We start from the raw sequence: 107,208 nt of genomic DNA on the forward strand, positions 1-107,208 counted from the left end.
AAATCGACTCAGGCATTAATGCAGAGGAACAATTACAATGTTCTGGAATGGCCATCCCAGTCCCCAAACCTGATTATCATTGAACATGTGTGGGATGATTTGAAGCGGGTTGTCCATGCTCGGCGACCATCAAAATTAACTGAACTTGAATTGTTTTGTAAAGAGGAATGGTCCAAAATACCTTCATCCAGGATCCAGGGATTGATTAAAAGCTACAGGAAGCGACTAGAGGCTGTTATCTTTGCAAAAGGAGGATCTACTAAATATTAATGTCACTTTTCTGCTGAGGTGCCCATACGTTTGCACCGGGCAAATTTTGGTTTACTGCATATTGCACATTTTCTGTTAGTACAATAAACCTCATTTCAATCCTGAAATATTACTGTGTCCATCAGTTATTAGATATATCAAACTGAAATGGCTGTTGCAAACACCAAAATATTTAGAACTAAAAATGATTAAGATTAATAGGGGTGCCCAAACTTTTTCATAGGACTGTATATACACATATATATATATATATATGTATATATATATATATATATATATATATATATATATATATATATATGCAGTACTGCGTCAATAAATGATCAATAAATATACTATGGTGTGTCAATAAAAACATATCAATAAAAGAAAGGAAAAGATGTGTGAGTGTATATATATATATATATATATATATATATATACAAGTGTATATATATCTCCATATACATATGGCAGTTTTTTTCTCCCTAACATGTAGGAGTAGCCTTAAGAAATACTATTCTTCTCCTACCTTTAGAAGTCTTCTTCGCTGCCATTCCATAAATATCACGGTTCTCTTCTGCATGCTAATGAGTTTTCTTGCAGCACAGGGGGAGGTTTCCAGCGCTCAAAGAGCACTGGGGGCGTCCCCAGTGCTGCGAGAAAACTCTCCTGCGACAGCCTCTGTCTTCTTCTGGCACGTCCTCTCTGCGACATCTTCTTATGATGGCTTCTTCTGGCTTTAAATGGCCCATATGCACAGTTGGCTCTGCCATTAAGTTGGTGTAATGAAGATGTTGGTTCAATGTCAAAATGCGTTGCCTTTTATTTGTACTGTGGAATTGGATTTATTAACTCTGCATCACTTTGTCACAAAGCAATACAAGCTGCACCTACCTATACCTAGTTTTTTTTCTCCTTCTTTCATTCGAACTCTAGTTTTTTGCATTCTTTAATAGGCACCATTCTACTGATTCCACTGCTGCTGGAATTTTTATACCAGCGCCCACTGTTCCAAGAAGTCATTTTGGTGAATGATTTGCTACTCAGGCTCCCTGCAAGTTATATGGATAGTGTTAGACAGGAGAAGGCATAATTCTGAACTCCGATACTATGCAATCACTGGCAGATGGTGTCCGAGAGCTCAGTCAGTCCTCGTAGCTCTCCCTGCCTGAGAAAATCCACTTGACTATACAGAACCTAATTAGCTAGAAAGGCTAAAGAAAAAACAACAGCACAAAAGTGGAGCTGTGCCTAGTAAAGGAGCAGGAATTGGCGAAGATGGTAAAAGGTCCTCTTTACTGGGGCATAGCTGGGGCATAGCTTATATTTATAAGGACATGTGTTTCAGGTGCTATTGTCAAATGAGATGCCAAGAATCCACTTTTATGTATACAGAGGAAGAGCAGTTAACTGAACCTTTTTCCCAGATAAAGGAACGTCTAGCTACAGCTAGCTACTTGGCAGTCTCTGTATAGTTGGTGTATTCCTGCTAGAATTTGCAATAGTAATTTGTATGTAAACAAAGAAATCTTTATCCTGAAGCTAACAAATAAATTGATAAAATCCCAACCTCCTAAGAGGCATATGGAGCATATCCTTCAAGACAGGAGTCTTGACTACATGAAATCAGGCTGATTTTTTTTTTCCCCAACTGTAATGTTAATTAGTTTCTAGTATACCAACATGCAAAAATACAATAAAAGATCAAAGAACAAAGTCATTGAGAATAAACAAAGAAACATTCCAAAGGAAAAATAAGTGTAGACCATGGTGACGAGGGGAAAACACAAAAATAGGGAAGTTGGGCTTCCGTCCAAAAGGGTTGGATCAGAGGGCAATCCCAAAAAATATGATGCTATGTTCCCAGTGCTGATAGGCATCTCCAAAAGGTGCAGGGTTGAGGGCATGCAACAAAGCAGGGTTGTGATACCAGTGCATTATAATTTTGTACTGTGCCATATGTAGAAGACTTGGCTGCAGGAGACCATATAATCTGTCACTGCCCAGGTGAGATCTGTCTGCTGAGTGCCTCGTTCCATTTTAAAATGTACTTGCGTGGTGGTGGTGGGGGGGGGTTGTTCACCCATCCAGTGAGGAGAGGAGCATATACTGTATATGGCTGGGATAAATCCTTTCACAGGGGTACCAACTTGGCATAACCTCTGAAACATAATAGGGGCAGAGACCCGCGGGGCTCTGTAAAGAGTAATCAAAAAATTGGCTATTTTCAAGTAATGAAACAATTCAGATGTAGGTAATTAAAAGGTTGTAATGAAATAATCAAAAGGTCTGAGCTCCAAAGTCAACAGATCAATCAAGTGTGCAGCATGAAGCAAGCCTGCCCAATATGGAATGGATTGCCCAGTAATAGTGAAGGACATGTGGGACCGCCAGCCCCCCGCCTCCTTACCAGCCAGCATTGGATCCAGTGATGTTTAACATTTCAAATAAAATGGAAAATTTTTTTTTGAAGGGATCATATTTCAGAGCAGGGAAATGCTACTGGGAGGGTCTAAAAAAAAATATAAGAGTTTTTTTGAGCAGGGTCATCTTTACTGCTATTATTCGATCAATAAGGGATATATACAGGAGACGCCATTTATCAAGTAGGGACTGGAGGTTCTGAAAAAAACAAGAGTAGTTAACCGAATATACGGAGTATATGGAGTAGGAGGAAGAGAGCTGGATTCCCAGATAGTGAAAGAAGGAGTCCTTCCATTGAAAATGGTTATGCAGTTGAACAGATTTGTGTGGGATTTTTAGGGGGAGGGCCTCTGTCTTTAAGGGATTCACTTTATAACCAGAGAGATCATCATATTGCCGCAGAGTATGCAGAAGACTCAGTAGGGTGATGTGGGGATTAATGAGAGTGAGGACGTCATCAGCACAAAGGCTTAATCCCGTAATGTCTGGGTTAGAGTGTATCTGGGAAGCCAGAGGTTCATTGCAGAGACTGAAAATGAGAGGGGATTGGGGGTTACCCTGGTGTGTGCCATTGCAGATAGGAAAAATTAACAACTACCAAGGGGAGGGAATAGAGTGTTTTAAATGGGCTCTATCAGCAAAATCATGCTGCTAGAGCCCCACATATGCGTGAATAGCTTTTAAAAAGGCTATTCAGGCACCGTAAAAGTTATATTAAACTACCCCCCCCCCCCCCCGTTTTAAAATAATAACCTAAAAAAGAATGTGCTCTACTTACGGATCGTGCACCCTGGGCGGGCATTCAGGGTGTGTCTTCATCTTCCTCCACGCCTCTTCTTCCTCCGGTCCCGTCCTCCTCCGGCGCTCGACACTGATATAAAAAAACGGCCTGGGCGCATGCGCAGTAGCATACGGCTTCTACTACAGCTACTGCGCATGCGCCCAGGCTATCACTGTCCGTTCGCGAGCGTTGGAGAAAGACGGGACCGGAGGACATTGGAGGAAGAAGAGGCGTGGAAGAAGATGAAGACACACCCTGAATGCCCGCCCAGCGTGCACGATCCGTAAGTAGAGCACATTCTTTTTCAGGGTTTTATTTTAAAACGGGGGGGGGGGGGGGTAGTTTAATATAACTTTTACGGTACTTTTTAAAGGCTATGCACGCATATGTGGGGCTCTAGCAGCATGATTTTGCTGATAGAGCCCCTTTAATTGCCAAGAGGAAAGCCTCTGAAAATCAGGCTATTTTTTATGTTTTATATTACTATATTGTACTATATGTCATCTTTGTCCTTTATTAGGGGTGTGCTGGCACAGCAGGTAGAATCCACCAAATCCAGCAGTGCTAGTAGCAGACCAAGTGCAAAATCCATCTACAGTAAGTAATCTACGATTATTAAAGAGAACCTTTTACCTCCTACAAACACAGATCTTTACTTCAATTAATAACTGCTGCTCCACTGACTCCAGCAAAGTTAGAATTTTTTCTCTAGCCCCTGCTGTTCCCAGGCAATCAATGCTGTTAGTTTTGGTGTCTGATATGTCATTTAGGCTCTGAACTGTCAGACAGCAGCAGTTAAGAGGTGTGATTCTGAGCCCTGAATCACACCCCCGCCTTAGAACCATTTCATAGAGAGGCCACTGCTCGCGTTACTTGAGGGCAGCTCCGCTATCTTTTTTTTTTTTTTTTCAACCTTTGTCACCTAATGTTTTTATTACTATCCCTGTAGTGTGACATCATTATGTATCGTCATTATAGCAGCAACTATGATTTTATGCAGCTTCACACTGCTGCCAATGTTTTTTCATATTGTAGATAAGATAAGATAATCCTTTAATAGTCCCACAATGGGGAAATTTCAGTGATACAGTTTCATAGATGGTACAGTAGTATATAAGAAGAGAGAAAAACACATACAAGCTCATGGCAGATAGAGAAATCCTAGGAATCATAGCAACTAAAAAGAAAGAAACACAGACACACTGCAGGATCATTTAGTTCTCTGTGTGAAGTGATGTTAATAATACAGCCCGACCGTGGTTGGAGGACATGAGGAGGGGGGTCACAGCATGTAGATATAACAGGCAAAAAAAGGGAGGGAGTGTGGGAAAAGAGGAAGATAGTGTATCTGAGCAAATTTCATTTCCAAGGTAGATCACGCTAACACAATCCACCAATTATGTTAAATAGTGCCACATCTGTATATGGATATTTTTAATCTAAAAATAGTTTCCTTTAGTATTATAGAAAACATTATATAGAGCTCCTGTTTACTTGCATTTTATTTTTGGCTGTATTGCAGATCAAAGAAAACAGTATGCTCAGACTTTGTCCACGGTTAATAACGGCTTCCATCATCGAGTAGAGGTAATGAAATACTTTTTATACTCATTATGTAACATGGCAATAAATATATGAATGAATTACATTTTAAACACATTTTAAGACAATAAATAATGTTTTATGAACATTAATATGTCTATTTCAGCACCTGATAACTTGTCAACTTAATAATCGCCTACGAAATGTTCAGGATTGCCTGAAACATCTCACCGTTTTAGATGCGGAGGGAAAAGTTTGGGGTCAGGAAATGATTCTCCAGGTACAAAATGCAGAATTGGTATTGACAGACCTGGAATCTCGGGTAAGATACTTCTCCATATGTTTCAATGGATTAAGAATATAGTGAAAAATTATATGGTTTTTAGAGTATAAATAAAAGTAATTGCCAGCATCCATAACTATAACTTCCGATAAAATGCTGATATGCAATCTTACAGTCACATACTAATATTAATTCCTAGACTGGTTTGGTGTTTAATAAACATCTTATTTCCTTAACTTGTTTATATTTATGCATATTAATAAGATTACCTCTGACATTTTTTTATAAAGTGAATCCCATTTTTGTTTTTACGGCATTCACTCTACATTAAGAATGACATGGCAACTTTGGCTGGCAAGTCATTACAATTACAGCAATATGATATGTTGTATTGGGTATATTCTGTTTTACTAAATAAAACACCATTTTCCAAAAATAAACTATTTGTCTGAGGTCATCGTATTTTGACGTCTATAACTTTTTTATTGTTTGGTTGATATGTGCAGCTTTTTATCACTTTTTTGTTATTTATGGTGGAAACTAGGTGAGATTGTTTTGCTGGATGTCTTTTAAATTCTATTTGTACAATGTAGGAATACATATGACTTATTGATCTTTTTTATATTATTTTTTGTTTTTGAAAGGTCAGATTATCAGAAACATCAATTCTGGCATTCGTACATTATGGTTCAAGTAGAACAAATATGTAACATCTCTGCCTGTTCAGATGACTGCACCACCCTCTGCTCGCATACGGCGGTGCAGGAGGCGTGTGCAGTTTGGTTCTTGGCTTAAAGTTTTTGGTCGCACTGTGTGAACACGGCTCTAGTGCTGTGATTTTATTTGCACCACACCCGTCTTCTGCCCTGGTTTGCCTCTGTTCTTGAAGTGCTAATTTGTGTGATTGACAGCCTGCCTTCCTGTCAACTCCAGGGGCGGGTTCTTCCTCCCTATTTAGCCTTCGCTCTCATACACACCAGGGCTTGCTATTGCCGTGTGCATACTTGCTCCGTACTGTCCCTATTTTTGCTTACACTATTATCCTTGACCTTTGGCTTTCCTCACTGACTATTCTTTGGACTCCGATTTGGCACTGCATCACTCGACTGTTACTGACCCTTGGCTAGCTGACCTCTCTTTGTTGTTGTCCGTCTTGTCTGCGTTTTGTGTCTCACATATCCAGGAAGGGACTGACTTCGTGGTTGCCGCCTATTACGTAGGATAGGGCCTAGTAATAGGAAGGGACAGTTGGGGGCGTCAGCTTAGGGCTCACAGTTTCTTGTGTTCCCTCCCAGGGTTCAACAGCTACTGGGGAATTGCTGTCCTAGCAATTCCCCAACAAAATAGCATACTAATATGGGAAGATTTATTAACATTTTCTAAAAGCAAAACTATCTTAGTTATCTATAGCAATCAATCACAATGCAGTTTTCATTTTTCAGGACCAGAAGTTAAAATAAAAACTGTTGCGTTTGGTTGCTGTTGGCAGCTAACACAATTTTGCTTTTAAACCATTTAAATAAATCTGCCCCATTGTTTTTAATGGTAGAGCATTAATGAATTGCATACCGCCCAACCGTCCTGATTTTCGCGAGACACTCACGTTTTCCTGCCCCTGTCCCACCGTCTCACGCAGCTCCCTACATGTTCCACTATGTCCCTTTAATGATTTACTGATCAATCATTCCTCCGATCACCGCCTGCTCTTATAACAGATAATAGGCTGCCGTGATCGGAGGAACGCTTTACTATGGTTCAAGGACCTTGTGTGTCATCACACGGTCACGTGACTAGGTGGGCGTGTCAGTGTCCCGTGCAGAGAAGAGAGAAGAGATCCGTGTAAGGTACTGAGAAGGGAGGGGGAAGGTGGGATCTGAGATGCAGGATGGAGAGAGAGAGAGCGTGTGTGTGTGTGTCTGTCTGTCTGTCTGTGTTTGTCATTAAACTGGGGACAGAGATGGAGGGAGGACATGAAACTGGGGGCAAATGAAAGAGGATATGAAACTGAGGGAGAAATGGAGGGAGGAGATGAAACCGGGGGCAGAGATGGAGGAGGGGACATGAAATGGAGCAGATAAGGGGGCACTTAAACTGGGGGACAACTGGAGAGGGTATTAAACCATGGGAGGAGCTGGAGGGGGACATGTCTGCCTCTAGTTGCCCCCAGTTTAATGTCAGCCTCCAGCTACCCCTATGGTTTAATGTATGCTTCTAGTTGCCCACCGTTTAATGTCCCACTTCATCTGCCATTTATTTATTGTCCCCTCCAACTACCCCCATTGCTAATGTTTCCCTCCAGCTGCTCCAGTTTCATGGTTAAACTGGGGCACCAGGAGAGGGACTTAATACTGTGGGGCAGTTGGAGGGAACATTATAATGTGGGGGACATATAACGTACGGGTGACTGTAGGAGGATTATACTGTGTCAGGGGACATGAAAAATGAATGAGAATGGGCGGAGTCAGCATAAAAGTGGGCCACACATTTTGTCCCTCTTTCTGTTGTTCAAAAGTTGGGAGGTATGGAATTGTAAGAATTGTGGCTGTAGCCTCCACAGCTCTAGAGTCATTTTACTAACTCCCTCCCTCTGCATATTCACTGCCCATCTCCTATTCAGACTAAACTGTTAGGGTCCATTCACATGGAGCAAAATGGTGAGGAATTTGGTGTGGAATTTCAGCGCTGAAAAAAGCCTCCCATTGACTTCAATGGGTTCCTTTTTCTGCTAGCTTAGGCCCGGGTTCATATCTGCATTCGGTATTACGTTTGGGGAGTCCTCAAGTGGACTCCTCGAATGGAATACCGAATGCAGATGTGAACCAGGTTTTACTGGTAACTGCAATAGCAAATTACATATTTTCTTAATTAAAATGTAGAACATTATCAAATGGAGAAGTTAATATTTTCTAGACTATAACCAAAGTGCAAGACCATAACAAAGTCCACAGTCCACAGTGTACTGTAATTTAGAACACATATTGCAGTTCAGTACTAGGTTACTTAATGTAACCACTTTCTGAAAAGAAGTTATTTTATATTATTGTCAAAAGTGGTGTTGGATGCAAAAGTGAAATCGAATATAAAACATTATTTTGTACCACTCTTTGCTTTAATATATGATCTTAGATTTTAGTATGAAAACTCAGTGTTAAATGGGTTGTGCCATCTCAAGGGTCCTATCTACACTGGTAGCTTGTGTAAATTGAAGACTTTTCCTAAATATATTGCTTTAGAAATTCTGCTTTCTTCCCCTGCAATGTGACCTTTTTTATCCAATTGTTTACACAGCATTGCTATAACCACAAACTTGGGAGATAGGACAAGTGAAGTACTGTACAATCAGCTCAGCTAATTGCAGTTTGCTGATAAAGCCGTAGAAGGATTGTGTGTCTCATTTAGCAAGGGGGGAGAGAAATACAGGAAGTGAGAAGCAGACATTGCAGGCAGCATGCTGAGACACTAAGATGGGAAAACCCCTTTAAGGCATCAAATATAACATTCTGTAAAGTTTCATACGTTACATTACTTTTCTCAAGGATAAGCTTTAGACTTCACAAAAACTAACTGCTCAGCCATGTGCTATCCATGATGTACGCATTACTTTTTTACAGATCAAACACATGGCTCGATTTTCATGGGCTTGACTTGCCATTAACCCCTTCCCCACATCTGCCGTAATAGTACGGCACTGCCGGAAAGGCCTTCCCGCAGAGCCTGTGTGCGCACCATGCCCTGCGGTTGTCAGCCGTATGTTACGGCTGACAATGCCCCGTAACACCCGCGGTCGGAACCGGGTCCGATCGCGGGTGTTAACCCCTGAGATGCCGGCGGTCAACATGACCGCCGGAATCTCCGGGGTTACAGTGTAATATGGTGGCGATCGGCACCCAAGTCCCCCCCCCCGCGTTTCGGGGGTGCCGGTGTTCGTAGGGGGCAGCCCAGGGTCTGATCAGTGACCCCGGGTCTGCCCCTTCACTTACCCCGTCCTCGCACCTGGTTGATCCTGCCCTAAAGGAAGCTGTCAGCCTGTGCGTCTACACAGGCTGACAGCTTCCTATACAATGCAATAAACGTGTAACACGTGTATTGCAGTGTATATCTAGTGAAGCAGTGATCAGCCGATCACTGCTTCAATCCCCCATGGGGACAGAAAAAAAAAAGTTAGAAAAAAGTAAAAATAAAAAAGTTTAAATAAGTTTAAAATAAATTATAAATAATAAAGCCCCCAAAATCCCTTTTTCCCCATTTAAAATGTTTTATTATGTAAAATAAAGAAAAAGAGAAAAAAACATTACATATTTGGTATCACCGCGTCCATAATAACCTGAACAATAAAAGTAAAACATTATTTAACCCTAATGGTGAACGGCGTAAAAAAAAAACGTAGAAAACCACACAAAATAATGATTATTCACCACCTTTCCCTTACAAAATGTTCAATAAAAAGTAATCAAATGGTCAGATGAAAACCTAAATGGTACCAATAAAAAGCAGAGGTCATCCCGCAAAAAATAAGCCCTCAACCAGCTCTGTCTACCGAAAAATAAAAATGTTATGCCTTTCAGAAGATGGTGATGTAAAAATAATTGATTTTTTTCCTAAATTGAATTTTATTCTGCACAAATAGCAACGCATTAAAACATAATATAAATGAGGTATCGCCGTAACCGTACCGACCCGCAGAATAAAGGTAACATGTTACTTATGCTGTACTCTGCACGGGAAAAAAATAAATGCTAAAAAGCAATGCCAGAATTGATGTTTCCTTTTACATCCCACCCAGAAAGAGTTAATAAAATGTAGTCAATAAGTTACAGGCCCCAAAATGGTGGCATTGAAAAGTACATCTAATACTGCAAACACCAAGCCCTCAGATTGCCAGAAAATAAAAATAAAAATCTAGTTTGTACAATGTGAAGACAAAAAAACCAAAATCACCCCAATCATTAGGACATAAGTGGCTGCAACTAGAAGGAAATGTATAAGTTGTGCGAGCGTTTTCAGTGGACACCCCATATTTAGAGCTTATGAGAGATAATACACCAGCTCTGATCCCCAGAATGCTCCTCTTCCCCATTCGCGTCATAGGGGCTAGTGGGAAAATCGATTGGGATTTGGTGTACCCAATTTACTCTGCACAGCTTACATATTCACTTCTGGGTTACTTTTTAGATTCAAGTTATTTCTGTGACCATTGTGGGTTTTTCATTCATTAAACAAAGAGTACTAACAATTTTGTCCACATGTGTATATGGAAATGCCCGTGTTTTCGTAGGTATAATTGATCATGTTGCGATTTGCAAATCACAGCATTTCTACTACAGATTTGTTTCTGCAATGTGTGGATGGGATTAGCCAGAATTGCATCCACTTTGCAGGAGCTGTAATACACAACATTTCTTTCCTATGGCGTTTCCACCACGGTCAAAATGCTGCATATTCACAAGGGGCCCCTTAAAATGTTCTGCCACCTACACTGTACATTGTAAATACATTCCCCACTTTCCCATGTACAAAAATTGTTAAAGTAGATATGAAATGTGCTACTATCTAAGGAACAGCAGTTACATAAAGCATAAAGAGCACAATTGGAAACTAAAGATAATTTGGGATTCATGCATTCTGCACACCACTGGAATTTTTTATCATGTCAAAGGAATAGAAGTTGTGTGATAAAAGTAACATGGAAACTTTGTACTGTACTCATAAGATATTACAAATATGATAATGACACATCTTTTATGTTTTTTAGGACAGCCTGGAAAGTATTCCATTGCAGAATATAGAAAGCTGTCATTCTGTGATGGGAAGCCAACCTTACAATTCCATTTTTGTGGTTACTGTACAGAATCATGGAAATACAAGTATTTTGCTCTTTCAGTCAGATGAGCACCCAGTGAGTCATATAACAGACTGACATATAGCATCAATAATTGTTACCATGTCTCTAACAACACTTGTACTCTGATATTATTTAGGCTAACATCCTAGAAAGAAATCTGGAGAAAGCACTGACTCAAGGGAAAGAAGTCCAACAGAATAAAGATGACTTCAGGTATACATTGAAATTTACTAAAAGTTCTGAGCTCTGCCATTGTAATATTTCCAAATCCAGTCATTTATAAAGCTGTAGTGGAGTATAGGCTAGTACTAATAAAAAATTGTAGAGACTCTTGTGTATATCTGTTTATGCTGACGCTCCATTTATGGGTTGGCGGCCATCTTTATTCATTCTTTGCCACTTGGCCTAATGCACACAACAGAATGTACAGACCACAGAACGTCTGTCCCATGACTCACTGCAGTCTCATTATATTTTACTGCATATGATGCAGCTGTGTCTTTTGGCAGTCTCTCATAGAAGTACAGCAGAAACTCACAGATACTATAGGCAGTAAGGAAGGGGCGTTTTATAACTCTGCATCATTGCTTATACCAATCATTTTCTGCTCCCTTAGGACAGAAGCAATGTGGCAGATATATAGATTTGTGAAAATTGTCTTAAAGAATAACAGTCTTACCTGCCTATATCTTCAAGGCTAAAGCCCCACGTAGTGAGCCATAGTCAAAAAGCGCTGTGGGAAAAACTGCAGCAGAAATACATAATTGTTTTTCCTGTAGCGTATTTCATAGAAAGATCAGAGTTTTCATCTGCAGACTTTCTGCTTCAATTATACCTATATGAAGAATGACAGTGTTTCTGTAGGTATAATTGGCATTTTTCAAGTTGATAGATGGTAGTCATTGTGAAGGTCACAGAAGAGACTGACATTCTGTCTACACAAAAGAGTAAGGTCTGGACTGACGGGTCAGATGGGTGATCACATAACCCAACTATCCATAACGAAAGAGATCAAAATATATAGATACAAGTGAGCTGAAATATACAAATTATACAACTGAGGGGGCATTCACACTTGCGCCCCCATGCACCCTGTGTCTCTCCGCTGGGTTTCCGTCCTATTACCCAGAGAAACTGCGTACGGAATGGCTTCCCGGCAGTCAGTTTTAAAACCCATTCATTTGAATGGGTTTTAAAAGCAAACCGTCGGTGTCTGTATGCAGCCTCTTCACGGGAAAACTGGTTTGTTTTTTTTGGTCGGACACAAAGTCCGACATAATGATGTTTTTGCTCCAGCACTCTAAATCCAGATTCACACAGGGGTTTTTTGGAGTGGATTTTGAGGCAGAGGCCGCCTCAGAATCCAGTCCAAAAAACGACTAGCCACAACTGGATGCCAGTGCAGTGCATACAGTGTACTGGTATCCAGTTGCAGCATTCCGCTCCGAATGAATGGGCCTAGTCTGGAGAGAGTGTAGTGACGTCCACTGCTGAATCAGCTGCGGAATCTGCCTGCAGAAAGGGCATGTCGCTTCTTTTTTTCTGCGAGCAGGAACAAACCGCAGAAAAAGGAACCCATTGAATTCAATGGGAGGTGTTTGTTTGAGCCTGATTCTGATGTCAATTCCGTGTCAAAATCCAACCCAAAAAACCCCGTCTGAACCCGGCTTAACAGTAACACTTCAGTGATGCTCACAATTTCTCTAGCAACTAAATGGTCCTTTTGTCCAATCCCAAAACTACACTTCCTCAGAATCTGCAATTTTTTTTATTTTCAATGCATTGTTATCTTTTTCTGACTGTTTGAGACCCTATCTCTCCCCACAAAATTGACACCTTTTTTTTCTGCCTGTCTACAAATGATCAGTGACCTCTGACATTAAGGCTAAGGCCTCACGTAGTAGGCTGTAGCAAAAAGCGCTGCAGGAAAAACTGTGGTGGACATGCATTGCGTTTTTTTCTGCATCGCTTATCACAGAAAGTCCATAGAGGTTTTCTTTTCAGACTTTGTGCTTCAGTTATACTTATAGGGAAACTGCCACCATTTCCGTAGGTATAATTGAGATTCTGCAATTTCCAAAGCTGCAACAGCTTTGACCGTGGATAGTTCATCAGTATAAAAATTTGATTTGGTGCTGGACAAACCCTTATTACATTTGTTTAAAATTTGACTAAACTAACCATTTTTTTTATTATTTTAGAAATAAACTACAGAATACCTTAACTCTACAGAATGAATTCAATGAACGCAGTCCTTCACCACAAACCATTCAATCAATAGATAGTCCTAAACTAGAACGTCCAGAGCGTCAAACTCCCCAAGGTTTGTGTTTTTCTTGAAGAGTTTTGCATGTGACAACTACTCTGCAATCATTTTCTGGCACAGGAAAGATGTTGCAGAGTTTGATCTATGATTTTCTCAAAATCTCCACTGATTTCTAAACATAAAGATGTTGTCCGGGTTAACGTGAATGGAACCAATACCACACACAACCCCTAGACAGATGTGGGGCTGTTTTTGGAAGCATGTAGTCATTTCCTAATTCTGGACAATCCCTTTAAGAGGCTGCAGTTTTGATTTTGGTTCTGTAAATCTCTTCATTTATGTCTTACCAGGAAATGTCTCACACAAAAATATTGCATGAAATATGTTTGTTCTTATTCTATTAGGCTGAAGACCCACATTGAGGAAACACATCTTTCTTTTTATTGCTGTTTTTTGAGATGAAGCCAAGAATGGCTACAAATGGAAGGGAAAATATATAAGATGATATTATATTTCTATGTTTTGCTCTATTCACTCCTGGCTTTGGCTCATAAACCACAACAAAATCTGCAACAAAAAAAGCTGAGTTTCTGCAACGTGGGGCTTTAGCTTTACCAGGGGTTTTCAGCCTCCACATGTTGGCGGAGGCCAAACGACACAGAAAAGCCTTCTTTTATGTTGTATATCTTTCTACAGTTTTGAGTCAAAGACAGGAGTGGACATAGCAAAAGGGAGAAGTATAAGTGCTTCCTTTTTACACAGTCCAGTCATATTAATGTGACCACCGCCTACTTTTGATGTCAACGTTAAATAACCAATCACAGAAGGCACTTATCAGCCATCTGGGTGCACTCATCATTGTGGAAGGCACGATGGATCAACAGAAGTATGCATCTATCCTTGCGGACCATGTTCACCCCTACATGCGAATTGTTTTTCCTCAGGATGATGGTATCTACCTAGTTTACCGTACTCCCTTGGCCAGCAAATTCCCCGGACTTGAACCCAATCGAGAATCTGTGGGACCACTTCGATTGGGTTGATCATGGATGCCCAACCGCATAACTAGCGCAGCTGGCCACGGCATTGGTGTCGGCATGGCTCAACATCCCAATGAACATCATTACAACATCCCCTCTCTTCCTGCACGTCTCTCAGCGGTCCGCTCTGCGAAAGGTGGTGATTCTGGATTTTGACAGGTGGTCACATTAATGTCACTGGACTGTGTATAAACCCATTTTTTTTTTAAGCCAAACTTGATATGGCATATGAGAAAATCAGGGGCAACATCAACAACACATGAACATCCAAATATGATGTTTGCCATTAATTTGTTTGTTAAGGATTCAGGCTACAAAGAAAATTAATATTGATTATTACATCATAATGACTAAGAGGTGGCAACCAAAACCAGAAGGTATGCCCTCTATGAAAAGTTTAAGGACTTTATATTATTGTATACTGTGCTCTATAACAGGTACCCCAATTTCCCAAAGAAGATTTGAACCTGGGCCTACAGTCTACCAAGCACCGCCAATTCTTAATCAAATGGCAGACATAGATCGTGACATTGTAAGTCTATATCATATGTGACTAGGGGTGTTTTTCTTATTTCATTATTGCAAGAATGCCCCTATATCTTACAAAATTGCCTGTCCCATCACAATTGTTTTACTTCTGCTTCCACGTGCACTTCATATGCTTCAGTATGTTGTTCTTCATAATTGGAACAAAAAAATAAATGAGTGTTAACTAGAGATGAGCGAGTACTGTACTGGGGGGGGGGGGGGGTTAAGCGGCCGGCTGCCATCAAAGCGGAAGTACCAGGTGCATCCATTCATTTCTATGGAGCGTGCTGTTCGGATCGGCTGATCCGAACAGTACTCACTCATCTCTAGTGTTAACGGATATCCATGCATTTTACCTAAAGATAGTGGCACACGGAGTATCTGTAGCCCCACTATCAATGCTTTCACTTCTAAGGGTCCATTCACATAGAGGAAAATGGTGAGGAATTTCAGTGCTGAAAAAAAGCCTCCCATTGACTTCAATGAGTTCCCTTTTCAGAAAAAGGAACCCATTGAAGTCAATGGGAGGCTTTTTTTTTTCAGCGCTGAAATTCCACACCAAATTTCTCAATATTTTCCTCCATGTGAATGGACCCTAAGAAACACTGATTCATTTCAATTGGATATCACTACAGGCCATGCGGTAACAAAACTGCTCAGACTGTAATGATATCCAGCTGAAATGAAGTGGTCTAACTTATTTGAAGGTGAAAGCAACAGCCGGGAAATGTAGGCATTAGAGATGAGTGAACACTGTTCGGATCAGCCGATCCGAACAGCACGCTCCCATAGAAATGAATGGAAGCACCTGGCACGCAGACTTTGCCGGCGGTCAGCCGCTTAACACCCCGCGTGCCGGCCGCTTCCATTCATTTCTATGGGAACGTGCTGTGAGCGTGCTGTTCGGAACGCTGTTCCGAACAGTGTTCGCTCATCTCTAGTAGGCATCTATAGCTACCTGCAGGAACACAGTGTGGAGGAATTCATCATTCCCTCTACTCCAGAAAAATAGAGGGATGATATTGAGTTGTGTGTTTGGCGCAAGGCCCTTTCTTGAGCCAAATGCACACAGCTCAAGGCCAGCCATCGAAGCAGGCTAAAGTGTCCCGCCAGTTTCCTGGTGTGGATTATCAACTGTTTTAGGCTGGGTTCACACAGGAGTTTTTTGGACCGGATTTTGATGTGGTGGCCGATTCAGAATCCAATCCAAAAACCGGCTAGCCATGACTGGGTGCCGTTGCAGTGCATATAGTACACCGGCATCCAGTCGCAGCATTCCGCTCCAGATTAGGCAATTCAAAAATGTCCACCACATAAAAATCAACCCTAATAATTAATAAATGATATTGATTGTAAATGAAAGTGCTTCCTTTTTACACTTGGGACATATATACAGTGTATTTTAGAGGTTTAAGTCCATCAATATTCACTGAAGAATTTCTTCTGATTCTAGGAAGTCTTGAACCATGTTCTTGCAGATATTGAGATGTTTGTTGAAAAGCTAAGTCAGGAAAAAAAAAAGAAAAAAGGTGAGGAAATTTTAAGAAAATATATATATATTTTTTTAAAATGTATATATGACATAAAAGTCTTTAGGTAAACATAGTAGGACAGTGATATATTTGTGGTTACCATGTGCCAAAATCTGGCATAACCAAATTTTTCTAACCCACTTAGAGGCCGGGGCCCCACATGGCGTAAATTAAGTGTTTTACAGTCACTGTAAGGTGGATGGAATTCTACCAAATTATGCGCAACAGACACACCGCGATTTCCAAAAGCGTCATAATTTTGGAAATCACATCATGTCAATTATATCTACGGAAATGCCGGTAGTTTTGATAGGTATAATTGAAGCAGAACGTCTGCAGAGGTTTCCTGTGAAACACGCTGCTGAAAAACTGCAATGCATTGCGGCTGTGGTTTTTCCCACAGAACCTTTTTACAGTGGACTGCTATGTGGGACCTTAGCCTAAAGGAGCGCGGCCTTGCATGAAAGGAGGCGGCTTTTTGGTAAAGGGGTGTGGTTTAAATTAGAAGTAATATGCGACGTAATCCAACTAATAAGTAATATATATTTACTAATTTTACAATCTAAAGATGTACCAGAATTATCATCCAGCTACTGTGAAGAAGAGGCAGTTGGTGAATTTGAGTCATGCCTTTAACTGCGAGAACTTAACGTCCGCCCTCCGTACATCAACTGATTCATTTGCATATAACTTCTATGTTATATTTTTTTTTATTCAACTCTGCAAAAGTGACAAACACAGCAATGATATATTCTTTATCCCTGTAATGCTTTATAACATGGAAGTGCCAGTTAAAGAGGACCTTTCATGGTTTTGAGCACAAGCAGTTCTATATATTACTGGAAAGCCGACAGTGTGCTGAATTCAGCTCACTGTCGGCTTTCCCGATCTGTGCCCCAGGTGAAGAGCCATCGGTACCGGTACCGTAGCTCTTTACAGTCAGAAGGGCGTTCCTTACAGTCTGTCAGGAATGTTCTTCTCCACAGCAGCGTCTATAGCGCTGTACAGTGTGAGTGGGGAGGAACGCCCCCTCCCCTCCTGATAATACTCGTCTATAGACGAGCACTGTGAGCAGAGGGAGGCGATAGGCACTGCTGTGGAGAAGGACGTTCCTGACAGACTGTCAGGAACGCCCTTCCGACTGTAAAGAGCTACGGTACCGATAGCTCTTTACCCGGAGCACAGATCGGGAAAGCTGACAGTGAGCTGAATTCAGCACACTGTCGGCTTTCCAGCAGTATATAGAGCTACCTGTGCCCAAACCCATGAAAGGTCCTCTTTAAATATTCTTGGGAGAAGTCACTTTAAAACTCATTTATTTTAAAGGACAGTTAGAAAAAAAACCAAAATCAGTGAATTTCATTGGTCTTTCTTTTTTGACCCAACCTACTAACCAATTTTTAATGGACATAACTCGAACGTCAATGTTTTTGAAATCCATTAAAAACAGATCCATAGATTTCTATTAGGTCCAAGTGTCCATAAAAATGGACAAAGATAGAGCATGTTACACCGTATCTACCATAAAAAAGAATATGTGATACACACATTCACTCTCATTATTATTAAAATGGCGGTGTGACAGATGTTAGAAACTGTAAATTAGGCCTAAGTTTTTACAAACTATTACTAAATGTGGTCGACGTGATGATAAACTTAGACTTATTCCTTATTTTCTGTCTTTGAAAGGAAAATCAACCATTTCCGAATCGCACTTTATTGATTGTTTTCAGAAGATAAAATATGGGTTTAATATAATGGTGAGTAACTATCGTATTTGCATCAGACTTTGTTTCGGGAAATGAGCATGCCCAATTAGTAAATCTACAATCATTGGATTAGTCAGTACAATAAGGCTACATGTATTTTCATTAATCTAGTCTGTATAGCCTCACCCCAACGCTTCTGCACACTTCTAGAGGTCTTCCTGACTTTTCATTGGGGAAACTAAAAATGACCTAACCTAAAGGCTAGGTGCTGAAAACCTTTAGGCCGGGGTCCTATGGGCCGGAAACGCCATGAATCGTAGCATTTTACAGTACAGGTAAAGTGGATGGGATTCAAGCGAATCCCATGCCCACTTTGCGGTTAAAACCGCCGTGCGGGCACGCTGTGATTTTCAAAGCCAATTCAGTTTTGGAAATTACAGCATGTCAATTATATCTACAGAAACGCCGGCAGTTTTCCCATAGATATAATTGTAACAGAAAGTCCGTGGAGGAAAACTCAACGAACTTTCTGTTTAAAGTGCTGCGGGAAGAACCGTGATGTGTTCCCACCGTGATGTGTTCCCGCATTGCTTTATTGCTGCAGGACATCCCTTGGGGCTTTAGCCTTACAACCAATGTTTTGTTTAGTTGTGGCAATATGAGTTAGAGGAAAAAATGAAACAATTTAATAGGTCTTGATTCTATTGCTCCTATGCAGACCTATGAATGTGTATTGTAACAGACAGCAAGCAAAACTCTACAGTTATATATCCTATACCATACAGTTTGGGCTCAGATCTATTCAGAGTATACAGCAAAGATCCATCTAAAATTTCTAGACAAAAAAGTCCTTACTTATTCATCCAGGGATTCCAGTTAAAAAAGACAGACACCTGACCGAGACCCAACGGATCCTGCTATAGTCTATTATAGTATAGTCATACAACGCATCCAATGCATAACAACTATACAATGAAGATTCTGTCATGTGTTACTGCTATCATTGCTGGACAAATGGCCTGGACTTATTTCAGTAGTAACTATAAGAAGCAGTACCTTATTATTTTAAAGTCTAGAGTTCCGATTAATAATATTTTATATCCATGCTTCATTTACATTCTTCTAAACAGGCAAAAGTCCAAAACCATATGTCCCAGCCGACTGCTCCAGAATTAGTTCACATATTGATGGACATCTTGCCCACGGTAAAGATTATAAGTAAGATGTTTATTCCATCACATCAACATACAAAACATGTTATATAATAAATACTATGTTTTATTACAGATCCTATCGAAATGTCCAAGGAAGGACACCGCTAACAATGTTCTGTCTCCTTTTCTTACACAAAGAGCAATATTGCTTTTGAGTTCTTGTGTTACAGATAAAGAGAGAAAACTGTGGGAAAGTTTAGGAGATTCATGGATAAGAACAAGGTAATAATAATGTTCATGTCATAAAGAAATTTAACCCCTTGCCAACGTAGCCATATTTTTTATTTTTGTTTTTGACTCCACACTTTTTATAAGCCACAGCTTTTCTATTGTTCCATTCCCAGAGCCATATGAGCATTTAATTTTTGTGGGACAACTTGTACTTCGTAATGGTACAATTTAATATTCTGTACAATGTACTGGGAATCTGGATAAAAAAAAATCAGAATGGGGTGGAATTGGAGAAAAACTGTGTTTGTGTGACATTTTTACAAGCTTTATTGTTATGGTGTTCGCTGTCTGGTGTTCATACATTGGAGACCTGGTAGCTGTGGTGGATAGAGATGAGCGAACACTGTTCGGATCAGCCGTTACGAACAGCATGCTCCTATAGAAATGAATGGAAACATCTGGCACGGCGACCGACCACCAGCAAAGTGTACGTGCCAGGTGCTTCCATTCATTTCTATGGGAGCGTGCTGTTCGGAACGGCTGATCCGAACAGTGTTCGCTCATCTCTAGTGGTGGACACTAAGCTCCTGTTGTGTAGAAACCTGAGCGGCCCACAATATTTAAGTAACCAGCATCTGCCATTATAGTATGGTGGATGTCAGGAAGTAGTTAAAGGGGTTGGGCAACCAAAGACACTTATCCTTTATTCAAAGAATAAGGTACATGTGTCTGATTGAGATGGGTCCAACTGCTGGAACCCCTAATGATGGAGAGTATGAGATGCTGATGTATACAGGGTTGCCAGAGATTCCCATCCTAGCAACCTCATAGAAGTGAATGGAGCACAGATCACACAAGTACACCAGTGCTTCATTCAACTTCTGTCCCTATTGTGATTGTTGGGGAACACATCAGTCAAGCTCCCTATGTTTAAAATTTTTCTGCCATTTTGGAGATCTCACTCTTGGGTCAGGTGACCCAGGACCGGCTCCAGGTTTTTATGGGCCCTTGGGCGACAGAGCCTCAGTGGGCCCCCTTGTAAAGGAGGTGGGGGAGTCAAGACACTGTGCGTTGCAGATGAAGCGAGTGACGTCATGCAGGAGTGTGGCGTCACCAACGCCATACCTCCCAATCTTTTAAAGAGTAGAAAGAGGGGCAAAATGTGCGGCGCGCTCTGCGCGCCACTGCAAATTTAGCTCCACCCACTTTTATGTTGATTCCAGCCATTCTCATTCATTATGTGCACCCACACAGTATAATCCTCCTACAGTCACCTGTAAATTATATGCCCCCCCTCCATCTCTCCCCCAGTTTCATATACACCCTTCCTCTGCCCCCAGTTTCATGTCCCCCCTCCATCTCTGTCCCCAGTTTCATCACGTTCTCCCCCTTCATCTGCCCACAGTTTCATGTCCCCCGTCTCTGCCCCAGTGTCATGTCGTTCCCCCCCTCCCCTTCATTTGCCCCTTCAGTTTCATTGGGCCCCCTCCATCTCTGTCCCCAGTTCCATGCCGTTCTCTCCCCACCCCCTCCATCTGCCCCAGTGTCATGCTGTTCTCCCCCCCCTCCATCTTCCCCAGTGTCATGCTGTTCCCCCCTCCCCTTCATTTGCCCCCCAGTTTCTTTGGGCCCCCTCCATCTTTGTCCCCAGTTTCATGCCGTTCTCTCCCCACCCCCTTCATGTTCTCCAGTGTCATGCCGTTCCCCCCCTCCCCTTCATTTGCCCCCCAGTTTCATGGGCCCCCTTCATTATGTTTCACCTTAATATGTAATACAAAACAAACTCTTACACTCACCTTCTATCACTCACCTTCCCTCGTTCCCCCGACGCTCCTCTCTCTCTCTCCCTCCAATCACATACGCGATGCAGGAGCTGTGAGATCAGCTCCTGCTTAGCTCCGGCCCGGCTTGCGTGTGTAGGCGTGATGCGATGACGTCATCGCGCCTACACACGCAAGCCGGGCCGGAGCTTTAAAGCAGGAGCTGATCTCGCAGCTCCTGCATCGCGTATGTATTCCAGCTCATCGGCGGACGGACGCCGATGAGCTGAAATTGTGACAGGCAAGTGCCGGGGGGCCCCCAGAGGCTCTGTGGGCCCCGGCACTTGCCCGACTATGCCGTGCGCTGACGCCGGCCCTGAGGTGACCCCTTATGATGACAGCTGGGTTGGTTTTGAAGGATCAAAGGCTTGACATACAATTACTTCTATTACAGGCTGTGCTAGGTGCCTGTGATAGAAGCTTTGGTATTTTTCAATACACTGTAATGCATTAACATTGCATTGTATTGAATTAATGATCAGTAAATAAGATATGCCCTTTATATTTTTGCTCACTATCATATATTTACATTCTAGAGAAGACTGGCCCAATGGAAAGGATGTACCCCCATATGTACCAACTTTCTCTGATGGGTGGTTTCCGCCATCAACTCCATCCAGTAATGGCCAACTAGAGGTATGCAAATTTGTAAAATAATGCCACTTCACTGGTCGTTACTTATATACTGCTCATGCTATATAACCTTTAAAAACAATTTAATGCTAGCTTGCAAAAACAAACATTAAATACAGTAAGGCCGGGGGCCCATGTTGCATAGATGCTGTGGCAAAAACTGTTGTATTTTAGAATCACTGCAAAGTGGAATCGATTCTAGTGAATCCCATCCGCACATTACAGAAAAACACCCGCAGCGGAAATGTTGTGATTTCCAAAATCACTGCAGTTTTGGAAATCGCAGTATGTCAATTATACCTATGGAAGCACTGGCAGTCTCCCTATAGGTATAATGGAAGTGGCGAAATCAGCAATGCATTGCTGCCACGGTTTTTCCCACATCGCTTTTTTGCTGCAGACCGCTACATATGGCCTTAGCCTAAAGTGGATTTTAATTTAGATGTATTTACTACATGTACTACACAACTAAAATGATGTCAACATCTGAAAATTACTATATTAACTAAAGCCTCATTCATATGCCCATTTTATACAGACATGTAATGTCCATGTTATTCACAGATTGCTCATGCACCAATTAATTTGGACAAATGTAAACAACCCTTCTTTTTCCCAAAAAAAAAAGTAGTCCATGAAAAATAATAGAGACATGAAAAATGAATCAACCACTGACAGCAGCACCCAACCCAAAAGTGAGCAGGATCATATGTACTTCATGATTGACAACACAAAATACATAAAGATCGTAGGTATTAACATATACTTCATATATATCCATTTAACAATAAGGCCTTATTCACACGTGTGCATTCTGTGGACATGACATCAACCTGCATATTTTAGGGTCACATGATGTTTGTAGTTAAAGATGTGAAAAATAGATCAACTTTTTTTCATTACCTATAATTTTTTGTGTCTCTGGGTCTATAAATATGGAGAGCACTTCAATGGCATCAGTGTGCTGTCTGCGATTTTCATGGACCCATCGGGCACATTTCTTAGCTACTTGCAACTTTTTTTGGTATAAATTTAGCGTTTTTGTGGTTCTTTTTTTGCCCTGTGCTTTATTTATGACTCAGCTGCACCTTCTATTGCAGATGTTATGCTGCCCTCGCCACTTTTGCTTTTTGACGTATAATGTTCCACATCAGCCCCTCCACACAGTTTAATGTCCCACAGTGGCCCCTCCACTCTGTATTATGTCCATTGTGGCCCCAATGTTGCTTGTTGCAAATATTGCAAAAATTTTATGTTCTGCAGAACCCAAAATTTGGGGGGTACACCACCCACAAACTATTATACTCTTCAGACCCCAGAGTATAATAATAGGAGGCCCAGGGAAGGTGACAAACATATAACCCAGTGGTACTTACTTCACCTGGGCTCCACCATGATTCCCTTCTATTTTCGTCCCTTCTACTTTATGTGTCACAATGGCAGCCTGAATACAGCCTGGAGTCATGTCGGAGAGGTAAGTAACACTGTTTTTTAAGTTTGCTCACCTTCCCTGATCATTATGCTTTAGGGTCTGAAGACCTCAGAGTATAGTAGCAGTATTTGTTGGGGTTTGCTCGATAAATACTCTTGCCACGGGCCCATCGCCTGCTTACCAATTTCTGCGCCTTCTCACAATCACCCCTGCTTCCTGTTGAGGCCTCTACGGAGCATATTATACTGTATGGGGTCAATATGGAGCATTATACTGTGTGGAGCTGCTGGGGAGCATATTGTACTGTGTGGGGCCTCTAGAGAGCATATTATACAGTGTTGGGCCCCTTCAATATTTACATCACACCCCATCTGTTTTGTAGAAATGTTGCATGCAATGTTATTACAGGTTGCAATTATATCATGCCACATCATGTCATTATAAAACAGACACTGTGAACTGTAAATAGCAAAGGGGCATCAGTGTTTGAAAAAGCACAATGATTCCTTCAAGCAGCTGATCATGGGTCCCTGGTGCTCATCCCACTGATCATTTAGATCTTAGACTGTTAGGATCCCTGCAGAGCAGCTGTTTCCCAGAACACGATGGGTCCCAACATTGTATACATGATGGGCGCTGTGCTGCTCACTCACCATATTCTTGATAACCACAGCTATGGGTACTATAGTTGTATCCCTTTCAAGTATCTTAGGTACTGCTGCAGTATTCATAACCATTGCTATCAAGAGTAGGCTATATGGAAGGGACCACAAGACTTTAGTTACATCACTTGATACCACCGTAAAACTCATCTAAAAAAGGTGCACCTGTGAAAAATACAGGAAAAAAAAGGGGCAGTTTAATATTCCCCATAGACTTTAATAGAGATTCATGCACTGTTGCTCCAGGGAAAATGAACATTCTTTTGTATGTGCCTTTTCAAATCAATGAATGAGCATGCAGTCTATATGGACATCACACATCTGCAGCAAGTGAATAAGGCCTAACAGCACTTAGGATATTGTATGATCAAACATGATATTTTTTGTTGCTTGTCCATTAAAATAACAAGCTGGTGTGCCCTGGTGCTGAATCAATCCAGATGCATACACATGTATATACGCATCAGCTACGGGGCACCTGGGCTTCTTTCACCTTACTTTGGGGCTCCCACCCGGCTCCCCCACCTCTACCACCTCCTGGACTTCTTCCTGCACGTCCTCACATACAGTTCTCCAGTCCCGACACCTGTTGGAGACTTCTATATTGCCTCATCATGCCTTTTCTGTGGTATCCCCAGGTATCCCCTAGGCTTCTTCTTGTTGTGGTGACTTATATAGACCCTGCTATTAACTTGGCGGCCCACAAGATCACCATACGAGATTCCCTTGCATTTAAATGGAGAACAGATCAAATTTCAGTCCTTTAGAGCATAAGATCCATAAACTCAAAACTGCTAATCAGTGTCAACCTTCCCAGTTCCTGGTGAAATGCATTAGGGGTGTTAAATTGCCTACCAGCAACTTTATTTACAGACCCAGCAGTGCCATCCTGCCTATCTCTTTTGCATTGGTGTTAAATTACAGCTTGACTCCATCCTAACTCACTGGCCTGAAAAAGTTGTATGCGTATAAATGGGCTCAGGTGAGAGTTTATTGCTTCTAAACTACGAGAACATCAGTGGTTAAACAAGGTTTATCAAATACGGGAACTTGGAGGTGTTTTGACCTCTCATTCTAACACCATATATACACAATCCCACCAGTTTTACCAAAAACTCTACTCAGCCTCTCCCCCAGAGATTGCTTCCTTTCTCCATTCTTTCAACGTCTCTTCTGTTTCATCTCCCCAGACTGCGGTCCTTACTGGCACCATCACTATGGAGGAGTTAGATGTGACTTTTAACAACCTCAAAAATGGGAAGGCCCTTGGACACAATGGGTTTTCTGCCTTATATTACAAAAAATTCAAGAACATCCTCCTGCTCCATCTCCTTCAAATATTTAATCTTGTCTTGCAGAGCAGTAAATTCCCACAAGACGTGCTCAGTTCTACCATCACTACAGATTGCCTATCCAGATACTCAGTGGAACATGGCAAGGTTGCCTTCTTTCACCTGCCCTGTTAGCCCTTGCTGTAGAATCCCTGGCGATTGCCTTCCACTCTCACCCTGAAATTAAAGGAATGATGATCAAAGACCACAAATATAAATCTAGCCTCTTCGCAAGTGACATGTTGCTAACCATTACAAATCCTTTGATTTCATTACCAAATTGATCACCACCAATTCCTGCTTCACCCAAATGCCCAGCCTCAAACTTAATACCTCTAAATCAGAAACTTCACTGTAACACCTCAACAGCCACTCCAAAACTATTTGCCTTGAACTTTGGCTTCCAGACTAGGGATAAGTATTTGCCTTTGGGGCTCCAAATATGACTGCAGAAATATGGCGGCAAAAAGCACTGCATTTTACATTACCTACAAAATGGAGGGGATTCTAGCTAATCCCATCCAGACATTGCAGAAAAACATCTGCAGCGGAAAAGCAGCTCAAGTGTCAATTATACTTACAACATTTTCTGAATAAGTATAATAGGGGCAGAAATTCTGCAGAGGAAAACTCTGCTGAAGTTTTGTGAAAAACGATGCCGAAAAAATGCATTTCCGCTACAGTCTTTTCCGTAGGGTTTTATTTTTTTGTAGCGATTTGCATAGCCTGAAACAGCTTATCCAAATATTATAGCTTTTAATACTGGTTTTGGACTGAAACGCGTCATAAATATTTGTACTGTAATTTTTATACATGTCTAACAAAGTTGATGGAATTTGAGCTATGGAGACACACAGAGAAGCGCAGCAGAATAAAGAAAATGCTGCAAAAAATAGCAGCAAAAACACTTTTTTTGCACTGTATTGGAGGAGGGCAATTTTGCAGCTGAATGACACTTGAAGTGACATTTGTATGTAATGGGAGTACCTTCCGTGATGCACTCACCTCTATGGGGGCTTTCGATTCACTCTGTTCCAATGACATGGAGCAGTGTAAACCTGCTCTATAATCATTAGAACGGAATCTAGTACAGTACCCCCCCTCCCCCTTGGAAACTCCTCAGTTGTGAGCATTATGCCTAAGGATGATGCCAGACAGTGCTCACATCACAGTTATTACTGCATTCAGTGCTGGGGCCACAACAGCTTTCACTTGTAAGTGAAACCTGATTAATTGTAAGTCATTTCTCATCACTTACCATGTGTAATGGTGGTGCTACATAATATCTGCATCCAGTCCCTGGTCCACAAGTGCTGTTGCTGCTTAGTAAGGGAGTTGACAGACAATTACTGTACCAATATGTTTAGGCATATTGGGGATTATTTATCATGTTTCCCCTTTTTTTCGTCATACTTTTCGCAGGTGCGCTTTTTTAGACTAGTTTTACTGTGGTGTTTATTAATGATGTCAGCGCAACTCATTGTTAAATATTGTGCATAAGTTAGTTAAGATGCACCTTTTTTTGGCCATGGGCACTGTGCCCCTTTTTGCTCAAAAAGGCACAACTGCCCCTTTCTAATGCATTCTATCCTGACAGGCTCTTTTACGCTGCCCATGGACTGGAGTGCATATGCGCCTTTTATGCACAAGTCATAAATAAAGTCTGAAAAGGATCTTCATTGAGGCTACTCCTAGTTACGCCACTGTGAAGGAGCTAATAAGATATATCAACTGTGAAATATAAGATGTGGAAAGCTTTTACATGGCAGAGTGCAAATTATATATGCACATTTACAATTACAGAGCAACAGAGCAATAAAAAGGACCCATTAAAACACAAATAATATTAGAACCTACCCATATGAGAAGCCATAGATAGACAGTACACCATGTGTATTGCCCATGCAAGGGCTTCCTCAGGGTAATAGAGGTTACAGCAGGACTCTGGGATGCTTCAAGATCACCATATTTTTTATATTAACCTGTATTATTCATGTGTGCATAGCTGTTTAGCACTGGAAGTATGCCTTAATGTTCTAATGTTTTTATATATTTTAAAAACTGTGTTTGCTATTGTGTTTTTTGTTAATTTTTTTTTTTTTTTTTTTTTTTTTTAAATAACTGTCCAGGTTCAACAAAGCAGCAAAACACCACCCATGAACCGGTACACAAAATAAATAATTTCCTGGTATTTTTCCATAAAGTAAATCTAATTACTTACAAGACAAAATAGTTAAGCCATATATATGTACAGTGAAGGAAATACGTATTTGATCCCTTGCTGTTTTTGTAAGTTTGCCCAGTGACAAAGACATGAACAGTCTATAGCTTTAAGGGTAGGTTAATTTGAACAATGAGAGAATATCAATATTAAAATCCAGAAAATCACATTGTATAAATGTTATATTTGCATTTTGCATAGAAAAATAAGTATTTGATCCCACTGGCAAACAAGACTTAATACTTGATGGCAAAATCCTTGTTTTTTTGTAGTTGATGATGAGGTTTGCACACGTCAGGAGGAATTTTGGTCCACTCCTCTTTGCAGACAAAGGAGTGGCTCAAAAAGAAGAACATTAAGATCATGGAGGGGCCTAGCCAGTATCCAGACCTTAATCCCAAAGAGAACTTATGGAGAGAGCTGAAGCTCAGAGTTGCCAAGCGATAGTCTCAAAATTCCTCCTTACATGTGCGCAAACCTCATCACCAACTACAAAAAACATCTGACTGCTGTGTGCTCCAACAAGGGATTTACCACCAAGTATTAAAGGGGCTCTATCAGCAAAATCATACTGATAGAGCCCCACATATGCGTGAATAGCCTTTAAAAAGGCTATTCAGGCATCGTAAATGTTATATTAAACTACCCCCCGTTTTAAAATAATAACCTAAAAAAGAATATGCTGTACTTATGGATCGTGCACGCTGGGGGGGCATTCTGGGTGTGTCTTCATCTTCCTCCCCGCCTCTTCTTCCTCCGACGTCCTCCGGTCCCGTCTTCCTCTGGCGCTCGCTCGCGGACACTGATATAAAAAAACCCAGCCTGGGCGCATGCGCAGTAGCATGCGGCTTCTACTACAGCTACTGCGCATGCGCCCAGGCTATCACTGTCCGTTCGCGAACGCTGGAGGAAGACGGGACCGGAGGACATCGGAGGAAGAAGAGGCGGGGAAGAAGATGAAGACACACCCTGAATGCCCGCCCAGCGTGCACGTTCAGTAAGTAGAGCACATTCTTTTTTAGGTTATTATTTTAAAACGGGGGGGGGTAGTTTAATATAACTTTTACGGTGCCTGAATAGCCTTTTTAAAGGCTATTCGCGCATATGAGGGGCTCTATCAGCATAATTTTGCTGATAGAGCCCCTTTAAATCTTGTTTGCCAGAGGGAACAAATACTTTTCTCTATGCAAAATGCAAATACATTTATAATATTTATAGAATGTGATTTTCTGGATTTTATTTTTGATATTCTATCTCTCACTGTTAAAATTATCCTACACTTAAAATAATAAATTGATCATATATAAAGATATATAAGGTGTCATACTCGTGGCCATAGGGGTCCATGGATGAATGTAGTCTGGGCAGGAGACTTTCTTAACATTTAATTTTCTCATACAATTTTTCATACTTCCCAACCTTCAGAGGACAAAAAAAGAAACAAAATGGCACGCTATGTGCACTGTGTCAAATTTAGCATCACCCACTTCTAAATTGACTCCACCCATTCCCATCTATTTTTCTTTGTGCTCCCTATACAGTATAATGCTCCCTAATATTATATGCCCATATATTATAACATTTTTCTCAATTTGACCCCACAGTATAAAGTTTCTCTCCTGCTGCACCCACAGTTTAATGTCCCATTCCAGTTGCGCCAGTTTAATGTCCTCTACTTTCTGAATGACAGACAGACATTTATGGGGCAGATTCTCCTTTATTTACTGTATGCAATATAAAGCTCCTGGTGTGCAGCCACTAGTGCAGAGACATGTAAACTAAAAGTAGAACATGGAGATGAGAGAACTGCTAGAACTTGCAGCATGCAAGCCACATAATGGCCAGATATATTGTTACTCACCATGTACACACTGTACTATTGGTTTATACAAAGTTTCTGTAAAAGTAAAGTACTCATTCCTGATAGAGACACAATCATCTTTTACAGAAACTCCCAGCCAGATCAAATGAAAGTTGCTTATGACTTTGAAGCCAGAAATGAGCGTGAACTATCAGTGAAGACAGGAGACAGTGTAAAGGTAAGAAAAGTTCATTAAACATATGTGACTGGTCATAAAATGTGTTGAATATATATGTGTTACTTTTGACTTCCTCTCCCTGATGTGTACGATTATCCCCTGACCCTGGTCTATAGTCTCTCACTCTGCCAAATCAGTATCCCTGCGCTATGCTGAGGAGGCCCAATAGGCCAAAACAGCGCTGTCCATATCTGGGAATCTGTTCCTTTTGGAATAGAAATACTAATTTGGCAATTAAATCTGCATCATGATAGTAGACTTTTTAACTTAATCAATGCATGATGTTAAGGATGCTGCCCTCTAGAGGGCGGCATACAGAGTGCACTGTTCTAATTACATCCTGGAGAATAGATTTGCATATTTTTTACCCAGAGGGCAAGGCTTATAGAAGTGTATGCATAGAAATCAGAAAGGAGGTGAAAGAATTTTATCCAATTTCGGGTGACCTTTGGCTTCCGGTTGCAGCTACAACCACTATAGTTATGCCAGTGTTCCCAATTCAATACAAAGTAGCTCATGTATAGAATATATACTGTTGGTGCAAAGCAGATAATGTGAATCCTTATTCAAGTCAAGGTGTAATTTACCACCTTCATACTTTAACAACTTTTAAAGGTTTCGAGGATCAGGATTTCGTTGATCTATTTTCGGGATATATCATTCATATCAGAATTGGAGGGGTCTGCCTCACACTTTGTTTGAAGGAGCTATAGGACAAATACCAGCACTGTATCCTCTTTTTTGTAGTCATTCACACTGTAAATCAATTCATTTTGGTGAAAGCTCTAATTCCCTTTGTAGTCACTATATTGAAGAGAATGCAGTGGTCGTTTAATGATGGATAAAAGCAGGCTCAAGTATGACAAACAGAGAGGCAGAGAAAGCAAGATTTCAGCTAAAAAAAATTCAGAATGCTTGTTTCAGAGGATCCTACTCTTCGACTCAGGAGAGTCACCAAGTCCACTATGACACCCCAGGAAATGATGCCAACACCCTGGAATGCAACTGGGACAACAGGGGAAGCATGCCTGGGGGCATCTAACAAGCCCAAGTCACTGTATTACATCAGGATCCCTGTTTTTTCCCATAGGAATGCATTGACCAGCGTTGATTGGCCGAATACCATACAGAGTACAGCATTCGGCCAATCAACGCTGGTTCTGTCGGAGGTTCGTATGTGAGGAGGCGGAGTCTAATATCGGACCAGAATGGAGACTGCTGTGGACCGATCTTAGACTCCTCCGGCAGAACTAGCGTTGATTGGACGAATGCTGTACTCTGTATGGCATTCGGCCAATCAACGCTGGTCAATGCATTCCTATGCCGAGATGTAGCAGAGCTGGCCATGCGCTCAGCTAGACTACTCCGAAGATGCAGCCGAGCTCAGAGCATGGCCAGCACTGCTACACCGGAGATGAACCAGAGCTGGCCGTGCATTCAGCTCAGCTACTCCGCAGAGCTCAGCACACACACCAGAGATGCAGTAGATCTGAGTGTGCGCTGAACCCTGCTGCATCTCAGATGTAGCAGTGCTGAGTGTGCAGCAGGGTTCAACGCACACTCAGCACTGCTACATCTGAGATGCAGCAGAGCTGAGTGTGCAGCAGGGTTCAGTGCACACTCAGCACTGCTACATCTGAGATGTAGCAGAGCTGAGTGTGCACACATAGCATAGCATACACACAGCAGGGTTACCACAGTAGGAGTACTGTACACACACACACACACACACACACACACACACAGCCCTGCTACATCACACATAGCAAAGTTGCTACAGTGGGAGCTCCAAACACACAGCTCTGCTACATCAAATGTAGTATGAACACTGCAGGGTTACCACAGTAGGAGTACCGTGCACACACAGCTCTACTACATCACACATAGCATGCACATAGCAGGGCTACCTCAGTAGCAGCCTTGTACACACACAGCACTGCTACATCACACACCACCATTACCACAGTAGGATTCTCGCACACATACAGCTCTGCTACATCACACAGCACGGTTACCACAGTAGAATCCTTGCACACACACAGCTCTACTACACCACACAGCAGGGTTACCACAGTAGACCAGATAGAGCCCCAAAGAGCTGGGTGAGTAACATTCCCCCCTAAATAAAGGTAATCCCTAGCTAACCCTGCCTATAGATCTATCCCTGTCTCACAGTCACATAGTTCACCGTCTCAAATTAACCGAATGTTAAATCCACTGTTCGTCTAAATTGGAGGTCACCTGATTTAGCCAGCCAATTTCTTTTTCCGATTTTTTTTTTTTCCGATGCCTCCGTTGTCGTAGTTCCTTTCCCACCTCCCCTGCACAGTTATTGGTGCAAAAAAAGCGCCAGGAAAGGTGGGAGGGGATACGAATTTTTACTGTGTTTGCCTCGTGGTATTCGATTGGAATCGAATACCTCGAACGGCCTGATATTCGATCGAATATCTATTCGATCGAACAGTGTTCGCTCATCTCTAATTGTAATACATTGCAAAATACCGTTATTTGTATGTCAGGCTGCATAAAGCTGCCTGCCAACATCCGCCATACCGTTACGCCAGATGTTGAGAAAGGGATAATTAAATAATTTACATCAGCCTCTTAAAGAGAATCTTTCACAAACTGCAAGAACTCTTTGCATTGTTCAATAGACACCTGTTCACTGATTCCAGCTCAGGTGGAATTTTTTCTCTAGCCCCTACCATTCCAGAGCAACCAGTGCAGTTAGTTTCAGCACAATTATGTTCTCTGTTGTCAGGTGGGTGACTCTTGGCTGGAGCAGAAAGAAAGGGACCACCCACCTGACTGTAGAGAGCCTAATTAAATAAAACAGCAATGATTGTTCAGAAATCGTAGGAGCTAGAGAAAAAATTCCAACTACACCAGAAATAATGGACCTGCACCTATTGAAAGATACACAGAGTTGAAGTTGATGGATTAGTAAAAAGTCCTCTTTAACTCTGATCCACCAGGTATAGTATAAGATACAAGATTCGTTTAATTTCAGGTTCAGGTGGCTCGATCACAAAATTTGTTTCAGGTCAAACAAGTTTGATATGAACCACAGCTTATATTGGCTTAAAGTATATTGTATAACACTATCAGGGAACCTATGAACTTATATGTCTAATTTTTAGCTCTCTAAGACAAACAGCCTAAATTATGTCAAGTGAAGTGGCATGTATATCTATGGGAAAACTGATGGCATGCAGTGGATACAAACTCTTTTTTTGACAGAATCTGCATGTGAAATTTATAGACCAAGGAAAAGCATATTCATTTTTAATATGTTTTATGTTGTTATTTCCCTTAGGTTCTAGATCAGACTCGGCAATGGTGGATGGTTGAGAACATTCAGGGGCAAAGAGGATTTGTACCAAATAACATATTGGAGAGCGCAAATAATAACAAGGTAAATTAATATATTAAAGAAAGCAAACTATAAGCTCACTTGCAGACAACCATGTTTTAGGTCGTCTTACAGCCGAGGTCACACATTTTGCTGCAATTTTTTTTTTTTTTTTTTAGCCAAAGCCATGTGTGGCTGTAACAGATGGGAGAAGTATATTTCCAGTTTTTAAACTTCATTTGACAAACACATCAAGTTTATGCAAAGTCTCAGTATTTACAGTGTTGACCCTTATTTTTAACCACTTCAGTACCAGGCCAATTTGTAGTCCATGACCAGACACATTTTAGGTTTATTTTGTATGTGCGTTTTTGAGGGCTGTAACATTTTTCTCATATGTCTCATTCAACTAATTATTTCGTCTTTTTTCGAGGACACATAGGGCTTTATTTTTATCTTGTTTTTATTTTTGAAAGTGTTTTAATTTTTTTATATCCGTGAAAATATAAACAAAATAGGAGGGAAATCGTGTCTGATTTTCACTTTTCTTTTTTTTAAATTTAATAACACAAAGTGCTGCTGAAAAACTTTATAAAATAGTTTTTCCTCTCCATTATGGTAATTTTTATTTTATATGGTGTCATCGGGGGTGGGGCTATAACCTTTAATAGCGGTGTTTTATTGGCGTATTATTTTATTTATTTTTTTAAATTATTTTATTTACATTTTTATATAACTTTTCTAGAAGTTTTTTTTTTTTTTTTCAGATTCTGTTCCAATAAGGTCATAAGAGACCTTTGGGGACATCTGATCACTTTTTTTATTTTTTTTTGTATTAGAGACTGATTTCCCCTGCAACTGGGGCTGGTACATTTAGTCCCAGTTGCTGGAGGAATACAGCCTCCTGCATATTGTATACACAGCTTACAGAGCTGATCTGGGTCCTGTAGGACCCAGCAGCTCTTGCAAGACGCTGACACCGGCTGATCACGTGACCGATGGGTCAGAGGGCGGACACATCATGGCGGCGCCCATAGCTTTGTATACAGCACTCACTGAGATTTAGGGAATTTTCTGGCCATAGACTCTAATTTTCAGTTTTGTTCCCCGAGTTACCACTTTTGCCTTGCAACATTGTGATCCATCATTCTGGCAAATGCATTGTTCATCACTCAGTTGCTTCTGTCCAATAACAAATTTGTTTTTCTTTCACAGCAGGTTCAAATAAAAGAAGTAAACTTGCAGGAAAGCTCAACACCAGAGGAAGTGACTAAATGGCTAAAGGATAAAGGTTTCTCAAGGATGTAGGTTAACACTTCTTCAAACCATATTGTCATAAAATTAGATATCGGGATGACAAGGAATAAAAATGACTAGTTTGCTTCAGTAAGTGTACATAAAAACTAAAGCCCCTTGCAGATGACCATGGGCAAGATTATCTGGGAAAAAACATGGATAACACACTGACCCACTAATTTCTATGGGCTCATGTACATGATTGTGATTTCCACATATCAGTGTGCGGGCTGTGCGTCCGTGATACAAAATATAACGCAGGCCTGTATTCTGTTATGTCGGAATTGCCCATAGAAGCCTATGGGAGACTAAAAACCAAGGATAGCACATGTATGTACTCCATGTGTCATCAGTGTGCTGTCTGTATTTGTGGATGGATTAAGGACATCATTAGATGTCTTTTGTGTTTTTATTGCGGATCCACAAACTCGGATCACACACTGATGACACACTTTCTGCTAAAAAGGAACATGGATTGCTAGTTTGCAGACTGCAAAATATACATGATGGTCTGCAACTAGGCTAAAAATGGAACCTACAAAAAAAAAAAAAAACAGGAAAGATTTGCACTTTTCTGTGTTTTGGACCCACTCCTAATTTTGATTTACAAATACTAATGAAACATAATGACCAGATACTGAACATGTTAAAGTAACCTCAGAACTACAAAACACACCTACATGTATCACTGCAAGTCTGTATTGTCTGCAAAGTTTGAAAGCCACAGGTAAAACCTGCAGAAATAACTGTTTAAAGGGGCTCTATTACTGGGAAAAGTCATTTTTAACTAATCACATCCTTGCATAGCCTTTAGAAAGGCTATTCCACACCTACCTTTAGTATGTAGATTGCCTCAGTGGTTTCTGAATAAGTCCGTTTTTATTCATATGCTAATTAGACTGGTGCACGATACATTGTGCACCTCTTTGCTATTGTTGGTAGATTTGTTTTAAATCTCATCCTCTATGTTGATATGTGATCACAGCTGGTTAGTCAATAATCCACTGTGATTACTCTCTCTGTGTCTCTGGCTTTGCAGTCATAATAGCAAGAAATCGAGTTTTAAGGTAAAGACTCACGTAGCACCCCGCAGCAAAAAAGCACTGCAGGAAAAACCGTGGTCGCAAGCAATGTTTTTTACAGAAAATCCTTAGGTTTCCTTTGCAGACTTTCTGCTATAACTATAACTATAGGGAAACTGCCACCGTTTCTGTAGGTATAATTAACATGATGCGATTTCCAAAATAACAACCGTTTTGGAAATTGCAGTGTTCCCTGCAATGTGTAGATGAGATTGAGCATTTTTTTTCCACAAGCATTTCCATGCAAACAGTTGCATTTACGCCACACGAAGCCCCAGCCTTAAGGAGACAAAATGGTTATTGAAAAAATAAATTTAAGCAAGGCAGAGTAAAGGGGATAAGTACAATACAAAAGAGAGGATAATGCCAGTGAAATAAATTATGTGACCGGGTCTGGACATTTTAGATGAGTGAAATAAAAAAAGAGGGGGGACAAACCAAAATCTTGACATTTCTGAAGAAAAAACTAAGGTCTATATATTTATGTGGAGTGACTTTCTGAAGGGGGAATGGATGAAGAGGAAGAGAAGTCGTAGAAGACAGCCAAACATTTCATTACATATTTTTACTAGTTAGACAAGTTGAATGTTTGTTTACAAATTGAGAAAAAAAAATCCTTCCTGTTCTAATTTTTATTGAGCAGTACTGTAAAGTGCCTTGGAGTTCTAAGAGGGAATCAGCTATTGGATTTGACTCAGGAAGACCTGAAAGCAGTATGTCCTGAAGAGTGTGCTCGTGTATATTCTGAACTCAACGGAGTAAGAGCTTCCTTAGGGGTGAGATTTTGAAAACTTTTTTTTTAACTTTGCTTTATATAGGAGATATAGCTGTGTCATGAGGTAGGGTGAGAAGGTCTTATGTCGGGTAGTAGTGACATTCCTTTTTATTTGTAAAAAAAAAAAAAAAAAAAGAAATTAAACATTGTGGTCCCCATGAGGTAATAAAAGACCTTTAGGGGCAACTTTATTGCTGATTTTCCCTGTAACAGGAGCTGACATATTAGCCCCAGTTATAGGGAAAATACTGATAAGAAGAATCAAAAATAGAGGGCACTCACCACATAGCTGGATACCTTTTGCTTAAAAATTCAGGGACTAAAATAAACATCGGCATTGAGGCAACCGCCGTTTCACGCTGCATGTTTAGGCTTGAGAAATTGCTAGTGGTAGCGTGAAACGGCTGTTGCCTCAATGCCGATGTGTATTTTACTCCCTCCCAGGAGCTGCTTTTAACATGTCAAAATAAAGGACTGAATTTTTAAGCAAAAGGTATCCAGCTATGTGGTGAGTGCCCTCCATTTTTGATTCTTCTTCTGGTTGAACTGTTATATTACTACCTGTTGGAGTTGAGCACCACATCTATTGCATATGCAGAACTGCTTACTATTATTCTATCGTGGGATATTCGGTTATACAGAAGAAAATATGACTGGTGAATTTATGTGAGGAAGAGTTAGTGCCATCCTTGTTTTTTCTTTCTACATTTTGAAATACTGTTAAGACCCCGCAGCTTACTGGTGTCTCGCAATTGACTGCTGGGATCAAAGCAAGAAGCAAAATGGAGGCTTCCTGATCTGTATACACTGTGTGTGTGTACACAGAAGTCAAGTTGGCACTGACAACCATCTCACTATGCCTGTCACAGTACAATCTCCATGCAGTTGCAGACTCTGCAAAAATTTACCTGTACATCCCTGCAGAGATACTGTAAGCCCAGCCATTATTACCTGTCAATTAGGGAAACTTTAACATCAATTGTTCAGAATCTCTGACTAATCATAGCAAACTCTATCATACTGTATACTATTAGTTATCATTCTATTAGGATGTATGACAAATCTACAATTATTTTAAATATCTTTTTTTTTTGTTGTTCTGTTCAGATATGAAAGCCCAACCAGGAAGTTCCTATCAAATATTTGCAATTAAAGCGTGGTGGAAATCCTATCAGACAATTATGATTAGTATAATTTATTGCTGATTTATACTTGCCATCTCAATTCAATAAATTATTTTAACTACAATAGTCTGATCATTTTGGTGTCCATAAAAATCTGCAAATATGCTTGTAAAAACTTTACTCTTAAAACCTTATATCAAATGCTGCTAAGTGCCACTATTTTGGGGCAATTTATATTTTAAAAAAAAAGTTAAAAACACAAGTTAGCACCTACACATTTGATGCCTATTATGGCTCTCTTTGTAGACTACACTTTTAGATTGAGATTTCCACACATATTCACATACCTCCCAAGCGTCCTGGATTCGGCGAGACAGTCCCGGATTCCAGGTCCTGTCCCACGGTCCTGGTCGTCAGGAGGTATGTACTGGATTCAACTCATCTGTGTGAGGTGAGGACACAGATGAGTTGCATACAGTGGTGAAGCAGGAACGGACAGCTACTGCCTCACCATTGTGCCCCTTATGAGCTCTAGGAGCTGTAGGCATGATGTGATGATGTCAGCCCCCTGAATACTTTGGGAAAAGAGACTGCAGACTGTGCAGCAGGGGAGTGAGTAGAAGTGAGTATCAGTAGGGGCAGATGGAGGGGGGACAATAAATTGGAGGGCATATGAGCGGGACATTAAACTGGAGGGCATATGAGGGGGATATTAAACTGGAGGGCATATGAGGGGGATATTAAACTTTGGAGCAGATAAAACTTAAACATTAAACTGGGAGCAACTGGAGGGGACCTTAAACTGGGGACAGGGTACCTGGAGGAGGGCATTAAACTGCGGTGTACAAATGCCTGTTGCATTGCTGTGTTATATAGTCATGCTCACAGGTGAAACAGTGAGAGACAATCAACAACGAAAAGCTTCTCTTTGTTGATTGTCTCTCACTGTTTCACCTGTGAGCATGACTACATAACACAGCAATACAACAGGCATTTGTACATCACCATGAGTAAGAGACGGAGGTCCTGAAACTCATAGGCCAGTTCATCTGAATGCCACATACACATCTGTTGTGAGTTTTTTCTCCCACTTACCTTTTCGTATCTGGTGCTTTTTTGTGACTATTTTATAATTTTTTTTTATTTATTTTTTTTGGAATAAAAGTTATTTTTTATTGAATACACCCTTTGTGCCGAGGACTTTCTTGTTATGTTATTGGACTGCTTTTTGCTCTAACCGGAGGGCGTCTTTTCGGGCACTTTAGGGTTATACTGATTCCATCATATTCATTATTTTTGAGCTGTGGACATTTCTCTATTGTTTTTATTAAACTGCAGGCAAATAGAGGGGGACATCAAACTAGGGTTAGCTGGTGGGGGACAATAAACTGAGGGAAACCCTCAAGTTGCACCAGTTTAATGTCCCCCACCAACTAACCCCACAGCTTAATGTCCCTCTCCAGCTGCCCCAATTTAATGTCCCCTTCTAGTTGCCCCAAATTAAACTGCGGCAGCTAGAGGAAACATTAAACTATGGAGCAGCTGGAGAGAGCTAATTTTGCAGTGGCACGCATGACGCATTTTCTGTCCTTTGCGTGAACAAAGAAAATCTGATAAACCTAAAGAGGACCTTTCATTACCGCCACCTATTTAAGTTCTTAGGATCTGTGAATACCTGAAGCTCTACTGATTCCAGAACAGTTGGAATTTTTTTCTCTAGCCACTATTCCACTATTCCTGAGCAACAAGGTAGGTTTGATACCTGATGTGCTATTTAAGCTCTGTAATTTCAGAAGTCATGTAGGGGGAAGTGACTGACAGTCTAGCTGGGAACGCCCCTCCTGACAGTCCGTCCGTAGCTCTGTATTGTCAAAGGGGGCTACCTTACCGCCCAGCCATGACGCAGAATGGTCAGGCACTCCCCCCAGTACTAGTCTATGGACGAGTACTGTCGGGGGGGGCATTCCTCAACACTTAGCATCATTTTTGGGTGATAAGGTACGCCCCCCTCTGACAGTACAGAGCTACTGACAGACTGTTAGGAGTTCCATCTAGACTGTCAGGAATGCCCTTCTGACAGTGAAGAGCTATCGGTAAATGCATTGATATCTCTTCTCCTAGGGCACATAAGAAAACCAACAGTGCGCTGAATCCAGCGCACTGTCAGCTTTCTAGGGGTATATAAAACTGATTGTGCCCAAGGATATGAAAGGTACTCTAAGTCTACAGGTAAAAAACCTGAAAAAAACCTGAAAAATGGCACACAAATAACATCCACTAAGCCACAGCAGTTGCCAAGCGATGATGTGATTGCCAAGACCAAAGCAGAAAGCCTTGTGACTGCCTTCTGAACTATATACACATACACCAACCATCCCTGCCTTCTACACAGGAAGCTCCTACAGCTGCATTCTCTCAAGTTACATGTCCATGTATGCAAGTACAGTAGATATTTGGCACTTTGTTTCCCTTGACCTCTCAGCCAGTGAAGTTTTTTTTTTTCCATCATAGCTACAAAAATGACTGAAGAGGTCTGAATAACAGTTTTTAGGCAAAGAGATCTGCTGTGTACAACTCGTATATGGTTATATAAAGATATATCTGCCTGTCTTTACTTCACCTACACAAAAAAAAACAAAAATACCAAGTGTCACAATATGGCAATGCAAACATTTTTTTTCTTTTACAGTTTTTAAATGTAATAAAAAAAAAACACCTAGAAACTTGGGGGCCACATGGTGGCTCAGTGGTTAGCACTGCAGCCTTGCAGCACTGGAGTCCTGGTGTTGAAATTCCACCAAGGGCAAAAAACCACCTGCGCATGCGCCCAGGCCATTTTTTTTTTAGCAATGTCAGTTCGCGAGCGCCGGAGGAAGACGGGACCCGAAGATATCGCAGGAAGAGGAGGCGTGGATGAAGAAGAAAGACCCGGAATGCCCGCCCACCTTGCACGATGGGTAAGTTGATCACATTCTTCTTTAGGGTATGATTTTAAAACGGGGGGGGGGGGGGGTAGTTTAATATAACTTTAGCGGTGCCTGAATAGCATATTCACGCATATGTGGGGCTCTATCAGCATGATTTTGCTGATAGAGCCCCTTTAAAGGGATTCTACTGCATCATGGCGCTTCTAGGGCTGAAGGTTGCCCCAGTGCATCAACTGCACTGTTACGAAAAAGAAAGTAATCACTTGGAGCCAGGTCTGGACTGTAGGGTAGATAGTAAAGCTCTATGAAACGTATCCCAAAAAACTCTTGCCATGACCTTTCCAGCTCACTGCTACAAATGAAACTCCTTGTACTTTCATTGTATGGACACTTATTTGGTCTAAGGATCATGGTAATGGACCACGTTTCATTATCTGTAACAACCCAAGAATAGAAGTCTCCTGGATTTTTCTCTAAGCATGCCTAAATTCTCTTTTCTAAATTATTGGCAACATGTTTTTTGCTCACGTGTGAACATTCATGTCACCCACTGGGAACCGACCTTAGACATCATGAATGACACTGGAAACTGTGCCAATTGAAATGTGTAATTTATAAGTTAGAAAAGTGACTCTGAATCAACGATTTTCCAAAATCACAGTCTCCATTTTTTGGCACATTTCTGTTGAAGATGCTTCGACAGGTTACCCTGACCATGGGTCATCTACCCCATTTAAACTGCATGGCCAAAAACTTTTCTTGGCAGTAGGAAGGCGCATCATCACCATAAACAACAATAATAATTTCTTGAATTCCTTTAGGCTTTTCTTCCTTTGAGGGATGTGGCCCATCATTGTCTGAATTCCTTACAGTACACACTGTACTATCCTGTCAGTTCCAGGGCTTTCATCAGACTGAACTGCTACTGTCTTGAGTTGCATGTCAGACAAGGTCAGCTTTCTAAGGGTAAGTTCACATGGCGGAAACCTTTTCCGACTTGTGGCTTTTTCGCGTGGCATCCTGCTCTTGATTAGGCCCGGATGAATAGGCCTAATCAGTAGGGAGTCTCAAGCCACGGAATCTGCCTGAAGATAGAGCATGGTGCTTTTTTTTAGCTGAAAAAAAAAAATTGCTAGCGGATAAAAAATGCGAATCATTCCAATTGAAATGAATGGGAGACGTTTCTGCAGGTGGATTTTGAGGCGGATTCCGTGCCAAAATCCATCTGTAAAAAACTGTATGAACATACCCTAATATTGACAGAACATACTGTAGTAGATAATATATTGAAATCTCCTCATACATAAAGTTATGCTACTTATTATTGTAATGTTCTCTATAATGTAGTTGTAGCAGTTACCGTGTTTCCCTGAAAGTATGACACCCCATGAAAGTAAGGCGGGGGTTTCTGTTGAATTGCCTAATATAAGGTATCCCCCGAAAAAAAGGCATGCCCAGCAGTGGTGTGCGGGGTTTCGGGGGGCGGGGCTTAGCGGAGGTTTTCGGGGGCGGGGCTTAGCAGAGCTTTCGTGGGTGGGGCTTAGCGAGCTCCACTTCACTGACACAGCAGCCATGCTCTGTGCACACAGCAAAGCCGGCTGCTGCCTCTGCTGTTGTAGGATGAGCTCTCCCAGCTCATCCCAGAGGCAGAGACAGCAGCTGCCGTACAGAAGAGGCAGCAGCTGGCTTTCCTGTGCACACGGAGCACAGAGCACGGCTGCTGTATCAGTGAAGTGGAGCTTGCAAAGCTCCGCTAAGCCTCGCCCCCCGAAGCCTAGCTAAGCCCCGTTCACCACTTCCAGGACGAACAGCAGCACCAGCGCTGCTAGGAAGAAGGGAAAGGTAAGTATGATAACTTCCCCCCTCCCCTACACTACACTACCTACAACTGGCGGTCATGCTGATGCTCCACTAAGGAAGTGCCGGCATGACTGCCGGTTGTAATAAGGCACCCCCCGAAAATAAGACAGGTCCTATATTTAGAGTGACAATTTAATATAAGACACTGTGTTATTTTCGGGGAAACACTGTAATATGCTTGTGGGACAGGGTACTCCCTTTAAATTATTTAAAAAATCCATGAAATTTCTGCAGTGCAATTTTAATAATTATCTTTTAAAATTAAAGCACTGCTAATAATAACAAGCTATCTTAGTTGAAATCTTCTCACAGAACATACTACAGCGAGAAACAAGAAATTAAATAAAAAGAAACATTAAAAAGGTAAGTTCTCATTGATTTTTATTTTTGCAGACAAGTTTTGATGTAGAATCAGGTCGTGAAAGAGAGAAGTTTAAAAAAAAAAAAAGCAGCATCAGGACCTATCTTCAGGCAGATTCTACCTTGGAAACCCATTGTAATGAATTGGAGGCAGAAAAAAGAAAAAGCACACACACATATTGGTTTTACAAGTTTCCTTCTTTAATATGTTGAAAATTTCCTTTTTGAATGTATGATTGGATCAAAACAAAAACTGCATTTGAGTGCCCAGCTTAAGTATTTCAGCGGACAAAGGTGTTGAGCAAGATTATTATTATTATTATTTCCATTCAAAATTATTTGTTACACCAAAATGCTGCTTTGCCATTAATAGGAGTTTTCTTGTATTGGGGTGATTTCAAGTATGCAGCAATAGCAGGAAGAGCCTAAAAAAAAAAAAAAAAAAGTTAAAATACATTTAAAAAAAAAAAAAATTAAAAATTCTAATAAATAAAAATATTAAATAGGAAGACAATTTCAACATACTTTTTGGGAAAAACAACAAAAACTAAAGTAAAGATTTAATCAATTTTCCACTTTTTTGGATTATTATTTATTTTTAAAGCCATATTAATTCCATGGTTCTGTATATTTAAGGGAGCGTTCACACTACCGTCGGTGTCCGACAGGTAGTGTCCGCTCCAAATCTGTCACGGACACTAGGAGCGGACACTAGATGTGTCCGTGACACCTGTCATTCACTTGAATGGGCATCGGGTGCGTTCTTTTGCACTTCGTGCCCTTCCTTCCCTGTCCGCAAGAGAAGATGTCCGACTTCTCAAGCGGACAGAGGAACCCTGCATGCAGGGTTTTTCTGTCCGCTTGAGAAGTCGGACATCTTCACTTGCGGACAGGGAAGGAAGGGCACGGAGTGCAAAAGAACGCACCCGATGCCCATTCAAGTGAATGACAGGTGTCACGGACACATCTAGTGTCCGCCCCTAGTGTCCGTGACAGATTTGGAGCGGACACTACGGTAGTGTGAACGCCCCCTAAGAAGCGTTTCATACAAAACAATACTAAGTGACCAACTGTTACAGTGGCCCTGCCCGCAAAGGCTTACAATTTAAAAGGTAAGTGATATAGAGACAGTAGGTGATGGTAGATGCTGCTTGGATGGTAGTGCAGTGGCGGCAGGGCAATTGCTGGTTGCACGCTTCCCCAAAGAGGCGAGTCTTCAAGGTTGTACTGAAGCGTGTGACTGTGGGGAACAGTCTTATGTGTTGTAGTAGCGAGTTCCAAAGCATGGAGGATGCACAGAAGATGACTTGGAGGAGGTTGTGTTTATAGCAGACTAGCTGCTACCCGCGACTTCGTCTGCGGTGATTGTAGAAGTGTGTAAATAGAGTGGCGGGTGAAATGTTAGTAGTGTGTCAGTGTCAAAGGTATGGGGTTAGGGGCTAGGCTGTAGGGGGTAATGTGAAGTTTAGGGGCTTGCTATGGTCCAAAGTGTGTGAGATTGCAGAGATGGTGATGTCAGTTTGTTTTTTGTGGGGTTCGTGTGGAAAACGTATGTGAGTTATTGTGTGGAAAAGTAGCCTATTGCGCAATCGGGTGTATTAACTATGTTTGTGGAAAATTTGAGCCAAACCGGTGGAGCAGGTTTTGTGTGATTGACTGCCAAACATCCAAAGTCACAAACCCACAAGAGTGGATAAGGAGGTCTAGAGACAGATCAATGATTATGTGTGGATACTGGATAGCAAACTGGAGTTCAGGTTAGAGTTGTATGTAGGGGAAAAGTTGAGGATGGTCTTGCGTGAGATGGGAGTTACAGTAGTCTAAGCGAGAGTTTATGAGGGCACTGACAAGCATTTTTGGTTAGAAAGGAGTGGATTCAATTTATGTTCTTGAGCTGGAAGTGGCAGGTGGGGTTAGGGGCTTGGGTGTGAAGGCCTGAAGGAATTATTAGAATCAAAAGATAATCCAAGGCAACAAACTTTTGGGATTGAGGCACTATTAATTTTGATAGATAGGTCAGGTAGTGGGCCGGTGTCTGATGGGGGGGAGGGGTGAGATGATAAAGTCAGTTTTCTCCATACAGAGTTTGAGAAAGCAGTAGGAAATGAAGGAGGCTATGGCTTCTAGACACTCTGGACAACAGATCAGTAACGTCTGGGTCAGAGACAGAGATCTGAGTGTCGATGTAACAGTGGTATTTAATACCATGGAATTCTATGAGTTGGCTGAGGGTTTAGATGGAAAAAAGGAAACATTCCAGGACAGAGCCTTGATGCCCTATATTGCAGTCTATGGGAGATTCACTACATAGCTATTGAGGCTGGTCATAGGCTATAATACTATGACATGCCTTGGAGCCTTCATAAGAACAGGTCAGCTCCCGCGATATCGCCGCATGGGAGCCAACCTGCAACGTTAAAGGAACGGGGCCGATGGAGACCGGCCCCGGCGGTTATTTTTTACCTTTGGGGGTAGGTTTGGTCCTGCCCTGTTGAATACATCTTTAAAAACTCAGCATCCACTGTACTACTACAGCAGATGTTGGTAAAAGGTTAAGGGCCTTGAATTATCCATAATTTTTGAAAAAGTGGAAAGAAAAAAGAAAAAAAATGAATACTATATTTTAGGGACTTATTCGTAACAATATACCAATTAATTCTTCAGTGACCTAGCTACTGTATAGGTAATAATTTAGATTTTATTATTGTTCTGTCCATGACACTTCATATAACACCTGGGGAGAAGGTACTATGGACTTCATGATATCTCACTTGCCTAGGTTTTAGTCTCTGCTTTAGATACCTGGCAAAGTAGTTTTCCCCCCATTTGCATATAAATAAGACAGTTTACTGATAATGACATCTGTACCAATGCAACAAGTTACATGAAAGTCTTCAAAAATAATGGCATATTTGCAGCCCGCATAAACATCTCTACAAGGTACTGTGATTAGGTTTATTCCCAATTTACTGCTGACAGACTCCCTATTTATAAAAGAAAAAAAGAAAAACCCAAAAGGGTAAATTGAGCTCTACTATTACATTTTGTGTAGACCGTGAAGCATCGATCACAAACATGAACGGCCCCTTTAAGTAAAACATTTCAGACAAGAAGATTTAAAATAAGCAATCCAATGTCAAACTAAGTACAATCTACTAAAATTAAACAGGTCCTTTCATGTCCTCGGGCACATGTGATTTTATATACCGCTAGAAAGCCTCCTGACAGTACTCGTACATAGACTAGTACTGGGGAAAGGGGGGTCATGGCTGGGCGGTAAGGAATGCCCTCTCACAGTATAGCGATACACACAGTACTGTCAGGAGGGGCATTCCCAGTTAGACCATCAGGAACGCCCTTCTGACAGTGAAGAGCGTCGGTAACAGCACCGATAGCTCTTCCCCAGGACACAACGGGAAAGCTGATGAATTCAGCACTGTTGGCTTTCTAGCGGTATATAAAACCGCATGTGCCCGAGGACATGAAACATCCTCTTTAACTATTTCAGTTTGAGCGGTTGACAGTCAAGTGTTCATTGGTCAGGAATATTTCCCAATGTAAACCTCCAACATATATACATCGATATACAGTGGTATCCATTACGGAGAGGCTTGCATGTTAACGTACACCATGCGATAAAAGTTAACCAGATAATTCTGTATGGAGTAATGAAGCCTATTGACAGACCAGACAGAGGCTAAAAGAACACTTTTTGGCATCTGTCAAAAAAGGGGAGGCTTATGGATATTTTTGATGTATGCAGCAGCAATTACAGCTTTCATTTTTCAAGACCAGAAAACAACAAACATAATAAATGCTGTAATGTGATTGTTATGAGCAAAAAACATGGTTTTCAGTTAGAAATTTCCCACAGTGCAAACTAAAAAATAAGACTTTGTTTAAGCCTTTGGCAACTAGTCACAATGCAGCTTTATTTTCTCAAGAGGGAAATATGAAATGAAAACTGTGCTGAGATTGGTTGTTATAGGACACAGAAGTCTTACTTTTAAAATGTCATAAATCTTCTACACACAGATATCAAAAGGTAGACCAGCAATTGTCACGCAATAAATCAATCTCAAGAAAGCAACTGGGGCTTATGCAATGCAATCTATTTTTTGGTTATAGGTCCTCTCCCCCCTCCAGCCAGCATCTCGGTGCAACAGCAGAAGAGAATAGCTGCAGAGACAATGATAAATCACTGTCTGTGCATAAACTATATGCAACTCCAGAGGGAGGAGTAGCATGGACTTCTGTCCATGTTATTCCCACTCCTATCAATCAGAGTGCACATATATACTTACTTTATAGCACTATTCTTTTGCTCTTTGATTGTCATATAGAGGTATAACATAAGTCCGAATCTAATCAGAGGTGTTATCTAGAGATGAGCGAACAGTGTTCTATCGAACACATGTTCGATCGGATATCAGGGTGTTCGCCATGTTCGAATCGAATCGAACACCACGTGGTAAAGTGCGCCAAAATTCGATTCCCCTCCCACCTTCCCTGGCGCCTTTTTTGCACCAATAACAGCGCAGGGGAGGTGGGACAGGAACTACGACACTGGGGGCATTGAAAAAAATTGGAAAAAGTCATTGGCTGCCGAAATCAGGTGACCTCCATTTTAGACGAATAGTGGATTTCAAATCCGGGTCATATGAGAATGTGAACTTTGTGACTATGAGACAGGGATAGCTGTACAGGCAGGGATAGCTAGGGATAACCTTTATTTAGGGGGGAATGTTATTAAAAATAACTTTTTGGGGCTCTATCGGGTGTGTAATTGTGATTTTTGTGAGATAAACTTTTTCCCATAGGGATGCATTGGCCAGCGCTGATTGGCCGAATTCCGTACTCTGGCCAATCAGTGCTGGCCAATGCATTCTATTAGCTTGATGAAGCAGAGTGTGCACAAGGGTTCAAGCGCACCCTCGGCTCTGATGTAGCAGAGCCGAGGCTGCACAAGGGTTCAAGCGCACCCTCGGCTCTGATGTAGGAGAGCCGAGGGTGCACTTGAACCCTTGTGCACCCTCAGCTCTGCTACATCAGAGCCGAGGGTGCGCTTGAACCCTTGTGCACACTGTGCTTCATCAAGCTAATAGAATGCATTGGCCAGCGCTGATTGGCCAATGTATTCTATTAGCCTGATGAAGTAGAGCTGAATGTGTGTGCTAAGCACACACATTCAGCTCTACTTCATCGGGCTAATAGAATGCATTGGCCAGCGCTGATTGGCCAGAGTACGGAACTCGACCAATCAGCGCTGGCTCTGCTGGAGGAGGCGGAGTCTAAGATCGCTCCACACCAGTCTCCATTCAGGTCCGACCTTAGACTCCGCCTCCTCCGGCAGAGCCAGCGCTGATTGGCCGAAGGCTGGCCAATGCATTCCTATGCGAATGCAGAGACTTAGCAGTGCTGAGTCAGTTTTGCTCAACTACACATCTGATGCACACTCGGCACTGCTACATCAGATGTAGCAATCTGATGTAGCAGAGCCGAGGGTGCACTAGAACCCCTGTGCAAACTCAGTTCACGCTAATAGAATGCATTGGCCAGCGCTGATTGGCCAATGCATTCTATTAGCCCGATGAAGTAGAGCTGAATGTGTGTGCTAAGCACACACATTCAGCACTGCTTCATCACGCCAATACAATGCATTAGCCAGTGCTGATTGGCCAGAGTACGGAATTCGGCCAATCAGCGCTGGCTCTGCTGGAGGAGGCGGAGTCTAAGGTCGGACCTGAATGGAGACTGGTGTGGAGCGATCTTAGACTCCGCCTCCTCCAGCAGAGCCAGCGCTGATTGGTCGAGTTCCGTACTCTGGCCAATCAGCGCTGGCCAATGCATTCTATTAGCCCGATGAAGTAGAGCTGAATGTGTGTGCTTAGCACACACATTCAGCTCTACTTCATCAGGCTAATAGAATACATTGGCCAATCAGCGCTGGCCAATGCATTCTATTAGCTTGATGAAGCAGAGTGTGCACAAGGGTTCAAGCGCACCCTCGGCTCTGATGTAGCAGAGCCGAGGCTGCACAAGGGTTCAAGTGCACCCTCGGCTCTCCTACATCAGAGCCGAGGGTGCGCTTGAACCCTTGTGCAGCCTCGGCTCTGCTACATCAGAGCCGAGGGTGCGCTTGAACCCTTGTGCACACTCTGCTTCATCAAGCTAATAGAATGCATTGGCCAGCACTGATTGGCCAGAGTACGGAATTCGGCCAATCAGCGCTGGCCAATGCATTCTATTAGCCCGATGAAGTAGAGCTGAATGTGTGTGCTTAGCACACACATTCAGCTCTACTTCATCAGGCTAATAGAATACATTGGCCAATCAGCGCTGGCCAATGCATTCTATTAGCTTGATGAAGCAGAGTGTGCACAAGGGTTCAAGCGCACCCTCGGCTCTGATGTAGCAGAGCCGAGGCTGCACAAGGGTTCAAGTGCACCCTCGGCTCTCCTACATCAGAGCCGAGGGTGCGCTTGAACCCTTGTGCACCCTCGGCTCTGCTACATCAGAGCCGAGGGTGCGCTTGAACCCTTGTGCACACTCTGCTTCATCAAGCTAATAGAATGCATTGGCCAGCACTGATTGGCCAGAGTACGGAATTCGGCCAATCAGCGCTGGCCAATGCATTCTATTAGCCCGATGAAGTAGAGCTGAATGTGTGTGCTAAGCACACACATTCAGCACTGCTTCATCACGCCAATACAATGCATTAGCCAGTGCTGATTGGCCAGAGTACGGAATTCGGCCAATCAGCGCTGGCTCTGCTGGAGGAGGCGGAGTCTAAGATCGCTCCACACCAGTCTCCATTCAGGTCCGACCTTAGACTCCGCCTCCTCCAGCAGAGCCAGCGCTGATTGGCCGAATTCCGTACTCTGGCCAATCAGCACTGGCTAATGCATTGTATTGGCTTGATGAAGCAGTGCTGAATGTGTGTGCTTAGCACACACATTCAGCTCTACTTCATCGGGCTAATAGAATGCATTGGCCAGCGCTGATTGGCCGAATTCCGTACTCTGGCCAATCAGCACTGGCTAATGCATTGTATTGGCTTGATGAAGCAGTGCTGAATGTGTGTGCTTAGCACACACATTCAGCTCTACTTCATCGGGCTAATAGAATGCATTGGCCAGCGCTGATTGGCCGAATTCCGTACTCTGGCCAATCAGCACTGGCTAATGCATTGTATTGGCTTGATGAAGCAGTGCTGAATGTGTGTGCTTAGCACACACATTCAGCTCTACTTCATCGGGCTAATAGAATGCATTGGCCAGCGCTGATTGGCCGAATTCCGTACTCTGGCCAATCAGCACTGGCTAATGCATTGTATTGGCTTGATGAAGCAGTGCTGAATGTGTGTGCTTAGCACACACATTCAGCTCTACTTCATCGGGCTAATAGAATGCATTGGCCAATCAGCGCTGGCCAATGCATTCTATTAGCGTGAACTGAGTTTGCACAGGGGTTCTAGTGCACCCTCGGCTCTGCTACATCAGATTGCTACATCTGATGTAGCAGTGCCGAGTGTGCATCAGATGTGTAGTTGAGCAAAACTGACTCAGCACTGCTAAGTCTGCATTCGCATAGGAATGCATTGGCCAGCCTTCGGCCAATCAGCGCTGGCTCTGCCGGAGGAGGCGGAGTCTAAGGTCGGACCTGAATGGAGACTGGTGTGGAGCGATCTTAGACTCCGCCTCCTCCAGCAGAGCCAGCGCTGATTGGCCGAATTCCGTACTCTGGCCAATCAGCACTGGCTAATGCATTGTATTGGCTTGATGAAGCAGTGCTGAATGTGTGTGCTTAGCACACACATTCAGCTCTACTTCATCGGGCTAATAGAATGCATTGGCCAGCGCTGATTGGCCGAATTCCGTACTCTGGCCAATCAGCACTGGCTAATGCATTGTATTGGCTTGATGAAGCAGTGCTGAATGTGTGTGCTTAGCACACACATTCAGCTCTACTTCATCGGGCTAATAGAATGCATTGGCCAATCAGCGCTGGCCAATGCATTCTATTAGCGTGAACTGAGTTTGCACAGGGGTTCTAGTGCACCCTCGGCTCTGCTACATCAGATTGCTACATCTGATGTAGCAGTGCCGAGTGTGCATCAGATGTGTAGTTGAGCAAAACTGACTCAGCACTGCTAAGTCTGCATTCGCATAGGAATGCATTGGCCAGCCTTCGGCCAATCAGCGCTGGCTCTGCTGGAGGAGGCGGAGTCTAAGGTCGGACCTGAATGGAGACTGGTGTGGAGCGATCTTAGACTCCGCCTCCTCCAGCAGAGCCAGCGCTGATTGGCCGAATTCCGTACTCTGGCCAATCAGCACTGGCTAATGCATTGTATTGGCTTGATGAAGCAGTGCTGAATGTGTGTGCTTAGCACACACATTCAGCTCTACTTCATCGGGCTAATAGAATGCATTGGCCAGCGCTGATTGGCCGAATTCCGTACTCTGGCCAATCAGCACTGGCTAATGCATTGTATTGGCTTGATGAAGCAGTGCTGAATGTGTGTGCTTAGCACACACATTCAGCTCTACTTCATCGGGCTAATAGAATGCATTGGCCAATCAGCGCTGGCCAATGCATTCTATTAGCGTGAACTGAGTTTGCACAGGGGTTCTAGTGCACCCTCGGCTCTGCTACATCAGATTGCTACATCTGATGTAGCAGTGCCGAGTGTGCATCAGATGTGTAGTTGAGCAAAACTGACTCAGCACTGCTAAGTCTGCATTCGCATAGGAATGCATTGGCCAGCCTTCGGCCAATCAGCGCTGGCTCTGCCGGAGGAGGCGGAGTCTAAGGTCGGACCTGAATGGAGACTGGTGTGGAGCGATCTTAGACTCCGCCTCCTCCAGCAGAGCCAGCGCTGATTGGCCGAATTCCGTACTCTGGCCAATCAGCACTGGCTAATGCATTGTATTGGCTTGATGAAGCAGTGCTGAATGTGTGTGCTTAGCACACACATTCAGCTCTACTTCATCGGGCTAATAGAATGCATTGGCCAGCGCTGATTGGCCGAATTCCGTACTCTGGCCAATCAGCACTGGCTAATGCATTGTATTGGCTTGATGAAGCAGTGCTGAATGTGTGTGCTTAGCACACACATTCAGCTCTACTTCATCGGGCTAATAGAATGCATTGGCCAATCAGCGCTGGCCAATGCATTCTATTAGCGTGAACTGAGTTTGCACAGGGGTTCTAGTGCACCCTCGGCTCTGCTACATCAGATTGCTACATCTGATGTAGCAGTGCCGAGTGTGCATCAGATGTGTAGTTGAGCAAAACTGACTCAGCACTGCTAAGTCTGCATTCGCATAGGAATGCATTGGCCAGCCTTCGGCCAATCAGCGCTGGCTCTGCCGGAGGAGGCGGAGTCTAAGGTCGGACCTGAATGGAGACTGGTGTGGAGCGATCTTAGACTCCGCCTCCTCCAGCAGAGCCAGCGCTGATTGGCCGAATTCCGTACTCTGGCCAATCAGCACTGGCTAATGCATTGTATTGGCTTGATGAAGCAGTGCTGAATGTGTGTGCTTAGCACACACATTCAGCTCTACTTCATCGGGCTAATAGAATGCATTGGCCAGCGCTGATTGGCCGAATTCCGTACTCTGGCCAATCAGCACTGGCTAATGCATTGTATTGGCTTGATGAAGCAGTGCTGAATGTGTGTGCTTAGCACACACATTCAGCTCTACTTCATCGGGCTAATAGAATGCATTGGCCAATCAGCGCTGGCCAATGCATTCTATTAGCGTGAACTGAGTTTGCACAGGGGTTCTAGTGCACCCTCGGCTCTGCTACATCAGATTGCTACATCTGATGTAGCAGTGCCGAGTGTGCATCAGATGTGTAGTTGAGCAGAACTGGCTCAGCACTGCTAAGTCTGCATTCGCATAGGAATGCATTGGCCAGCCTTCGGCCAATCAGCGCTGGCTCTGCCGGAGGAGGCGGAGTCTAAGGTCGGACCTGAATGGAGACTGGTGTGGAGCTATCTTAGACTCCGCCTCCTCCAGCAGAGCCAGCGCTGATTGGTCGAGTTCCGTACTCTGGCCAATCAGCACTGGCCAATGCATTTCTATGGGGAAAAGTTAGCTTGCGAAAATCGCAAACTGACAGGGATTTCCATGAAATAAAGTGACTTTTATGCCCCCAGACATGCTTCCCCTGCTGTCCCAGTGTCATTCCAGGGTGTTGGTATCATTTCCTGGGGTGTCATAGTGGACTTGGTGACCCTCCAGACACGAATTTGGGTTTCCCCCTTAACGAGTTTATGTTCCCCATAGACTATAATGGGGTTCGAAACCCATTCGAACACTCGAACAGTGAGCGGCTGTTCGAATCGAATTTCGAACCTCGAACATTTTAGTGTTCGCTCATCTCTAGTGTTATCCTCTGTAATACCCCTCTCAACATAATCAGGAAGTTCATTGATAATGTGACCCAGATGTTTACTATTGTCTAAATTACAGAACCAAAAGAGTTGCACCAAACACTTACATAACACATACACAAAATCCTCAATAAAGTTTATATTTGACACTGAAGCATAAAGTAAAATATGGTGACTGCCTCTCTAGCGAAATCCTTTACACACTAAAATGTTTTTTATGTATCCCCTGTAAAATCCTTTTCTTGTATTCAATTGGGGGACACAGCACTGTGGAAAATAGACCTGGCCACTAAGAGGCTGACATTCGGAATAACAAAAGGGCTGGTCTATACCTTCTCCACAAACACTATGCTGCTAGTTTGTACTGCAGGAGAGAGGCACAAAGAAGAACAGAATAACCCAAAAATGAACCCGGGGCAGGAACAACAAGGGTGGGATCTGTGTCCCCCAATAAATACAACGAAAAAAGGATTTTACTATGGTACATATTCTTGTCAAACAAAATAAAAAGAACACACCGCAACAGGCAGCCATTTACCTCAAATCTTGCAAGAAAGTCCTGCAAGTTCTTGAAATTTTGCAAGCAGGTAGGATCCAAAATTTGGTGTTGATCCAGGACATCATATATCAGAAAATCTGCAAGTGTAATCTTTGAAAAGAAAGATAAATACATTGTATAAATGAAAAGACCTGCAAATATTTACAGTAAATAAAAAAAAAAAATACTCTCCTGCAGTGTATTCACCTTGTTCCCAACAAACCAGTGTCTTTCCCCCAAAAATCGAGAATATCTTGCCAATGTGTTTGGTAGCTTTTCAAGGTATGGTCCTCTCAGTTTTTCCTAAAGAAAATTAAGTTACAGGATAATTTCTACATGTTTTTGAATCCATTATTTTAAAAAAATAAAATACATTATAGATTAGTAAAATGATATCTGAATGTGGAAATTTGAATGCCATCCAATAGCTGGACCATGTAGTGTAATATTCATTTATTCATATTTATGTAACAAGGTGCTCAATACCAGAGGTTCTTTATCATAAGCATTTTCAGAAATATCCAGTGATAGAATCACCAGGTAGTCTTAAAAAATGTTAGATGTTCAACAGAGCAGCATAGTCGCTATATTTATAAAATCTGAAGAATTGTATGTACTGTTCTCATTCTATGAATTGTCCAAACACCAACAAAGCAATAAAATTAGTGAGAATTTCAGTGACAGTGTATATATTGACCATTGTCCAATATTATGCAGTTAAACCATAACTTATGAAGCTATAAAAGATTTGTAAGGAAAAGATTTTTTTCTAGCTCAGGATATACTTACAAATTCAGGGTTATATGAAAGAAGAGCAATCTGCATCCGAAAATCCATAAGTTCATTTTCAAACAGTGACACAAAGTTCTTCTCATTTTCAGTATTTCCACCTATAAATAATACAATAAAGTAAAAATATTTCCAGCGTTGCTTAAAGAAATCTTGCAATTTGAACTTTTCTCACCAAGCCTAAAACACATTGACCTGTTTCCTATAGACCATGGGGCCATAGACTTGTATGGAAGATATCTAGGAATGCTCTGTGACCTGGGCAGAGGTCATTGCATACAGAGAAGTAGATAAGCTGTTAAATCCTCCACTGTGATTGATGATCACAGCTATCATGAATATGTCGCAAGGAAATGATGATTTGATCAAATCCCGGAAGATGTTAAAATAACAAATCTGTTGGGTCATTTCCCTAAAGAAAGTCAGTGATTTGATCAAATCCCTGAACTGTTTTAGTGAAATGATGAAATAATCTTGTTTAACCCCTTCCCGACATACGCCGTAATAGTACGGCGAGTGTCGGGTCTGTAACTATGGCGACCGCCCGGGAGCCGGGCGGCCGTCATAGCCGCCGGGTGTCTACTGCTTTAAGCAGTAGACAACCGGCTCTCATGCCTCCGATCGGTCCCCGGACCGATCGGAGGCATTAACCCCTCCGGCGCTGCTGTCAAAGGCGCCGGAGGCGCCATTTTCCCGGCGGCGCATGGGCGCCGCCATTTTGGCAAGGATCGCCGGCTCCTGGAGCATGCTCCAGGGCCGACGTCATGTTGCAGTGACAGCCGGGAGCCTTGTTAAAGGCTCCCAGCCGGTCTGCCAATTCTCTCTTTTGCAGGCTGGTGTATACAGCCTGCAAAAGAGATGATGCTTTTTTGCAATGCATTGCAATGCATTAGCATTGTAATGCATTGCATTAGTGATCAGACCCCCTGGGGTTCAACACCCCTAGGGGGTCTAATAAATGCAAAAAAAAAAATATATATATAAAAAAAATATATAAAAAAATATAAAAAGTATTAAAAGTTCAAATCACCCCCCTTTCCCTAGAACAAATATAAAAGTAGTTAAAAACTGTGAAACATATACATGTTAGGTATCCCCGCGTCCGAAATCGCCCGCTCTACAAATCTATAAAAATATTTTTCCTGTTCGGTAAACGCCGTAGCAGGAAAAATAGTCAAAAGTGCCAAACCGCCGTTTTTTCACTGTTTTAATTCTGATAAAAATTTGAATAAAAAGTGATCAAAGCAATAACATTTCCCGAAAATGGTACCACTAAAAAGTACACCCGGTCACGCAAAAAAAGACGCCCTATGCATCCCCGTACACCTATGTATAAAAAAGTTACGGCCGTCGGAATATGGCGACTTTTAGAAAAAAAAAATTTTAACACCGTTTTGGAATTTTTTTTAGGGGTCAAAATGTAAATAAAACCATATAAATTTGGTATCCCTGGAACCGTACCGAAACACAGAATACAGGGGACATGTCATTTTGGCTGCACAGTGAACGCCGTAAAACCAAAGCCCGTAAGAAAGTCGCAGAAATGCATTTTTTCTTCAAATCCACCCCATTCTGAATTTTTTTCCTGCTTCCCAGTACATTATATAGAATAATTAATGGTGGCATCATGAAGAAAAAATTGTCCCGCAAAAATTAAGACCTCATATGACTCTGGGAGCGGAGAAATAAAAAAGTTATGGGGTTTAGAAGGAGGGGAGTCAAAAACGAAAAACGAAAATCAAAAAATGCCATCGGCGGGAAGGGGTTAAGATATGAAAAGTATTGATTTAGTAAAGCAGCATTATTAAATGTAGAGTAGGTAATACAACAATAGTCATTGAAGCACAAATTATTTATTCAAAACTAATTAACATAACAAATAGGTACTTAAGGTGATTTTGTTTTAGCACATACCTCCATAACATCGTAATTTTACCTTAATAGTCCTGTGTATGTGTCCGTTGTAGTGTAAATACTGCGACTAAATTTAAATTGTTCAATGACTGAAGATTTTTCTATCCTTTCGTGAGTCCACAAAGGTTTTATCATGCCGCTTGTTCAAAACACATCCTGATAATTTCATTAAAGGGGCTCTATCATTGGGAAAAGTCATTTTTAACTAATCACATCCTTGCATAGCCTTTAGAAAGGCTATTCCACACATACCTTTTGTATGTAAATTGCCTCAGTAGTTTTTGAATGAGCCCGTTTTTATTCATATGCTAATTAGCCTCCAGCCAGTACAGGAAGTTCCCGACAGCCTCCTATCTGCTATTCTCTCCTGTGTGTGCAAGCAGGAAGCTCAGTCATCAGCAGCAGCAGCCTGTGCTGAACACATACATAGGAAAGAATAGCAGAGGGTGCATGATGAGACTTCCGGGGTGCACCAAGAGGCTATCTAGCATATGAATAAAAAACTACTCATTCAAAAACTACTGAAGTGATTACATACAAAAGGTACGTGTGGAATAGCCTTTTTAAAGGCTATGTAAGGATGTGCTTAGTTAAAAATTACTTTTTCCAATGATAGAGCCCCTTTAAACTTTTCTTCAGATACAAATTTGGTCAGAGTTTGATTTTTTTTACTATATTTGAACCCATTTTTCACGTGCGTCACGTCAGAAGAGCGGCATGCTGACTGGCACAGACACTGAAGGGGAGCGGTGAGGAAATGGGGGAGTGGTAACAAGCAAAACATAGAACTTGTGTTATTTCCAGTGAGTTTTTTTTTAGATCTGAACCCATTTTTTGTGTGCGTCACATCAGATGCAAGGCGCGGAGCAGTGAGGTAAACCTGGTTTCACACAGGGTTTTTTGGACAGGATTTTGATCTGGAATCCACCTCAGAATCCGGCTCAAAAAAACCACCTCCCATTGGCTTCAATGGGATCTATTCACTTCCTTTTCCTGTGAGCGGTTTCTTCCCACTCGCAGGAAAAAGAAGGGACCTGCCCTTTCTTGCTGCAGATTCCGTGGCGCGACACTCCCTCCCAACTAGGCCTAATCCAGAGCAGAATACCGCAAATTTTGGAATGCCACGACACTCGTGGCTAGCTGTGGAAGGCGCTTTTTGGTCCGGATTCTGAGGCGGCTTCCCATGTAAAAATCCTGTCCAAAAAAACCCGTGTAAACCCAGCCTCAAGGGGGGAGTGATAACAAGAGAAACATAGAGCTGTGCGACTCCTGACTTGTGTTATTTCATCATTTCACTAAAACAGTTCAGATATTTGATCAAATCACTGACCCAACAGAGTTGTTATTTTAACATCTCCTGGGATTTGAACAAATCCCTAGTTTCATCATTTCCCTGCGACATACAGTATATATAGATTACACACAGACTCCACCAGTGTGCTGCAGAATTTAAGGACTTTGTTTTTTAACCTTTTCGCTGCCAATGGTCTCTGGAAATTTTGCACCTCCAGTAGCCAAAGCAATTTTCACAGTTTTGACATGTCTGAATAAAACGCATATTTCTAAATTAAATGTTTGTCAAAGACCCCCAGACCAATATATTTTCTGAAAGCAGGGAGCCAGTGGAATATAGCTTGAACGGTTCTATCTTGGAATGCTACATTATACTTATATACATATGAGTTAAAGTTTTTTTTCTAAAAAAAATCCAAAATTCCAAATTTCTGACCTAAACTCTACCACATGCAGGAATATACTGACATAATTTCTTTAGTATACTAAAGTCTAAGGTGCCTTTAATTCATCAATACTACATATATGTGACTAAACTCCCTTTAAGACCCTAAAAAAGTGCACCTCAAAATCTTGATTTTGGCCTTAAATGTGAAAAAAATAGTAGCATGAATAAAACATGCCACCACACCAGAAACAATTACTAAACCCCATAAACCTATATATTTCCAAACAGCAGACACCATGGCGATCATAAAAATACCATCTAGCTTATTATACTCACAGCCACCTTCATGCAACTTTTTATCAAACATTGATTTTTTGCGAAAATTACACAAAAGTTCAGGTTTGAGACTAAATCTCTGAGACAGTTCGAACTATATATACAGAAAACTGTCAAAGCTGAGTTCTTTGTGCACTAAGGGGGCGTTCACACTACCGTCGGTGTCCGACAGGTAGTGTCCGCTCAAAATCTGGCACGGACATTAGGAGCAGACACTAGCTGTGTCCGTGACACCTGTCATTTATTTAAATGGGCATCGGGTGCGTTCTTTTGCACTCCGTGCCCTTCCTTCACTGTCCGCATGTAAAGATGTCCGACTTTTCAAGCGGACAGAAAAACCTGACATGTAGGGTTTTTCTGTCCGCTTGAGAAGTCGGACATCTTTACATGCGGACAGTGAAGGAAGGGCACGGAGTGCAAAAGAACGCACCCGATGCCCATTTAAATGAATGACAGGTGTCACGGACACAGCTAGTGTCCGCTCCTAATGTCCGTGCCAAATTTTGAGCGGACACTAGGAGCGGACACTACCTGTCGGACACCAACGGTAGTGTGAACGCCCCCTAAGCAATACTAACTTTTAACAGTATACAATTGCTTAAATTTAAAGAAGAATCCCTTAACTTAAAGACGTTATAGGAAATAGGGGGTTTGGATAATAGAAGAGGAGTGGGGTTGGTACAGTCCTATGATAAAGTTTATATCTAATAACTGATGGACACAGTAATATTTCAGGATTGAAATGAGGTTTATTGTACTAACAGAAAATGCGCAATATGCATTAAACCAAAATTTGACCGGTGCAAAAGTATGGGCACCTCAACAGAAAAGTGACATTAATATTTAGTACATCCTTCTTTTGCAAAGATAACAGCCTCTAGTCGCTTCCTGTAGCTTTTAATCAGTTCCTGGATAAAGGTATTTTGGACAAACAATTCAAGTTCAGTTAAGTTAGATGGTCGCCGAGCATGGACAGCCCGCTTCAAATCATCCCACAGATGTTCAATGATATTCAGGTCTGGGGACTGGGATGGCCATTCCAGAACATTGTAATTGTTCCTCTGCATGAATGCCTGAGGATTTGGAGCGGTGTTTTGGATCATTGTCTTGCTGAAATATCCATCCCCGGCGTAACTTCAACTTCGTCACTGATTCTTGAACATTATTCTCAAGAATCTGCTGATACTGAGTGGAATCCATGCGACCCTCAACTTTAACAAGATTCCCGATGCCGGCATTGGCCACACAGCCCCAAAGCATGATGGAACCTCCACCAAATTTTACAGTGGGTAGCATGTGTTTTTCTTGGAATGCTGTTTCTTTTTGGACGCCATGCATAACGCCTTTTTTTATAACCAAACAACTCAATTTTTGTTTCCAAAATGAAGCTGCCTTGTCCAAATGTGCTTTTTCATGCCTCAGGCAACTCTATTTGTGGCGTACGTGCAGAAACGGCTTCTTTCTCATCACTCTCCCATACAGCTTCTATTTGTGCAAAGTGCGCTGTATAGTTGACCGATGCACAGTGACACCATCTGCAGCAAGATGATGCTGCAGCTCTTTGGAGGTGGTCTGTGGATTGTCCTTGACTGTTCTCACCATTCTTCTTCTCTGCCTTTCTGATATTTTTCTTGGCCTGCCACTTCTGGGCTTAACAAGAACTGTCCCTGTGGTCTTCCATTTCCTTACTATGTTCCTCACAGTGGAAACTGACAGGTTAAATCTCTGAGACAGCTTTTTGTATCCTTCCGCTGAACAACTATGTTGAACAATCTTTGTTTTCAGATCATTTGAGAGTTGTTTTGAGTAGCCCATGATGCCACTCTTCAGAGGAGATTCAAATAGTAGAACAACTTGCAATTGGCCACCTTAAATACCTTTTCTCATGATTGGATACACCTGGCTATGAAGTTCAAAGCTCACTGAGGTTACAAAACCAATTTTGTGCTTCAGTAAGTCAGTAAAAAGTAGTTAGGAGTATTCAAATCAATAAAATGATAAGGGTGCCCATACTTTTGCACCGGTCAAATTTTGGTTTAATGCATATTGCGCATTTTCTGTTAGTACAATAAACCTCATTTCAATCCTGAAATATTACTGTGTCCATCAGTTATTAGATATATCAAACTGAAATGGCTGTTGCAAACACCAAAATATTTAGAACTAAAAATGATTAAGATTAATAGGGGTGCCCAAACTTTTTCATAGGACTGTATATCAGGGACAGGGGTAAGGTGCTAAGAATTTTAAAAAGGGGTATGTACTTGTATAAATTGTATTCTGTTAGTGTAAGTGAATGTGGTGGAAGTGCTTAGAGACACTGCTTCCTGAGCTCCTCACTTTACACAGGTAAGGACAGTTTCTATGCAGATAGGAATGATCTGGTCGCCAGATGTTACCTTACTCTGAAGCTCAGACATTTAGCTTCCAAATGAGATTAAAATTGTGAGTGTCACAATTCACAGTAGCACTTTATACAACCACTGCCCATTCTTCAGCACCACAAATAAGAGAGGGACAGAGATAGCGGTCTTTTTATGTGATAGCTGTGATCAGTGACCTTTTGGTCAGTTTATCACTGGTTTATCTGAAACCTAGGAACATGGGCTATAAAATTAGCCAGTGATAAGCTGACCAAAAGGTCACTAATCACAGGTATCAAATAAAAAACATGGCAGTAAGCTCCCTCTGTCCCTCTTATCTATGGTGCTGAAGATCGTGCAGCGATCGATCGTATGAAGTGCAAATGTGATATGAATCTTGTGATTAGTGTCACAATTTTAATATCATTTGGAAGCTATGAACATGGGCTATAAAATAAGCCAATGCTCAGCTGACCAAGGGGTTGCTGATCACAGCTGTCAACTAAAGAAGTCAGCAGTACCGCAAGTGTCGGCACTATTGAAGGGGTGAGAGAGAGCTCACATAAAGTGTTACAGTTAGATGAAAACTGCAAGTAGATTCACAATTTTATCTCATTTTATAGCCCATGTTCCTAGCTTTCAGATGAGATGGAAACTGCAAATCTACTTGCAGGTTTCATCTCACTGTAACACTATGTGAGCTCTCCCTCATCCCCTTCAATAGTGCCGACACTGTGTGGTACCGCTGACTTCTTTAGTTGACAGTTGTGATCAGCAACCCTTTGGACAGCTGATCATTGGCTTATTTTATAGCCCACGTTCATAGCTTCCAAATGATATTAAAATTGTGACACTATTCATAATATTCATCTCACAGTATTAGTATGTACAAGGGCTGCCCGTTCTTCAGCAGTACAGACAAGGGAGGGACAGATGGAGCGGTACCGGGGTCTTTTTTAGTTGATAGCTGCGATCAACGACCTTTTGGACAGCTGATAGCTGGCTTATTTTGTAGCCCATGTTCCTAGCTTTCAAATAAGATGAAAATTGCAACGCTGCTTGCAATTTTCATCTCACTGTAAAGCTTTATGTGAGCGCTCCCCCTCCCCTTCTACTGTCGCGTCACGGAGCGGTACCGCTGTGTTTTTTAGTTGACAGCTGCGATCAGCGACCCCCTGGTCAGCTGATCGTTAGCTTATTTTAAAGAGCAGACTCTTGGCTTTCACATAAGCTGAAAATGGCAGCGCTTGCTGCCATTTTCAGCTCACTATACTACTTTTATAGTGCCTTCCCTACATTTCTATAGAAAAAACAGGGAGCAGAATCTGTCTATATTAACAGTTTTGGGAGCGATTGGTGACCTCTAGGTCATCAGATCGTTTTGCCATTTTAAAGTCAAGATTCTTGGCTTTAAAATGACACCAAAACTGTTAAGATAACCCAATTTTTCACAGAGTTATGGACTTCAGTAGTAAGGACGTAGTAGCTACGTCCTCTGCTACTGAAGTGCTACCTTGGGAGCACGTATAGCTACATGCTTGGCAGCAAAAGGGTTAATATAGATAATAGGATGGAACATAAATAAAATATAAATTAAAAAAAATATAAAAAAAACACCTAACCAGAGGGCTAAACCTCGTGAATATTCACTGAAACTAATTTTATGGTGTTGGCCTGTAGTGACTCCAAGGGGGCTCTTGGGAACATTTTATAATGTGTAGGGCCATGGTGGAGAGCATATTCTACTGTGTGGGGCCATTGTGGAACAATATACTGTGGGAAGCAAATTATACTGGGGAGGGGGGGAAGCACTGTGTAGCATTACAGCGGGGGGCGGGCTCTGTGGAGCATATTATACTGTGCAGAGCATATTATACTGTGCGTGTGTATGGCCACTGTTGAACATTGTACAGTGTGTGAGAACTCTGGGAGCATATTGTGCTCTATAGAGCTACTGTTGGGCAATTAAAGAGGACCTTTCACCATCTGGGGCACATGCGGTTTTATATACTGCTAGAAAGCAGAGAGTACGCGGAATTCAGCGCACTGTCGGTTTTCTCGTTCTGTGCCCCTGGTGAAGAGCTATCGGTGCCGATACCGTAGCTATTCACTGTCAGTCGGGCGTTTCTAACAGTCAGTCAGGAACGCCCTTCCTCACAGTCGCGTCAACTGCGATGTACTGTGAGAGGGGGCGTTCCTTACTGCCCAGCGATTACCCTGAGCAGGGAGGAACGCTTCCCCCCCAGTACTCGTCTATGGACGAGTACTATCGGCAGGGGAGGGAGGTGTTCCTCACTGCTCTAACAGTACAGCTATAGGTGCTACTGTGAGGAAGGGTGTTCCTGACTGACTGTCAGAAATGCCCTCCTGACAGTGAAGCGCTATGGTACCGGCACCAATAGCTCTTCACCGGGGGCACAGAATGGGAAACATGATAGTGTGCTGAATTCAGCGCACTGTCGGTTTTCTAGTGGTATATAAAACCGCATATGCCCCAGAAGGTGAAAGGTCCTCTTTAAGGTGTCTGCAGCGCATATTATACTGTGTGTGGCCACTGTGGAGTATTATACTGTGAGGGGGGTCTGGGGGAGCATATTATACTGTGTAGGGCCACTTATTTACATCATACATTATCTGTTTTATAGCAGCTGTGTGATGTTATCACAGGCTGTAATTGCATTGGTCACAATAAATCAGATGGTGTGCAATGTAAATAGTGAAGAGGCCTCAGTTCTGGCAAAAGCACCACAGTACCTTCAAACATTTGATCAGCAGGGGCCCTGGGTGTTGCACCGATATCTTACACTGTTAGGTCCCCTGCAGATCAGCTGTTTCCCAGAGCGCACAGCTCCCATTATTGTGTACATAGCGGGCACTCTGTTGCTTACACAACATATTCTTGATTACTGCAGTTGTGGTAAACAGTTGTATTCCTCTCAAGTATCTTAGATACCGCTGCAGCACCCATAACCATTGCTATGAAGAATAAGCTGTAGGAAGGGGGTAGGGGGCCCTAGTCAAAGTGGATACAACAATGAGGCTAAGGCCACATGTTGCAGAAACACAGCATTTTTGTATGCTTTGGAAACACAGCAGAAATAAATTGCAGCATTTTCCATTATGCTAAATAATCATCTAGCTTGTAAACGGGGAAAAAATTTAGGCTTAAGTCCCACAGAATTGCTGATTGTTTTTAAAATTTTTTGCAAGGAGTGGATTGAGCAGTAGGGAGAAGTATAACAGTTTCCTTTTATTTTTGCATTTCTTTTGTAAGCTGGTACTAGGTTTGGCTAAAAAAAAAATGCTGCAAAACCCTGCTTTTCCACAATGTAGGACTTCAGCCTTGCAAACATTTTCCATTTATATGTAATAGGGTTAGAAAAAATGATGAACACTGCAGTAAATATGTGTGAGCTTGTTTTAGGCTAAGGCCCCAAAGAGCGAAGAAAAAAAAGGGGAAATTCTGTAGAACAAAAAGTGATTGACAACACATTGCTTTTTTTTTTTTTGTAAGTATTTTTTTTCAATGTGGTTGAGAGTACAATCTCATACACTTTGCTGGTACTGAAACAGCTTTTTTCTGAACTGCATTCCTGCAGAATACTAAAACACAATTTCTGCAACATTGGGCTTTAGCATTAAATGCCTTTTTTCCATAAATGTTTATCTGCATTTTGCAATGTTAGGCCTTTGCCTAAAGCCTCACATTGCAGAAACACAGCCGTGAATTTTATAATACAAGAAAAATGATCATCATGATTGCGAGGAAAAAAGCGCTGTGGAATCACCAGCAGTTTTGAGGAAATCATAAATTTAAAAAACACAAAAAAAATATATATATTTTTTTCTCTCTAGTATCTATAGTAAAATTGTTCAATTTGTTTTTCTGCTGCATTTTTTTTGTGCCAATTTGCTTTGTGGGGCCTTAGGCTAGGTTCACATTTGCGTTGGTGTCTCTGTAATTGACTCCACCACAGATTCCGACTAAAAATAGAGGATAGAAAAGTCCTACAAGGTGGACTTTTTTCTCTGCCAATTTCAGTATGAAACCAGGAGGCCCCACTATATTCTGTTGGATACACAGCTGTTTATTTGGACAGGCTCGCATGCAGACATAAAGGATGGATTGCCGAACAGTAGTGTGAACTTAGCGTCAGCCTAAAAGGCAATATGGTGAGGAAATACAGTAATACTGAATTTAGGCTAGGTTCACATCCTGCACACGGCTCATCTTTTTTTGGGTTCTTCAGTTACCCAAATAACGGAGAGCCAAACCGCTAAGGCTAAGATCACACCTGCACCTGTATTCTGTTCGGGGTTTCTGACCCAGAATCTGCTTAAGAAATGCAGAGAGAGAAGTTCTGCAAAGAGGACTTTTCTCTCTGCATTTTCTGCCTTTTTCCAGCAGAAACCCGGCATACCCCATTATAGTGCAACTGCTTTGTAAGCAGTCTCCAAGCGGACCCGACAAACGGAAACTCAAACGCAGGTGTGAACCAAGCATAAAACAGGCGTTACCTGTGGACACCAGACTATAATGATGTTTGCCGGTGGCCATCAGAGGTTCGCTGGTTTTATATTGAAAATGGCAGAGAGAAAAGTCCTCCTTACAGACTACAGCGCAGATGTGAATTCAGCCTTAGGTAGACGTTATTATTTCTGCTGAAACTCTATAGGGCAGGGGTGCTCACACTTTGTCAGCATGTGAGCTACTTCTTTAAATGACCAAGCCCTAAGATCGACTACCCACTTCTTGTGGGTGGGGCCGGGGTGGACATGTGGGCGGGGCTGGACCTGGAATATGGGCGTGGCCGCCCAGGCAACCCCGCTGTCTGCTTCTTCACAGCGCAGGCTGAGAGTTATCTCTGGACCCTGGCAGGCTGGGGCTGCGGCAGCCCCGGCTGCCAGTGTCCGTAGATGACTCTCAGCCTGCGCTGTGAACAAGCAGCACCCCGGCCCCCTCCATCTCTAAGAGCGTCCTGCAAGTACTTGTTCACAGCGCAGGCTGTGAGTCATCTACAGACACTGGCAGGCGGAGCTGCCGCAGCCCCAGCCTGCCGGTGTCCAGAGATAACTCTCAGCCTGCGCTGTGAAGAAGCAGACAGCGGGGATGCCTGGCTGCATCCCGCGATCGACCCATACGTCCATTGCGATCGACCGGTAGATCGCGATCGACGTATTGGGCACCCCTGCTATAGGGCAATAAGATATGTGGGGAACTATAAGGAGGGGGAGAGGGTAGATTTATTATATAGGGGATAATATATGGGACACAACTTAGAAATACATTTTACTGTCAGGGGAAAACTCTATACTTACAATGAAAATGAAACATGTAGCCAGATACACAGAAATATATGCACTATATGCTCTTCAGGTCTGAGGAAAACCATTAGAAATAAACTGCAGGATTTAAATTTATACATTATTATGTGGGAAACTATAAGGAGGTGTCAATTTATTATGTAGGGGACAATATGTAGGACTTACAACATGTGAGACACAACTTGGAATGACATTTTACTATCAAGGGAAAACACTATACTTACACTGAATGGTAACCGGATCCCATTACCATGATAAAATGGCTGACGGGCAATGAACATGGGCATTAGCGCCGGGTCTCTGCTGTACAGTACAGCAGACAGCAAGCAGCTGTGGCGGCTGCTCAGCTCCTAAGCGGTCTCCATATTTGAATACATGACATCCACCTTACTATTATGGTGTATGTCGGAAAGGGGTTAAGGTACTTTTAGGCTGTGTTCTTAAGGGTTTAAAGGCAGCAGGGTTATTTTCCCAGAAGATTTACTTGAGACAAATTCAAAATGTACAATAGAAATTAAGTTAAACTTCCAGCATAGCTGGATTTTTTTCTCTAGCTGAGTGATTAATGGAAAAATAACTGAACATCATCTAGGATAACCCATGTGATTTTGTTCACATTGGTTATTTTGGTTCAGTTATTACATAATTTACAAGGTCCAGATTGGAACTGCTATTATACTCTGGGGTCTCTTCACATACTCATACTGTAAAAAGGCTGAGGCCTAAATAATCACTATTAATCCTAATTGTGGTTTAATAACCCCAAATGTGCATATAATAAACTAATGCACTATACTCACACAGTCCATGCTTGGAGGCAATGTAGCGCAGAATAGTGTTACTCTGTGTCAATTTAACATCTCCATCCAAAAGGTAGGGCAACTATATAATAAAAAAAAAAAGATGCTATTATCAACAATTTACTTTAATCTGACAGGGCTTACTGTGTTTGCTATTATAAAGGTTAATAGGTGCTGCTTCAACAATTCCAGCATAGCTGGATTTTTTTCTCTAGCTCTCACCGTTCCCAAGCAATCAATGCTGTTAGTTTTGGCGTCGGATATGCCATTTAGACTCTGTACTGTAAAAAGGGCTGTGTCAGGCAGGAGAAGACAAGTTATGATTTTGAGTTCTAACACTACAGAGATTACATAGCACATCAGGCACCTAAACTAACTGTACTTGTTGTTTAAAAATGGTGGGGACTAGAGAGAATTTCAACTGTGCTAGAATTGATGTAAGGAGCTGGACTTGTTGGAGCTGGACAGTTCTCATGACTCCTCATCCTGGTAACAGACACTTTACAGTATATACAGCTATTTGGATGTCTCTTTATTACTTTGCATCTTCAAATTCATCACAACACTGAGACACTAGATAAACTGTATGCTATACTTTCTACTGCCCAGTAAGCTGAGAATATTACAGTATTTGTGACTAGAGATGAGCGAACACTAAAATGTTCGAGGTTCGAAATTCGATTCGAACAGCCGCTCACTGTTCGAGTGTTCGAATGGGTTTCGAACCCCATTATAGTCTATGGGGAACATAAACTCGTTAAGGGGGAAACCCAAATTCGTGTCTGGAGGGTCACCAAGTCCACTATGACACCCCAGGAAATGATACCAACACCCTGGAATGACACTGGGACAGCAGGGGAAGCATGTCTGGGGGCATAAAAGTCACTTTATTTCATGGAAATCCCTGTCAGTTTGCGATTTTCGCAAGCTAACTTTTCCCCATAGAAATGCATTGGCCAGTGCTGATTGGCCAGAGTACGGAACTCGACCAATCAGCGCTGGCTCTGCTGGAGGAGGCGGAGTCTAAGATCGCTCCACACCAGTCTCCATTCAGGTCCGACCTTAGACTCCGCCTCCTCCGGCAGAGCCAGCGCTGATTGGCCGAAGGCTGGCCAATGCATTCCTATGCGAATGCAGAGACTTAGCAGTGCTGAGTCAGTTTTGCTCAACTACACATCTGATGCACACTCGGCACTGCTACATCAGATGTAGCAATCTGATGTAGCAGAGCCGAGGGTGCACTAGAACCCCTGTGCAAACTCAGTTCACGCTAATAGAATGCATTGGCCAGCGCTGATTGGCCAATGCATTCTATTAGCCCGATGAAGTAGAGCTGAATGTGTGTGCTAAGCACACACATTCAGCACTGCTTCATCGGGCTAATAGAATGCATTGGCCAGCGCTGATTGGCCGAATTCCGTACTCTGGCCAATCAGCACTGGCTAATGCATTGTATTGGCGTGATGAAGCAGTGCTGAATGTGTGTGCTTAGCACACACATTCAGCTCTACTTCATCAGGCTAATAGAATACATTGGCCAATCAGCGCTGGCCAATGCATTCTATTAGCTTGATGAAGCAGAGTGTGCACAAGGGTTCAAGCGCACCCTCAGCTCTGATGTAGCAGAGCTGAGGGTGCACAAGGGTTCAAGTGCACCCTCGGCTCTCCTACATCAGAGCCGAGGGTGCGCTTGAACCCTTGTGCAGCCTCGGCTCTGCTACATCAGAGCCGAGGGTGCGCTTGAACCCTTGTGCACACTCTGCTTCATCAAGCTAATAGAATGCATTGGCCAGCACTGATTGGCCAGAGTACGGAATTCGGCCAATCAGCGCTGGCCAATGCATCCCTATGGGAAAAAGTTTATCTCACAAAAATCACAATTACACACCCGATAGAGCCCCAAAAAGTTATTTTTAATAACATACCCCCCTAAATAAAGGTTATCCCTAGCTATCCCTGCCTGTACAGCTATCCCTGTCTCATAGTCACAAAGTTCACATTCTCATATGACCCGGATTTGAAATCCACTATTCGTCTAAAATGGAGGTCACCTGATTTCGGCAGCCAATGACTTTTTCCAATTTTTTTCAATGCCCCCGGTGTCGTAGTTCCTGTCCCACCTCCCCTGCGCTGTTATTGGTGCAAAAAAGGCGCCAGGGAAGGTGGGAGGGGAATCGAATTTTGGCGCACTTTACCACGCGGTGTTCGATTCGATTCGAACATGGCGAACACCCTGATATCCGATCGAACATGTGTTCGATAGAACACTGTTCGCTCATCTCTATTTGTGACGTCACATACTTCTGTGCCAGGAAGAATATCACATATTCAAAATATGGGATTTATATAAGCAGAGTATAACATTTAAGGAATTTGAACACAGTTTTAAAAACATCTGACAATTATTTTGGTGTCACCAGTTTTACATACATTTGGAAAGTCCAAGCCCAGTTTCTCCTTCTCATCCAACCACTGACTCTTGTCATAATCTGGAGCTGTATGGAGAGGAAAAATTAGCACCACAGAAAAGTCATGTTCATTATTTCATTTATTGCTTCATATCAACATTTAACAAACTCTAAAGTCCTACAGCGAGAACAGGATATTAGTTCAGATAAGTTTAATGATAGGAGCAGAAAAAAAAAGGAATTGCCATTATATGACAACAGCAGCTGAAAGATCTCACTGACAATAATGGATTCCCTCCATGCTGCCAGATGAGAGTATTGAAAGCTGCACCACAGTTGTATATTGGGTAACTCCCCATCAGCGGTTTAAAAAGAATGCGTTATGTAAAATAGGAAACATTAATAAAAAAAAAAAAAAAGGATGCGTTACCAAGGTCAGAAAAGCCCAGTGACATACATCTAAAAGGCATGGTCACTCTGAGCATTTAATAATAATAAATTAATAATAATAATAAATTTTATTTATATAGCGCCAACATATTCCGCAGCGCTGTACAATTTGTAGGGTTCAAGTACAGACAGAGAGATACATTACAAAGAAAGTCATTTCACACAATGGGACTGAGGGCCCTGCTCGCAAGAGCTTACAATCTACGAGGTAGAGAGGTGACACAAGAGGTAGCAGGGGCGGTATTGCTTATGCAGACGTCAGACATTTTTGTAATAGAGGTTACTGTCATTACACAAACATAAAACTTTATGAGCCGTCAACAGTCGTGTCCTTTAACATGTGGATGGAGCTTGAAGCATTTCAGTTTAGTTATCCTTCCAGCCATTCCAACATTATAAGCCCGTTTAGTGTTGATACAAATTAGGAAATATTAGCCAAGTGAGTGGTGTTACCTACGTACCATCCAAACACGTGACACGGGTGTGACTGCAATGTTCATTTACTCCACTCAGTAAGGGTAAGTTTACACTGGGTTTTTTGGATTGGAACCTGGGGCGGAGGCCGCCTCAGGTTCCATTCCATCCAGCCGCGCACTCTGCTCCGGATTAGGCCCAATGAATCGTGAGGCGACTTGGCCTGAAGAATGAGTAGATCGCTTCTTTTTTCCGGGAGTTGGAAGAAACGGCTCCTGGAAAAAAGAACTAAGCGGCTCCCATTAAGTTCAATGGGAGCCGTCTTTTTGGTCAGGATTTTGAGGCGGATACGGCCTCAAAATCCTGACCAAAATACCCTGTGTGAACTTACCCTTAGGCTGTAAACTGAGCATAAATCACACCCCAACACAATTTACGCAACCCAGTTACACGCTGCTACCACCTATTGCATTCAGGGATAATAGAAACCTACCATACATGCAAACACTGCTCTACAGTTAGACGCAAAGCACACTTTAAAAGGCAACGGAGCACATGGATTAATTTGTGAACACTTCAATACAAAAATCTTGGCATATTTAAAAGGGTAGTCCAGGGTAAAATATTATTTTTTCAGTCAGGCTAGAGGAAATGAAAAAAAAATAAATAAATTACATATATTCTCACCTTTCTCCAGGACTTCTCAGCATGTTTTGGTCCTACAGATTGTTTACTCCCTGCGGAAGTCTCCGCCGTATGTGACCAGTGATGCCTACCTGTGACATCCCCAGGTCCCTTCCTTAATAAGGCTGCGTTCACACAGAGTGGTCCTATGGTGAGGTGTTTTTAGGAGGAGGAATTTGAGTCAGTTTCCTGACCAAAAAAACTCTGTGTGAACGCAGCCTAAGTCGCTGATTGGCCTGCTATAGGCCAATTGATTCTGATCAGCAAATAGTAATTTACCAGCACAGATCCAATAACGTGTTTTATGCAGCACAGACCCGACACTACTGCCCGCACTGATCACTGGCATTAACCCCTCTGGTGATTCAGTCAAAGCTGACTGAGGCAACATTTTACCAACAGCACATGGGAGCCGCAATTTTGCCAGGGATTGCTGGAACCTGGAGCAAGCTCCGGGTCTGGTGTCCCGTTGCTTTGACAGTTGTGAGCCTTGTGACAGCTTCCAGGCCTGTCTTTCATTACACAGCCTGCAAAAGAAGAACCATTTTTTTTGTAATGCTATATTAATATTACCACTGTAATGCATTGCATTGGTGGTCAGATCCCCTGGAGATCAAAAAAATCTAAAGTGCTAAACTGCAGTTTTTTCACTGTTTTGCATCTGATAAAAATTTGAAGAAGTGATCAAAGAAATAGAAATTCCACAAAATTATATACCGTAAGTAAAAAATATACCAGGCCCAGCAAAAAAATTACACTTCATTAAAATGCTATTTTTTGTGACTAACACATAGGAATAGCCTTAAAGGGGCTCTATCACTGGGAAAAGTAATTTTTAACTAATCACATCCTTGCATAGGCTCTAGAAATGCTACTTCACACCTACCTTTAGTATGTAAATTGCCTCAGTGGTTTCTGAATAAGTCCGTTTTTATTAATATGCTAATGAGCTTTCAGCCAGCTCAGGAAGTTCCCAGCAGCCTCCTCTCTTCTATTATCTCCTATGTGTGTGAAGCAAACAGGAAGCTGAGCCATCAGCAGCAGCAACCTCCCATAGGAAACAACAGGAGAGGAGTGCACGATATATCGTGCAACAGTCTAATTAGCATATGAATAAAAACGGACTTATTCAAAAACCACTGAGGCAATCTATATACTAAAAGTAGGTATGGAATAGACTTTCTAAAGGCTATGCAAGGATGTGATTAGTTAAAAATTACTTTTTCCAGTGATAGAGCCCCTTTAAGAAAGACTATTCTTCTCCTAACTTTAGATGTCTTTTCCGCACCGCCGTTCCGTAGAAATAGCGGTTTTTGGTGGTATGCAAATGAGTTCTCTCGCAGCACTGGGGGCGGGCCCCAGTGCTCAAACAGCACTGGGGACGTCTCCAATGCTGCGAGAGAACTCTCCCGCGCCGCATACATCTTCTTCAGGAACGGCCTCTTCACACGTCTTCTTCCGGCGCTGGGGGTCAAACTTCTAGGCTTTGGGCAGAGCCGACTGCGCATGCCCGCGGCCACAAGAAAAATGGTCGCTTACACAGTATCTACATGGTGTCTTCTGGAATGGAATTACGGTAGTTAAAAAGAAATTGATAGATTTCCTTCAAGAAAATATATAGGTATGGGGTAAGTTAGTATGATTTTTTTTTTTTTATTTGTTTTAGTGGTCCGTTTCAGAACTATGAAAATTGCCTTAGCAGTCAGGAGAGAGAAAAATTCTGAAAACCCCTGGCAGCTAAAGGGTTAATCCATTTATTGCATCAGCAAAACTACACTGATAAAAACTTTAATCAATCAACCTTACACAGACATTAGCAGCAGACACTAGCTGTGTCCGTGACATTTTTCATTCATTTAAATGGAGATCGGGTGCGTTGTTTTGCACTCCGTGCCTGTCCTTAAGCGTCCATTCCTAAAGAATTCCGACTTTTCAAGCGGACAGAAAAAACCTACATGTCGGGTTTTGCTGTCCACTTGAAAAGTCAGACATCTTTAGGAACGGACACTTAAGGACAGGCACGGAGTGCAAAACAACGGACCCGATCTCCATTTAAATGAATGAAAAATGTCACGGACAGAGCTAGTGTCCGCTGCTAATGTCCGCGCAAGATTGACGGTAGTGTGAACGCCCCCCTTAGGCCAAGTTTCCACATCAGAAACAAGAAACTCTGCATTTTAGGCTGTTGCTGGGGTGTGTTTGTGGGGGGAATGGGTAAAAAAACTATGAATTTTACAGTACCAGCAAAGCAAATTAATTTATCTTTTCTATACACTGAGGAGGGGTGAAAAGACCTGCATTTTCAGGTTACAGTTACATCTACAGTATGTTTAGCCATCCATTCCTCTGGTCCATTGGAGAACCAGAAAAATGGATCAGTTCTATGACAGAAATGAATGAAGCCCAAAGAACCACACTGACTATAATGTCCTGCGTCAGATGTCTGCATTTTAACCCCTTCCCGACATGCTATAGTACGGCGCGTGTCGGGTCTGTAACTATGGCGACCGCTTCAAGCAGTAGACAACCGGCTCTAATGCCTCCGATCGGTCCGATTGCTGTCAAAGGCGCCGGAGGCGCCATTTTCCCGGCGGCGCATGGGCGCCGCCATTTTGGCAGGGATCGCCGGCTCCTGGAGCATGCTCCAGGGCCGTCCCCCCGTTGCCATGACAGCCGGGAGCCTTGTTAAAGGCTCCCAGCCGGTCTGCAAATTCTCTCTTTTGCAGGCTGGTGTATACAGCCTGCAAAAGAGATGATGCTTTTTTGCAATGCATTGCAATGCATTAGCATTGTAATGCATTGCATTAGTGATCAGACCCCCTGGGGTTCAACACCCCTAGGGGGTCTAATAAATGCAAAAAAAAAATAAAAAAAAAAAGTAAAAAAAAAAAATAAAAAAATATAAAAAGTATTAAAAGTTCAAATCACCCCCCTTTCCCTAGAACAGATATAAAAGTAGTTAAAAACTGTGAAACATATACATGTTAGGTATCCCCGCGTCCGAAATCGCCCGCTCTACAAATCTATACAAATATTTTTCCTGTTCGGTAAACGCCGTAGCAGGAAAAATAGTCAAAAGTGCCAAACCGCCGTTTTTTCACTGTTTTAATTCTGATAAAAATTTGAATAAAAAGTGATCAAAGCAATAACATTTCCCGAAAATGGTACCACTAAAAAGTACACCCGGCCCCGCAAAAAAAGACGCCCTATGCATCCCCGTACACCTATGTATAAAAAAGTTACGGCCGTCGGAATATGGCGACTTTTAGAAAAAAAAAAATTTAACACCGTTTTGGAATTTTTTTTAGGGGTCAAAAAGTAAATAAAACCATATAAATTTGGTATCCCTGGAACCGTACCGAAACACAGAATATAGGGGACATGTCATTTTGGCTGCACAGTGAACACCGCAAAACCAAAGCCCGTAAGAAAGTCGCAGAAATGCATTTTTTCTTCAAATCCACCCCATTCTGAATTTTTTTCCTGCTTCCCAGTACATTATATAGAATAATTAATGGTGGCATCATGAAGAAAAAATTGTCCCGCAAAAATTAAGACCTCATATGCCCTAATGAAAACATTGTGCTTACATAACTTTTGGCAAATTCTGACAGATCTGCACAGGGGACTCCAACACAGATGTGGACCTAGACTCACCTATAAGCTAACAGAGAGTAAGGCTATCTGCACAGAGGGATCTGTGAAAACGGGAGGGGGGGGACAAAACAAAAAACACGAACATGACCTATATTTTGATTGACACACAAAATATTGGTGATGAGAATAACCCCCATTTACTGACAGTGAAATTAATGCTGCTGTGTGGCGGCACACAGAAGTAAGAGAAGTAAGCTGTACACCCTGGTAAAGTTATATTCATATTATATGAGGTACACAAATCTCTGGTGTAAGATGTGTAAGTAAAACAGACTAACGCCTGGTTCACATCTGTGTTTGGCCATTCCGTTCGTGATCAGTATTTGACATTTCAAAAACTGATTTCAAACGGTCTGGATGAAAACCCATTCATTTCAATGAGTTTTAAAAGTAGTCAGTATGTAATCAGTTTGTGCCATTGTCTTCCGTCTGGGTCAACGAGATGCCGCCAATGTGAAAGTTGAAGGGGTGAGGCCTTGTTATAAGGGTACCATCAAGCCTGACAAATGGGTCATGTTTCTGTAACCAGTTGTCTTCCCCATATACGGTACTCCAAATCTGACAGAAGACATCTTCTCAGGCAGAACTTCCAGCGGTTTATAAACAGAGCACAGAAAATTCTCACTGAATACATTGCCATATTGGATCTTTATTTATTTTAAGAGACCTTCCTTTCATTGGATGTATGACAATTCACACCCTGCTGCCTGCCCCAGCACTTACCATCCCCCAAAACGTAGCGCTTCTCTTCATAAGGAGTGCCGGTGTATTCCAGCAACAAACGAATCGTATGGGCGAGCTGCAGACATCCCAATAAAAAGACAATATCACATTAGCAGTGGCGTTTACCTACAACATAACTATCAGCCATTACTTGCAATACTCCTCTCACCCCGCGTATATCCCAATAGCCGAGAATCATCGTCTTCTCCAACAACTTCCCGCACACTACTCTCTGCACACAAGCTCAAGTTCACAGTCCAGGGCTCGTCTGTTCACGTGACTCATGGACGGAATTCCCGCCAATCACGTTCTGCCTGGACACGGGCCAGAGGTAGACGAGAGTAGGAGCGACGAGATAGAAAAGGCGCTGCAGGATTACACGTTCTGTACACAACTATTATAGGAAGATAATACACAGATTGTTACATAGTCGGTGCGATACGATCGGTTATTGTTTTTGTGTAACAGGCTATCACATAAGAGCCATATTTGAGCCCCTTTTTTTTGCAAATTCATGGAGGAGACAGAAGTCTTGAGGGGACATTATGAGCCCTAGTAGGTGTCCCCAGCCCGCCTCCTGGAGATGAGACAGGTATTACACACAGCAATGGCCACTTTCCTGGAGCAGCCCAGTTAGTACAGCTGGACCTCTGTGTTCACTGTGCTGTAGAATAACATGTTACCTTTATTCAGTGGGCAAGTAAAACGGTACTATTCCGTTATCGGGCCAGCAGCAGCGCATTTCAGCACCAGCTTTCGGGACAGCAGTTCAGTTCAGCAGCGGGAATTACAATGACATCCGAGGACTGCTGGCCCGATGCTTGTGCCCAGTAGCCAGTACATCAATGACCCCCCCTCCATCTCCTCCTCCTTCCAGTGCTGCCCCCCAGCTCTCCTTACATCTACCCCGTACCCTCTCCCCGCCACATGACTAAGCCGATGCTGGCCCGATGATAGAGGCCGTGCTTGTGTGTAGTAGGCAGTACATCGATCGATGCCCTCATCCTCCTCTTCCTTCCAGTGCTGCCCCCCAGCTCTTCTTACATCTGCCCCGTACCCTCTCCCTGTAATAGGCCTCACCGTAAATCTTGAGCAATGAATGCTACTAGATAGCCGCCGGACGCTGCAGAAAGTTTGTCCCTCCGGCTCGCTGTAGCTCACCGTTCCTATAGTCGGCGTGTTTCTTGTCAGGGCCTGGATTGAGCCCCGGTGTCTTTCCTTTCGGTCTCGGTACTAGCGCTGAGGTGAGGCCTAGTCGTGTGGCGGGGAGAGGGTACGGGGAAGATGTAAGGAGAGCTGGGGGGCAGCACTGGCAGGAGGAGAAGGATGGGGGAGGGGGGTCATCGATGTACTGGTTACTGGGCACAAGCATCGGGCCAGCAGTCCTCGGATGTCATTGTAATTCCCGCTGCTGAACTGCTGTCCCGAAAGCTGCTGCTGAACTGCGCTGCTGCTGGCCCGATAACGGAATAGTACCAGTAAAACTACAGCAATACCAAATGTCTTTTATATCTTATTATTATTTAGCCATTTTTCAATTTTTATTAAACGCCTTCCAAACGCCATAACTTTTCCATTCAGAGAGCCGTACCAGTAAAGAGGATCTTTCACATTTTCTGGCACCGGCAGTATTACATACCATTAGTAAGCTGGGATTGCGCTGAATTCAGCACACTATCAGGTTTTCTGGTACATGCCTGGGAAACAGAGATATTGGTGCCATTAGTTTTGGTACTGATATCTCTCCACTGTCAGAAGGGCTGGTCTTACAGCCTAGCGTCTTTGCTGGGCAGTAAGGAACGCTTCCCCCACCTTCCCCCGATCGAACTCTTTAATAGCCTTGTACAGTCAGAGGGGGCGCTCCTTACCACCCAGCAATGACACTGAGCAGTGAGGCCCGCCCTCCTGATGGTGAAGGAATATTGGTGCTGAAACTAACTTTCTAGTATAATGTAATACCACCGGTGCTAGAGAACGTGAAAGGTCCTCTTTAATACAATATACGAACTGTAAAAAATTCTGAATGGGGTGAAATTACAGAAAAACTGTGTTTGTGCATCATTCTTTATAGCATTCACTTTGCGGCCCAAATGATATGTCATCTGTATTCTATGGGTTGGTATATATATATATATATATATATATATATATATATATATATATATATATATATATATATGAGTGTGTGTATCTATCTATAGGTAGACAGATACACACACACCGTGGCTTGCAAAAGTATTCATACCCCTTGAAATTTTACAAATTTTGTCACAGGTTACAACCACAAACCTACATGTATCTTATTGTTTTATTGAGATTTTAAGAGATAGACCAACACGAAGTAGCAGATAATTGTGAAGTGGAACAAAAATGACACATGGTTTTCAAAATTTTAACCAAATAAAAATCTGAAAAGTGTGACATGCAAAAGTATTCAGCCCCCCTATATCAAAACTTTGTAGAGCCACCTTTAGCTGCAATTACAGCTGCAAGTCTTTTGGGGTATGTCTCTACCAGCTTTGCACATATAGAGACTGAGATATTTGCCCAATCTTTACAAATACCTAAAGCTCAGCCAGATTGGATGGAGAGCATCTGTGAACAGCAATTTTCATGTCTTGCCACATATGCTCAGTGGGATCTAGGTCTGATCTTTGGCTGGGCCATTCTAACAGGTTTTCTTCCTGGATTGCCCTGTATTTAGCTCCAACCATCTTCCAATCACCTCTGACAAGCTTTCCCGTCCTTGCTGAAGAAAAGTATCTGCACAGCATGATAATGCCACCACCATGTTTCAAAATGGGGATGGTGTGTTCAGGGTGATGAGCAGTATTATTATTCCACCACACATAGCACTTTGCATTTAGGCAAAAAATTCAACTGTGGTCTCAGCTGACCAGAGCACTTTTTTCCATGTTTGCTGTGTCCCCTAAATGGCTTGTGGCAAACGGCACTTCTTTCAGCAATGGTTTTCTTCTTGCCACTATTCCATAAAGGCCATATTTGTGGAGTGCACGATTTATAATTTTCCTATGGATAGATTCTCCCATCTGAGCTTTGGATTTCTGTATCCACTCCAGAGTGACCATGGACCTCTTGGCGGCTTCACTGACCAGTCAATGTTGTCCTTGTTCAATCTGTTAGTTTAGGTGGACGGCCCTGTCTTGGTAGGTTTGTAGTTGTAGAATACTTTTACCATTTTTGGATGATGGATAGAACACGCTCCTTGGAATGCTCAAGGCTTGGGATATGTTCTTACCTAACCTTACTTTAAACTCCTACACATCTTTATCTCTGACCTGTCTGGTGAGTTCCTTGGTCTTCATGATACTATTTGTTCACTAATGTTCGCTAACAAACCACTGAGGCCTTCACAGAACAGGTGCATTTATACGGAGACTACATTACACACAGCTAGACTCTATTAACTAAGTAAGTGACTTCTAAATGCAATTGTGCGCGTTGGATTTTATTTACGGGCATCAGAGTACAGGGGGTGAATACTTTTCCACATCACACTTTTCAGATTTTTATTTGATTAAAATTTTGAAACCATGTATCATGTGCGTTCAACTTCTCATTTGTGGTCTATCACTTAAAATTCCAATAAAATACATTTAAGTTTGTGGTTGTAAGGGCTCGTTCACATCTGCGGCCCGGCACTCCGTACTTAGGTTTCCGTTTCCTGCCTAAAACAGAGGCAGGATACGGAAACCTGCAGGAGACTTTCTCACCCATTCATTTGAATGGGTGAGAAAGCTGTCCGGCGGTGAGCATTTTGCGCTCTCCGCCGCGAAACCGGGTTTTATAATCCGGACACAGAGTCGGACATGCAGTACTCTGTGTCCGGATAAAAAAATCCGGTTTCGCGGCGGAGAGCCTAAAACGCTCACCGCCGCTCACGGCAGGACCCGGTCTATGGTTTCCGTCTTCTGGCATGCAGAAGATGGAAACCATAGAACGGAGACCCCAGACGCAGGTGTGAACCTAGCGTAAGGTGACAGAATGTGAAAAAGTTCAAAGGGTATGAATACAAGCCACTTTGCAAGTCACTGTATCATTTTTTAGCTATGCATCATTCTATATCATATAGCAAGTAGAAGACTGCTTATCAGTATGCTCTGTGAGGAACTAATGACCATATTTGCTGGCGATTAGTGCTGCATTTGGAAATCTGACCCAATCACACTATAGCAGTCACATGATTAGCTACACCATTGCAACATGGCTTGCTACACCCACGCATGTGTTGTTTAGTTCTCCCAATGCCATCATTATGTGATGTGCTGGTTACTGCCACAGGTGGGTCTCTTTAGCTTCCCTGAACACTATATATTGCCCCTCTATATTTTATCTTACACAACAAAATTGACAAAACAATTATTTATGATTCTTAAAATCGTCCGCGGGGAGGGGAAGTGAAAAAAGAGAGTCATACTCATCTTTTCCCCGATGCTTCCCAGCATTCCCCCCCCCCCCCAGTCCATTGTTGCCAATCAGTGGCTTCAGCAGAAAGGATCTGGGGCGTCACAGTTGATGAGCAGTTTCACTTTGAGAATCTGCTGGAGCAGCAGGACAGGATCGCGCTGGGAGAATACTGGAGCATTGGGGACAAGCACTTATTTTTTTTTTATCCTTGCCCAGGCTATTTAAAAAACATATATCCCCTCCCCCCCCCCCCCAACAACCTCTTTAAGGGAACAGCTTGGGTTGCTCGAAAAAACTTCCAAAAGCTATGCAGGCTGGACAGAAGCAGTCAGAGGGCCGGCTGTGGCCCGCGGGCCGTACATTGCCCAGGTCTGTCATAATATATTATAGTGAACTGTATCTTTATTATCTTTGTGACAATACTGGCTATCAGCTAATATATTTATAGCCCCCTAAATAAGCGTCTTGAGGTATTTGTCTGACTTAAAAGCCTGGTCATCTGGCCTATTTTTTTTTTTTTTTTAGTTATATGAATATTACTAATTTGTTTGGAAAGTAATAAAATATTCTATTTTTGAAGGTATGCATTATGTTTTTTGTATAAATTTGTTATGGTCAATGTATGTGGCGGTAACCTGATATTGGAGATTAACGGTACATATTCAGATTTGGTCAGTCACCAGTGGGGTACCACAGGGATCAGTACTAGGCCTTCTTTTTAATATCTATATTAAAGGGGTTGTCCGGGATAAAATGTTATTTCTTCACTAATCTCAAAAATGTATACCCATATACCTGGTGCAGTCATGTGACCGAACAAAGCACATTTTCTTATTATCCAGTGTTGTTCCATTTTCCCATTTCTGAAAAGGGAATGTCATGAATGCTAAACCCTCCCCTGGCAGAAGTGCCATCTCTACTGCCCAGGCTTCGGAGGCAGCTCTGGCCTGCGCATGATTCAGCAAAGCCAAAAAAGAGGAGGAGCGTTCCAAATGGAAGTCTGGAGAGAAAGACACATAAGTATGATGGGATGGAAGGGTAGGCTGAATTAGTTAGTTGGAAAAGGCTAATAGTAGGCGGGGCAGCTAGGGAGACGGAGGGAGTGAGAGCATTAGCAAAAAGCTATACACGTAAAGAAATGCAGAGGATGCCAGGAGAACCAAGAAATCGCTCAAAACACTGCTAAAGGTATTTGGTAGCAGTTATTATCCCAATAATAGAAGTAAGACCCTTTTATGAAAAGAAAAAAAAAAATTCCCAAATGATGACCTAGTAGATGATTTACAGACTAGAATATCAATATTTGCAAATTATATTATATTACAGGGATTTGGGGAAGCCTTGACATAGAATTGGCAGATGACAGTGGCTTAACTAGGAATTTTGGAGTCCTAAGGTGAAAATTTGAGATGGATAACCCCACCCCTTCCCCTCCGACCAGCCAGCCTTATTTACCAATCCCCCCCCTCCCCATAGGAATGAGATGGCTGAACAGGAGCAGATGCAGAGGTCAACCATAGTAATTAAGGGATGGGATGAGTGGAGTATAAAAACAGGTTATCAGATTTGACATTCCCTAGTCGGCGGGATGGGGGAGGGGGGGCAACTAGATTGTAATGTACAAATATATATCTTTCCAATGATCTTGTTATACTGAGGCCTATAAAAGGTGACAAGAGGGCATCCTCTAAGTGCATAAGAAAATGGTTTTATGCAATTTCAAGAGGGCCTGCATACCTTTCTTTAGAGCAGTGGTTCCCACTTTTGGATGGAAATTTAGTTTGGGACCCGATAGCCCCTTTTGAAATAAACAAAAGTCCCTACCTGTATTCTGCTGTATTTCAACTCTTATGCTGCGTTCTACATTGTATTCTAATTTTCACCACAGTATTATGCCTCTAAGCCTGGTCTTACATGACCGTAGTGGTTTTTGCAGTCCACAATTTGCGGATCCGCAACACAAATTTCACTCAAAAAACTCATTTCGCAGACGTCCGTGTCCAACCGCATTTGCATCTGTATGCACCCGTTTTCTTGCGGATCCGCAAAAAAACACACACCCCCAACCGAAAAAAAAAAAAAAAAAGGGGGATGTCCCAACACCCTGCATAGGTGACATTGTTGGATAGTGGCCATCTTTGCTTTGTTCATTGTTGCAGGGACAGTTCTGTCATTGCGAGCTGCTGTTGTTCTACTGCCTTGAGTTTGGTGCAAAATGGGTCCATTTATTACTAGATCCCTGCAGAGACAGTCCGTCGACCTTCCTGGGAAATGTAGGGGTATGTGAGGTGAATAACTAGAGCCAATGTCCTGAATGTCCATTAGGTCTTCTGTGACCCCCATCCTTTCTTTACTTGCCTCCAGCTGACTGTGTGTAGATTCACCCTCCTATTCAGCTGGATCCATTTTCCTCCACCACGATATGGCCATTGATGGTGCCTTCTCTCTGGTGCCTCATCATAATAATCCACCAGTACACGCAATAGTTTTCAAAACCACATTTATTTAAAATTCTGAAAAGATACATGGAACAAGCTACAATGGTGGCCAAAAGAGGTGAGTGACAAATTTTGGTTCTCACAAAGTTCACATCTGCAGTGTTTATAGATCTTTTAGGCTACATGTACATGACTGTGTGCGGTGTTTATCTCACAGGCTCACGACCCCATGATATGTGGTCACACGTTTGGGGGTCATAGAAATTACTAGTTCAGTGTATTGGCTATGTAAAACATGGCTAGTAGAGATGAGTGAACACTGTTCGGATCAGCCGATACGAACAGCACGCACCCATAGAAATGAATGGAAGCACCTGTGACGCTGACTTTGCCGGCGGCCGGTCGGCGTCACAGGTGTTGGTGGCTAGCACACTGACAATATACAGAGTCATGTGCATGAGGCCTTAAAAGTTTCTAAGGTATTATAAGCATTTCATAATTTGTTAAACTTTTAACAAACATCAAGTTTATGCAAAAACTCAGTTTACAGTGTTGACCCTTATTTTTTGTTTTACCACAGGTTCTCAATGAGATGGAGATCTGAGGAATTTCCAATAACCCAAAATTGCAATGTCTAATCACCAAGCAGCTAATACTTTTGCCTTGTGACATGGTACTCGAACAAAGCTTTCCCCAGCATGATAAATCACCAAATTGCTCCTGCTCTTTTGGATAAATTATTCTTAGGAGGATGTCTAGATATCATGCTTTATTCCCCAGGATAAAAGCAAAACCAACATGAACAATCTCGCTTTACTATCGGCATGACAGTACTAAAAACATTGAAGTAGCAAATTTTGTTAAAAGCCAAATTTGTATCAATCTCAAAACTTTTAACCATGACTGTACACAATTAGAGATGAATTATGGAACAGAATCATTTTAAACCTCCAATATGCAACATGCCACCTTATCAGCTTATTAATACAGTATGTTGCACATAATTTATTTGTTGGCCCATGAAGCCATTCGGTTGTTAATGCGAGTCTTTATATAACGGGGCGTTTTCATGTATGCAGCAATAGCAGGCAGAGCCTAAAAAAAAAAGAAAAACAAAGACTAAAATTGCAATATTAAAGGAATTTGCTGCAGTAAACAGATCACTTACCATTTCAGGAACTGCATTCTTTGTGTAATAAATAAAATTATATATATGACACACACACAGAGTCAGGATTGAGGGTCTCGGACATAATATATCTGCTCACTGCATACCAGTTCTGTGGGGTATGCTTACGCCTAACTCACCACACACATGCTATGGTAAAAAGGGGTACTTACAGTGTAGGCCAAAAGTATTGGCACCACTGCAATTCTGTCAGATAATACTCATTTTCTTCCAGAAAATGATTGCAATCACAAATTCTTTGGTATTATTATCTTCATTTAATTTGTCTTCAATGGAAAACCACAAAAAGAATTGTCAAAAAGCCAAATCGGATATAATTCAACACCAAACATAAAAAAGGGGGTGGACAAAAGTTTTGGCACTGTTTGAAAAATCATGTGATGCTTCTCTAATTTGTGTAATTAACAGCACCTGTTACTTACCTGAGGCACCTAACAGGTGGTGGCAATAACTAAATCACACTTGCAGCCAGTTGAAATGGATTAAAGTTGACTCAACCTCTGTCCTGTGTCATTGTGTGTGCCACATTGAGCATGGAGAAAAGAAAGAAGACCAAGGAACTGTCTGAAGACTTGAGAAGCAAAATTGTGAGGAAGCATGAGCAATCTCAAGGCTACAAGTCCATCTCCAAAGACCTGAATGTTCCTGTGTCTACCGTGCGGTGTCATCAAGAAGTTTAAAGCCCATGGCACTGTGGCTAACCTCCCTAGATGTGGACGGAAAAGAAAAATTGAAGAGAGATTTCAACGCAAGATTGTGCGGATGGTGGTTAAAGAACCTTGACGAACATCCAAACAAGTTCAAGCTGCCCTGTAGCCCGAGGGTACAACAGTGTCAACCTGTACTATCTGTAGGCGTCTGAATGAAAAGGGACTGTATGGTAGGATACCCAGGAAGACCCCACTTCTTACCCAGAGACATAAAAAAGCCAGGCTGGAGTTTGCCAAAACTTACCTGAGAAAGCCAAAAACTTTTTGGAAGAGTGTTCTCTGGTCAGATGAGACAAAAGTAGGAAAATGCATCAACATAGAGTTTACAGGAAAAAAAAAAAAAAAGAGGCCTTCAAAGAAAAGAACACGGTCCCTACAGTCAAACATGGCGGAGGTTCCCTGATGTTTTGGGGTTGCTTTGTGCCTCTGGCACTGGACTGCTTGACCGTGTGCATGGCATTATGAAGTCTGAAGACTACCAACAAATTTTGCAGCACAATGTAGGGCCCAGTGTGAGAAAGCTGGGTCTCCCTCAGAGGTCATGGGTCTTCCAGCAGGACAATGACCCAAAACACACTTCAAAAAGCACTAGAAAATGGTTTGAGAGAAAGCACTGGAGACTTCTAAAGTGGCCAACAATGAGTCCAGACCTGAATCCCATAGAACACCTGTGGAGAGATCTCAAAATGGCAGTTTGGAGAAGGCCCCCTTCACATCTCAGGGACCTGGAGCAGTTTGTCAAAGAAGAATGGTCGAAAATTCCAGAACAGCATTGTAAGAAACTCATTGATGGTTACCGGAAGTGGTTGTTCACGGTTATTTTGTCTAAAGGTTGTGCTACCAAGTATTAGGCTGAGGGTGCCAATACTTTTGTCCGGCCCATTTTTGGAGTTGTGTGTAAAATGATCAATGATTTGACTTTTTTTCATTCTCTTTTGTGTTTTTTTCATTGCAAGCAAAATAAACGAAGATATTAATACCAAAGAGTTTGTGCTTGCAATCATTTTCTGGAAGAGAATAAGTATTATCTGACAGAATTGCAGGGGTGCCAATACTTTTGGCCAACACTGTAGCTTCCATATTCCCTTCCAGCTCACCTGTCACACTAGGCTACACCCAAACAATCGCAAATCTACACACAAAGCTGCCACCACACACACCACTTAAGGGATTTAATACACAAAAAGGGTACAGTGTTTTACGATAAAAAGATGCAATTAAAAAAAAAAAGACACACAATGTAATTTAACAAAGACCAACAAAGAACAGACCTGTTTGCGCCTTGGAACTAGGCATACGAAACAGAGATCACACTAAGCTATGTCCCCAAAGACTCTGAGAAAAACGGCAGGTATTCCCTCACATATATGAGGCACATACAGGAGCAAAGACCCAATCTCCTAACTATACCCAGGAATGAAAAAAATCCATAACTAAGGAAATTCCCAAATACACAAAACTCATAACACGAAAATCAGCCCCTAAACTAAGCTTCCCTCCCCCCACCTAACTTGACAAAAAAAGAAAGGAATCTATATTTACCTATATGCCTGGGGTGGTTACATGACTGACCCAGGCACATTTTCTGATGATCCGGTGATGTGCCGTTTCCGCATTTCTGGAAACGAAACGTCATCAAAACTCCCCTGCCCCATCCCTTATATACTTACTCATCTTTATTCTTCTGGCACTTCCTCTGCTTCTGCCGGCGCCTGAGCAATAAAGCTTTATTGTACAGTCGCCGGCAGAAGTGAAGAGCTAGTCTTGACCTAGTCTTTTAGCCTAACCCTAGCTTTAGACCAGCCCTAAACCTAAACTTTGCTTTATCCCAGCTCCCCATAGTAACTTTTGTTTATTCCCAGCACTCAACCCTTGCCCTACTGTTATTCTAGCCTCCAAACTGAACTCTAGTTTGGTCCCAGCCCCAACCCTAACTGAAACTTTTTCCAATCTCCCCAAACTACCTTTAGTTTATTGGCAGCACTTAACTATGAATAATGTGTTATTCTGGCCCCCAAAGTTTACATTAACTTTGGCCCAGTCCTTAAACCTAACCCTAGCTTTGTTCCAGCCACAACCGTAACCATAACTTTTTCCAAGCTCCCCACACTACCATTAGTTTATTGTAAGCATTCACCTATAAATAATGTGTTATTCTAGCCCCCAAAAATTACCTTAACATTGACCCAGTCTTTAACCCTAACCCTAGCTTTAGACCAGCCCTAACCCTAAACTTTGCTTTATCCCAGCTCCCCACACTAACTTTTGTTTATTCCCAGCACTCAACTTTTGCCCTAGTGTTATTCTAGCCTCAAAACTGAACTCTAGCTTTGTCCCAGCCCCAACCCTATCTGAAACTTTTTCTAAGCTCCCCACACTACCTTTAGTTTATTGGCAGCATTCACCTATAAATATCATGTTATTCTAGCCCCCAAAGTTTACCTTAGCATTGACCCAGTCTTTAACCCTAACCCTAGCTTTAGACCAGCCCTAACCCTAAACTTAGCTTTATCCTAGCTCCCCACCCTAACTGAAACTTTTTTACAGCTCCCCACACTAACTTTTGTTTATTCCCAGCACTCAACCCTTGCCCTAGTGTTATTCTAGCCTCCAAACTGAACTCTAGCTTTGTCCCAGCCCCAACCCTAACTGAAACTTTTTCCATAATATGTTATTCTAGCCCCCTAAGTTTACCTTAGCATTGACCCAGTCTTTAACCCTAACCCTAGCTTTAGACCAGCCCTAACCCTAAACTTAGCTTTATCCCAGCTCCCCACACTAACTTTTGTTTATTCCCAGCACTCAACCCTTGCCCTAGTTTTATTCTATCCTCCAAACTGAACTCTAGCTTTGTCCCAGCCCCAACCCTAACTGAAACTTTTTCCATAATGTGTTATTCTAGCCCCCAAAGTTTACCTTAGCTTTGGCCCAGTCCTTAAACCTAACCCTAGCTTTGTTCCAGCCACAACCCTAACCAAAACTTTTTCCAAACTCCCCACACTACCTTTAGTTTATTGGCAGCATTCGCCTATAAATAATGTGTTATTCTAGCCCCCTAAGTTTACCTTACCATTGACCCAGTCTTTAACCCTAACCCTAGCTTTAGACCAGCCCTAACCCTAAACTTTGCTTTATCCCAGCTCCCCACACTAACTTTTGTTTATGCCCAGCACTCAACCCTTGCCCTAGTGTTATTCTAGCCTCAAAACTGAACTCTAGCTTTGTCCCAGCCCCAACCCTATCTGAAACTTTTTCCAAGCTCCCCACACTACCTTTAGTTTATTGGCAGCATTCACCTATAAATATCATGTTATTCTAGCCACCAAAGTTTACCTTAGCAGTGACCCAGTCTTTAACCCTAACCCTAGCTTTAGACCAGCCCTAACCCTAAACTTTGCTTTATCCCAGATCCCCACACTAACTTTTGTTTATTCCCAGCACTCAACCCTTGCCCTAGTGTTATTCTAGCCTCCAAACTGAACTCTAGCTTTGTCCCAGCTCCAACCCTAACTGAAACTTTTTCCATAATGTGTTATTCTAGCCCCCAAAGTTTACCTTAGCTTTGGCTCAGTCCTTAAACCTAACCCTAGCTTTGTTCCAGCCACAACCCTAACCAAAACTTTTTCCAAGCTCCCCACACTACCTTTAGTTTATTGGCAGCATTCACCTATAAATATAGTGTTATTCTCGCCCCCAAAGTTTACCTTACCATTGACCTAGTCTTTAAGCCTAACCCTAGCTTTAGACCAGCCCTAAACCTAAACTTTGCTTTATCCCAGCTCCCCATAGTAACTTTTGTTTATTCCCAGCACTCAACCCTTGCCCTACTGTTATTCTAGCCTCCAAACTGAACTCTAGTTTGGTCCCAGCCCCAACCCTAACTGAAACTTTTTCCAAGCTCCCCAAACTACCTTTAGTTTATTGGCAGCACTTAACTATGTATAATGTGTTATTCTGGCCCCCAAAGTTTACATTAACTTTGGCCCAGTCCTTAAACCTAACCCTAGCTTTGTTCCAGCCACAACCGTAACCATAACTTTTTCCAAGCTCCCTACACTACCATTAGTTTATTGTAAGCATTCACCTATAAATAATGTGTTATTCTAGCCCCCAAAAATTACCTTAACATTGACCCAGTCTTTAACCCTAACCCTAGCTTTAGACCAGCCCTAACCCTAAACTTTGCTTTATCCCAGCTCCCCACACTAACTTTTGTTTATTCCCAGCACTCAACCCTTGCCCTAGTGTTATTCTAGCCTCAAAACTGAACTCTAGCTTTGTCCCAGACCCAACCCTATCTGAAACTTTTTCTAAGCTCCCCACACTACCTTTAGTTTATTGGCAGCATTCACCTATAAATATCATGTTATTCTAGCCCCCAAAGTTTACCTTAGCATTGACCCAGTCTTTAACCCTAACCCTAGCTTTAGACCAGCCCTAACCCTAAACTTAGCTTTATCCTAGCTCCCCACCCTAACTGAAACTTTTTTACAGCTCCCCACACTAACTTTTGTTTATTCCCAGCACTCAACCCTTGCCCTAGTGTTATTCTAGCCTCCAAACTGAACTCTAGCTTTGTCCCAGCCCCAACCCTAACTGAAACTTTTTCCATAATATGTTATTCTAGCCCCCTAAGTTTACCTTAGCTTTGGCCCAGTCCTTAAACCTAACCCTAGCTTTTTTCCAGCCACAACCCTATCCAAAACTTTTTCCAAGCTCCCCACACTACCTTTAGTTTATTGGCAGCATTCGCCTATAAGTAATGTGTTATTCTAGCCCCCAAAGTTTACCTTAGCATTGACCCAGTCTTTAACCCTAACCCTAGCTTTAGACCAGCCCTAACCCTAAACTTAGCTTTATCCCAGCTCCCCACACTAAATTTTGTTTATTCCCAGCACTCAACCCTTGCCCTAGTTTTATTCTATCCTCCAAACTGAACTCTAGCTTTGTCCCAGCCCCAACCCTAACTGAAACTTTTTCCATAATGTGTTATTCTAGCCCCCAAAGTTTACCTTAGCTTTGGCCCAGTCCTTAAACCTAACCCTAGCTTTGTTCCAGCCACAACCCTAACCAAAACTTTTTCCAAACTCCCCACACTACCTTTAGTTTATTGGCAGCATTCGCCTATAAATAATGTGTTATTCTAGCCCCCAAAGTTTACCTTAGCATTGACCCAGTCTTTAACCCTAACCCTAGCTTTAGACCAGCCCTAACCCTAAACTTTGCTTTATCCCAGCTCCCCACACTAACTTTTGTTTATGCCCAGCACTCAACCCTTGCCCTAGTGTTATTCTAGCCTCAAAACTGAACTCTAGCTTTGTCCCAGCCCCAACCCTATCTGAAACTTTTTCCAAGCTCCCCACACTACCTTTAGTTTATTGGCAGCATTCACCTATAAATATCATGTTATTCTAGCCACCAAAGTTTACCTTAGCAGTGACCCAGTCTTTAACCCTAACCCTAGCTTTAGACCAGCCCTAACCCTAAACTTAGCTTTATCCTAGCTCCCCACACTAACTTTTGTTTATTCCCAGCACTCAACCCTTGCCCTAGTGTTATTCTAGCCTCCAAACTGAACTCTAGCTTTGTCCCAGCTCCAACCCTAACTGAAACTTTTTCCATAATGTTTTATTCTAGCCCCCAAAGTTTACCTTAGCTTTGGCCCAGTCCTTAAACCAAACCCTAGCTTTGTTCCAGCCACAACCCTAACCAAAACTTTTTCCAAGCTCCCCACACTACCTTTAGTTTATTGGCAGCATTCACCTATAAATATCGTGTAATTCTCGCCCCCAAAGTTTACCTTACCATTGACCTAGTCTTTAAGCCTAACCCTAGCTTTAGACCAGCCCTAAACCTAAACTTTGCTTTATCCCAGCTCCCCATAGTAACTTTTGTTTATTCCCAGCACTCAACCCTTGCCCTACTGTTATTCTAGCCTCCAAACTAAACTCTAGTTTGGTCCCAGCCCCAACCCTAACTGAAACTTTTTCCAAGCTCCCCAAACTACCTTTAGTTTATTGGCAGCACTTAACTATGTATAATGTGTTATTCTAGCCCCCAAAGTTTACATTAACTTTGGCCCAGTCCTTAAACCTAACCCTAGCTTTGTTCCAGCCACAACCGTAACCATGACTTTTTCCAAGCTCCCTATACTACCATTAGTTTATTGTAAGCATTCACCTATAAATAATGTGTTATTCTAGCCCCCAAAAATTACCTTAACATTGGCCCAGTCTTTAACCCTAACCCTAGCTTTAGACCAGCCCTAACCCTAAACTTTGCTTTATCCCAGCTCCCCACACTAACTTTTGTTTATTCCCAGCACTCAACCCTTGCCCTAGTGTTATTCTAGCCTCCAAACTGAACTCTAGCTTTGTCCCAGCCCCAACCCTAACTGAAACTTTTTCCATAATGTATTATTCTAGCCCCCAAAGTTTACCTTAGCTTTTGCCCAGTCCTTAAACCTAACCCTAGCTTTGTTCCAGCCACAACCCTAACCAAAACTTTTTCCAAGCTCCCCACACTACCTTTAGTTTATTGGCAGCATTCACCTATAAATAATGTGTTATTCTAGCCCACAAAGTTTACCTTAGCATTGACCCAGTCTTTAACCCTAACCCTAGCTTTAGACCAGCCCTAATCCTAAATTTAGCTTCATCCCAGCTCCCCACACTAACTTTTGTTTATTCCCAGCACTCAACCCTTGCCCTAGTGTTATTCTAGCCTCAAAACTGAACTCTAGCTTTGTCCCAGCCCCAACCCTATCTAAAACTTTTTCCAAGCTCCCCACACTACCTTTAGTTTATTGGCAGCATTCACCTATAAATATCGTGTTATTCTAGCCCCCAAAGTTTACCTTACCAATGACCTAGTCTTTAAGCCTAACCCTAGCTTTAGACCAGCCCTAAACCTAAACTTAGCTTTATCCCAGCTTCCCACACTAACTTTTGTTTATTCCCAGCACTCAACCCTTGCCCTAGTGTTATTCTAGCCTCAAAACTGAACTCTAGCTTTGTCCCAGCCCCAACCCTATCTGAAACTTTTTCTAAGCTCCCCACACTACCTTTAGTTTATTGGCAGCATTCACCTATAAATATCATGTTATTCTAGCCCCCAAAGTTTACCTTAGCATTGACCCAGTCTTTAACCCTAACCCTAGCTTTAGACCAGCCCTAACCCTAAACTTAGCTTTATCCTAGCTCCCCACCCTAACTGAAACTTTTTTACAGCTCCCCACACTAACTTTTGTTTATTCCCAGCACTCAACCCTTGCCCTAGTGTTATTCTAGTCTCCAAACTGAACTCTAGCTTTGTCGCAGCCCCAACCCTAACTGAAACTTTTTCCATAATGTGTTATTCTAGCCCCCAAAGTTTACCTTAGCTTTGGCCCAGTCCTTAAACCTAACCCTAGCTTTGTTCCAGCCACAACCCTAACCAAAACTTTTTCCAAGCTCCCCACACTACCTTTAGTTTATTGGCAGCATTCGCCTATAAATAATGTGTTATTCTAGCCCCCAAAGTTTACCTTAGCATTGACCCAGTCTTTAACCCTAACCCTAGCTTTAGACCAGCCCTAACCCTAAACTTAGCTTTATCCTAGCTCCCCACCCTAACTGAAATTTTTTTACAGCTCCCCACACTAACTTTTGTTTATTCCCAGCACTCAACCCTTGCCCTAGTGTTATTCTAGCCTCCAAACTGAACTCTAGCTTTGTCCCAGCCCCAACCCTAACAGAAACTTTTTCCATAATGTGTTATTCTAGCCCCCAAAGTTTACCTTAGCTTTGGCCCAGTCCTTAAACCTAACCCTAGCTTTGTTCCAGCCACAACCCTAACCAAAACTTTTGCCAAGCTCTCCACACTACCTTTAGTTTATTGGCAGCATTCACCTATAAATAATGTGTTATTCTAGCCCCCAAAGTTTAATTTAGCACTGACCCAGTCTTTAACCCTAACCCTAGCTTTATACCAGCCCTAACCCTAAACTTTGCTTTATCCCAGCTTCCCACACTAACTTTTGTTTATTCCCAGCACTCAAAACTTGCCCTAGTGTTATTCTAGCCTCCAAACTGAACTCTAGTTTAGTCCCAGCCCCAACCCTATCTGAAACTTTTTCTAAGCTCCACAAACTACCTTTAGTTTATTGGCAGCACTCAACTATGAATAATGTGTTATTCTAGCCCCCAAAGTTTACCTTAACATTGACCCAGTCTTTAACCCTAACCCTAGCTTTGTTCCAGCCACAACCCTAATCAAAACTTTTTACAAGCTCCCCACACTACCTTTAGTTTATTGGCAGCATTCACCTATAAATAATGTGTTATTCTAGCCCCCAAAGTTTACCTTAGCATTGACCCAGTCTTTAACCCTAACCCTAGCTTTAGACCAGCCCTAATCCTAAATTTAGCTTCATCCCAGCTCCCCACACTAACTTTTGTTTATTCCCAGCACTCAACCCTTGCCCTAGTGTTATTCTAGCCTCAAAACTGAACTCTAGCTTTGTCCCAGCCCCAACCCTATCTAAAACTTTTTCCAAGCTCCCCACACTACCTTTAGTTTATTGGCAGCATTCACCTATAAATATCGTGTTATTCTAGCCCCCAAAGTTTACCTTACCAATGACCTAGTCTTTAAGCCTAACCCTAGCTTTAGACCAGCCCTAAACCTAAACTTAGCTTTATCCCAGCTTCCCACACTAACTTTTGTTTATTCCCAGCACTCAACCCTTGCCCTAGTGTTATTCTAGCCTCAAAACTGAACTCTAGCTTTGTCCCAGCCCCAACCCTATCTGAAACTTTTTCTAAGCTCCCCACACTACCTTTAGTTTATTGGCAGCATTCACCTATAAATATCATGTTATTCTAGCCCCCAAAGTTTACCTTAGCATTGACCCAGTCTTTTACCCTAACCCTAGCTTTAGACCAGCCCTAACCCTAAACTTGGCCCAGCTTTATCCTAGCTCCCCACCCTAACTGAAACTTTTTTACAGCTCCCCACACTAACTTTTGTTTATTCCCAGCACTCAACCCTTGCCCTATTGTAATTCTAGTCTCCAAACTGAACTCTAGCTTTGTCGCAGCCCCAACCCTAACTGAAACTTTTTCCATAATGTGTTATTCTAGCCCCCAAAGTTTACCTTAGCTTTGGCCCAGTCCTTAAACCTAACTCTAGCTTTGTTCCAGCCACAACCCTAACCAAAACTTTTTCCAAGCTCTCCACGCTACCTTTAGTTTATTGGCAGCATTCACCTATAAATAATGTGTTATTCTAGCCCCCAAAGTTTAATTTAGCACTGACCCAGTCTTTAACCCTAACCCTAGCTTTATACCAGCCCTAACCCTAAACTTTGCTTTATCCCAGCTTCCCACACTAACTTTTGTTTATTCCCAGCACTCAAAACTTGCCCTAGTGTTATTCTAGCCTCCAAACTGAACTCTAGTTTAGTCCCAGCCCCAACCCTATCTGAAACTTTTTCTAAGCTCCACAAACTACCTTTAGTTTATTGGCAGCACTCAACTATGAATAATGTGTTATTCTAGCCCCCAAAGTTTACCTTAACATTGACCCAGTCTTTATCCCTAACCCTAGCTTTGTTCCAGCCACAACCCTAATCAAAACTTTTTACAAGCTCCCCACACTACCTTTAGTTTATTGGCAGCATTCACCTATAAGTAATGTGTTATTCTACCCCCCATAGTTTACCTTAGCACTGACCCAGTTTTTAACCCTATCTTTAGACCAGCCCTAACCCTAAACTTAGCTTTATCCTAGCTCCCCACACTAACTTTTGTTTATTCCCAGCACTCAACCCTTGCCCTAGTGTTATTCTAGCCTCCAAACTGAACTCTAGCTTTGTCCCAGCCCCAACCCTAACTGAAACTTTTTCCATAATGTATTATTCTAGCCCCCAAAGTTTACCTTAGCTTTGGCCCAGTCTTTAAACCTAAAACTAGCTTTTTTCCAGCCATAACTCTAACCAAAACTTTTTCCAAGCTCCCCACACTACCTTTAGTTTATTGGCAGCATTCACCCATAAATAATGTGTTATTCTAGCCCCCAAAGTTTACCTTAGCATTGACCCAGTTTTTAACCCTAACCCTAGCTTTAGACCAGCCCTAACCCTAAACTTAGCTTTATCCCAGCTCCCCACACTAACTTTTGTTTATTCCCAGCACTCAACCCTTGCCCTAGTTTTATTCTATCCTCCAAACTGAACGCTAGCTTTGTCCCAGCCCCAACCCTAACTGAAACTTTTTCCATAACGTGTTATTCTAACCCCCAAAGTTTACCTTAGCTTTGGCCCAGTCCTTAAACCTAACCCTAGCTTTGTTCCAGCCACAACCCTAACCAAAACTTTTTCCAAACTCCCCACACTACCTTTAGTTTATTGGCAGCATTCGCCTATAAATAATGTGTTATTCTAGCCCCCAAAGTTTACCTTAGCATTGACCCAGTCTTTAACCCTAACCCTAGCTGTAGACCAGCCCTAACCCTAAATTTTGCTTTATCCCAGCTCCCCACACTAACTTTTGTTTATGCCCAGCACTCAACCCTTGCCCTAGTGTTATTCTAGCCTCAAAACTGAACTCTAGCTTTGTCCCAGCCCCAACCCTATCTGAAACTTTTTCCAAGCTCCCCACACTACCTTTAGTTTATTGGCAGCATTCACCTATAAATATCATGTTATTCTAGCCACCAAAGTTTACCTTAGCAGTGACCCAGTCTTTAACCCTAACCCTAGCTTTAGACCAGCCCTAACCCTAAACTTTGCTTTATCCCAGATTCCCACACTAACTTTTGTTTATTACCAGCACTCAACCCTTGCCCTAGTGTTATTCTAGCCTCCAAACTGAACTCTAGCTTTGTCCCAGCTCCAACCCTAACTGAAACTTTTTCCATAATGTGTTATTCTAGCCCCCAAAGTTTACCTTAGCTTTGGCCCAGTCCTTAAACCTAACCCTAGCTTTGTTCCAGCCACAACCCTAACCAAAACTTTTTCCAAGCTCCCCACACTACCTTTAGTTTATTGGCAGCATTCACCTATAAATATCGTGTTATTCTCGCCCCCAAAGTTTACCTTACCATTGACCTAGTCTTTTAGCCTAACCCTAGCTTTAGACCAGCCCTAAACCTAAACTTTGCTTTATCCCAGCTCCCCATAGTAACTTTTGTTTATTCCCAGCACTCAACCCTTGCCCTACTGTTATTCTAGCCTCCAAACTGAACTCTAGTTTGGTCCCAGCCCCAACCCTAACTGAAACTTTTTCCAAGCTCCCCAAACTACCTTTAGTTTATTGGCAGCACTTAACTATGTATAATGTGTTATTCTAGCCCCCAAAGTTTACATTAACTTTGGCCCAGTCCTTAAACCTAACCCTAGCTTTGTTCCAGCCACAACCGTAACCATAACTTTTTCCAAGCTCCCTACACTACCATTAGTTTATTGTAAGCATTCACCTATAAATAATGTGTTATTCTAGCCCCCAAAAATTACCTTAACATTGACCCAGTCTTTAACCCTAACCCTAGCTTTAGACCAGCCCTAACCCTAAACTTTGCTTTATCCCAGCTCCCCACACTAACTTTTGTTTATTCCCAGCACTCAACCCTTGCCCTAGTGTTATTCTAGCCTCAAAACTGAACTCTAGCTTTGTCTCAGCCCCAACCCTATCTGAAACTTTTTCTAAGCTCCCCACACTACCTTTAGTTTATTGGCAGCATTCACCTATAAATATCATGTTATTCTAGCCCCCAAAGTTTACCTTAGCATTGACCCAGTCTTTAACCCTAACCCTAGCTTTAGACCAGCCCTAACCCTAAACTTAGCTTTATCCTAGCTCCCCACCCTAACTGAAACTTTTTTACAGCTCCCCACACTAACTTTTGTTTATTCCCAGCACTCAACCCTTGCCCTAGTGTTATTCTAGCCTCCAAACTGAACTCTAGCTTTGTCCCAGCCCCAACCCTAACTGAAACTTTTTCCATAATGTGTTATTCTAGCCCCCAAAGTTTACCTTAGCTTTGGCCCAGTCCTTAAACCTAACCCTAGCTTTGTTCCAGCCACAACCCTAACCAAAACTTTTTCCAAGCTCCCCACACTACCTTTAGTTTATTGGCAGCACTCACCTGTAAATAATGTGTTATTCTAGCCCCCAAAGTTTACCTTAGCATTGACTCAGTCTTTAACCCTAACCCTAGCTTTAGACCAGCCCTAACCCTAAACTTAGCTTTATCCCAGCTCCCCACACTAACTTTTGTTTATTCCGAGCACTCAACCCTTGCCCTAGTGTTATTCTAGTCTCCAAACTGAACTCTAGCTTTGTCCCAGCCCCAAACCTAACCAAAACTTTTTCCAAGCTCCCCAAACTACCTTTAGTTTATTGGCAGCACTCACCTGTAAATAATGTGTTATTCTAGCCCCCAAAGTTTACCTTAGCATTGACCCAGTCTTTAACCCTAACCCTAGCTTTAGACCAGCCCTAATCCTAAATTTAGCTTCATCCCAGCTCCCCACACTAACTTTTGTTTATTCCCAGCACTCAACCCTTGCCCTAGTGTTATTCTAGCCTCAAAACTGAACTCTAGCTTTGTCCCAGCCCCAACCCTATCTAAAACTTTTTCCAAGCTCCCCACACTACCTTTAGTTTATTGGCAGCATTCACCTATAAATATCGTGTTATTCTACCCCCCAAAGTTTACCTTACCATTGACCTAGTCTTTAAGCCTAACCCTAGCTTTAGACCAGCCCTAAACCTAAACTTAGCTTTATCCCAGCTTCCCACACTAACTTTTGTTTATTCCCAGCACTCAACCCTTGCCCTAGTGTTATTCTAGCCTCCAAACTGTACTCTAGCTTTGTCCCAGCCCCAACCCTAACTGAAACTTTTTCCATAATGTGTTATTCTAGCCCCCAAAGTTTACCTTAGCTATGGCCCAGTCCTTAAACCTAACCCTAGCTTTTTTCCAGCCACAACCCTAACCAAAACTTTTTCCAAGCTCCCCACACTACCTTTAGTTTATTGGCAGCATTCGCCTATAAATAATGTGTTATTCTAGCCCCCAAAGTTTACCTTAGCATTGACCCAGTCTTTAACCCTAACCCTAGCTTTAGACCAGCCCTAACCCTAAACTTAGCTTTATCCTAGCTCCCCACCCTAACTGAAACTTTTTTACAGCTCCCCACACTAACTTTTGTTTATTCCCAGCACTCAACCCTTGCCCTAGTGTTATTCTAGCCTCCAAACTGAACTCTAGCTTTGTCCCAGCCCCAACCCTAACTGAAACTTTTTCCATAATGTGTTATTCTAGCCCCCAAAGTTTACCTTAGCTTTGGCCCGGTCCTTAAACCTAACCCTAGCTTTGTTCCAGCCACAACCCTAACCAAAACTTTTTTCAAGCTCTCCACACTACCTTTAGTTTATTGGCAGCATTCACCTATAAATAATGTGTTATTCTAGCCCCCAAAGTTTAATTTAGCACTGACCCAGTCTTTAACCCTAACCCTAGCTTTATACCAGCCCTAACCCTAAACTTTGCTTTATCCCAGCTTCCCACACTAACTTTTGTTTATTCCCAGCACTCAAAACTTGCCCTAGTGTTATTCTAGCCTCCAAACTGAACTCTAGCTTTGTCCCAGCCCCAACCCTAACTGAAACTTTTTCCATAATGTATTATTCTAGCCCCCAAAGTTTACCTTAGCTTTTGCCCAGTCCTTAAACCTAACCCTAGCTTTGTTCCAGCCACAACCCTAACCAAAACTTTTTCCAAGCTCCCCACACTACCTTTAGTTTATTGGCAGCATTCACCTATAAATAATGTGTTATTCTAGCCCCCAAAGTTTACCTTAGCATTGACCCAGTCTTTAACCCTAACCCTAGCTTTAGACCAGCCCTAATCCTAAATTTAGCTTCATCCCAGCTCCCCACACTAACTTTTGTTTATTCCCAGCACTCAACCCTTGCCCTAGTGTTATTCTAGCCTCAAAACTGAACTCTAGCTTTGTCCCAGCCCCAACCCTATCTAAAACTTTTTCCAAGCTCCCCACACTACCTTTAGTTTATTGGCAGCATTCACCTATAAATATCGTGTTATTCTACCCCCCAAAGTTTACCTTACCATTGACCTAGTCTTTAAGCCTAACCCTAGCTTTAGACCAGCCCTAAACCTAAACTTAGCTTTATCCCAGCTTCCCACACTAACTTTTGTTTATTCCCAGCACTCAACCCTTGCCCTAGTGTTATTCTAGCCTCCAAACTGTACTCTAGCTTTGTCCCAGCCCCAACCCTAACTGAAACTTTTTCCATAATGTGTTATTCTAGCCCCCAAAGTTTACCTTAGCTTTGGCCCAGTCCTTAAACCTAACCCTAGCTTTTTTCCAGCCACAACCCTAACCAAAACTTTTTCCAAGCTCCCCACACTACCTTTAGTTTATTGGCAGCATTCGCCTATAAATAATGTGTTATTCTAGCCCCCAAAGTTTACCTTAGCATTGACCCAGTCTTTAACCCTAACCCTAGCTTTAGACCAGCCCTAACCCTAAACTTAGCTTTATCCTAGCTCCCCACCCTAACTGAAACTTTTTTACAGCTCCCCACACTAACTTTTGTTTATTCCCAGCACTCAACCCTTGCCCTAGTGTTATTCTAGTCTCCAAACTGAACTCTAGCTTTGTCGCAGCCCCAACCCTAACTGAAACTTTTTCCATAATGTGTTATTCTAGCCCCCAAAGTTTACCTTAGCTTTGGCCCAGTCCTTAAACCTAACCCTAGCTTTGTTCCAGCCACAACCCTAACCAAAACTTTTTCCAAGCTCCCCACACTACCTTTAGTTTATTGGCAGCATTCGCCTATAAATAATGTGTTATTCTAGCCCCCAAAGTTTACCTTAGCATTGACCCAGTCTTTAACCCTAACCCTAGCTTTAGACCAGCCCTAACCCTAAACTTAGCTTTATCCTAGCTCCCCACCCTAACTGAAATTTTTTTACAGCTCCCCACACTAACTTTTGTTTATTCCCAGCACTCAACCCTTGCCCTAGTGTTATTCTAGCCTCCAAACTGAACTCTAGCTTTGTCCCAGCCCCAACCCTAACAGAAACTTTTTCCATAATGTGTTATTCTAGCCCCCAAAGTTTACCTTAGCTTTGGCCCAGTCCTTAAACCTAACCCTAGCTTTGTTCCAGCCACAACCCTAACCAAAACTTTTTCCAAGCTCTCCACACTACCTTTAGTTTATTGGCAGCATTCACCTATAAATAATGTGTTATTCTAGCCCCCAAAGTTTAATTTAGCACTGACCCAGTCTTTAACCCTAACCCTAGCTTTATACCAGCCCTAACCCTAAACTTTGCTTTATCCCAGCTTCCCACACTAACTTTTGTTTATTCCCAGCACTCAAAACTTGCCCTAGTGTTATTCTAGCCTCCAAACTGAACTCTAGTTTAGTCCCAGCCCCAACCCTATCTGAAACTTTTTCTAAGCTCCACAAACTACCTTTAGTTTATTGGCAGCACTCAACTATGAATAATGTGTTATTCTAGCCCCCAAAGTTTACCTTAACATTGACCCAGTCTTTAACCCTAACCCTAGCTTTGTTCCAGCCACAACCCTAATCAAAACTTTTTACAAGCTCCCCACACTACCTTTAGTTTATTGGCAGCATTCACCTATAAATAATGTGTTATTCTAGCCCCCAAAGTTTACCTTAGCATTGACCCAGTCTTTAACCCTAACCCTAGCTTTAGACCAGCCCTAATCCTAAATTTAGCTTCATCCCAGCTCCCCACACTAACTTTTGTTTATTCCCAGCACTCAACCCTTGCCCTAGTGTTATTCTAGCCTCAAAACTGAACTCTAGCTTTGTCCCAGCCCCAACCCTATCTAAAACTTTTTCCAAGCTCCCCACACTACCTTTAGTTTATTGGCAGCATTCACCTATAAATATCGTGTTATTCTAGCCCCCAAAGTTTACCTTACCAATGACCTAGTCTTTAAGCCTAACCCTAGCTTTAGACCAGCCCTAAACCTAAACTTAGCTTTATCCCAGCTTCCCACACTAACTTTTGTTTATTCCCAGCACTCAACCCTTGCCCTAGTGTTATTCTAGCCTCAAAACTGAACTCTAGCTTTGTCCCAGCCCCAACCCTATCTGAAACTTTTTCTAAGCTCCCCACACTACCTTTAGTTTATTGGCAGCATTCACCTATAAATATCATGTTATTCTAGCCCCCAAAGTTTACCTTAGCATTGACCCAGTCTTTTACCCTAACCCTAGCTTTAGACCAGCCCTAACCCTAAACTTAGCTTTATCCTAGCTCCCCACCCTAACTGAAACTTTTTTACAGCTCCCCACACTAACTTTTGTTTATTCCCAGCACTCAACCCTTGCCCTATTGTAATTCTAGTCTCCAAACTGAACTCTAGCTTTGTCGCAGCCCCAACCCTAACTGAAACTTTTTCCATAATGTGTTATTCTAGCCCCCAAAGTTTACCTTAGCTTTGGCCCAGTCCTTAAACCTAACTCTAGCTTTGTTCCAGCCACAACCCTAACCAAAACTTTTTCCAAGCTCTCCACGCTACCTTTAGTTTATTGGCAGCATTCACCTATAAATAATGTGTTATTCTAGCCCCCAAAGTTTAATTTAGCACTGACCCAGTCTTTAACCCTAACCCTAGCTTTATACCAGCCCTAACCCTAAACTTTGCTTTATCCCAGCTTCCCACACTAACTTTTGTTTATTCCCAGCACTCAAAACTTGCCCTAGTGTTATTCTAGCCTCCAAACTGAACTCTAGTTTAGTCCCAGCCCCAACCCTATCTGAAACTTTTTCTAAGCTCCACAAACTACCTTTAGTTTATTGGCAGCACTCAACTATGAATAATGTGTTATTCTAGCCCCCAAAGTTTACCTTAACATTGACCCAGTCTTTATCCCTAACCCTAGCTTTGTTCCAGCCACAACCCTAATCAAAACTTTTTACAAGCTCCCCACACTACCTTTAGTTTATTGGCAGCATTCACCTATAAGTAATGTGTTATTCTACCCCCCATAGTTTACCTTAGCACTGACCCAGTTTTTAACCCTATCTTTAGACCAGCCCTAACCCTAAACTTAGCTTTATCCTAGCTCCCCACACTAACTTTTGTTTATTCCCAGCACTCAACCCTTGCCCTAGTGTTATTCTAGCCTCCAAACTGAACTCTAGCTTTGTCCCAGCCCCAACCCTAACTGAAACTTTTTCCATAATGTATTATTCTAGCCCCCAAAGTTTACCTTAGCTTTGGCCCAGTCTTTAAACCTAAAACTAGCTTTTTTCCAGCCATAACTCTAACCAAAACTTTTTCCAAGCTCCCCACACTACCTTTAGTTTATTGGCAGCATTCACCCATAAATAATGTGTTATTCTAGCCCCCAAAGTTTACCTTAGCATTGACCCAGTTTTTAACCCTAACCCTAGCTTTAGACCAGCCCTAACCCTAAACTTAGCTTTATCCCAGCTCCCCACACTAACTTTTGTTTATTCCCAGCACTCAACCCTTGCCCTAGTTTTATTCTATCCTCCAAACTGAACGCTAGCTTTGTCCCAGCCCCAACCCTAACTGAAACTTTTTCCATAACGTGTTATTCTAACCCCCAAAGTTTACCTTAGCTTTGGCCCAGTCCTTAAACCTAACCCTAGCTTTGTTCCAGCCACAACCCTAACCAAAACTTTTTCCAAACTCCCCACACTACCTTTAGTTTATTGGCAGCATTCGCCTATAAATAATGTGTTATTCTAGCCCCCAAAGTTTACCTTAGCATTGACCCAGTCTTTAACCCTAACCCTAGCTGTAGACCAGCCCTAACCCTAAATTTTGCTTTATCCCAGCTCCCCACACTAACTTTTGTTTATGCCCAGCACTCAACCCTTGCCCTAGTGTTATTCTAGCCTCAAAACTGAACTCTAGCTTTGTCCCAGCCCCAACCCTATCTGAAACTTTTTCCAAGCTCCCCACACTACCTTTAGTTTATTGGCAGCATTCACCTATAAATATCATGTTATTCTAGCCACCAAAGTTTACCTTAGCAGTGACCCAGTCTTTAACCCTAACCCTAGCTTTAGACCAGCCCTAACCCTAAACTTTGCTTTATCCCAGATTCCCACACTAACTTTTGTTTATTACCAGCACTCAACCCTTGCCCTAGTGTTATTCTAGCCTCCAAACTGAACTCTAGCTTTGTCCCAGCTCCAACCCTAACTGAAACTTTTTCCATAATGTGTTATTCTAGCCCCCAAAGTTTACCTTAGCTTTGGCCCAGTCCTTAAACCTAACCCTAGCTTTGTTCCAGCCACAACCCTAACCAAAACTTTTTCCAAGCTCCCCACACTACCTTTAGTTTATTGGCAGCATTCACCTATAAATATCGTGTTATTCTCGCCCCCAAAGTTTACCTTACCATTGACCTAGTCTTTTAGCCTAACCCTAGCTTTAGACCAGCCCTAAACCTAAACTTTGCTTTATCCCAGCTCCCCATAGTAACTTTTGTTTATTCCCAGCACTCAACCCTTGCCCTACTGTTATTCTAGCCTCCAAACTGAACTCTAGTTTGGTCCCAGCCCCAACCCTAACTGAAACTTTTTCCAAGCTCCCCAAACTACCTTTAGTTTATTGGCAGCACTTAACTATGTATAATGTGTTATTCTAGCCCCCAAAGTTTACATTAACTTTGGCCCAGTCCTTAAACCTAACCCTAGCTTTGTTCCAGCCACAACCGTAACCATAACTTTTTCCAAGCTCCCTACACTACCATTAGTTTATTGTAAGCATTCACCTATAAATAATGTGTTATTCTAGCCCCCAAAAATTACCTTAACATTGACCCAGTCTTTAACCCTAACCCTAGCTTTAGACCAGCCCTAACCCTAAACTTTGCTTTATCCCAGCTCCCCACACTAACTTTTGTTTATTCCCAGCACTCAACCCTTGCCCTAGTGTTATTCTAGCCTCAAAACTGAACTCTAGCTTTGTCTCAGCCCCAACCCTATCTGAAACTTTTTCTAAGCTCCCCACACTACCTTTAGTTTATTGGCAGCATTCACCTATAAATATCATGTTATTCTAGCCCCCAAAGTTTACCTTAGCATTGACCCAGTCTTTAACCCTAACCCTAGCTTTAGACCAGCCCTAACCCTAAACTTAGCTTTATCCTAGCTCCCCACCCTAACTGAAACTTTTTTACAGCTCCCCACACTAACTTTTGTTTATTCCCAGCACTCAACCCTTGCCCTAGTGTTATTCTAGCCTCCAAACTGAACTCTAGCTTTGTCCCAGCCCCAACCCTAACTGAAACTTTTTCCATAATGTGTTATTCTAGCCCCCAAAGTTTACCTTAGCTTTGGCCCAGTCCTTAAACCTAACCCTAGCTTTGTTCCAGCCACAACCCTAACCAAAACTTTTTCCAAGCTCCCCACACTACCTTTAGTTTATTGGCAGCATTCGCCTATAAATAATGTGTTATTCTAGCCCCCAAAGTTTACCTTAGCATTGACCCAGTCTTTAACCCTAACCCTAGCTTTAGACCAGCCCTAACCCTAAACTTAGTTTTATCCCAGCTCCCCACACTAACTTTTGTTTATTCCCAGCACTCAACCCTTGCTCTAGTGTTATTCTAGCCTCCAAACTGAACTCTAGCTTTGTCCCAGCCCCAACCCTAACTGAAACTTTTTCCATAATGTATTATTCTAGCCCCCAAAGTTTACCTTAGCTTTTGCCCAGTCCTTAAACCTAACCCTAGCTTTGTTCCAGCCACAACCCTAACCAAAACTTTTTCCAAGCTCCCCACACTACCTTTAGTTTATTGGCAGCATTCACCTATAAATAATGTGTTATTCTAGCCCCCAAAGTTTACCTTAGCATTGACCCAGTCTTTAACCCTAACCCTAGCTTTAGACCAGCCCTAATCCTAAATTTAGCTTCATCCCAGCTCCCCACACTAACTTTTGTTTATTCCCAGCACTCAACCCTTGCCCTAGTGTTATTCTAGCCTCAAAACTGAACTCTAGCTTTGTCCCAGCCCCAACCCTATCTAAAACTTTTTCCAAGCTCCCCACACTACCTTTAGTTTATTGGCAGCATTCACCTATAAATATCGTGTTATTCTACCCCCCAAAGTTTACCTTACCATTGACCTAGTCTTTAAGCCTAACCCTAGCTTTAGACCAGCCCTAAACCTAAACTTAGCTTTATCCCAGCTTCCCACACTAACTTTTGTTTATTCCCAGCACTCAACCCTTGCCCTAGTGTTATTCTAGCCTCCAAACTGTACTCTAGCTTTGTCCCAGCCCCAACCCTAACTGAAACTTTTTCCATAATGTGTTATTCTAGCCCCCAAAGTTTACCTTAGCTATGGCCCAGTCCTTAAACCTAACCCTAGCTTTTTTCCAGCCACAACCCTAACCAAAACTTTTTCCAAGCTCCCCACACTACCTTTAGTTTATTGGCAGCATTTGCCTATAAATAATGTGTTATTCTAGCCCCCAAAGTTTACCTTAGCATTGACCCAGTCTTTAACCCTAACCCTAGCTTTAGACCAGCCCTAACCCTAAACTTAGCTTTATCCTAGCTCCCCACCCTAACTGAAACTTTTTTACAGCTCCCCACACTAACTTTTGTTTATTCCCAGCACTCAACCCTTGCCCTAGTGTTATTCTAGCCTCCAAACTGAACTCTAGCTTTGTCCCAGCCCCAACCCTAACTGAAACTTTTTCCATAATGTGTTATTCTAGCCCCCAAAGTTTACCTTAGCTTTGGCCCGGTCCTTAAACCTAACCCTAGCTTTGTTCCAGCCACAACCCTAACCAAAACTTTTTTCAAGCTCTCCACACTACCTTTAGTTTATTGGCAGCATTCACCTATAAATAATGTGTTATTCTAGCCCCCAAAGTTTAATTTAGCACTGACCCAGTCTTTAACCCTAACCCTAGCTTTATACCAGCCCTAACCCTAAACTTTGCTTTATCCCAGCTTCCCACACTAACTTTTGTTTATTCCCAGCACTCAAAACTTGCCCTAGTGTTATTCTAGCCTCCAAACTGAACTCTAGCTTTGTCCCAGCCCCAACCCTAACTGAAACTTTTTCCATAATGTATTATTCTAGCCCCCAAAGTTTACCTTAGCTTTTGCCCAGTCCTTAAACCTAACCCTAGCTTTGTTCCAGCCACAACCCTAACCAAAACTTTTTCCAAGCTCCCCACACTACCTTTAGTTTATTGGCAGCATTCACCTATAAATAATGTGTTATTCTAGCCCCCAAAGTTTACCTTAGCATTGACCCAGTCTTTAACCCTAACCCTAGCTTTAGACCAGCCCTAATCCTAAATTTAGCTTCATCCCAGCTCCCCACACTAACTTTTGTTTATTCCCAGCACTCAACCCTTGCCCTAGTGTTATTCTAGCCTCAAAACTGAACTCTAGCTTTGTCCCAGCCCCAACCCTATCTAAAACTTTTTCCAAGCTCCCCACACTACCTTTAGTTTATTGGCAGCATTCACCTATAAATATCGTGTTATTCTACCCCCCAAAGTTTACCTTACCATTGACCTAGTCTTTAAGCCTAACCCTAGCTTTAGACCAGCCTTAAACCTAAACTTAGCTTTATCCCAGCTTCCCACACTAACTTTTGTTTATTCCCAGCACTCAACCCTTGCCCTAGTGTTATTCTAGCCTCCAAACTGTACTCTAGCTTTGTCCCAGCCCCAACCCTAACTGAAACTTTTTCCATAATGTGTTATTCTAGCCCCAAAGTTTACCTTAGCTTTGGCCCAGTCCTTAAACCTAACCCTAGCTTTTTTCCAGCCACAACCCTAACCAAAACTTTTTCCAAGCTCCCCACACTACCTTTAGTTTATTGGCAGCATTCGCCTATAAATAATGTGTTATTCTAGCCCCCAAAGTTTACCTTAGCATTGACCCAGTCTTTAACCCTAACCCTAGCTTTAGACCAGCCCTAACCCTAAACTTAGCTTTATCCTAGCTCCCCACCCTAACTCAAACTTTTTTACAGCTCCCCACACTAACTTTTGTTTATTCCCAGCACTCAACCCTTGCCCTATTGTTATTCTAGCCTCCAAACTGAACTCTAGCTTTGTCCCAGCCCCAACCCTAACTGAAACTTTTTCCATAATGTGTTATTCTAGCCCCCAAAGTTTACCTTAGCTTTGGCCCGGTCCTTAAACCTAACCCTAGCTTTGTTCCAGCCACAACCCTAACCAAAACTTTTTTCAAGCTCTCCACACTACCTTTAGTTTATTGGCAGCATTCACCTATAAATAATGTGTTATTCTAGCCCCCAAAGTTTAATTTAGCACTGACCCAGTCTTTAACCCTAACCCTAGCTTTATACCAGCCCTAACCCTAAACTTTGCTTTATCCCAGCTTCCCACACTAACTTTTGTTTATTCCCAGCACTCAAAACTTGCCCTAGTGTTATTCTAGCCTCCAAACTGAACTCTAGCTTTGTCCCAGCCCCAACCCTAACTGAAACTTTTTCCATAATGTATTATTCTAGCCCCCAAAGTTTACCTTAGCTTTTGCCCAGTCCTTAAACCTAACCCTAGCTTTGTTCCAGCCACAACCCTAACCAAAACTTTTTCCAAGCTCCCCACACTACCTTTAGTTTATTGGCAGCATTCACCTATAAATAATGTGTTATTCTAGCCCCCAAAGTTTACCTTAGCATTGACCCAGTCTTTAACCCTAACCCTAGCTTTAGACCAGCCCTAATCCTAAATTTAGCTTCATCCCAGCTCCCCACACTAACTTTTGTTTATTCCCAGCACTCAACTCTTGCCCTAGTGTTATTCTAGCCTCAAAACTGAACTCTAGCTTTGTCCCAGCCCCAACCCTATCTGAAACTTTTTCCAAGCTCCCCACACTACCTTTAGTTTATTGGCAGCATTCACCTATAAATATCATGTTATTCTAGCCACCAAAGTTTACCTTAGCATTGACCCAGTCTTTAACCCTAACCCTAGCTTTAGACCAGCCCTAAACCTAAACTTTGCTTTATCCCAGATCCCCACACTAACTTTTGTTTATTCCCAGCACTCAACCCTTGCCCTAGTGTTATTCTAGCCTCCAAACTGAACTCTAGCTTTGTCCCAGCTCCAACCCTAACTGAAACTTTTTCCATAATGTGTTATTCTAGCCCCCAAAGTTTACCTTAGCTTTGGCCCAGTCCTTAAACCTAACCCTAGCTTTGTTCTAGCCACAACCCTAACCAAAACTTTTTCCAAGCTCCCCACACTACCTTTAGTTTATTGGCAGCATTCACCTATAAATATCGTGTTATTCTCGCCCCCAAAGTTTACCTTACCATTGACCTAGTCTTTAAGCCTAACCCTAGCTTTAGAGCAGCCCTAAACCGAAACTTTGCTTTATCCCAGCTCCCCATAGTAACTTTTGTTTATTCCCAGCACTCAACCC

General features: G+C 42.3%; 2 protein-coding genes across 2 annotated transcripts; one reads left to right on the forward strand and one right to left on the reverse strand.

Annotated features, from left to right (window-relative positions):
• The first annotated feature begins 3,954 nt into the window (after window positions 1–3,954).
• On the forward strand, window positions 3,955–37,405 carry LOC142194070 (epidermal growth factor receptor kinase substrate 8-like protein 3). Its single transcript, XM_075263096.1, has 18 exons — window positions 3,955–4,054; window positions 4,980–5,044; window positions 5,166–5,321; window positions 11,035–11,178; window positions 11,261–11,337; window positions 13,326–13,447; window positions 14,868–14,962; window positions 16,412–16,487; window positions 18,180–18,250; window positions 19,330–19,404; window positions 19,487–19,635; window positions 21,941–22,040; window positions 27,592–27,626; window positions 29,632–29,722; window positions 33,039–33,137; window positions 34,290–34,378; window positions 36,096–36,228; window positions 37,335–37,405. Exons 1-18 carry the CDS (start codon window positions 3,955–3,957, stop codon window positions 37,338–37,340), a joined length of 1,683 nt encoding a protein of 560 aa, XP_075119197.1. The 3' UTR covers window positions 37,341–37,405.
• A 5,286-nt stretch (window positions 37,406–42,691) lies between these two features.
• LOC142194917 (glutathione S-transferase Mu 1-like) lies at window positions 42,692–75,261 on the reverse strand. The gene is made up of 8 exons (XM_075264357.1): window positions 75,152–75,261; window positions 74,983–75,058; window positions 69,077–69,141; window positions 66,647–66,728; window positions 54,228–54,328; window positions 53,646–53,741; window positions 53,439–53,549; window positions 42,692–42,923 (listed from the first exon to the last, which is right to left on the reverse strand). The coding sequence occupies exons 1-8, from the start codon at window positions 75,179–75,181 to the stop codon at window positions 42,834–42,836; spliced, it is 651 nt and encodes a 216-aa protein (XP_075120458.1). The 5' UTR covers window positions 75,182–75,261; the 3' UTR covers window positions 42,692–42,833.
• Between the last annotated feature and the right edge of the window lie 31,947 nt (window positions 75,262–107,208).

The sequence above is a fragment of the Leptodactylus fuscus genome, chromosome 2 (genome assembly GCF_031893055.1).
Source record: "Leptodactylus fuscus isolate aLepFus1 chromosome 2, aLepFus1.hap2, whole genome shotgun sequence".
NCBI classification, from domain to species: Eukaryota; Metazoa; Chordata; class Amphibia; order Anura; family Leptodactylidae; genus Leptodactylus; species Leptodactylus fuscus.

What these genes read in the sequence shown, in the direction of transcription:
- LOC142194070 (XM_075263096.1), top strand. Translation starts at nt 3,955, where the DNA reads ATGTCATCTTTGTCCTTTATTAGGGGTGTGCTGGCACAGCAGGTAGAA. An exon ending in AAGTGCAAAATCCATCTACA is followed by an intron (nt 4,055 to 4,979) that starts GTAAGTAATCTA and finishes GCTGTATTGCAG; the next exon opens with ATCAAAGAAAACAGTATGCT. An exon ending in AAAACACCACCCATGAACCG is followed by an intron (nt 27,627 to 29,631) that starts GTACACAAAATA and finishes CATCTTTTACAG; the next exon opens with AAACTCCCAGCCAGATCAAA.
- LOC142194917 (XM_075264357.1), bottom strand. Translation starts at nt 75,181, where the DNA reads ATGATTCTCGGCTATTGGGATATACGCGGG. An exon ending in GCGCTACGTTTTGGGGGATG is followed by an intron (nt 69,142 to 74,982) that starts GTAAGTGCTGGG and finishes CTCTCCATACAG; the next exon opens with CTCCAGATTATGACAAGAGT. An exon ending in ACTTTCTTGCAAGATTTGAG is followed by an intron (nt 42,924 to 53,438) that starts GTAAATGGCTGC and finishes TTTTTTTTTTAG; the next exon opens with GCTCTTCCTGCTATTGCTGC.